At 43.0% G+C, this 144179-nt stretch overlaps 2 protein-coding genes and 1 non-coding gene across 6 annotated transcripts; 1 reads left to right on the top strand and 2 right to left on the bottom strand.

Annotated features, from left to right (window-relative positions):
- Positions 1 to 8680: 8680 nt before the first annotated feature.
- Positions 8681 to 17610, bottom strand: LOC104382387 (p53 apoptosis effector related to PMP-22). The gene is made up of 3 exons (XM_086632044.1): positions 17400 to 17610; positions 9567 to 9710; positions 8681 to 8916 (listed from the first exon to the last, which is right to left on the bottom strand). Exons 1-3 carry the CDS (start codon positions 17608 to 17610, stop codon positions 8681 to 8683), a joined length of 591 nt encoding a protein of 196 aa, XP_086488170.1.
- Positions 17611 to 44330: 26720 nt separating this feature from the next.
- Positions 44331 to 142578, top strand: ARFGEF3 (ARFGEF family member 3). Of its 4 annotated transcripts, none has more exons than XM_086632042.1 (36): positions 44331 to 44415; positions 45611 to 45659; positions 64866 to 64947; positions 68988 to 69119; positions 87074 to 87142; positions 92680 to 92802; positions 94414 to 94456; positions 96062 to 96140; positions 99493 to 99597; positions 102302 to 102626; positions 104039 to 104151; positions 104893 to 105803; positions 109394 to 109477; positions 110674 to 110840; positions 112097 to 112262; positions 113678 to 113785; positions 114040 to 114255; positions 114518 to 114628; positions 116005 to 116155; positions 116773 to 117087; positions 118662 to 118795; positions 120402 to 120547; positions 122461 to 122640; positions 123007 to 123151; positions 124254 to 124376; positions 126611 to 126714; positions 128260 to 128404; positions 131774 to 131902; positions 132443 to 132619; positions 133194 to 133308; positions 133952 to 134054; positions 134702 to 134833; positions 136408 to 136538; positions 138186 to 138194; positions 140122 to 141352; positions 142387 to 142578. In XM_086632042.1, the coding sequence occupies exons 1-36, from the start codon at positions 44331 to 44333 to the stop codon at positions 142576 to 142578; spliced, it is 6630 nt and encodes a 2209-aa protein (XP_086488168.1). The 4 variants fall into 4 exon arrangements, with proteins under 4 accessions (XP_086488168.1, XP_086488166.1, XP_086488167.1 ...); XM_086632040.1 differs by lacking the exon at positions 138186 to 138194 and adding an exon at positions 89753 to 89884; XM_086632041.1 differs by lacking the exons at positions 109394 to 109477; positions 138186 to 138194 and adding an exon at positions 89753 to 89884.
- Positions 45265 to 45366, bottom strand: LOC147529141 (U6 spliceosomal RNA). Its single transcript, XR_015222043.1, has one exon. It is a non-coding gene; the product is annotated as a U6 spliceosomal RNA (small nuclear RNA).
- Positions 142579 to 144179: the final 1601 nt, after the last annotated feature.

Below are 144179 nucleotides of genomic sequence, written 5' to 3'. Positions count from 1 at the left end.
GGCTGCTCTCAATCCATTGTCCACCCAGCCTGTACTTATGCTTGGAATTGCCCCGACTGATGTGCAGGACCTTGCACTTGGCCTTGTTGAACATCATGAGGTTCTCACAGGCCCACCTCTCCAGCCTGTGAAGGTCCCTCTGGATGGCATTCTTTCCCTCCAGCATGTTGACTGCACTACACAGCTTGGTGTCATCAGCAAACTTGCTGAGTGTGCACTCAATCCCCCTCTCCATGTCACCAACAAAGATGTTAAACAGCACTGGCCTCGGTACTGATCCTTGGATAACGCCACTCATCACTGGTCTCCACTTGGACATCGAGCCATTGACCTCAACTCTTTCAGTGCGACCATCCAGCCAATTCCTTGTCCACCAAGTAGACCATCTGTCAAATTCATATCTCTCCAGTTTAGAGACAAGGATGTCCTGTGGGACCGTGTCAAATGCTTTGCACAAGTCCAAGCAGATGATGCCAGTTGCTCTTTCCTTATGCATCAACGCTGTAACCCTATTGTAGAAGGCCACCAATTTATGAGGCAAAATTTGCCCTTAGAGAAGCCATGTTGACTGTCACCAATCACCTCCTTTTTCCCCATGTGCCTTAGTTTCCCAGAGTGTTTGCTCCATGATCTTGCACAGGGGTGACACTGACTGGTCTGTAGTTCCCCAGGTCTCTTTTTCTTCCCTTTCTAAAAATGGGGGCTGTTTCCCCTTTTCCAGTCAGTGGGAACTTAACCAGGCCACCACAACTTCTCAAAGATGATGGATAGTGGCTTGGTAACTTCATCTGCCAGTTCCCTCAGGACCTGCGGATGCACCTCATCAGGTCCCATGGACTTGTCCACCTTCAGGTTCTTTAGATGGTCTCGAACCTGATCTTCTCCTACAGTGGGCGGTTCTTCATTCTCCCAGTCCCTGCCTTTGCCTTCTGTGACTTGAGCTGTGCAGCTGGAGCTCTTGCCAGTGAAGACTGAGGCAAAGAAGTCATTGAGAACCTCAGCCTTCTCCATATCCTGGATAGCCAGGTCCCCTGTTTCCTTCCAGAGAGGGCCCACATTCCTTTTATCACTGACATACCTATGGCAGCTTTTCTTGTTGCCCTTGATGTCCCTGGCCAGATTTAACTCTATCAGGGCTTTAGCTTTCCTAACCTGATCCCTGGCTGCTTGGACAATTTCTCTGTGTTCCTCCCAGGCTGCCTGTTCTGCCTGTGCTTCCAACCTCTGTAGGCTTCCCTTTTCTGCTTGAGTTGATCCAGGAGCTCCTTGTTCATCCATGCAGGCCTCCTGGAATTTCTGTCTGGCTCCTCTTTCTTGGGATGCACTGCTCCTGAGCTTGGAGGAGGTGTTCCAGCTTTCTTGGGCCCCTCTTCCCGCCAGGGCTTTATCCCATGGTACTCTAGTCCCCAGAGTTTGGTTTTTAAAAGCTTTTCTAAGCTTATTTTATTCTTGTGTGCTATCACACATTCTCGTGTGCTATCTAACAAGTCACCCTGAGCAACTGAGAAACATTTTCTGCATGAGCTATCATAAATCTTATGACTATTATTATTATCTTTATTGATACATTTACAACCACAGGTCCTTTTTTTTTTCTGATAATGCCAATCTGCTGTTTCGCTTCGGAGAGGGCTGCACCTTGCCTTGCCAGAGGAATATTGTCATTGCCATTATAACCACAGCCTATACAGGGATGCAACTCTGCCAGCCAAATCTGTCTTGGGCTAAATTGTACCTCATGATCACTCTCTGTAGCCTGCGTCACCTGGGCACCAAGGCAATTGTGTTCTCAATATGACTAATAATTCTTCCATAGTAAGCACATGTAGAAAAACACCTTTAGATATCAAAAGTGTTCACAAGGTAATCTAAGCTGCAATTCCTTTACATTAATTAGAAGAATACTGGAAATGCATTTTGAACAGTACCTGAGTTTATTTCATTGCAGAATAAGTACATCCTCCTAAAAAATTGAACTCTGTTGAGATCTTGTAGTTTCCCACACACCAGGCCCTTCTGAGGGACCGTCTCATGGTGGCTAGACACTGATGTCCATGATGCTTGTGATGACCTGAGAGTGGCTGCTGCTTGGTCCTGCTGCATTGCATCTGGGAAAGCCTTCCTCCAGCTGCCTCGCGCAGTGCAGGAAAGCTCTGCAGAGACCTCCGCTGGCCCCTGAGCTTGGAGGAAAATTTCCCCAGGGTCTTGTTAAGACTTTTAGCAAAAGGCATCCAGGACCGGCTTGCTGTCGGATCTCCAAAGCCTGCCCCACACACAGTACTTGCTGACTCTTGTCAGCAGAGCAGGCCTGCCTCAACGAGGCAAACGCTTGGGCTTAAAAGGCAATTTTTCCTTTCCCAAAGGAAAGGAAAAGGCTTGTATGTGCAAACCCAGAAGATTATCACAAGAGCAAGTTCTAACAGCTGAGTCGTAAACATGAGGCTCCATCCAGGATTGTTATTTATGTGAGCGAGTCAAGACTGTATTAGGAAAACACAAATTAGGAAAACACAAAATCAGGAAAACACAAACATCTTTGTGTGTCTGAGCATAGATTTCATTTTCAGTTAGTTTTTGCTACAGGACATGGTCTCTTCAGGGTGGGCTCTATACTGGAACAAGGTTTAATCCTCAGTTATATTTTACTGATGGCGTGCAAAAGTTTGATGAATTCAGTCTACCCCTCCAGGCAAGTGGTTGACACCAAGGATGTCCTGTAAACCCACCACACAGTTACCAGTTGAGATGGCTTCTGGCCATTTGTAACCCTTGTGGGGGTCTGTGTCTTCCTGGGGAGGCTGTCAGGAGCATAAGCTCTCTGGTGGGCACACATGAAGCATGTTACATACTGGGTCTCTATGAAATTGTGTGTACCAGTTAGAGAGGCACGGTGCCAACCTGTTCTACTTATGGGATAATTTTACTTAAGCTACTTGCTTTGGGCCCCACAGCTTCCCTGTGGCACAGCGAGGCTAAATAAGTAGTCATCACGATGTAGTGGATCATAACAGCAACTCCTTTTGAAACATATAGCTCAGCTGCCTAAAGAAAGGAATAAAATCAGCCTCACAAAGGTAATTCCCAGGTGCCACACCTTTGCTGCTTACATTTCTTTGTCAAAGAAATCGCTTCCATTTACTGTGCCTTATGGGTCAGCTGGGAACACCACCAGTACTTCTTTAAGCGCTTCGAGATTTACAGATAAGACATGCATACCAAGCATATCTTTAAAGAGTTTCAGTCATGAATTTTCGCTTTGAGATTCTCCAGCCACAAGTAGGGTTTCGCTGAAACCACAATGTTACATGGAAGTGACCTCTTCAGTTGTGAATGTTTGATCAGCAACCTGATCTAGTGCAAGGTGTCCCTGCCCATGGCAGCAGGGCTGGAACTAGATGATCTTTGAAGTCCCTTCCAACCCAAACTAGTTTGTGATTCTATGATACGGAATTGATTTGGGAAGCCATCTGAAATGAGAATAGTGGTCTCCTACCGACATTTTCAACTTTTCCTATAGTCTGTATACAAAATGCCAGTTATGATTTTCCCCAGTTGTGTTTTGCAAGTTATTTTGTATTTCTATTGCAAATCAGAACAGAATTCATTTTCAAGTATCATGATTCATCTAAATTATTTTTTCATTAAAAGATCTGCTTATTTCTCATCCTATGGGATTGCTAACACAAAGAGAGCTTAAAAATAGGCTATTTACTGAAGAGAGATTGTAATGGCTCCATGTCAGCTCCTGCCTCAATTATATGCCTCTGTGTATTCAAGACCATGACAGTCAACCAGCATACTTTAATCCATGATCATTTCCCAGGGCACTGCAGTGGAGGACAGGAGATAGATGGCTTTTAGGCTCACAGTTCCATGTCAGTTCTCACTCTGAACCTTTCTGGGCCCTCTCAAACTCAGTGAACTCTGATTTCCAATGTGTCCCCTTGATGCTTAGCGATTTTTAATGCTTCTAAAATATTCTATATTCGTAAAGATCTCTGTGGAAAATAGTATGTGTTGCCCACAAGCCCATAAATAAATAAAAAGCAATTGTCATACCAACTCTTTTAGTAAGTATTATCCAAGCATGCAAAGTCGAACCCATGAGGAATACCATTCATGGAGACATTTATATTTATTATTTATATTATACAATGCATATTACTGATCATACATTATTATTTATTTATATTATTTAGAATAGTTATATTATTTATATTATAAAGCTCTAGACATGCCTGCATGTTTTCCACTACAGTCTTTATTATAAATAAAGCCTTATTAAATTTAGGTATTCAAAAATCACAATAAAAAACACCCTTTGGATTATTCTGACAACTCCCAAGTCATTTAAATATAATTTTATAGAGGCAAAATTCGAGGGCATTGGCTTTTTGCCTGGAATTTCTGGGTGCCAGGCTCCATAGCTGGAGTAGTTTGGCCCCCACCTTTGCATGTCAGGTAACCCCAGACACAAGGCTGCTTCCCGGACCAGTGCAGACCAGTGCAGTGGATGCATCAGACCCATCTTACAAATACACCATACACGCACAGCAAAATTGATACGTTCTTGGTCAACAGGATTTACACATATCAGTGCAGTAACACTGACGTATCCCCGGTGCCGTGATCTCATTGCACATGGATTTCACCGCTCCTGTACAGACATCTGTTACAGCAACCGCAATCAGAAATTCAGTATCCCTATTTTTGGCAAACATATCCTCCAGATTTGATTATACTTTATTCTGGTTGTGATTTTCATCTCCCAAGCTCGTTTTAGAATCTTTGCACCTCCACCTGCTAGCACTGAAAACTCCGTTCTTTTCAGGATGCTATTCCATATTGCCAGTAACCTCCACTGCTCTGTGTTGTGGGACCAGTACCTCAGCTCTCTCGGCTGTTGGGAATCTCCTAAAGCATTTGGTTTCCATTGATGTATGTGCTTCGTTCATCGTTAATTCAAAAGTGCTCAGTGATCTCAGCAATTCTTTTATTGTGTGTGCAACCTTTCCCTTTTGTACGTGGGTGTTTTGTTTCTGTAGTGCTTATCACCATAACAACCCTCCCCCACAAAAAAAAATACCTTCAGTGATCTGTTACTACACTGTCTTGATTTATGTATGTATTCTAGGTCCACAAGTCCTTAGATGCAGGATGGAAAGGTCAGGTGAATACTTCTTAGGAATTTTACCTTGTCAAGGAATTGTCTAAAAAATTAGTCACTTGTTACGTCAACTACAAATAAAAAATCCCAGTGGGGTGCGGCAGCTGTTTCCCATATCCATGAGATTTGAGCATTAATCATCCCATTAAGGTCAATTAACCCTCCCCAGCAGCCAGTCATGCATGTTTTTGATTGCTCATAACTCCCCCCGAGACAAGAGCTGAGTGTGCTCAGATGCTCCTGACTTGCTCTCTCCTTGCCAGGGTTAGGTCGGAAGGAGCTACCCTACAGCCCAAAGCTCGCTGGAGTTGCTCAGTGGATTGGAGCGAACAGAGATTTAGGCTGCAGCTGAACACACACTGGTAGGTAAACAAGAGTCCAAATGTCCTTCATGCCAAAAAAACGGGCATTATACAAACCCTCTGATTATCTTCCAAGCATTTAGGAAAATCGAAAAGGAACAAAAGTATTTTTCCTAACTGCATTTTAAAATTAAGAGTAATTAAAGGAGGGAGGGGAAAACCCCAAACCCAAAAGGAACCCATGCAAGCTGCCAAAATTCAGGGTGCTCAGTGTGTTTTAAAACTAAGACATTTAAGGAAGAGGACAGCTAAAAAAATCAGGAGAATGGTGAACTCCTCTTTCCAGAAATCAGAAGCTGCAGGCTGGTTTAAGACAGCGGTGGCTGAGAGATTTGCTCTCTGTAAAAACAGAGGAAAAAAGAGTAGTTCTAGACACAGAACATCACTAGCACAGGGCTGTATGTGGGCCAAACATAATCTGAGGTTAGAAATGGGAAGGTTTCTAATCCCAGAAGTGCAGTCTCCCACTGAAAATAGCAGGCGAGAATTCCATGCTTTCTCTTGCTATTTAAAGTTCTTGATCAGTGCAGGAAAGGTACTTGGCACAACTTTGATTAAAAAACCAGGCATCCCACATCTGAGACCTCCTGTAGTCCGTTATGTATTTAAAATGCCTGGAGTTCCCTGCCAAATTGTGATTTCAGAGGGTTTGGCTCAGCAAAGAGCTTTCTATACCTGGCTCTTCTGCTGAACGCACACAGACGTGTTCTGCAGTGTATATCCAAGCTGATTTGACTTGAAAATGAAGTTGTTGTCTCCTGGACATACGAGGTCTTTAACTTCATTTTATTAATCTGACACTTCATAGATACTGATATTCACGTTAAGAGAAGTAAAGAGTGGCTATTTGCTTGAATTTATGAAATGAATCCAGGAACCACAAACACCACCAAGCTTCTACAACTGTCAGTTAAAACAGTTTTAATTAAGCCACCACATTTGAAAGGAGTGCCACATACATTAGTATCACTTGAGAGTAATTAATGACTATTTGCAATCGCTTTCTCCCAAACATCATAATTGTGTAACATGCTGGTTATGTTTCTACCCCTCCCAGTACATCGAGAGCCAAGTTTATTTTACATTTGTGCTTTTTTGACAAGTCATGACAACACTCGTAAAAAAAACATACAAAAGATTTAACTTATGCTACACCCCATTACCATACCATCCTCCCTCTCATTAGGAAACGTGTCCATTTTCTTATGTTTTTTCTCCTTCTCAGCTTTGGCTGTGCAAGGATTTTCCAGACTTGGGATTCTCTGCTGTGTTTTGAATTCACTAGAAAGTAGGTACTATCATTATTCATGATACAGATAAATCTAGACAGTATTCCCACCGGCCAGTACTGTACAGAAAAGGAAATTTTTTTTTTTTTAAAATACATTTGTCACAGGGGTCTCTTCATCAAGAATCATAAATACAGTTGATTGTATATGCCATGACTGAGCTTGTAACACAGGTCTGAAGCCTGCAGGTGTCTATGCTCTGTAAAGTTACAAAACACAGTCCTGGAGAGGACCTTCAGAAGTCACCTGTCCTTTCCAAAACTGGATCATATGCAGTTATGTAGAATTACCAAATTAAAAAAGGTGTTACAAAACAGAAAGCTGTACAATATATAATACAAGAAGTATTGGGCACTAAAAAAAGCTTAGTTGTAAGTTACTTTAGCTTTACAGTATGCTGGTTAAGGCTTTGTAAGTTCTATTTTGTACATGTGCATGAATACATATATCCACACACTTACCCTCTTTTAAGTACTGGGTTCAAGAGAGTAGGAAGTAAGTCCCCAGCTGCTTGTTTCACAGAATAACACGTAGCATTTGCTTTCCACCCCACCTGCACCCCCCTCAGAAATCTGTCTCTGCCAGAGCTACTTCCCCCATGGCTGGAAGAGGAGCTCCACAAATAAGCCTCTTCCTTCTTCTTCCCCAGCTGAAGAAAGCTCTGACAAAGATTATAGACCATAATTAAATCTGCTGTAAGCTGCTGCAGGTCCATGACCAACATAGACACGGCTCTGCCTCGCTGGAATACTTGTTTGGAATTGCTGGCTCCAGAAATACAAGCTAGGAGCCAGCCAGGTTACTCTCCAAGATGGGTGTCTGTAGGAAGTTTGCATATATAAATTGCTCGCAGAACTGATTTCCCATTTTTATCTGTTATCCCTAGTGACTCAGAAAGCATCCTCAAGTTTACTAAACTCTGGAATACTTACAGAGTGCTTTAGAATCTTTTGGAGGTTTCCAATACCTTATGCTAAGATTTCCCTCCAAAGCACAGCTGACAAATAAAACACTACAGTTTAAAAAGGTAGACATGAAGAACAGTGTATGTTTCTACTCAGAAGTAGGTATTTTCCAAATCAGCATCCCTCAAACACCATGTAAAAATATATGTAGTTTAATATCTGAAAGTTCATTGATTCTCTCTGTGACAGCGTATATTAAAAGATATGTGGCTCCATCACAAGTCCTGCAGAGGCCACAAAAACACCAGTAAATGTTACATTAGCCACTGTCAAGCACACCAGCTCCATGCTTTAGAGGAGATCTCCATTTAACAGCACCACTTGGTGGAAAATAAAACTAAAATTTATTTCAAATAGCTAATAGTCAACAATAGTCCAGTAACAGGCATGAGAAGAGATTCTCAGGCAGCAAGTGACTGTGACAGTCTCAGGGAAGTTCCTCCCTTGGGACTGACTTTGGTGGAAGAAGAGGCATTCTTTGGAAGGTTGTTTTTTTCTAGTTCCATTTAAGGCAATTTTGTCAGAAGTGAAAATAAAATAATTTGCAGGTCCCTCTGAGGGGTTGTTTAAAATCTCTCCTCTTCCTTTCTACACTTGAAACACTACATCTTTATTCATAAGTAAATGTTTGAATAAAATAAGGATGACTCAAGTTGGGAGGGGAAGGAGCAAGTAAACCACCCAAACAAAATCGACATGAGAATACATAAATAATACTTTAGGTAAAAAGCTACTTGCTTAAAGGTGCCAATGTTTTTACTAATTTATTGCCAAGGCTATTAAGAAATACTCTGGGCAGATAAGGTGGGTTTTTTCAGTCTCCTATAATCGCACCAAATTTACATCAGAGGTGCTCCTCTGTTCTTTTGACAGTTGATTGTACTCGGATTTAATCTTTCAATTTAAGTATGGTGCTCTCTCTGGGGAGGAGTAGTAATAGGTAGGCTTGATGTTTCCCAGGACTTCATCTTCCCAGTTGGGGAGGCAACAGAAGAAGAAAGCACAACCTATTACAACAACAGTGCTGGCCCAGCCAAAGCCATAGGCCCAGCTGAACATATTATCTCCCGTCAGTTGAATTTCTTCTACGAATTTCACTGGGTAGATGACCAAGCCTATGATCTGGAACGCAGCTAGAGAAAGAAAGCAAGAAAGAAAAGCAGGAGTAAATGACAATGAATGTATTACATTTCCCACTAAAAAAGGCACCTGGAGATAACTGTGTATCTATCCTTTAAGATACATAAGAATTAGCTTCAGTTCTACAATCAAATCTGCATTCTTACAGAGGTACATGACTTCTGGCCCAGGCAGATCCCCATGCCTATCTGACTGCAGCAGCTACGGCTGACATTGCCAGGTTGCTAAGGCACATACCTGCGTGTCATGACCAGCCCTTTCCTATAGCCAAGCACCCTGATCCCTGCGGAGCCAGGTACCTCCTGCTTGTACCGTAGCCCTGTCACTGCTCCTCCTCCCCTGGGGAAGGTGGGAAGCACCTGGGGCGCTTAGCTCCTAAGTCTCAGCTCGTGACATGCAGGGTCACTGGCATTGGTTGCTCCCATACACTGCTGTTGGGAAAGTGCTAACTGGCAGAGGCCACTGCAGCTTCCCTAACCATTATCTTCTCAGAGCATTAATCAACCTTCCCTTGTTTCCCACGAAAATGAGTCATAAACCAGACAAAGACAGCTTATTTCATAAGGGAGGCTCCATCTAGCATGTTTTCCTGCTGATGCTTGTTTCACATCTAAAACAGCCTTGCCTTTGTGCCCAGCCTTACCAACAACAAAGAGCAAGCCTCCAATTCCTCGCACAAAGTTGAAGCGGAGTATCTCGATTGAGAACGCAATGACTGCCAGGGCAAAACAGATGACCAGGATCACGAAGCCGACGAGGTAGGTGGCAGCTGCTGCTCTCCCCCATCCTTGAAAAGAAAACGAGAAACATGTTACACACAGCAGTGCACTGAACTGTAGGTCACTGCAAGTCTTTGGTTTCCTTTAATTATTTTTTGTTGAAATCCTGTAACTACAGGGAGAATGCCTATGTCAAAGCAATACTGGATGTCTTCAAAGCACACAACTGCACAACAGAGAGGCACCATCGCTGGCGGAGCAGCACAGAACTCCCTGCCCGCCAACTCGTCCTGCTGAAAAGGGGGATACAGTGCAGCATGGTAATGGAGGTAACATCTCCAAAATCCATATCTGTAAGAGATTAACAGACATCTAAGCAGACAGAGCACACAAACCCTGAGAACGTACTTTGTCGTTATCGTTCCTGTTTGACATGCAAGTTTACAAAACCACTTCCATGCATGGGGAAGCATGAGAGCAGACAAGAGGGTAGATAATTGCTGGGAAATAGTAAGTGGTGTCAGCACCCAGCATCTTGCCTGTTTGTTTATGACAAGAATAAAGCATGTGGAATAAAATTAGTATGACCAAAAAGAAACAGTTGGAATCGCTGAAGTGAGAGATGACAAAGAGAGAGAGAAAGCTCTTGAAGATAATTATCTATTCACAGCTGAAAAGATTTTAGAAACAGCTAAAATGTAGCAGTAGAGGAGAGACAGCAGAGTCAGAGGTAGACTGGAGGAGTCCTCTTTGAATCATTACTTTGATGTGTGATGGGATGGGGTGGCGCAGAGTCTTAGGTTCAAGCAACGGCACCGAGCAACTGCAGGCTAGAGAGGCTCAGACACAAAGCAAGTGGCCTTATCCCAGCAGAGCTACACCAGCACTGCACTCACCCACCACAGTGGCCAAGGCCAGAGCAATAAAGGCAAGAAAACCTCCCAAAAAACCCACCCAGCCAGCAATTCCCCTTTCACAGTAACATGAGCTTGGGGAAAGGCCAGACTCTGTCATCTTTAGAAACCAAGCAAGGAGTTCAGGTGAGCCCAATGCAAACAACAACCAAGCAAAGGTGTTCCTGCCCTGGAGGCAGGAGACTTGCCCACATGGGCTAAACCATACAGGCTAGTGCTTTGTTTCCCAGTCAGCAGTCATCACAGCTCACTTTCCACATCTGCATAACATGGGTTTCTACTTTCATATATTCAGACAGAGGTAGGGCCAGATCCCGAGCTCCCTCTAACGTAGGAATAAAGAGAACGGCGAGATCTAGGTCAGAATATTTTCCAAAAAAAAAAAAAAAAAATCTGTCTTTCATCAGAGCTGTCTGTTCCAACACAGCTGAAGCGACTCAGGAGACACTCTCCTCTCAGCATACCCTTCATTCTTTCTGTGCAAAAACTAAGAGGAAAAAGGCGGTAAGACAGGGAACCTTTTCCTAAAGAGTTAAAATCCTCCACCTCAACCCACATACTCCACTAGTTGCATAAATGGGGAAAAGCTAGTAATTTGAGTCAGAGAACGCAGTAAAACTATCTCAGACACCTCTACTACCTACATCAATTTGGTCCCTGAAAGCAAAGCATTGTTTTACAGCTATTTTCACTAGATTAGTCTGAACTGGTTTCTTTCCCCCCGTTCCGATAGCAAAAGTGAAATACAGCAGCCATCCACCAGCCAGATTTCAGCCCAAAACCCCCAACCACCACCGTCGCCCCCTGAAGACAGTCATGCTGGCATAGAAAGGGTAAGGAAAAGGGTTTTCTTTCCTCTCCCCCTTCTTGGAGCTACTCAAGACAGCAAAAACTTTTCAAATTGGTTCTCCTTCAGCCAGTCTTGTGTATTTCATACACCTTCCCCAAGAGTGCTGCAGGGTGAAGAGAGAGGAGGACACCTGATGAGTGTCTGGAGATTAAAGCTACGTCAGTGGTCCGATAAAATCTTTTCATACAAAATATTCTCTGATGTACCTAACGCAGGTACTGGCTACTGTCTCCACAATAGGGTTTATTTAAGGATAACTAATATAAAGGGATATTTAACCATTACACACAGCTAGCCCAGGAAAAGTGATTCAGACTAAATGACCTAGCAACGCTATTTATCGACATTTGCCCTATTAAGAAAAAAAGCACAACAAGAAGAAGTGACATTTAGTTATCAAAGTACATTCCCGTTCAGATGCACTACATATGCTGGCACAGCATAGGAAGTCATGTCTGGCATCTGCCTGATCAAATTTCGGTTGCAAACTCAAATATACCTGCAGGCTAGACACCTTGAGGTTTGGTGCAACACAAACATGACCGGAGGAGATACAAGTCAGAAAGCCCCCAGTGCACTCTCTGCTCTTTCCATATCCTCTGTGCTTACTTTACAAACACAACAAGCTTTTGGATACAGGTCAGCCCTGGCTCTGCTCACAGTGACTTATTTTCTTGTCTCTGGCGATACAAAAATGACAACACACATAGCTGTAAGACATGTCTTGTCGGGAAGATTAATATTAAGCCCAGCTTTGTCTCAGGTCTTCAGAAACAGGACAGTAGTAGGCACTACCATTATGAAATTCAGTAGGTTTTGTGCTCACGTGTGACATAGCTCAGTGCTGGTGACCCCATACTTTCCTCTCCTCCTGCTGGATTATCTTCTCCAGCAGCAGTTATCAGCCAGTTGATACTGATAAGACTGAGTCACAGGTGCTGGCCACAGCACTGGATGGGTCTACTCTGGGCTAGACTAGACAACAGCCATGGAAAACAGCCAGCCTGCCACATGAGCACCAGTGAGAGTCACAGGAAGAGCAGCGAGAAGCTCTGGACTTAAATCTATAACCAATGGAAGAGAACTCTCAAAAAATTAACCACAAGTCTTTCATTAAGTCAAGTCTTTCACAAGTGTTTCAAGGCCGGGTTGGATGAGGCTTTGGGCAACCTGGTGTAGTGGAGGGTGTCCCTGCTCATGGCAGGGGCGTTGGAACTAGATGATCTTTGAGGTCCCTTCCAACCCAAACCATTCCGTGATCTATGATTAAAAGTGACTGACAGAAGAGGTCAAGGTGGGAGGCTGAACCCTCACCAAGCGTAGGGTGCAGCCCTGGAACGTGGCTTTCCCACACAAACCCCCACTGACTGGGAGAGCTTTCAACAGAGAGGCTGCTGCAGGGCTCCAACTGAAACTGATGTTTCTCCATGCAGGATCCCCCTCATTCCCATACCTGTCAAGTTGGGCTTTCCCAGCTCCTTCTCCTGACAACGACTCCCGAGAGCTGACTGAGCCCCCGCAGGCACCCAGCTCTCCGTCTCCGCAAGATCCTCCACCTACAGCTCCCAGCTGCCAGGAGGCGAGAGGTGCAGGTTTACACTCTCACTGCTGCCTTAAGAGCTGGAGAGACCTGCTCACACCCAGAGAAAGACATACTGGCCCCAGTTTATAGCTGGTTTGTGCTCGTGGAATCATGAGACATTTAGCCAGAACGTACGTTTTCCATAAAAACAGAAAACTCTCAGGTCTCTTCATTTGGAAGAGGGAGTATTTCTTACTCAAAATAGCCACAAATATAATGTCTGTTTATGAAATCAAACAATAACACCATAGTAATTTTGGGGCTGCATAAATAAGAGAGCAAAAGAATAAGAGAGCAGAAAAGCAGAACAACAGTTCTGCAACGCATTAGCATTCTCATGTCAGCTTTGCCTCAAAGACTCAAGTTCTTCACATCTAATCAGCAGAAAAGTATTTATCAATTAGGTAGTATTGAAAGAACATTAAAAAACTGACCAAACTACTGTTTGGGGGCTGAAGGTCTATAATTATTAGGAAGGATTAAGAGTTTTATTACATAGCTTGATTAATGATGACTATAGAAAGCAACTAAGCTGCAAACATTATCGTGCAAATAACTAGGAGGGGTTAGGATTATTTAAACTTGATGATGAGCAACAGTAATATGATGAAATTATAAAAAAGCAAGAGAGCCTTAGTGTTAGGTGTATTTCCTGATTTTATTTGACTGTGCCTGAGCCTCACCAGAGAGGAGATGAAAGCTTTACAAGGCAAGATATTTAAATCTAGATTTCCCTTTAGAAATGAATAAAAGGACTGGGAAAATAGTCTAGCAGGATGATGAACTGCTACAGGATTTGAATTAACAAGCCCTTCTCATCTTTGTTCACTTACTTACAAAAGCAGAAGCTAGTTTATTAGCTTGGGAATAACTGGAATCCTCGGGTAGAATTTTTTTACCATGACATGTATGGATGAGGCATGTTTTTACACTGTAGATATATTTTTCTCTATCTAAATGGCAGTAGCAATTCTCATTCCACCTTGAGAGCCCATTACACAGAATGCCCAAAAATACCTACTTTTGTTGACAAAACAAAAAAGTAGTGGACTGCGAGCAAGAGAGCACTGTCAGTAATACCTTCTTGCTCACATAATGTCCAAACTGCCATGGCAGCATGACTGGTGAAGGGAAGGTATGTGCATACCCACCACAAGCACAGGACAGCACAGAATCAAAGGTTTGCTGGGCAGACTGGCTGGGAATTAATACGGAAAGTCACAGCTCTGTTTTGGCTTTAGGAGGAAAAGCAACTGCTATGCTACCAAACTACTAAATAAAAGCCCACTAGTACAAACTGGGCTTCGGCCACTTGGCTCTGCAGGGAGCTCACGACAGGCACAAGCCTTTAAATCGCCAGCTTTTAACGCCTGTGGGTTGCTAGCAGTGGAAATGTGTCTGCCCAGGGGCTGGCAAAGCCCACTGGCAGGGACACCAGCCTGGCCTGGTCCCTGGGATCTTCTACCGGGGAGCTGCAATAAACAGTGTCCTTGTCTACAACCAGAAAACAACTGCTACTCCTCTTCCATCAGCATTGTCTGAGTGCCTGCACTCGGCTGACACTATAAACTAGGTTTGTTTGTCTCAAATACATCCTGGCATCGTAAATCAGACAGAAGCATGCCCGAAAAGAGGCGTACTGGAAAGATGTGTGTATCTGTAACGTTCCTCCTTTATTTACCAGGCCTCTCAGTGAAGTCAACACATGCACCCAGCTTCACTAGTAATCCGTGGTATCAAAGTCCACACCTCTAGGGACACAGGTACAGTGGCACAGACGCGGTGAAACATGATTCACAAAGGCTGGGCTTCTACTTCTAGGTTCCACCTTTTTTATTATTATTATTTTTTTCCTTTGGCACTTACTAAGGATCCAGATGAATGCTTCCCTTTTTCTAAGTCAGCTGTTGTGTACTTGATGAATACTAACTGGCTGTTAGGGTTAGAACAAAGTGTTAACCTCCATGGGATCACCTTTACCGCACACATACACACCCATCTTTTACTGTGATAATTCCAGGCAAAGTCCCTGGGAGCAGCCATTCAGAACTGGGAGGATGCAGCCACCCACAAATATTGCTCCTAAACTTACAGCCTCATCACTATAAAGCCAGCCACCCTCTCCAAGTAACCACATTGCAAACAATCCTTGTCATATCTGATGGCTTACTGATATCTTTTAAACACACAGTCAACAGTTTAATCCTGCAATGGTCCAGACTAAGTCATCTTGAGTCATGTTACAGCAGCACAGAAGCTCTGCGTTGCAACATTTTGACAGCACACAGACGCTGCCAGTCAGGTACTTCCCAGACGCAAACCAGTATAGAGCTCTAAACAAAATCCTTCCTCCCCTCCCTACTAAATGGCATCGTGCTCTTATTTTCCCTTTCCACTTCTTCCCTCTCCTGTGGCATTTTCAAAGGAACATTAAGAAGTAATACAGTTTAGGAGACATTCTTATTTGCAAATCTTTGTTTGTCTATTCCTGCTCCTTTTCCCCCCATTTAAAATAAGTGACTCGGCTGCTTTTCTCTTCCTTGTCTTAGTACTCATGCCACAACTCAATTAAGAAACCATCTAATGGAGCTTTCTGTCAATGGAGATCCACTCTGAAGTTTTCATTTCGTCAGGAGAAGCACAGGATGGTTAGTGCACAGTAGTTATTGTATGCAAAACACAAGTTATGCATCTCAATTAATTAACTTTTATTTACCTGCAGCAGGGCTGTAAATGCCTGCTAGGCATTTTTTCCTTTGTAAATGCCCTCACCTATTTTGAGCCTAATTGCATTAGCACAGAAAAAAGGAAACAAAATAAATCAAAACTGAACTCAATCGGTACATCCCGTCTCTAGACGTAACTAGTATTGGAGTAGACAGCGGCATTGATGTCAGGAAAATCAGAGAAGAGGCAAAGCCAAGTCGGTCTAAATAAGCCAAGGATTTAAATAAATTTTGGTTTAAATAAGCAAACTCAAGAATACTATTCTTCTTTGATAGCTTGTTAACTAGAAAAAACAGCAGAAAGTTGCTTTTGCCCCACAACGCTCAGGGCTGATGCAAAGCACACACCCATTGGTTCTCAGGGACAGAAGCAGTGTCAGGGCAGGAGAAAGCTCCTTTCAGCAGCCCTACTGCATTCGCAATTCTTCCCCGTGCAATGCAAATTTCAGCAACTTTGCTGCACCAGCGTTTCTTCTCTGTCTAATGGGGGAGATGGGCATTTTTGTATCACTAGCCAGATTTCTTCCACCTCCAGTGAGACCTGCAGTCATCACCTGGCTGAGAAATGAAGCCACTGCTCTTGAGATGTATTCAGGATTTAGCTATGCATGAGTGTCGCAATGGAAAGCTTCTGGAAGTCGGTCTGCCATGCTCGCACAGCAAGGGATCTGCACAGGGCAGCAGTCCCAGTTCTCCCAGCTGAAACACGCCCTTCCAGCCTCCCAGTCCCCAAAGTACTCTTGTCCAGGATCTTAAGGTGGGTCTGCTTATTTGTCCAGAAGTATTTTGTTTGAGGGAAAAGGAGATGTAATCAGACCCACGTGTTCTAGCAAAAACCAAAAAGTACCCCAAAAACTCAGAAACTGGGAGTGTGTGGTAAGAATATTACACTGGTGATGCCAGATATAAAAGCAGCTCAGCAAGTTAAAACAGAGGCACACTTGATTATCCTTGATTTAGGTTCCAGTGCAAGGAAGAGGTATACAGAGGAAACAGCAATTTTTTCTGTCTGCAAACCTACATCAGGCCATTTTAAGCTGCAGGTCAGGAGGCATTCCAATAGCCGCATTCTCTTGGCCAAGCAGGGTTAAATCAAGGTGCTCCCTCCCTCCGGAAGGCTGGGAGAAGATAATTTCACTATTGCCCAGGTGCAGCTCTGCATAGGACACCCTGTGTGAAGGCTTCCACGCTCACCTTCCAACCAGCAATGTCACCAGCATGGGAAGAGGGAGCTGGCTAGTTAGTGCTGGGCACGGCTGCTGGGACCACAGCCTGCTGAGAGTTGGGAGAAAGCGAACTGAAGAGCTGAAGGCACTTGTGGCCAGTTGGCTCTCTTTACTTGGGTTGTAAAATAACTTTTAAAAGAAAAAAAAAACAACACAAAACACCCTGGCTTCTCAGTGTTGTACCAATAGAAAAGATTGCTCTGAAGCAGCCCGGACCTGCATTCCTTTGCTGGTTTTGTATTTCTTTGCTGGTTTAAGCCCCGAACCGACGTTAGCACCAGTTCTGCAAGACAAAGCCCGTCCCAGAAAGCAGCCGCGCCCCAAGAGCGGTGGGGCGACCGTTCGCCCAGGGGGGCGAGCGCCCGCCAAACCCGCTGCTTTGCACCCACCGCCGCCGGGTGTAGCTGGTGGCAGGGGCCGGGGTCCCACGGAGGGCAGGGCAGGGGGCTCCCCGCTTACCGTAGTCCATGAGGGATACGCAGCTCCAGTTGAGGTCCTCCTCGCCGCGCGTGCAGCTCTCCCACAGCGACGCTTGCTGCACGTAGGGCTCCGACTCGGACTCCAGCCAGCCCCGGCCCGCCAGGGCGATGATGCCCATGATGATGGCCAGCCCCAGCAGCAGGGGCAGGAGCCACCTGCACCTCCAGCAGGCGAGGCCGCACACCACCATCCTGCCCGGCCGGCGGGGACACCCAGCGAGCCCGAGCGCGGCGGGGACGCTCCGCCGGGACACGGGCGAGTTGCGGGCGCGTCGGCCCGAGCGGGATTTTAAGGCGCCGGGGGAGGAGGGAGTCCCACCCACATTCCTCTGACTCAGCCTGGCGGCGGCCGCCACCGGTGGGGCCGGCGGGGAGGAGAGGAGAGGAGAAGAGAGGAGGGAGCGCGGGGCTGGGCCGGGCCCGCTCCTCGCTCTGCCCCGGCTCCCTCCCTGCCCCGCCGACCTGCCGTCCCACCCGGGCTCAGCCTTGCACTTAACCCCTTGCTGGCTGACACCTTCCCGCTTCTCCGTCGTGGCCCCGCCACCGCCGCACGTAAGCACAGCAAAAACTTTAGGTTCTCGCTAGGTTTCACAAGCCCTTCAACCTCCTCCTGGGTGTTGAAGCTCATAGATTCATAGATTCATAGATTTCTAGGTTGGAAAAGACCTTAGAGATCATCGAGTCCAACCATCCCTAATCCCCATTAAACCATATCCCCAAGTAGATCATCCACCCTATTCTTAAACACATCCAGGATGGGGACTCAACCACCTCCCTGGGCAGCCTATTCCAGTGGCTGACAACCCTTTCAGAGAAGAAATATTGCCTAACATCCAACCTGAATCTCCCCTGACTAAGCTTATACCCATTTCCTCTTGTTCTATCACCCAATACTAATGTAAAGAGCCTTTCCGCTACCTCCCCACCATCTTTTCTCATCTTGCTCCTCTCTGGTCACTAGACATCGATGTTACCCAACGTTGGCGGTAAGAGTGATGATAGCCACATCAGGTACCAAAAGCTGCCAATAAGTTGCTTTGCAGTTGAAAAGGTCAACATCTTGCCCACTTCTTGGACAATTTTATCACAAATGAGAAGAAAGCAAAGCATTATTTGAGGATGGGAATGTGACGTTATTAACAAGGAAGCCATCACTTGTCTGGCGTGGAACTCAGCGTTAAACAAATGCATGTTTCCTAATGGCCGTCTAATGAGTGCTTGATTGCAATTGTCCTCTGGTCTCCAACCAGGCTGTGCCAGACGCAGTCCGGGAGTGGTACTCAGGACCCATATGCCCTCTGATCTTTTCCCCATCCCGTGTCTAGAGTTGCACCCCCAAGATGACCAAAATGAAGGCTTTCCCGCCACACGGCATGAATGAACACCCAAAATTTCTGTCATGGGAGAAACACTTCTCCACAGTAAGATCTACACACATCTCTCCATGCCATCCCATTGCCCAGCACCAGTGCAAACTCTCATCATATGAACAGAGAGGTGCCTGTCACAGGAATAGGGATGCACGTGTTTTGGGCACGTAACTCACACACATTTGGTCGAGTCTTGGAGCGGATTCAAGTTCTCAGCAAAGAGGTCAGTAGGAGGACAAATCTTTCACCTCTGAAGAGCTGAAAAAGAACAGTGGATTGGGAGGAATACGTGGGTTTCATGGAGGACAGGCGTGTATGAGGTCTTATTCGATTGCATCAAATGGGATTTTGTCAAAGCCATGTCAAACATGCTCAGATTGTGCCCAATGTCAATTCCTCAAAAGATACTCAGGGAGATGTCCTGTGAGTAGGGATGGTGAACCTCATTTGGGTACCAATTGCTGGCAAGTGCCAGGGAACGGATTATGATGCTAAAGCCAGAACAATAAGGTGATATCACCATAGGCAAGTTGCAAATATCTCAGGCAGGTTATCTCAAACCACATAGAGTTTTACTGGCCCTCTCTCAACATCATCCTCAAAGTCTCCACTAGAAAAATCTAGGATGCTATACGTATCTAGAAAGTATGTACCTGTATGTACTTGTTAATCAAATGTGAGTGAAAAATAGGACTGTTAGAAGTATTAATTCCATCAATAATAATTAAAATATACAATTTCTGTTAAAAAGTAGCTTTAAAGTATTGATTGCATATTTGCTGCACAGCATGTGGCTTTTCAAAGAGTGCAAATGAAAAGCTATAGCTATGAATTATTGTAACATTTCCTAAAAACTGAAAAAAGAGTATTTTTAAGTTGATGTTTTTAAGAATTGCCATTTTTTAATACTGTTGAGGGACCACTTGCCACTTAACTGTCTCAAGGGCTTTCACTGGCAAGTGCATATCGACTGGCAAAATAACGAAGGGCTAGTTTTAAGGTCTAATCTAGCTTTAAATCACCTATTTTGAAAAGTTAATGGCCTGTATATTCCTGCATAGTAAGTTCCATTGTGACAAGGTATCAATTTACTGTTTAATAATATATACATATATATACTTTTACACACACATATATATACTTTTACTCACAAATACGTTCTGTTCATAACTCCTCTTCTACCCTTCAGTTCTTGCCAGTGTTTCCTTGCAATATCCATTCAAATCTACCTTTGTGTTATTCTTAAAGCCTTGATTACCATAATTTTGTCCTTTTCAAATCTAACCAAATCTTCAGTACCACACTACAATCAAAATAATCTTCCTCCTTCGTTCCTGATGGTCATGCCCACTGTTCAGCTTTCATTCCAAATTAGTTATAAAATAGAGCTGTAAATAAATTTTGCCTGAACTACTTGCAAGCATAGTTCCTCAGCACACAATTTTTGCAGAAAGGAGAAGTAAGGGCAGAATTGGGCACCACGATCATCTCTTTTTGTCACTACAGCAGAACTTCCTTTGGGTGGTGCCGAGAGATGGTTTTCCAGCAGTCTCACCGTCAGCACTCAAGTCACCTCAGAAGCAGACACAGAAGGTATTTTCTGCAGCACGAAAAGGAAGAGCTGTGGAAGAGAAGGGAGGTTAAATTTAATCAATTTTTCAACAAATAGAGTAGGAATGCACCATTCAGGAAAACGCTCGCTTCATCACAAGGTCAAAAGTTAGAGTTCCCCCAGTTCACATGGGAGCGTAGAGCTGGCTGCCATTTTCATTACTTGCATTAACTGGTTTCCCAAGGCTGTGCCTGCACCTGGGGTGCCTTAGCACCCGGACGCTGCGGTGGCTGGGGCCACACAACGAGAAGCACCAAGAGCAGCCTGGTTCCCGCTGTGCCACATCACACCGAACCCCTCCAAGCCCACCTCTGGGATTAGCGGCTCAGATCAGCAACCCTGCTGCTCCCAATGATCTCATCAAGAGAGAAACAACTTCTTCTTCTTTGTTTTTAAAAACCTGGCTTTTAAACAACTGGGAAATATAGCTGAAGATAATACAACAAAGATTTCTTTCTGTGTGACCAAGGGCCTACAACACAGTCAATGAAGTTATCTGCCTTCAGTCCCGATGTTGCTTGGATCTAGCAGTGCGGAAAACTAGCAAACTGGTAAACCAGTGCCTCCTGCAGCCAAAGAGGCAGCTCCAGCAACATATGTAGCTTTTCTCACCTCCAGACTGTGTAGCCCACATCTTCACAGAGACCAGATGGTAGGATTCAGCTCTGTGGGGCTGCAATGATACATGCAGGGGAAACATGTAGTGCTATGATCATGAGGAAAAGATGCCCTAATACTAACAAAATAAACTAGAGGGCTGCTTTACTGAACAACCAAAAATGCCTGAATCTATCTGGGCATTCTGGATCAAGCTGCTCTGTCAAAAGTACATTATCTTTGGCTATGAATACAGCTACGTGTTCTGTAGTTATGAAAATCGAGACCCTTTTCACAAACTTTTCTTTTACCATGGATAAAGGGATCATAAGCTTCTTTCACCACCACTATCATAGAATCATTGAATGTTTTGGTTTGGAAGGGACCTTAAAAATCATAGAATCATAGAATCATAGAATGGTTAGGGCTGGAAGGGACCTTCAAAGGTCATCTAGTCCAACCCCCCTGCAAGGAACAGGGATATCTCCAACTAGATCAGGTTGCTCAGGGCCTTGTCCAACCTGGCCTTGAACGTCTCCAGGGATGGAGCATCCACCACCTCTCTGGGCAACCTGTTCCAGTGTTCTACAACTCTCAGGGTAACAAATTTTTTCCTAATATCCAACCTAAACCTACCTCCCTCTATTTTAAAACCATTACCCCTTGTCCCATCATAACTGGCCCTCCTGAACAGCCTCTCCCCATCTTTCTCCCCCTGCCACGGGCAGAGACACCTTCCCCTAGATCAGGATGCTCAAAGCCTCATCCAACCTGGCCTTGAACATTTCCAGGGATGAGGCATCCACAACTTCTCTGGGCAACCTGTTCCACTGCCTCACCACCCTCAATGTAAAAAATTTCTTCCTTATATCTAATCTAAATCTCCCCTATTTCAGTTTAAAGCCATTGCCCCTTGTCCTATCACTACACACCCTTGTAAAAAGTCCCTCTCCAGCTTTCCTGTAGCCCTCTTTAAGTACTGGAAGGCTGCAATAAGATCACCCCGGAGCCTTCTCTTCTCCAGGCTGAACAGCCCCAACTCTCTCAGCCTGTCTTCATAGCAGAGGTGCTCCAGCCCTCAGATCATCTTCGTGGCCTCCTCTGGACCCGCTCCAGCAGCTCCATGTCCTTCTTGTGTTGAGGACCCCAGAGCTGAACACAGTATTCCAGGTGGGGTCTCACGAGAGCAAAGCAGAGGGGCAGAATCACCTCCCTCGACCTGCTGGCCACACTTCTTTTGATACAGCCCAGGATACGATTTGCTTTCTGGGCTGCCAGCGCCCGGTGCCGGCTCATGTTGAGCTTCTCATCCACCAGCACTCCCAAGTCCTTTTCCTCAGGGCTGCTCTCAATCCATTCTCCGCCCAGCCTGTATTTGTGCTTGGGATTGCCCCGACCCACGTGCAGGACCTTGCAGTTACCTTTAATTATTTATTATGCAAATAATTAGGTAATTTCATAATCTTTGGTGCTCCATAGCAATATTTTTTCTCTTCCCTTCTAGGATATGCCCATTTAGTAGATGGTGCTTTACGTGGAGTAAATCATTTACCACTGCTGGCAATCATTCACCCAGCTATCAGAGAAAACCAAACGGCGCTGAGTGAAGGTCAGGGATCAGCTCCAGCCCAGATGGGCACGGCTGGGCTCTCATGGCGACAGCTTTAAAACGAGCTGGTGGGAATCCGCAGGTTGATTCCCAAAAGTGGATTTCGTGGGGGGATGGACATGGTGGGCAGCACAGTGCCAAGAGCAACCCTCTTCCCTGCAGCAGGCAGCCATGGGGCATGGCTTTTGGAGCTCCCTTAGGACTGGTGTACCTTTCCTTTTCCATTTAGTCTGAATATATTTTTCTAGCCTGTTTACCTCTGAGCTAAAACCATTAGGAAAAAAGCAATGTCCGCAGACCGAATACCTGTTGTAAATCCCATTATTTTATAATTCATGGGTGTTGTCCTTTAGCAGCGTCTTATGCTCACTTTCCTCCATGTGTCCAAGTGCCCTAATTCCACTTAATCTCTCTTCAGGCATCACAGCCATAATCCCTAATTAGCATCACCAAAACAAGGTAGTCATTCAACCCATAAAACAGGACAGGGATGGGATGTACTTGGTATAACCCACAACAACTACTCCAACAGTATTTCCAGACCAAACTTCAATTTTCTCACGTGTGCCAAAAAGCTGCCATTATCTGAATGTAAAACAAAGTAATTTTTCTGACCAGCTCTCGTCAGGAGCCCTTGGTTGAAGTCAGCTTACATTAGAGACTCATCCGGGGCTGGCACCGCTGAAATAAGCTGGCTCTGTGCAATTGACGTGCTGCCCAGCTTGCTTCCAAAGCCTTGTGAAAATACCAGGACATCAGCGTGGCCCACAGGGGTGTGACTAACCCTTTCTCATTCCAGCGGGAGACACTTCGTGTGACTCCATCAGCCTGAGATGACCTAAAATCTTAGAAATAAAAGGATGGTAAAGAGCCCTCCTCTTGCTATGCATGCTGTGTCTGTGATGGCCATACAGACAGTCCTCAAGGTGCATGTGAGCTCACTGACTCAGCAACTCCAGTTTTCCGCACTTAGGTTGTGCAGAGACCTCCGTGTTGTCCCAGAGTTGCACTGGATGAAATCCTGTCTCTCTTAAAGAAAACGGCAGAATCGCTGGTGGCTGGGATTTTAGCCCAGAAGTCCCTAGAGGCCTCAGGCTCACTTAGATCAAGCCCACACAAGAGCCAGGGTCTTCAGGCAATTAAGGTCTAGGGAGTTGTTGCTGCAGATTTTGCTCCTTTACTTCATCCTCTTATTTGCATTTCCAAAGTGTAAAACGGGAAAGCATCAAATACAGAATCGTCTCATCCTTGACCTCCATATTAATGTTGGTTCTGTCCGTAAGTCCTTTCCCGAGGCTGCAAACCCACCATCTTCGCGCAGGACCATAAAGAGCGGTAAGACAGCGCTAACGGTCGCCTCGCTGAAACCATCCCTGCAGGAACGGGAGCTCGGAGCCGCGTGCGGACGTTACTCCCTGGAGCTGCCAATGTCACTTTTTGAACCACGGCCCCGAGAAGACCCAAGGTGTAGCGTAAACTTCTGCACGAGGCTCGGGGGGGGGGGGGGGGAGGGGGGGGGCGGGGGTTTGCACTGGTTTTTAGTTTTCAGACCTGAGATTTCTCTTCTGCTTCCGGGGCCGGCAGCCTGGCGGGATGGCGGTCCGTGCGGCAGGGTCCCGGGTGCGGCGGGGAACGGGGGCGGGAGAGGCGGTGACCCGCGGGGCGGAGCGGGGCGGAGCGGGGCGGGCGGGCAGTCCGCCCTTACCGGCAGGGGGCGGGCAACACCGCCGGACAGGCTGCGCGGGTGCTGGGGAGAGCGGCGGGGGCTTCCCGCCAAAATGCCTTCCCCTCAGAGAGGACCCTCGGCCGGGCAGCGCGGAGCCCTTCCGTGGGCACGAAGTCCTGATTGCCGATCCTGCAGCAGCGAGATGTTTGGGTGCGGAACTCCCCCTGAAACTGCAGGCCGGGAAGCCGAAGTGGAATTCCTCTCACTCAGCCATTTTAGGCTGAGGCTGAAGTGAAGACAATGTCTGGTTGTCTCCCCGCTGATGATGGAGAGACCCCACCTGGAATACTGCATTCAGCTCTGGAGTCCCCAGCACAAGAAGGACATGGAGCTGCTGGAGCGAGTCCAGAGGAGGCCACAAAGATGATCCGAGGGCTGGAGCACCTCTGCTATGGAGACAGGATGAGAGAGTTGGGGCTGTTCAGCCTGGAGAAGAGAAGGCTCCGGGGTGATCTTATAGCAGCTTTCCAGTACCTAAAGGGGGCTACAGGAAAGCTGGAGAGGGACTTTTTACAAGGGTGTGTAGTGATAGGACAAGGGGCAATGGCTTTAAACTGAAATAGGGGAGATTTAGATTAGATATAAGGAAGAAATTTTTTACATTGAGGGTGGTGAGGCAGTGGAACAGGTTGCCCAGAGAAGTTGTGGATGCCCCATCCCTGGAGGTGTTCAAGGCCAGGTTGGATGAGGCTTTGGGCAACCGGGTGTAGTGGAGGGTGTCCCTGCCCATGGCAGGGGGGCTGGAACTAGATGATCTTTGAGATCCCTTCCAACCCAAACCATTCCGTGATTCTGTGATTCTATGGAGAGTTACCCAGTCCGCGAGGTGAGCTCCTGCCCATGCCCCCGCATCACAGGCGTGCATAAGGTAGAGCCCAATGCCTCTATGCCTTCCAGCGGGAGTTCGGCACTGCCTTCCATTTGTGGGTTTGAGCTCACTTAGGGAGCCAAAAGCTGCTGTCCATCCTTAGTACTGAGATATTTTTATATATATATTTTGCTCAATTTTTTTGAAGAAACAGCCAAATCTAGAAAGAGATTTTCATTTAAATATCTTGCGGAAAAGGTGTTTCGCTTGATAGGTTCACAGCAGCTTTCCTCTCCACCAGTATTAGCATTAATCCATATTCCCTGTCTCAGTTCCTTCCCCTCTGTAAAGCCATGCACATCTCAAACCTGCCCACACAGCACTGTAGAAAACTATCACATTTTTTATCCTTTCCAGCCTCAGCACAGGCAGCTCTTGTAAAATGATATCTTGGTTCCCAGCAGCAACAGCATCAGGAGATTTTGGGATAAATTTAATCTCCGTGTGCGCATCCAGAAGCAGACAGGGTACGTCTCATTGCACAGCTCCACGTTAAAGACCCTGTTTAGCTTTTGTAAATGACTCACCCACGAGCTCGGTCCATTGAGGCCTGATTTCTAAGAGACAGTCTGGCCTTTAAGTCTGTGCTCAGACGAGGGATCACAACACCACATCAGCCGTACACGCAAGCGTGACGTTGGATTCACGCAGCATGTATGAACGTCAATACTTTGAGTCATTATTTGCAGGGGCAAACTGGGGGTGCTGTTCCTTACGCAATCTCTCCCAAGCTGTATTTCAGCAGGAGCTGCCTCGGTGTTCCTCCCTGGCTTTGACCCATTTTGCTTTATTACTATGGAAAGAAATAGTTATAAATAGTTATAATGCTGAATCTTCTCTCCCATAGTGCTGGACGGATAGGAGAAATTTCCATCTACTTGTCCTGCTGCAAAAGACTCGCCTTCTTCAAATCAGCTTGATCACACTTACGGGGTTAGCTTCCCCATGCAGAAACAGTACTGTACGTCTGATTTTAAAAGCAGATCTTAAACACCTTGCTGTGATGGACAGAGCTGAATGCAGGAAGATGAAAGAGGATTTTCAGAAGATAGTGTCTATAAATGCCAAAAAAAAAAAGGGAGAAAAAGTAATTTTAAAAATACACACACACACGCAGAGTTAACACAACCCCGCGTGACCAAGTGTTTGGGAGCAGTAGGAGAGGGCTGGGAGATGGAGGCGGGAAAAGGGGGAAACACTGCTTGGAGGGAGAAGTTTCCATTTTGGCAAGGGTGCTGCAGGGAAGTGTTGCTTCAGCTCATGAAGTGTGACAGTATCTACCCGTTTCTCTCAAGTGTCGGTGAGCGTGTTCTGTAAATACTTTTGTGCTTTAAAGTAGTAAACACTGGGATAGAAGCATCTGGTTTGTGCAGAAAAGAATGGAGATGAGGGATTGAGTTTAAACACCGTCACTGATAACAAGTAAGCGCTGAAGATACATGCTGACACCGAAGGAGAGGAATGGTAGGCAGGGGAAAAATACCCTCATCTTTTTGCTCCTCTCTTTCTATTTACACATCATACAGTAGATAGCAATTAAATTGAAATATAACCTGTGGTATAGTGTGATCAGTTGAAAAAGTGAGACCACAAGGGGCTTCGATTGATGACACAATAACAGATGGGGTAATAAAACCTGGGACAATAAGCAATATTTGCGGAACAAATGAAAGATCAACTTCCCTTCTGTTGCAGAAGCAAGAAAATAGGCAAGTGTTAAAGAACAATCTAAAAGGCAAATTGATGAGGGAAAGAACATATGGCAAAGATGGAAGCTGTTAAATACACACAGAGGAAAATGTATGTTTTCCAACGGTCTTTACAGCGGGCTTGTTTCTAGTTTTTGCATGCCTTTTTTTATTTTTTTCGCTACCATTTGTGAAGAAATAGTTCCTTGGATCTCTGTGGTACAAGGCATGAAGGAACTAGGTCCAAAATACAAGTTCAGCAAAAGTTCAAAGAAAAGCACAATAGGCAGAGGAAAGAGAAAACGAGGCTTTATCATATGTGATCTGAACAAAAATGCGACTGAGAATTTTTTTCCCCACACATCTTATTGTAAAGGAGATTATGCCGTGTTTAGAAAGTGAATGCAATTAGGAATGGGATGGGAATCAGCTCTGTCTTGGCACTGACACTGCACTTTCAGTGCAGTATCTAAACAGCAACATCCAGTGTACTCCATCCTCTATCCTGCTGGGAAAAAAGCAGCACGATAAACCTGGGAGCCATCAACAAGCTACTCAAATACTGGAATCTCTCGCACCTACTCAGAATCTGTCGGCACAGTCTGCTGCAGGGCCGGAGGAGTTTGGTGGGTGAGACGCAGTGCCCATGCAGAGATCCAGCCTGCAAGAGCAGCTCCAGGCACAGCCAGAGCTCGCTCGCTCCCTGTGGGACAGGCAAGACCTCAGATGTCTGGCACCTCAGCAATCCCACATGGTCTTCAGCTTCTGGGCGAGGCAGATGTGTGGAGGAGAGGTATGCAGATCAGTGCCCACTGCCACCCCCAGCTCGGTGCAGTGGTCCTCATCCAGCTGTGCCTGCTCCAGAACCATCGGTGAGAAGTTCATTGCAGACTGAGTGCTGAGCTGCCTGGCTCCTAACGTGGGCAGGAAGGCTGCCTGCCTTTAAACACATGCTGGAACTGCAGATTTCAGTGAGAATGCCTGTTGTTCCCTCACTCTGTGCCCACCTCTTAGCTAGGAATGTCCCACAGAGTTCACTGGGACTGTCCTATATTTAAAAGAAAGAAGCAATCTGCCAGTTTTGGGTGACAGTTTGGGTGTCACCTCTGTCATCCAGGGGTGGGAGAGGGTGACAGAGCTGTGGTTCATGCATGGGCACTGCCGTCTCATGTGGTGAGACAAGCAGCAGAGAGGTATGAACCCTCCCTGGGCCCCACAGCTGGATCTAGCCTCGTGCAGTTCTTCGCAAGATCAAAAGTACGGCTGAACAGAATTGAGGTCAAACCCCTGGATTTAGACTTAACACCTTTTTCCCTATGTTTGTTCTAAACAAGTGGTTATTTTTCCTTATGCAGCAATTCACCTTTCTTATGGGAGTATGAAAAAGACAAATATAAGGAAATGAAGTGGAGAAGTTTCTACCTATGCCTACCTACAGCCCCACTGAAATACATGACAGGGAATCTCGTCATTCATGGCAGTAGGGGACCAACAACACGGAGACAACAGCAACGCTGACGCTTATCACCTGGGCTGTGCTGCAGGGCAGCGTGAGCTGTATTCTCAGCAGAGCTTGTTCTGGGTTATGACTCATGCTGAGCCCTGCTTTTCTGCTCCTCTCCCACCTACTCTGGCAAACAAGGAAGTCACAGGTAAATAAATAAATAACCGGCTATTATTATCAATTGGAATTCAATAAAGAGATTTAATAAAAATACTGCTGCATCTCCCACATGCAGGTACATCTGGACCCCGAATCCGACCTCACCCTTGTGCGATGACCTGTGCCTTGCCCGCTGCTGCTCTGAAGCCTCAGTCGAAGCTCTCCTCTTTCAGGCCTTCTTCTCACTTATGGTCATCTACCTATAGCAGCAGGCCAGCAAAGAAGGGAAGTTTCCGCGGACTCTTCAGCCAGGCAAGAGCAGGTGGAGGGGTTGGGAGGAAGAGATGAAAAGGCTGGAGGATGAAAGCAGTAGGGTAACACAGAAGCAAGTCTGGGCAGTGGGTGGGAGCTTGCTGACAGCACCTCTTTCATAGAATCATAGAATCATAGAATCATAGAATGGTTAGGGTTGGAAGGGACCTCAAAGATCATCTAGTTCCAACCCCCCTGCCATGGGCAGGGACACCCTCCACTACACCAGGTTGCCCAAAGCCTCATCCAACCTGGCCTTGAACACTTCCAGGGATGGGGCATCTACAGCTTCTCTGGGCAACCTGTTCCAGTGCCTCACCACCCTCTGAGTGAAAAATTTCTTCCTTATATCTAATCGAAATCTCCCCTCTTTCAGTTTAAAGACATCACCCCTTGTCCTACCACTACACGCCCTTGGAAAAAGTCCCTCTCCAGCTTTCCTTTCACCCTGTTTGAGATCGTTCCCGTCATGTAGGTAGGGTATGGGGTTTCACTTTTCTCTTTTTTAAGAGTGGGCATGTCTAGGTGTCTCAACAGATTTCAAGGTAACCAGATGGAAGTTACAAGAGTGAGCCAGAGTTTATCTCACCTTGGTGGAGAGTACCCTTCACCCTCCCCACCGCAGCAAAGCTGAGCCCGCAGAGATTTCAGAAGCTGAACATTTACTTGTGGGGCCAGCGGTCTTGTTAACTTTGATGAAGTGAATTAACGCAAGAGGCATCCGCATCTCTACGTGGGAGAGGACATGTCCTCTATGAGCCTGCTTTGCCTACGCTGCATTTCATCTTTCTGCTGGCTTAATGAAGGGGCAAAATCTTGACATAATCGTCAACTCTTGACTACCTGAAGGTAGGGGTGGCCTTTATAAGGCTCACTAAAAATAGATAAAAGGACCTCAGTGTCTGTTTCAGATAGCTCAGCACAACCAGAATGCAAAGAGCAATAATAACAAGAGTGTTCATGTATGACACATTAGGATACAATCAGTATGCACAGCCAAATGACTTAATCTTCTGTAAGATACTTTTATAGGGAGCCCATTAAAAAGCTGCTATAAATTCGTTCTTTTGGCTGAAGTGGCATAAGCACCTCAAAACATAGCAACAGCTTTCCAGTTTTCTGAGTGGTAGGCTTTCTGAAATGCTTAGCAGTTTCCTCTCTTCCAGTCATTTTATGTTATTTTCTTTTTTTTTGAGGGGGAGAAAAATATTTTTTTGGTGTGCTAATGCTGCAACAGTGAAGATCTTCCCTCAGGCTGGTTTTATTTTGTGGATGTCTGAAGCATTTGGGATCAGATTACATACTGGCAAATAGGACAATGGCGTTGCCATAATGAGCCGGAGGCTAATTTATAGGCTTTGCAGATGTGAATGCATTAGCATGCAAATCATGAATAACCCCTGCCTATAAATAAAAGGACTTACCTTGCCAGGAGATAGCTGTCCCAAAAATATAATGAGTATTGTAAATTATAGGCAGGTGTCAGATTTCAGCTTCCTTTGTATTCTTGTTTGTGCTTCTCTAAAGGAGCATTTAAAGATGAAATGTATAATACAATTCATGGCACAGGCAGTTATAATCTTTGCTGCCCAGTGCTATTATTGCCTTTTGCCAACTGCCACTCCTCCATTTGTTAGAAAAAGGGCTATTCAGACTTGTCAGCAACTTTGACTACCATATTACTACATGGTAGTACTCCGAAAAGGAAGGATGAACTGTGCTTCTTGCACTGAACTGAACTGTGGTTTAGGAGAAATTTTCTGTTCACAGCTCTGCCTCAGAGATGGCTCTTCCTCAGACTTTGTGTGTGGCCTTGGGCAAATCATTGAAGCAGTCCATGCCATCATTTCTCTAGGTAACAATTCAGCAAAATTAAAGTTTATTTTACCTGTGTTTTCTGTTTAGATAGCAGTTTGGGGTAAAGCCTGTCTTTACTGTCTACTGTAGAGGGCTGTCTATGTTGGCACATGCTGGGCACTCCTGGCAGCAGAAAAAACAGTAGAAATAGCTTCTGAAGTTACAACTTCGAAGATATTTAGGAATTAGCTCAAATCCTATGGAAGCAAAGTGGTTTGTTTTTTTTCTTTTGGATCTTGATGAGAAGAACTTAATGAGACTGCACTTACCAATGTGATTAGCTGTATCAAGCCATGAACACATGCAGTGCTGATGTCTCTACAACTTTTCCAGCTTCCTGCCACTCCCTACTTCTCCAAAACACCTTTTAATGACAGAAGAGCAGAAGCAGCAAAACCGAGGGATTCCTACAAGTTTTGTCACAACATGTTGCCTTATGGAGGAGACAATCCCAGATTATCGCCTTCCTCCCCTAAGGGAGAAACTCTACAGTGAGCCCACAGAGAACCACAGCACCGTTTACTTTTGCTGCTCTTAGAGCTTCTCATTTCTTCCGAAAGTCTTTTTTTTTTTTAGGTCCATTCTGATGGAAGAAAAATCCTCCTGAAAGTGAAATAGGCTTGCTGGAGAGAAGGCTCACTGACAGCTTTGCTTATTTTATGGACATGTTACATCAAGCTAAGCCTTTGCCATCTGCTCTGCCCCTGATTGTAAATGGAGAAAAACCCCAACCAAACAAAAAGAACAAATCACAAGAGCATCAAGGAGATAAAAGTGATTTAACTGCCTGGATATGCTCTGCCAACGATGCAGCTTGCACTGAAGATGTTCTTTCTCATGATTCAAGCACAAATCATGAGGAAACAGTTCACACACGACAGTAAATTTCCTGCTGAGCTGGAGTTTTCTTGAGGCAAACCTGACTCCACAAGAGGGTTCAACTGTACTTATATGAAATCATGTGAGCTTTATGTAAAGACCGTCCTTAAATATTTTTAATATTGTTTGCAGCTCAGGCAGTAAGGCACAATGGGGTGTGAATTATTTAAGGGATAATGTCCGTGGTGGAAGAACACGTGAGGCAATAAATGGCTTTTGTAGGTAACTGAACACCACAGCAAGGCTGTGAGATATCTGAGAAGCACAGAAGGCGTTGTTGAAAATATGTCCCAGTGCCACGTTCAACAAGGAAAAAGTTAAACAAACACAAGCGTGAAGATTGTGGTTTTCTGGCCATGTGAGAATTTGGGAAATCTATGCAGTTAGTTTGCTAGAGAAAAGCATTTTGCACTCTCTGATAAACCTTCCTGTCGACATGCAGCTTGTTACGTGGTGTTCTTGCTGCATCGTTAAGCACAAAGACAGAAGACGTGAACCATCCGTACAACATAACACGAGTCACTGTAATGCTCATTTCAGGGTTTTCCCTTCAGAAGTGAAATTATAATCTAAGGTGGTGTATTCATCTGTGGAATGCAAATTCCTGTAGAACCGGATTCATTGTGAGCCTAACGGGGAAAGATCGTTAAGGAAAAGATTTACAAGCAGTATTTCTATTCCTTGAACTTCTCTTTAAGTTGATTAAGTTAATAAAATTTAATTATCATCCAGACATTTGATTCTCTCTCAGGATTATGAAACTATAGACTCTCAATTGTATGTATCTTTGTATTTATAGATCCTTAGGTAGCACAAATAAATCCTCATATTCTGCATTGCTATTCGTTAATGAGGCAACGATGCTCTACTCTTCTGCACCAGAAAGATCAGTTTACTCTTGACATGAGCAACTATTGGACTAATTTGCTCTTGAATGCATAAATTATTCAAGTTAGACAGCTGGTATTGAAGAAGATAATATTTTCATCTTCCACACAGATCAAAAAAGGCACAGTAAATTAAACGAACGATATTCTCATTGCTAGTGACATGTGACTGTATGAAATAAATATTGTATCTGCAGTATATATGTATATCTCATTTATAAAGTTGCCTGGCATTCCGGGTGGGACTACCTTAAGGTTGTCTGGCAACTGCCACAGCGCAATCTCATTTTCACTCACTTTGCCAAATACTGACTGGGGCTGAAATCTTCCATCTGGATGGGAACAGGGATGATTGCTTTGCATTTTGATCAGATTAGTTTCACTATTTCTAGACAAAAGAAAGAAGATTATGTTTCGCCAATGTTAATACAATCTGATAACCTTTGTTTGAGAAGATGTACTGTCCATGTTTGTTGTCATGAAGAATTAAAACAAAATGTATGAGTGGCTTATGTATCAGGGTTATGCTTTTTGCTGCATTTTTGAAAACTTGCCCAAATCATAGAATCATAGAATCACAGAATGGTTTGAGTTGGAAAGGACCTTAAAAATCATCTAGTTCCAACCCCCCTGCCATGGGCAGGGAAACCCTCCACTACACCAGGTTGCCCAAAGCCTCATCCAAACTGGCCTTGATCACTTCCAGAGATGAGGCATCCACGGCTTCTCTGGGCAACCTGTTCCAGTGCCTCACCACCCTCAGAGTGAAAAATTTCTTCCTTACATGTAATCTAAATCTCCCCTTTTTCAGTTTAAAGCCATCACCCCTTATCCTATCACTACACACCCTTGTAAAAAGTCCCTCTCCAGCTTTCCTGTAGCCCCCTTTAAGTACTGGAAGGCTGCAATAAGATCACCCCAGAGCCTTCTCTTCTCCAGGCTGAACAGCCCCAACTCTCTCAGCCTGTCTTCATAGCAGAGGTGCTCCAGCCCTCGGATCATCTTCGTGGCCCTCCTCTGGACTCGCTCCAGCAGCTCCATGTCCTTCTTGTGTTGGCGACTCCAGAGCTGAACGCAGTATTCCAGGTGGGGTCTCACGAGAGCAGAGCAGAGGGGCAGAATCCCCTCTCTCGACCTGCTGTCCACGCTGCTTTGGATGCAGCCCAGGACACGGTTGGCTGTAAATCTCTCCCAATTTCAGAAAATCAGTCTACACAAGTTCAGTAAGGCCACTAGAGTTTACCAGCTAAAATCTCAGAAGAGTCTTTTTATGGATATATGCTGATACTCTGCACTGTAAGGGACTAAACAAAAGTTTTGCTGTATTTCTAAACCTGCAGACCTGTACGTAGTCACTAGCGTGTGACGCAGGAGCTGGTATCTTGTACCATGTCTTGTCTGTGTAAGTTACCAGTGCCCAACCTAAACATAAATGGGTCACTCCTGTCCTAAATGGAGAGTTCTGCAGTAAGGCATAGCTCAGTCCAAGGTACTCTAACCTAATTCAGAACTGTCTCATGTACAGGAATATGTCATCTAACTCTAAAGATCTACAAAGGGATACATTTCTTTTTTTTTTTTTTTTTTTGAATAAAAAAGACACAGACAGAAGGGCTAACTGAGGAGAGACATTGGCAAGGGGCAAGGTAGGCTGATGCTTGTACATGGTGGACTATGACCAACCTGGGAAGAAGTGTGTGACAGGAAGGCAGCGAGAATAGCTGAAAGCACCTGCAGAGAGACAGGAGAAGTGTTGTCCTGGTTTTAGCTGGGACAGAGTTAGCTCCTTCCTTTTAGCAGCTAGAAGAGCTCTGTGTTTTGGTTTTACTCAGAGGCTTGCTCTGAGAAGAATGTTGATAGCAAGCTGATGTTTGTGGTTGGCCAAGGACTTTTCAGTGTGCCATGTCCTGGCCGGAGTGCAGAAGCACAGCGGGACAAGGGGGGAGCATAGCCGGGACAAGGGGGCCACGATTCCCCTTGTGATTTGTGGTGGAACTTAAGATTGAGGGCCAAACTGGCCAATTAATATTCCATATCATGCAGCGTCATGCCCAGTATAAAGGTGAGGGACAGCCAGAAAGAAGGGCTTTTTGCGCTTTGGCTCTTTCACCACTTTTGCTCTTTTGCGCTTCTGTGCTTTCACTCTATTGCCTTTTTTTTCCTCTCTCTCCCAGTACTCCCACTCTCGGAGTACTCTCTCTCTCTCTCTCTCCCCCTCTCTATTTCGGGGCCTCGCGTTCGTCTGGGATTGCAGCTTCGGGACGAGACGGGCTTCGCATACAAGGGGGTGGTGAGCATCTACACTGTGTATTAAATCATCTGTATTAAATTGTTCTTATCTCAACCCATGGGTTTCCCGTTTATCCTTTAATTCTCTCCCTCATCCCTGGGGCTGGGGGAGGGTGAGTGAGCGAATGTGGGGGGGTTTGGTTGCCGGAGCGGCCTAACCGACAACAGTGGTGAAGCAGAGAGGAGGTAGGGCAGAACTGGGCAGAGTGAACAAGGAGGCTGGGACTGTGAGGAGCCATGGAGCTGGATGCACATCTACACTTTATCACAATGCTCGAGCTGCATCTCAATGTCCTTTTAATGACTGTGCTTTTGTGTATACATTCCAGCTAAACACAGGATTATACCAGACAGAATAGCAAAGACAGGTGAAAAAGAAAAGAGGACAGAGTCATCACCTCTTGTAAACTAGCTGTCAGGAAATCATAGCAATATTAATTCAGAACATCTTGAGTTCAAGCTAAATGTCAAATATTATTGTACATCTCTGAACATTCACTGGTGTTTAAATTCTACGCAGAAGATCTTCTGTGTTAAAATCTAAAGTATTTTTTCTAAAATATGCCATATACACAAAATTATTCTGAGAAATTAAGTACCTGAAAAGGCAAGTACCTTATCCTCCAATAAAAGAGCAATCTTCTTCGGTACAGTGATCTGGCTTCTTATTATTCCTATCTCCCTGTTCCTACAGGCCTAGAAAATTAAAAAAAAAAAAAAGGGCAAACCAGTGCAGCTACTGTGCAGCCATCCATGCTCTTACAGATCAAAGGAGGGAGAAAGCACACTGCAAAAGTAAAGGGCTATGGTAGAAAAGCCCCTCTCTTTTCATCTCAGTGAGGCCTGAAATCAGACAGTTCTGCTGGTTGCAATTGTGGCGACATAACGCCAGGGAAAGAGTTGCATCGGTCCAAAAACCCGCTGAAACCAGTGAGGCTCACAGGAGTACTGAAAGCAAGGCTCCTGCTAGCTATGTTTAAGATCAAGCTGACTGAATAAATCCAGACTGTATCCCTATAAATAGTCATTGTTCTTTAAAGGACCGTAATTCTAGTAATCTCCCAAACATTTTCATCTTTTTTCTTTCTGCTTACCCTACAGATTACCATAGAGAGCAAGGAATCCGATCTTACAGAAACCAGGTGAACCTGTAGCCTTGGTTATTAGATCCCTTTTCCCCCAAGGTTTTTCATTTGTAGACTGAGTATATTTGATCTGGAAGCTACTGAAATCCAAACACAGAACTCTGCAATTTCAATTCTTTGAAATACCTTTTCAAAACACATGTTGGGAAACACTGTGTCTTTCTGCTAGATTTTCCATTTAATTGTAAGAGCAATTTCCAAAAGCCTTAAAAACCATACATTTGGATAACAGTGCTCTCCCTCAAGCCTACAAGGCTCTGTGCTTGCGTGCCTGTTCCTGCGTGGTTCAATATCCACTTAGCACTGGATTTTCAGATCATGACTTAGAGGCAATTACTGTCTACTCTTAGCAAGTTGGAAGCTGAATGCTATGTTCCCTCTGATTACAGCTCCAGAAAGTATATGCCAATAACAATCTGAGCATTGATTTCTCATTGATTAATACTAACAGGGAAACATAAAAGGGCATCACTCAAAATGCAAGTTCATCGGTCAGCTTATAGCAAACCGCTGTCTCGAGTAACATCCCAAGAAAAATCTCCAAGCGTGTGCTTACACCACAGGTCTACTTACAGGTTGACTTTATTGTTAATTTGCAAGTTAAGTGTCAAATCAAGGAACGCGGCCCTGTGCCCAGGCAGGTGGCAGAGAGAGATGTATAAGTAATTGATTGTCTCCTAATTCATGTTGGAAGTATTGAACATGCTCTGCCTTTGAGATGTTAAGTAGTGTCTGCAGGGGCAAAACCATATGGGAGTAACAGATCCTTACATCCTTTGGAAGAGCTTTTGGAGTCCAGAGCTTACCTTCCTTGAAATCAAGAATAGTGTATCAAGAATAGTGTGACCAGCAGGAGCAGGGAAGTGATCCTGCCCCTGTACTCGGCACTGGTGAGGCCGCACCTGGAATATTGTGTCCAGTTTTGGGCCCCTCGCTTTAAGAGAGATATTGAGCTCCTGGAGCGAGTCCAAAGAAGGGCGACTAAACTGGTCAAGGGGCTGGAAAATAAAACTTATGAGGAGCGGCTGAGGGAGTTGGGGCTGTTTAGCCTGGAGAAGAGGAGGCTGAGGGGAGACCTGATTACGGCCTATAAATACTTGAGAAAAGATGGTGGGGAGGTAGGGGAAGGGCTCTTTACATTAGTGATGGGTGATAGAACAAGAGGAAATGGGCATAAGCTTAGTCAGGGGAGATTCAGGTTGGATGTTAGGAAGTATTTCTTCTCTGAAAGGGTTGTCAGCCACTGGAATAAGCTGCCCAGGGAGGTGGTTGAGTCCCCATCCCTGGATGTGTTTAAGAATAGGGTGGATGAGCTACTTGAGGATATGGTTTAATGGGGATTAGGGATGGTTGGACTCGATGATCTCTAAGGTCTTTTCCAACCTAGAAGTCTATGAATCTATGAATCTATGAAATAAGTTCCTACTTATTATTGTGCAGAAACAAGCATACTAAATAGGAACAAAACTATGCTCTGGAACTACCTTGCTCTCTTAATTCAGATTATTTTATCCTTTAAATCTTCTAAAGTTGGCAAAATAAGCATCATTGACTAACCGAGTCAAACCACATCTCGGAGAGTTTGGGGGAAGCATGGAGAAGGGAGAAATTTTCTCGTGTTTAGTCATTACGTGACTGTGTGGTGGGGTCGAAATGCTGGAGGGAAGGGATGCCATCCAGAGGGACCTCGACAGGCTGGAGAGGTGGGCCTGTGAGAACCTAATGACATTCAACAAGGTCCTGCACCTGGGTTGGGGCAATGCCAAGCACAAATACAGGCTGGGTGGAGAATGGATTGAGAGCAGCTCTGAGAAGGACTTGGGGATGTTGGTTGATGAGAAGCTCAATGTGACCCAACAATGTGCACTTCCAGCCCAGAAAGCCAGCCATATCCTGAGCTGCATCCAAAGAAGCGTGGCCAGCAGGTCAAGGGAGGCAATTCTGCCCCTCTGCTCTGCTCTCATGAGACACCTCCTGGAATACTGCGTTCAGCTCTGGAGTCCCCAACACAAGAAGGACATGGAGCTGCTGAAACGGGTCCAGAGGAGGCCACGAAGATGATCCGAGGGCTGGAACACCTCTGCTATGGAGACAGGCTGAGAGAGTTGGGGCTGTTCAGCCTGGAGAAGAGAAGGCTCTGGGGAGACTTTCTAGCAGCCTTCCAGTACCTAAAAAGGGGCCTACAGGAAAGCTGGAGAAGGAGTTTTTACAAGGGTGTGTAGTGATAGGACAAGGGGCATTGGCTTTAAACTGAAATAGAGGAGATTAGATTCAATGGAAGGAAGAAATTCTTTCTTCTGAGGGTGTTGAGGCACTGGAACAGGTTGCCCAGAGGAGTTGTGGCTGCCTCATCCCTGGAAGTACTCCAGGCCAGGTTGGATGAGGCTTTGAGCAATCTGATCTTGTGAAAGGTGTCCCTGCCCATGGCAGGGGGTTTGGAACTAGATGATCTTTAAGGTCCCTTCCAACCTAAACCATGCTATGATTCTATGATTCTACAAATGCATAAAAGAAGGTTCTGACTTGAATTTTGCCCCTAGTGCATTGTAAAACTGACAACATTTCCCTGAAACCAGGGAATTAATTTCAGATTGATCTGTCTGTGGCAGAACAGAATCTGCAAATCAACACTATTAAATAAACTTATATTTAACCTGTCCCTTTGAGCTTCTCTTTACTTTGCATTATACTCAACAAAGTTAGGGATCTGTCACAGGGGAACCATACATTAAAATTTGAAATAGTGGCATGAAAATCTATTTATCTATTTTAAATAGAGCATATTAGGTTGAAAACCTACACAATTTCGGGTTTTCTAGCAATATTTCTACTACTTCAACCCATTTATTTACATGCTTAACACCAAATAGGGTATGCAAATCACAGTCTATTTCCTGGCTGGCAGAGATGTAGTTAGGCCTCACTGACCTTTCCCGACTTTGCATCACAAGCGTCTGACAGCTGTAGATGCCATGATGTCCTTGTTTCCTCATAATGAGAGACATCTTTTTCTCAGTCAAAGGCCACAACAGATTTCAAAGCAGTTTATGGCCTGAAATATGTATAATTCATTTGTAACGTTGAGTGACCTATATTCCGTACAGCTATATAACAAGTTGTCATTTCACTCTGTTTCTAGACACAGATTCAGAGAGTTTGGTTTTGGCCATTTTGCATATTCCGAATATATGATGGCTAGATGATACAATCTTGAGCTTAGTATTCAAGCCTTTTAATGTACTGCTGTTACACTTTTAAGACCTCTTTCCATAGATTAAAACTATGGGAATCCTTTGGATTACAGAGAGATAGGTGGGACACAATGAGTCCTCTGAAGTTTAGCTGTCTGGCCAACTTGGAACTCTTGTGATAGCAAGTGTAACTCCACAGTTACTTGTAATTTCCTTTCCCCTTGAAGCCTTTTCAGTAGAGTTTGATGGAAGAAAGAGCACTTTTATAGTTCAAATCTTCATGCTGCCTTTTCCTATGCTTCCACTCTTCTTTCCAAAGTCTTGTCTTTCAGGGTAGAGCAGAACAGGAAATGGTACAGAGAAGGACAATCAGTATGACCAAAGATGTGAAAAATAAATAGAATAGTCCCCTGTAAACTGGAATGAAAACAGCTGGGGAGGACATGCTCAGTGCATAAGGAATCATGAATGGTGGAGAGAAGGTGATTAGGGAAAGCTTATGCAGTGTTTCTCACAGTACAGAAGCTAGATAGCATTAAAATCTAAACAAAAAGAAGTACAACTGTACAAAAAAAGTATTTTCTTTCGTTCGTGTGCAACTCAGCTGTGGAACTTGCTGCCACAGGATTGCTGTGAAGGTCAAAAGCATAAAAAGGTTCAAAAGGAATTAGATACATTCACAGAAGAAAGGTGTTCTTTTTTGTCAGGTATTACTGAATACATACAGATAAAACCACTGTCTCAGGAAGTCCTTAGTCTGCAAATTAATATAAACTGGGAGAGTTTACCAGAGGAAGGGGCACTATGCTCTTTTTACCCTTTCTTTAAGAATCCTCAACTAACCTGTGTCAATAAGCTACTGGGTAAACAGGACCTTGATCTGACCCAGAATAGCTGTTCCGTGTTCCTGATACCCTCTTCGATTGCCTCTGCAATTCCACAGGGAGACGAGAAGATTAAGGTAGATTGAAGGCAGTTAAGGGGATTTTTGCTTTTTCTCTGTCCTTGCAGAAACCATGCCTCAGCAGAGCCAGAGAGTCTTGTCTCTTATTTCTACGCTGGCACGAATCTCAAGGCTTGACTTTTGCTTCGACTGTTCTTTATGGAATAAATCTATGAAATCTATGAATATACGCTAGCTTTATCCACAGCTCCTGCTCCAGAGAGGTTTTTCTCCTTAACTCTGTAATCCCTGTGCCCAGCAGCACCCATCGTCGCTGTGCTTTGCCTCTGTTCAGCCAGGTCATGCAGGGTGCAGAAAGCAGCACCTGCTCAGGAAAGACTTCACTGAGCACTCGGCTAGTAACTCTGGCAACTCCCTGTGCAACCAGGCAAACAAACAACAGATGCCACCCAGTCATTAATGATGTGGTTACAGTCCACACAAACAAAACTAAACCAAACCCTGACAAAGGTCTTGCTTGTCCAAGACTTGCTGCCTTCTGGGAGAGGGAAAGAAGAGTACCTTTCTCTGGTACCAGGTGTCACAAAGGTCCTGGTGAGCCCATGTTCCAGCTACAGCGCCCTTCACTTCAAGATTTTTGAGGAATTTGTCTTACAGAAGGGGATTCATATGTACAGAGTTTCGTGAGGAAAACTGAGCCCAAGCTTCTTTTGCAAGTCTGGTCAGCCCAGTCATGGGACTGCTTCTGGGAAAAGAGTAGTTTTGATGGCTAAGCACCATTTTTGAACCACGGAACCAGGTGTTTTTTCTGTCATTAGAGGATATTTCTTAGTATTTCGTAGTTAAACTGGAAGTTCTCAGGGACACAGCCCATCTCTTCGGTCCACACTGTCCAGTTTTTGCAGTGTACAATGAGATCCTGACCAACCATATTGTTAAAATGGTCGAAGCACAGGTAATAAATGAGTGATAACTAATTGCAAATATATGTGACTATCTCACAGTCTAACATGCCTTTGTCTCAGGCTTTTCCACTGCATGTTTGGTTCTTTTTTAGGATCTCAAAGACTACACTAACAGAGCAGGTGTGTGCATTGGCAGTATGGCTATGTGCTATGGGAAAAGAGTTAAACTAGCACCACGTTGCCTTCCTTGGCTACTGGAAGGAGCAGAGCCATAGTAGCATGGTGGTCTCTGAAGGCAAGCATATGCTGCTCCATGGAAATATCCTGGGATATAATCTGCATTCACGTGTTGCAAAAGATCAGTAGCACTACCAGGTGAGGGTCCCAAAAGCATGCTGCATTACCTGCCCCTGCACCTTAGTGATATGTGACCACTGCATCCTGCAGATACCAGATCTGCATAGGATCTTTCTGACTTCCAGTCGGACAAGGCTGGAGCTGTGCAGGGGATCATCTGAGCTGAGTCCTAGGTAGCCCCTACCACTGTAGAAGGCTGCTGGCTTTCAACAGCCAGGACGCGACAATGAGGACTTAAGTACTGTAAGAGTGATCACAGAAGCTTAGTTGTCTCTTCATGGCAGGAGATAGGAGGTTTTTCCTCCATCATCCCTACTCTGTACCTAAACTTCCAGATCTTGTGACATTTTAGGCCACTTGCCTCAAAGGGGAGCCCAAAAAGCATGATTAAACGTGTCCTCCTCCTTGTGCAAGGCAAGTCCAGTGACAGACTTCCAGAAAGACATAGTTACTCTGTATTTATGTGCTTATGATAGACAACAGAGACAGGGATGGATGAACTTCTGTTCATTTGGAGATGGAGGGCCTCACAGGAAAACTATCAGCAAGCTGACTCATGGTACTCTCACATACATTTGCTTGGGAAGATTCATCATGGCTTACTTGTTTTTCCACCTGCACAATCTTACAGGCAGACCTTAGGATGCTCTAGAGAGCCTGAACATGACCTTTGTTTCCCTCACTCTGCCGACATAACTATTGGGAAAAAGTGTTAGCAGCACAGAAGCCATTTTGCTTGAAGACATTGGACAGTGAATGAAACACAAATAAATGCAAATCTTGATTCAGTGACATCAGCATTTACGAAAACACTGCAGCTCTGGTGAGGATTTCAGCTGCAAAGGGCATCCTGTAGAGACCACAGAGAAATTAACTAGTGAATTGATGATGCATATAGCTAGAAAATAATCCAAAATTCAAAATTAATTCAGTTTCATCAGTGGCTTCCTGAAAATAAGCGATTAATTATTTGCTATTAATAGATACATATTTATCTTTTACTGTTTCACAGGTCCAAATGATATCTGGTGCATCATTTCTACATTGAAAATACCTCAAACACCACCACAATCCTTTTTGTTTTTTTTCTCTCAGGAAAAAAAAAATAATCACAGACTTGAAAAGACAGAAACTGACCTCCACGCTCATTTACACTGAGCACATCACAGAATAAAGAGGAAGCACATAGGAGGGGAAAAAAATCATCATCACTTGAATTTAAGCCTTGACTGACAGTATCAGGGTTCAACCGTGGCCACTAGCTATTACTGGTTTTTCATTCCAAGGAAGGTGGTAGAGCACAGTCGGGGATAAGAAACTTTGGGAAACTACTTCAAGTTTCTTAGACATTGGTTTATGCCCGGAATCTGAAGCTTAATGGCCTTTCTGTTAGAGCTTTTTTTTTTTTTTTAATCCTTAATATTGTAGCTCAAAGCATTGCTTATCCATCTCCAGACCTTTCTGGCATCTTTCAAAATCCTTTTCTTCAGACATGAGTTTCACACACCGGCCTCAAAATGCAACTACGGATTATGCATTCATTATACTTCCAAACACAAGCAGGATCAGACCTTGTAAGTATTTGGATAAGAGACAGCCTTTGAAAGCCCAACATCCTATGGGAAATGCTACGGCTTATTCACCAGGTGCCAATATTCTGTCTGGTAATTCGCAGTTGGTACTCTTCCAATTCCAGTCGGAGACATAACCGCTAATACTGCCAGCTGCTACCTGGACTGCCTCTCTTATCTGTTGTCTTTTTCTTTTCCTGGCCTGGTTTTCCTCTTGTATGTTTTAAGAGATATTCTGCAACAAGACAACAGCATTAAAACAGTTGATTAACTGATGCAGCAGCAAGCAGCATACCCTAGAGATAAGGCAGGGAAATAATAAACTGAAGACGGTAGTGGTTTTGGTGGCAGAAAGCATCTGGGACGTGAGGAGGAAGGTCTGAGCCAGCAGAGTGGCTGTTCTCCCTCCCCGGGGCTGGCTCCTTGGTGGGACACGACTCGCGACCTTCAGCACATGCCCGCTGGTAAGAAAGGCGCAGATCCCGCAAGGCGCGCTGCCATGTGTTTGATCATAGAATCACAGAACCACGGAATGGTTTGGGTTGGAAGTGACCTCAGAGATCATCGAGTTCCAACCCCCCTGCCATGGGCAGGGACACTCTCCATTACACCAGGCTGCCCAAAGCCTCATCCAACCTGGCCCTGATCTCACGGATTTCCGAGGATGACCGGTCCCCGCGCAGGTGCCGGTGTGCCGGCCCGGCTCCTCCCGTCCCGTCCCGCCCCGCAGGCGGAGGGGGAGCGGGGCTGCCCTGCGGGGAGAGGAGCGCCGGGCTGGCGAGCAGGAGCTCAGCGCTGCAGGCCCGGGCGGCGCTCAGCGGCGGGGCGGCTGGACGGGCCCGGATCCCGGCCCCCGCCTCAGCCCCGCAACGCCCAGAAAGCGCCCCCCGGGCACGGGCACGGGCACGCCGCCCGACCGGAGCCGCTAAGCCCAAACCGCGGGCAGACACCGACCCGCCCTCCCGCTCTCTGAGGGCAGGCAGGGGCTGCCAGCACCCCGCGCCTGCCGGCCAGGCCGCCATCGCCATGGCAACCGGCCGGGCCGCAGCCCGCCCGCGCCGCCTTCCTCCCCTGGGGCGGCTGCCGCCACGGGGGGTGAGTCCAGCGGCGCCGTCCGCTGCTCCGCGGGCTTTCCACGGCCGCCGGCGCCCAGAACGGAATCCGTGCGCGCCTGGACCGGGGGGAAGCTGCAGCCGCCGGGCTGTGCCCGCGGCGGGCGGGGCCAGGCCCGGCCCTAGCCCGGCTGCGCCACCGGGGCTGCCCGGGGTGGGAGAGGAGGAGGAGGAGGAGGAGGAGGAGGGACTCCGCAGCGGCAACAACTGACGTGTCCCTCGCCATGGAGCTCGGCGTGATTCATCCGCGGCGGGGCGGCAGCAGGGTGCCGCGCACCGTCCCCGCGTAGGCACGGCTGCGGCGGGGGCAGCTCCGGCACCGTTCTGCCGCCCGCACCGCCCTCCTCCTCATCCTCCTCTTCCTCCTCCTCCTCCTCGCCGCCTGCTCCTCTGCCCCCGCGGCTACGCGAGGATCCCGGGGGAGGCAAGATGGAAGAAATTCTGCGAAAGCTGCAGAAGGAGGCGTCGGGAAGCAAGCACAGGGCCATCAAGGAAAGCTGCACCGGGGCCATCGGTGAGGGGCGGGGGTGCGGGCGGAGGCGCCGCGCTGCCCCCGTCGCGGCGGGGGCGGAACAGGGTGGCGGTGCGGGGCAGGAGCCTCCGGCGGGGAGGTTCGGTACCGGCGGGGGCGGCGGCACCTCCGCAAACTTGTCCGGCGCTGGCCGCCGAGCCCCCGGCGGGTGGGCAGGGACCGGGGAGCCTCTGGAGGGAGCTCCGCGCTGCGGGAAGGGGCCGTGACACAGGGTGGCGGTCCCGGGGAGCATCCGCGGCCCCCGCCGCCTCCTGGGTCTGCTTCGTGGATCTAACGGCTGTCAGTAGCTCTCAGTTTCTGTGTATGTTGGTGTGTGTGTCTTTTCTCTGAAAGCTGCCCCCCTCCTCCCTAAATCATCGTAAAAAAACCCTCCAGTACAATCTTCATTGCTGGCTTACGTTCGGGCATCTATCTTAAAAGCTGTGGGTTTTTTTTTTTTTTTGCCTGGATTCCGTGAGCTCTTTTATCCTTGCTGTATAATGGAAATGCTGCTCAATAAAAAGAGTCCTTCTTTTAAGGGAATATGAGCTTAGGTTCGTTTCAGCATCCACTTGCTTTCAGAGATTGTGACTTGAAGCTAACTACCAGGTAGTCAGGAAGACCCTTAACTTACATCAGCATAACTTAAAATTGCTTTAAATTTTATTTTTCATCCGTACATAGTTAACAGCAATCTAGGGTAGTTCATACCTGTTGCTGTCTTATTACTGGCCTTTCAGCTTGATGGATGAGGCTTTGGGCAACCTGGTGTAGTGGAGGGTGTCCCTGTCCATGGCAGGGGGGTTGGAACTCGATGATCTTTGAGGTCCCTTCCAACCCAAACCATTCTGTGATTCCATGAGTTGCTTCATTAATTGTGTGTCATCCGTGCACAGCAGCCATGCTGATATCCTCTGTACTGTTCCAGTTTTAGTGGATGTGCTGCCGAAGTGCTGATATGTGAAAGGGAGCTGGCTGAGGAACAGATGGTACTTGGTGCCTTCTCCTTGGGCACCCAGTATCCTGATAGGTTCATGCAAATCTTTGGAGCCTTGGAGCAGCAGTGATTGTTGTTCTGTCAGCTGGAGTAGTCATAAACTTTAGGATCATTGGCTCAGAGATTGTTAGCTAGGTGTATTACTATGGTTGAACTGAAAAGTTTCTTTTAAAAGCCCTATTGTTTCCTTTGGTTATACAGAAACCCTGGATTCTCCTGATGCTATCAAGATACCTCCATATCAGCTAAGGTAAGAACATTTAATGTTGAATCCTGTGGAACTGTGAGTATTTGTAAAATTAAACTAAAAATCTGAATTAAAAGTGAGGTAGACGGTGCTGAATCTATGTGATTTCTTTAGTTTGTAGATATACATATCTAGGCTGGTAGTAGCAGATAATTTGCTGATGAGCCCTTGGTCTCTAGCCATGAATGAAATGTAAGGAAACGTGTTAAAATGGGCATGAGTATGCGTAATGGTGACACTTTGTTAGAAAGGAGGGATGTCTTGTGGTCTGAAGTGTTTTTCTTCTAAATTACAGCCTTCAGTATAAGTGATGATGCTTCTCAGTCTTCTCAGTGTGTTTGTTTTCTTTAAAATCTAGATCAGTTTTTGTTTGCTGATAATAAATATTCTAGAAGCTGAAAGGCTTTGTCATCATATAGCTAGGACACCGGGTAGGAACTAAAATAATACAGTTCTGTGCCTGCTGCTTCCTTTAGCCGGCTAGATTATCTTGAGTAAACCTTCTTCCTTCCTCCTGCCTGCATTGGACACCTGTGAAATGGGGGATGTGGCACTACCCTCACTTGTAGAGCTATTTAAGATCTTGTATTGGAAATTCTGATTGCTGTGGAGAAAATAAATAGGCAAAATTATTCACTGTTCCTTCTGAACAGAACCATTGGGAAGCATCAAAAGAAACTAGCAAGTGCACGTTCAAAACAGGAAGACACTTTTTCACACAGCTTACTGTTAAGATGTGAAATGCTTAGGCTTGCCTTATTAGAGAATGTAATGGGTGCTCAAAGTTTGCATGGGTTCAAAAAACACCTCAACAAATCCATGGAAGAATCATAGAATCATAGAATGGTTTGGGTTGGAAGGGACCTCAAAGATCATCTAGTTCCAACCTCCCTGCCATACATGGGCAGGGAAACCCTCCACTACACCAGGTTGCCCAAAGCCTCATCCAACCTGGCCTTGAACACTTCCAGGGATGGGGCAGACACAACTTCTCTGGGCAACCTGTTCCGGTGCCTCACCACCCTCAGAGTGAAAAATTTCTTCCTTATATCTAATCTAAATCTGCCCTCTTTCAGTTTAAATCCATTGCCCCTTGTCCTATCACTACATGCCCTTGGAAAAAGTCCCTCTCCAGCTTTCCTGTAGCCCCCTTTAGGTACTGGAAGGCTGCAATAAGATCACCCTGGAGCCTTCTCTTCTGCAGGCTGAACAGCCCCAACTCTCTCATCCTGTCTCCATAGCAGAGGTGCTCCAGCCCTCGAATCATCTTCGTGGCCTCCTCTGGACCCGCTCCAGCAGCTCCATGTCCTTCTTGTGTTGAGGACTCCAGAGCTGAACACAGTATTCCAGGTGGGGTCTCATGAGAGCAGAGCAGAGGGGCAGAATCGCCTCCCTCGACCTGCTGGCCACACTTCTTTTGATGCAGCCCAGGATACGGTTGGCTTTCTGGGCTGCCAGCGCACATTGCTGGCTCATGCTGAGCTTCTCATCCACCAGCACTCCCAAGTCCTTTTCCTCAGGGCTGCTCTCAGTCCATTCTCCAGAAGTTGATTGAAATCTATCAGATGCAAAGGTACCCCTTATTGAGAAGTACTTTAGTCAGAGATGATTGAGTTTATAAAAGAGTATGTAGGAGTGTTGCTATAAATTTGGCCTGTCCTGTAGTCCTCCTAGATATCCGCTATTAGCTGCTGGCTGAGGTGATGCTTTTCTACCACACTATTACTCTCCTGGGAGTATTTTTATCACTTCATTGGTCCTCACTGCTCCTTTCAGATATGGTTGGTGCAGCTTTGTTCAAGGAAAATTAGGGACTTAAGAGGTAGTTATTTCAGAGCAGTCATCATATAGGGCAGGAATAAAAGCAGTTCTTTTTCTGCTCTAAAATCTCATCAGCTGCAGTCCATCAGAGGCCTCCAGTCAGTGGGGAATGGATGTATCACAGGTCTGACATGACCGGTGCCGGACACATGCATTTCCAACATGGGTTACACAGCTGAGAACAGCTGAATGAGTAGTTCCCAGTAGCTCCATTAGAATTAGATTATGTTTACTTGGCACTGTGGTTGGAGAAAACTTGTCTCTTTATCTTCCCATTTATCACCCTTCATCTTTAATGTAGTGTATGGTCTCTCTATTTTGAAGTACTATTCTCATTCCCTATGAATTAGTTAGCTGTTAGCACATTTCTTCCTTTTTCACTTTCCTACTGCCTCTGTACAGATATAGAATCATAGAATGGTTAGGGTTGGAAGGGACCTCAAAGATCATCTAGTTCCAACCCCCCTGCCATGGGCAGGGAAAACCTTCATTACACCAGGTTGCCCAAAGCCTCATCCAACCTGGCCTTGAACACTTCCAGGGATGGGGCATCCACAACTTCTCTGGGCAACCTGTTCCAGTACCTCACCACCCTCAATGTAAAGAATTTCTTTCTTATATCTAACCTAAATCTGCCCTCTTTCAGTTTAAATCCGTTGCCCCTTGTCCTATCACTACACACCCTTGTAAAAAGTCCCTCTCCAGCTTTCCTGTAGGCCCCCTTTAGGTACTGGAAAGCTGCTATAAGATCACCCTGGAGCCTTCTCTTCTCCAGGCTGTATGCCTACCTTTTTCTCTTCTTCCTCCAATATTCCTAATGTTGTATTTGTTTAGTTGTGGTTTTTTTTCTGCTGTAAATCCTAATCTTTTTAAATAAAGCTAATGCCTTCACAGGTGTAGCTATGATGAAGTAAGCTCTTAACATTAGACTTGTCAGTAACAATGCACTCAGTGTTACTGGATGTTTTACAAAATTAAGAGTGCACTAGAGAATTTGAATAAAAGCTTTGGTTGTAGGGTCATTGGTATGGTTCTGCTGCACAACCTCAGACAGTGCAGGAGATGTTGCTGTCACCAGTACTCTGAGCTTACTCTTCATTCTCTGCTAAAAACCTACTGCCAGACTCCAGATCAGTGCACTGGGCCACATCTTGGGCTGGAGTTCACCTGCACGATGTGCAAATTAGATAAAAGTTCATCTTTGCTTGGTGTTTGTTAAAGAACAGCACTGTGGTGGCTTGGTTCCTGACACTGTAAAAAAATAGCTTTGAAAATAGAGCAATGGCAATGACCAGAAAAACAGTCAAGATGGGTGCAGGATGGATGATCTTGACCATGTGCCTTTCCTGCTTTCATCTTGATCAGGTGCAGATTGCATCATCTGCTGTAACACAGATCAGCCCCTGGCTGTGTATCCACTTCGAATCTGCCATTCACCCTTTCTGCTGTGATATTTTTGGGTGTAGTAGCAGAGCCTGAGGATATGGTCTGGAATATTCTGTGATACTAGAGTTAGAAGAGTGAGGATATGTATCATCTTTCCACCAAGTGACCCTAGTTCACAAATCAGGTCTGAGATCCATAGTGGTAACATACCGACAGTGTTAGAGGCAATGTGCCAAATAGTTCAGGAGAAAAATATTTGTATTTGTGAGATCTTTTCCAAGAGCAGCAGCTGAATGAGTATTTAGAGTAATACATGGTAAGGAAAATGTTCCAGCTTGTTTAGTAGGAAGGTTTGATGTGTTCTTAGAATATGCTGAATACAAGGGGAGTATATCAGCACTTCTCTACAGTGTATTTGGGGAAGTTAATGATCTAGGGTGTATCTGTACTGCATGAGAATGGGGGACAGAGGTTCATGATCTGCCATGTCCAGTTGAGATAGATACTGACTTGGTTTCAGAAATAATAAATCTAGTAAGTACCTCAGTCAATATTGTTTCTGTTTCTTCGCAAAGCAGCATCTGGCTTCTGCTGGCAAGTTGTGCTGATGTTACTGCTGTTTAACAGGGTGGTCATGCCTGAAGTCCTTCTTTTCCTTCTGGAACTGGAGAATGAAGCCTGCTCATGAAAACGAGAAGGTGTAAACTGCATACTCCCTTTTTTTCCCCTGTAAAAATTAAACGGCCGTTTGCTGGTTTGAAACCACAGTTCTAGATGAGTAGAGGTTCTTCATAATGTTTTTTTTTTATGACAGTGATCCTGGTGTGGGAATGAGGAGGACGAGTTATCTCTGTGTTTCCTCAGACTATGACTAGTTGAGTTCAGAGGGTTTTACATGCATTGTATCAGCTACATACTTATCTCCACCATACTGTTGGGCTAGCTTACTTCTATGTTCTGGCTTGCTCCTGACCTATCCATAGCTTCCTCTCTTGTGTTGGGCTTATGTTACTGAGTATGTGCCTGCTACTTTTAGGAGCACCTGGGATACTTTTGCCCCAAGGGAGTGCAGTGACTGGACATTGAGCCAGGAATGTCATTCATTAAATAGTTTGATAGAGATCTGTTGGGTATATCTTCAGGGCATTAAACAAGACTATTTTGCTGTTCAGCTTCCTTTGATGTTAATTGGATTTATGAATCCAAATCCCAGTTAATGGCCTTGCGTATTCATTCTAGTGAGGGGTATTATTTAAATGTCTCGCTTCCTAAAGAAATACAAATCTCCAACAAATACAGACTTCCCCACAGAGTCCTGTCAGCTCTGCCTTGAGATAGGAGTATGTGTGTGCTTTTTTTAGTACTTTAACTTGTGACCAGACTATTGAGCAAGGATATGAAATAGTAAAGAGGATTAAAGTGGACCGGGATGGAAATGACCTTAAGTCAGTTCAAGGCTTTGCATTGGGCATCCTGTGAGTTCTTGAGAAGGGAGAGTCACATAACCCATTGCTAACTAGTCCATTGTTGCCTGCCTAGTATGATGTTTGCCTCTGAACAGGTCTTGTGAAGGTTTGATACATACTAAGTGCTTGAGGATGCTGGATGGACGACTTATAAATAATGAACTAGATAAAAGGAATTGATGTGCTGGTGTTTTAATTGGTGAATTGATCACATGGAAAATAGCTTGAGAGAGCTTAAATGTCTGCCAGCGAACAATTGTTTGCTACTAAGTTGGGCTGCGTTCACTTCAGTATTTTCAAGATGACAAATTCTGCCCTAAGGCCAACCACCTACACTAAGCAAATCTCTCTTCTTGGCTAATTCCTAGCCAGTTTCTCCGTTGTGATTTTAGAGGCTGAAATACGATGCATAGAAGGTAACTGAATAGACACAAGACAATGAGCTTTGAAAGAGAATGTTGGATCAGAGCAGTTTAATACTCATGAGGATGATGTACATACCAGAGGATAAAATAAGAGGCTAGACAGCACTTGCCAGTCACACAGTGCTTTAAAAAAAATTGGTTATACTGGAGCTTCTTGAAATGCTTTATGCAATTAAGTCACGCCTTATAGGCTATATAAACCTTAGTGACTTTCTACCAGCATGGACTTGGTGCTGTAAAGATCAGGTTGGTTGGGACTTTTGGAGGAGTCTGTGGCGTGGTGGGTAGTTTAGCTGTTGTGTTTTGATGTTTCTGTCCTTACTGGAACCTGGAATCTTATGTACAGAATTTTTTATTACATCCCTGCCATTCTTTGTTAGGATTTTTTTTTTTTTTTTATCGTAAAGAGACTTTCTCATAGTTCTGAGATATTTCCTGTAATTTCCAGGTCTTTCTGCTGTCTTGTCACTACTTTTGTTCTGACCAGAGCAATGGCAAAATACGGGTTTTGCCCTTTTGTCAGTGTAGCAGAAGCATCACTGCAGACTTCAGTTTGAGCTGTTGTTTGGAGCTTCTGTGGCTGTTGTCTCTGCTCTCAGAGAAATGTGGCTGACTGTAGAAGATGCACAGGGAAGGCTCTTGATAGTATAAATTGCTGTTCATTGCAGCTTAAAGTTTCCCCTGTGGACTTTAAAGTAATGACTCTGAGACATGTTGATGAGTGAAACGTTCAGACATAGTAACTGATGTAATTTACATCCCTTCTTCAAAGAAAAACAAGAAACGCTTTCCAAATGCTTACTTATCTCTTCAGCATGTCTGTACACTGCACATCTCTGTACCTACACGTTGCAGAAAGTAAAAGAAATCAAACAGAGGTACAGGCTCAGGCCTTCAAGGCACTAATTCTGGGTGCCTAGTCAGAGAAATACAGGTCTTGGCTTCCAGAGGTGCTAGGAGTTTCCAAGTCCTGTTTGTGCTGGTAGCAGTTCTTACGTTTGTTACTACAAAACCTTGTATCCCTCTGGTATTTCACGTTAGCCTTTCAAAAATAGCCAGTATTTCTGAGGATTAGAGCTGGAAAGATGAAGTCGCTGGTGAGCAGGGTCCTCTGCAATAACCAGCTTATGTCCAGTTCTGTTTCTCCTGTTTGTGTCCCAGTGCTGTTCATCTTGGTGCTCGTTTTTGAGGGCAATTTGTGCACTTTGGAAACCCAGTGCAATGAAGAACAGTCAGGAGCAGAAGTAAGCCTTAAACTTAGCGGAAGCCTAAAATATCTATCCTCCTGGCATTTTTTTTCTATAATCACGGGAATTTGGGGATGAAATTGGTAGTTTTACTCTGCCATTTATTTTTGCATCTCTAGCTTTGCATTTGACATACTTCTTGAGAAGCAGACACAATTTAGAAACTCTTAAATAAACCAGCATACTCACACATTTCAGCTTGCCTGTGCTCAACAAATAATAAAAGCAGTAAGTATGGTGTGGGCAATGCCATGGAGACTTCCAGTCCACTTAGCTTTGCAGGTCATTCATCCACTTAAATAATATTGAGGCTTGGGATGCATTTTGACTTCTCCATTGTGAAGAAATATTTGTGATTTTATAATTTCATTCTTCTTCCATCTACTTAATTTTATTCATCATTTCTGTTTATTTCTTTCTACTGAGAGAAAGTGAATAGAGAAGCTGATATATATAGATAGGTATCTATTTATCTATCTATCTGTCTGTCTATCTATATATATCGGATCCCCTGACCAGAAGAAAGGAGCAGGGAGGGAGGCATGACTGTCTCTGAGGTTTTTTGGGTGGTGTTTTTCGCATACTTCTCTCTATTTTAATCTTTTTTATTTTTCAAATGCTGCTTCTGGCTTTTGCTGCCACAGCCACCTGGCATTAAGTACTCCTGTGCTTTCCTCCTGAACCTGACTGCTGGATATGTGACTCATGCTGCTCAACCATTACACAGCTGCTGTCTGGCATTCAGCAAGTGGATCATGAGTTACCTGACGGGCACCTGGCCAAGAAGAAATTCTAGTGGCAGCGTGGACTGCTGAGCTGCATCTCCTGTTTTGGCAGTTTACAGGCTGGATCCAAAGTTTTGGGAGCATTTATGTAGCCCATTTGGGTTTTGAATGGTGTGTGTGCTTTGGTCGTGATTTTAAATGTTGCATTCTTAGTTCTAATGTTGAGGAGTGGGTGAGGGGGAGAGATGTGCGTTTAGAAAGGCAGTGTGGCACTGTCTGGTACAGTATTTGGATCAGTCTGCATGTTTAATCTGGGATGTGTAACTGGCCCCATTTCTTGTCTGATGGGCAGGTATTTTTATCTCAGCAGAACTTTGCATCTGTTCTGGGACCCCAAAAGACAGCAGTGTTGGAGAGGAAAGGGCTGTATATGGTCAGTCTGCATCATGCATGTCTGAACTCCTCCTGTCACAACAAGATTCCAAAAGTGTTGGAAGGCCTCTGGGTCTAGGAGTCCCCGAAAACCTGTCAGCTGGGGTTATGACTCTTAAAGATATCAAAGAAGGTTGGCATTGTCGTGGGAAAAGGTGCATGGTTTCTGAAAGATTATGTTGTGTTACTCATTTGTGGATTCGTTTTGGTTTTTTTTTTTAGGTTTTGTGTTTTTTTTTTTTAAAGAAGAGCAGTACTTGCTGTTTCTGAAGCTAACTTTCTGCCCTTCCTGATGTTCTGTGTGGTAGTGAACCATAATATTCACCACTACTTTGAGTCTTTGTTCCTTTTATGGATTCCTCTGAAAATCCGTTCTATGTTTGTGACGAAAGCCCACGAAGTACTGGTTTTGACTGGGCTAATGTGGTAGGATGGGTGTGCAGAGCACCTGGGTGGGGCTGAGATGCTGCCTGTTGGGGTCAACCCCCAACATACGGTTACTGTGGTATATATGTAATTTATTCTGTGCAGGGATAGCACCAATAAAAGATGAGAGCAGCTATAGTTTTGGGTGTTTGTCTAATCTCTAACAACAAGCGCAACTGAAATATTGCCCTAAGGGTCTAAAGATGTTGATGGGATATCAGTGTGTGTGTTTGTTTTAAACATCTGATCACTTTGAGTGCTTGCGAAGGAGAAGAAAGTGAGAACATTGGGAGGCTGTTGATAATTGCCTTAGGGAATGAAATATGGTTGGGTGGGGGAACTGGGGGATGGAAGAAAAAAAGTGGCACTGGAGCCAAGAGGACTGTTTTCCTACTGAATGAAGCTTGACTCTGCTGTGGTCTTTGTGTGATGCTGTGCAAGTCATGACTTTTCTTTGTTTGGAAAATGAAAGGGTGACTGGGAATAATGAAAGTCTTTTCTCACAGTTCTTTTATTTACATTCCATGGAAAGTAACAAAGCTGCAGGAAATGCACTACCTTTGGCTTCCTTGAATGTTTGTTTGCTTAAGAAATTGAATATGCCAGGGTGCAGTGAGTGTAAAATTACATAACACATTGCAATTGTGGGGATATTTTTAACAACCATCCCTTAGGTCTGTCAAGATTTAGCATTGCACTGCTGTGAAAGTTGAATGGAATTGCAGATTGCAGCATTAACCTTCAAAATGTAACTAGTAATGACCAGAAACATACTTCATCCTCCCATTTCTTCATCAAACTGCTTTGTGACTAACTCTAGGCCATTCAGCTGTAATGGAGAAAATAAGGTCGTTTGCAAGATGTCTGTGCTGTAGTACCTCTGTGTCTCTTTTCTGTTCCCCCAATCCTACCCCATCCCAGTGTTGTAAAACTTCTCCTGATGGAATTTTAATTCTCATAAGATGCTGTATTTGTTGTTTTCATTGTACTGAAATTTTGAAACAAAAAATGTTTTCACTGGAAAAATCCTCAGCTTCCTTTTCAGACTTACCAAATATAGGGAAGAGAGGTTTCATGGAACAGCTTGATAAACTCTGAGAATTGTAGGTTGAGCCAAGTTCAGCGTGTACTCTACCTCAGGCCAGGAGATGTACGCTAAGGATGGATACTCTGCTGCTCACCTCATCTTCGTGCTGTGCTTCAAATGGTGGTCAATAAAATCACCTAAAGGATAAAGATTGCTTAGTCAATAAAATCACCTAAAGGATAAAGATTGCTTTATAATGAAGACTTCGTGAGGTTTTCATGTGTAATCAAATTCCTTAAGAGCAGAGTTAGTAACTGACTGCCATACCTTGTGCACAAGAGGCAAAAATATACTGGGGTGGATGTTCTAGGGAGAATGATGCTAACATATCACAGAGAGATTGCACTACAGCTTTGGAGACTGGAAGCACCCTGATTATTATTTTGGTCTCATCCACTTTAATATTGTGTAGAATCTTTCCTCTCTTCCTCTCCTCTGGAGCAAAGGCACATCTTGTGCTTACGGGTTTTGTTTTGTTCTGTTTCAGTTTCATCTTGACAACAGTACCAGGCTCCTATCTAGGAACTTTGTGTCTGTGTTGGAAAAACAAGATGTTATTAGCAAGTATAGCAAAGAAGCAAATGACCTCCAGCTGAGTGCCTGTGCTGAGCTATTTAATTAGGATTGTATGAATTCTCTGGTCTCGGCTGCAGTAGGCTGGATGGAAGATTAAATTGTTGGTGTTTGTCTTTCCCATGAGTAGGGCGATACTTCTGCTGTTATGGCAAGTCCAGTTCTCTTGGAAAGTATGTAAATAACAAAAGTTAGAAATGCCACTGTGTCACTTTTTTAATATCAAGCAGTAATAAATCGCAATCTCATTCAACATTGCAGGTTGAAAAATTGCTAAAGTTCTAGCTAACAAACTGTGTGAAGTTACGTTTAGGCATTATTCCTCATTTCCTTTTCCCTATGTTATTGTGTCCTCTGATAAGCAACTCATATGCGTCCCTCCAGAGACAGGATTGTTTCAGTGTTGTGTGAAGTGATTACTCTGTGTCTTGGTTTGAAAAGCAAAAGGAGTCAAGGGAAGTGGGGAATACATGAAGCAAAGAGGATGGAAAAAGGAAATGCTGAGCTGGAGGGGAGACCCAGGGGGAGCTCCAAGAGAGAGCTGATGTCAGCAGCTGAGTTGAGAGAGAATCAGGTATGGAAAGAAAAGGAGAGTTAAACCTCAAGTCATGTGAAAAGAAGCCTTTCTATTGTGCCTGGATAAAAATGAAGAGTTTTGCACTGTGTGGGGCGAAAAAGGAGGAGATGTTTTTTTAAAAAAACTGCAAGTGGTGAGGAAGAAAAATGAAAATCACAGAATCATAGAATAGCTTGGGCTGGAAGGGACCTTTAAAGGTCATCTAGTCCAATCCTGCTGCAGTGAGCAGGGACATCTTCAACTAGATCAGCTTGCTCGGAGCCATGTCCAACCTGGCCTGGCTTTCATCCAGAAACTATAAAGTTATTTGTAAAGGTGGAACTCACCTGGTTATGTGAGAGGCAAATCTCTTGATATGGGAAACATGCACACAAGTGTCTCTATGCTTGTGAGCAACTGGAGTAAAACCCTAGCCCTACTGAAGCATGTCACAATTTATGTCCACATAGTACAACAGCAGTCTCTCAACTGTTAATTTTGTTTTCAGGACCTGTAAACTGCAACACTGACTGCTTCTCCGTTCTGGTGTAGTGCTGTAACACCGAAGTTGTGTAACAGTGCATGATCATTTTGTAGTGGTACAGCATCATAAAGATAATTTATTGTTGAGTTTTTTCTTGAAAAGGAGGGTTCTAACTGGAAGGCTTCAGCTTTTGTCTTTTATCCTATTCCTCTAAGAGGGCTCTAAGAACTATCAATAAACTTATATTTGCATAGAGATACAAATTTTAGTGCTGGAGGGGTCTGTTGTAGTCATCTGGTCCAACGTCCTGCATTGTGGAAGCAGGAGAATTTGCCCTACATTTGTACACTGCAAGCTCTAAACTTCTGTCTGAGCTTGACTGTAACACTCTTCGTAAGTGGGACAGTCATATATCTGCTGTAGATAAATTAGCAATGTCTCTAGAATTTGAGCAAGAACTGAAAATTTCCTTTCCTCTTGAAGAGCTGTTGCTTGAAAATGAGTGTGTTTTTTTCCTGTGCCTGCTCCAGGTTTGAAGTACGTCGATTATGAACCATATGATTTCCCTGCCCATGGCAGGGGGATTGGAACTAGATGATCTTTGAGGTCCCTTCCAACCCGAACCATTCTATCATTCTATGATTCTATAAAGTTGTTGGTGGAGTCTTTTGTCAACGTTCTCTAAGCTGGCACAGGAGAATAAGAGTTACGGATGTTTCTACTTTTATATGTCCTTGTGTTCATACATACGCTATTGGAATTTGTTTTACACAAATTAAATCATCCCCTTTTGTGTAGGGACAGTAATTGCTTCTATTTGGTTTATTTAAGGGTAACAGCTTTGAGTACCTCCAGAATTTTGAGAATTCATCTTTACTGTTTATTTCTCGTGGTGGGCCAACTTTTCTGCTTGAATAAGTGAGGCTAATGGTGTTACACGCTATAATACTTTGTTCATTTTAAGCAGCCAAGACTGAGAAGCTCCTCTGAACTGTCAGTGTTACTCTGACTAAAAATGTTCAGACTTGGGCTATGACTGTTATCCTGCCTAACAAACATCAGAAAATGGCAAAAACCATGAATAAAATTCTTATCTGTTCTTTGACTGGGTTGTGAATTATGCTATGGAATGCAAATGATTTGCTGATAAGGCCCTGAGGTTCTGAATTTGCTTCTGCAATTCTTCTGTGTAGTTTTTAAGGGGAAGATAATGCAGAAAGATATCTTATTTTTAATCTCTCTTTATTTTTAATCCCATTTCTGAAAATTAATATGGTTATCACTATTTGCATGAAGGGAAATAACTCGTACAGTGGTGACAAATACTTCATTTATGGTGCCCCCTTCCCTAAGGCCGTATTGTGGAGGTGAAGAGCCATGAGACTGTGTTCCAGGCACTAACAAGAAGGAGTTAAGATTGGGCCATTTCCTATCTTCATTAAAATTTTCATGAGAGTGAATTAATGAGCCATTATTCTCTACTCACTAAAGGCTTTTTCCACTACGATGAGGACGGAAAGATTTTTATGATCTCTTACTTACAATAGCAATCTGTTTTGCTCTGACCTTTTTGGCAGTCTGTTTTGACTGGGCTGTCATAGCATCCCTGTGACAGACCTGCAGGGAAGGAGGTAGGTTGATGAGCCATGGCAAACTTGGATGACTAGAAAGGTCGTTGTAACCCAGCGTGCTGAATTAAAGGCTATTTACGTTCCCATGACTCATTCTGCAGTTTACCAAGCTGACAGTCGTGGAGTGGGGTAGCTCAAGAAGGACAACCTGTGCTCCTGGAGGTACTGGTCTTGGATTACACACTGGGTTCTGTCTCTGACCTTTTTGCTTGATCCTGGGCAGGACACTTGGGATTCGGTTCAGATACTGTGGAGGTCTAGTGACAAAACTCCAGGTAGCCTCAGTAGGAACAGGACTGAGTCTTTGCCCTTGGCATTCTCTGCTTACTCTGTTTTGCACTTAACAAGGTCCACACTTACCAATCACTTGTTTTCTCTGATGGAGTGCCTGTTAGTGCAAATGGCTACTGGTTTCTACTTCAGAATATATATATATTTTTTTTTTTTTTTAATTGGTCTGCTTGGTCAGGACAGGAGAGTGTTTGGCATTCTTTGTTTTAAAGGGAGGGGGCTGCCATCATGTTATACTCATTTGTTCAGTATTTCATAGTCATAGAATGGTTAGGATTGGAAGGGACCTCAAATATCATCTAGTTCCAACCCCCTGCCATGGGCAGGGACACCCTCCACTACACCAGGTTGCCCAAAGCCTCATCCAACCTGGCCTTGAACACTTCCAGGGACAGGGCATCCACAACATCTCTGGGCAACCTGTTCCAGTGTTTCACCATCGTTACTGTAAAAAATTTCTTCCTTCCATCTAATCTAAATCTGCCCTCTTTCAGTTTAAAGCCATTGCCCCTTGTCCTATCACTACACACCCTCATAAAAAAATCCCTCTCCAGTTTTCTTGTAGGTCCCATTTAGATACTGGAAGACTGCTATAAGGTCTCCCCAGAACCTTCTCTTCTCCAGGCTGAACAACCCCAACTCTCTCAACCTGTGTGTTTTTCTGTGTTATACCAGATTTTAATAGAAACACCATGATTAGGAAAGCTGTTTCATGTCTCTGCAATTACATTCCATGCTGTAAAATCATTCTTCCAGACCCTTGTTCTGCAGTGACTCTCACCATATCCTTTGCATAGGTGACCTTAGACAACAGCAGCAGGTAAAGAGTGATCCCTGTCTCCCTGAGTGATCTCTTCTGCTGTCAGAGAAAGAACACTACAGCCAGGATCTGTTATTGGTGCCTCTCTTTTTTTTTTTTTTTTTTTTTTCTTTCTCACCTTCTTTTTTTAGCTTTCTCTTTTTTTTAAATGGAGGAGAGGGGAGTGTTTGGTTTGGTTTGGTTTTTAAACTGAGCAGTCTTTTGAGAGCACTGCTGGGTGGACAAATGCAAAATGCAAACAACGTAATTAGTGTGGATTTCGGCATAGTACACCACTTATCTGAGCACATCCTTTTTCTTCACTACTGTTCCTTCTTTACACCCTCTCAGCTTCTTTCTTCTCTCTAGCTTCTGTTTTCATTGCTTTGTTTCATCTGTCAATACTCAGGATACCTTATCGTGAAACTTCTGGTAGCTTCTGTTCCTCCAAGTCAAAGGTTCTTCCTTCTTTTCATGCCCTCTCTTTGTTGTATTTGAGTCATCTCATTCAGGGTTAAGTTGGTATTTGTGCCTGAGACTGTATGTGTATATATGTCCACACCTGAATGCATCCATATGGAAACTTCAGAGTTCCAGTGTGTAGTAATGTAAATGAAAAACATTCTTAAATGTGTTTTGAAGTATATTGATGTGCACCAGCTTATTCTGAGAACTTCACATACACAAAGTGGCTTACATGTGTAGCACTGTAAAACCTGAACGAATTGTCACTTAACAGTGTAGAACTGCAGCGAGTGAAGTAAGCAATGAGATCCCATGGCGTGGGACCACTCAAAACAGGGTGGAATTTTAAAAGGGCTGTCAGATATAAGAGGAAACCTCAATCCCTTTCTTCATTGCACTCTGACACCAAACTCTGGTCTGCGTTCTCTTGTGCAGTGTTATTGAACCCAGTTCTTAAATGGTAGGCTTTAGTAGGGGCTGACTGGTAATTTACATCCTCCTCTCCCATTCTATATGAGGGTTATCTGCCATGTCTTTCTGTGTTCTCATACTTGCAGATGATGCATGTAGATGGCAGGTCAAACTGAAGTGTGGAAGATGCTCAAGCTAATCAAACATCGTGAGGTATCTCTGGAGGTGTTTTATAGCTGTAGCATGGAAATGCTAAAGATCTAATTATAGAATCATAGAATGGTTAGGGCTGGAAGGGACCCCAAAGATCATCCAGTTCTAACCCCCCCCTGCCATGGGCAGGGACACCCTCCACTACACCAGGTTGCCCAAAGCCTCATCCAACCTGGCCTTCAACACTTCCAGGGATGGGGCAGACACAACTTCTCTGGGCAATCTGTTCCAGTACCTCACCACCCTCAATGTAAAAAATTTCTTCGTTATATCTAACCTAAATCTGCCCTCTTTCAGTTTAAAGCCATTGCCCTTTGTCCTATCACTACACACCCTTGTAAAAAGTCCCTCTCCAGCTTTCCTGTAGGCCCCCTTTAGGTACTGGAAGGCTGCAATAAGATCACCCCGGAGCCTTCTCTTTTCCAGGCTGAACAGCCCCAACTCTCTCAGCCTGTCTTCATAGCAGAGGTGCTCCAGCCCTCGGATCATCTTCGTGACCCTCCTCTGGACCTGCTCCAGCAGCTCCATGTCCTTCTCGTGTTGGGGACTCCAGAGCTGAACACAGTATTCCAGGTGGGGTCTCATGAGAGCAGAGCTGAGGGGCAGAATCCCCTCCCTCGACCTGCTGGCCACGCTCCTCTTGATGCAGCCCAGGACACGGTTGGCTTTCTGGGCTGCCAGCGCACATTGCCGGCTCGTGTTGAGCTTCTTATCCACCAGCTCTCCCAAGTCCTTTTCCTCAGGGCTGCTCTCAATCCATTCTCTGCCCAGCCTGTACTTGTGCTTGGGATTGCCCCAACCCACGTGCAGGACCTTGCACTTGGCCTTGTTCAGCTTCATGAGGTTCTCACAGGCTCACCTCTCCAGCCTGTCAAGGTCCCTCTGGATGGCATCCCTTCCCTCCAGTGTGTCCACAACACCACACAACTTGGTGTCATCTGCACAATTGCTGAGGGTGCACTCGATCCCACTGTCCATGTCTCCAACAAAGATGTTAAATAGCACTGGTCCCAGTACTGACCCCTGAGGAACACCACTCGTCACTGGCCTCCACGTGGACATTGAACCGTTGACCACAACTCTTTGAGTGCGACCATCCAGCCAATTCCTTATCCACCGAGTGGTCCATCCATCAAAACCATGTCTTTCCAGTTTAGAGACAAGGATGTGGTGTGGGACAGTATCAAATGCTTTGGATGAGTCCAGGTAGATGATGTCAGTTGCTCTTCCCCTATCCATCAATGCTGTAACCTCATCATAGAAGGCCACCAAATTAGTCAGGCAGGATTTGCCCTTAGTGAAGCCATGTTGGCTGTCACCAATCACCTCCTTATTTTCCATGTGCCTTAGCATAGTCGCCAGGAGGATCTGCTCCATGATCTTGCCGGGCACAGAGGTGAGACTGACTGGCCTGTAGTTCCCTGGGTTGTCTTTTTTCCCCTTTTTAAAGATGGGGGCTATGACTTTTTCCAGTCATTGGGAACTTCACCAGATTGCCACTGGTGAATTGACTGAGCTTTTAACAAGAACAGGAAATGACACAATGGCAATTCATTTTCTTTGAGAATACAGTGGGAACACAGGCTGCAGAAACCTTAGTTAGATTTTCAGTTAAACATTTTTAGCAAGGATGGGAAGTTCAGCTAATTGAATCTGTTCTAATTTCCATCCTCCTGTTTGTCATTTTTTGCTCTTCATTTTGGGACATATCTCAAGAAACAGCTCTCATTGTTCTCTGCTCCTTGCAGTATGTGATGACAGATGGTAGGCAACATGCTGGTGTGCAGAGTAGCTACACAGAAGTCATAGGAGCTCCCACCTGTCTTCATTATAATGAAACTGAACTGGATCCACTCCAGTGACTTATGGCTGCCTTCCCTTTCCCCTCTCCTCCCAGTCTCCATCCACTTTAATGTCAGAATAAGTTTGTTATGTGTTAATAATGCCCCAAACATTTATATGCAGTTGCAGTGAACTGTAGAAAGCAAAATAAATGCGGTCTTCTGCCTTGAAGAGGCGCAGGTCTAAGTAATGATCAGTTTTTAGCATCCCTGAAGTTAGTACTGTACACTGTCATGATGTTTGGTTTGTTTTTTTTTTCTCCTGTGTATGTCTGGCTGATGGAGTACCAGTTAATGCACAGGTACCTTGTTTTGGCACCTGTCGATCTACTAATTTCAAATGTGAGTTCTCTCCTAGAGGGTGATAGTCGAAGTCATGATGTAAAAGTTGGCACTTCAAGGTGCTTTGTTGGTTAGAGATGTATTGCTGTGGCACCTCTCTAAACCGTAAAGTCCTATCACAGTTTGCCTGCATGCCATGTGTATTTCCAGGTCCGGGCAAAGCTGGCAGTAGATACACAGGCGGTAGCCAGCTCTGTACTGGCTAGAGGATTACTGTCTGAACCCTGGGTTAGATGTTTTGGCAGTTTCTGTAGATCTGGATGATACAACACTCCGAGGAAATATTTCCTAGATGTTCTGCAGTTCAAGCTGTTTTGGATGCTAAACTCGCAGGTTTTAAGAGTCTTTCTAGTTAAATTGATTCCAGAAACATTCAAGAAAGGAGCTTCTGAGAACATCGGGCTTTGTGCCTGCCTGTTTCTCCGAATATCCTGAATGAAGCAAATGGTTAGCTTTTAGTTAGAAACCTATTTTAAGATACACGTGTAGTCTGCTCCAAGTTCTTCAGAAATCTGCGTAATTCATGTTTCTTTTTAAAAGCTTCTTGTGGTGTTATGCCAAATGGCCCTTTACAAATTCCCATAACCTGGGAAGAAAGTACCAACGTGAAAAGACCTGCAGATTTGTCTCAAGAGGTCTTTGCCAAGTACGGAAGCTTGCTAGATTGCTTAACTGAGCCATGCTTGTGACTCTCAAGTCTTTAATTTATCGTTAAAGGAATGAGTTGTGTTTCGAAGAGCAAATGGCAGATTTGTGCCCCTTGGGGTAGCTTGTCATTTGCACTTTTTTGGGAAAGGTGGAGAGAAAGGAATACCGACTGAACACACCCAAAGTAGAGTTGACTTTTCAGAGGGGACATTGTCATCTCTGCAAGCAGGATCCACTGAAGTAGTTACAAGCTAGTTTCCTCAAAGCTGAGATGATCTCTATTCAAGTTTTTAAAAAAGCAAGTTCAGGTTGTAGGCTGCCAGTTTTGAAGGCAGGATGGTAGGTTATGGGTGCACTGTGGGAAAGCATGACTTTAGGTAGCCTTGACAATATATCTGAAACTGTGGTAATCACTCTTGCTCCCACCTAGGGCCTCTCCGTAGCTAGTTATGAAAGGAGGATTTGCAAGAGGAGTAGAATATGCACCCTAGTCTACTGCATGTGTTTCATTCATGTCAGAAATTGAACCTTTAGAGTTGTAGGAGAGCTACTCAATACTTTTATTTTTGTACACTTTTTGGGCAAATAAACTATTTATCTTTGGGTCAACTGAAACTAAGTGAATTCAGGTCAAAGGCAGCTCACAGGAGCAAAAGAGGAAAAACTTCATTTTCGTATTTTGAGGAATTAAACATCTTTGACTCTGCTTTGAAAAGACCAGGGTTTTGGGTATGTATCTGAATGCATTGAGACTTGACAAAGAATACTGCTTCAGATGGAACAAGTCAGGGCTTTTTGGTTTCCAGTTGGGTAAGAAAAGACTCAGCTAGTTGTTTTCTGTTCCTTCTAACCTTGGGAACAGAAGGTCTTGTCTCCATGGGGAGGAAATTAATGCAATTGCAAAAGGGCTCCTTGGGGTGCAATGCAGACAGTTGGAGAACTAAGGGTCTTAAGGGCTGGCACAGAATGGTTTGCTATAAGCAAGTATGTCTATATAAATGCAAAAATAGACTCTGTACGTACAGATAAGTGCCTCTTATGATATGTGTGATCTAATGAAGTGTTGCAAACCTTCAGGGAGACTGCAGTTGGACATGGGCTGAGTATCTCTGTTCAGGAATGAGTTTCCTGCCAGCTAGCAGGATTTGCTTAAAGGGCAGCTAAGTTAAAGGGTTACTAAGTGTTCCTAGATGCTGCAGCCCTTCTCTGATAAGGAGCAAGGAGTAAAGAGAGAAGTTACAGCTCCAGGCACTGTTTGGTTTGGTCACCAAATAAAAAAAAATCAGTGTCTGAGCACTGAGTCAAAAGCATCTAAAATACTATCCTAATCAATGATTTATTTTAATGTTTAAAAAGAAGTATTATTCTGTAATCAAAGTACAGCTCAGTCATAGTTCTAGTGCACGCTAATTCAGATGTAAACCAAACTCGTTAGCGTAGGCTTGCTTCTGTCTGTGCCAATTATAGTTGGAGGGAGCTAACGTGACAAGCCACACTGTAGTGTAGAGGAGGCCATAGACCAAACCTTGACTAATAGAAAGTGGATTATGAAACCACTTTTCTAGCAACCTGAATATTAAACAAAAGGTAAGTGACTGAAGTATAATGCGTATTACGCTGAGTTGAAGGACCGTTAGTGATCTGTGAATCCTTTCTTTATGCTTTGCACGTTCATGCATGCACACAGAGGGCTAACAGTTACGAAGCATTTTGTAAAATTTCAATTAAAAGGCCATTCTTAACAGTATGTGAAGAAATATGCCAGCTTTCTTTAGGGGGTAAAAGTGCTTCACATCACAGAGTTGTGAAATTCTTAATTGCTGTATGCAACTGTTGCCTTATTGAAAGTGATACAGCCCTTCTGGAATGTTACTTCTTTGAATATTAATTTTAGTTCTGGTGTTTCCTCTCACTTTTATTTTTTTCTTAATTTTCCTCAGGGAGAAGTGTCTCCTTCCTCTCCAACTGGCTCTGGAATCAAAGAGCATGAAGCTGGCCCAACAGGCTCTAGCAGGGATGCAGGTATGGCTTTAGAGCAGAGGTGTGTTAGTAGGCAGTGGGTGTTAAGGAAATCTAGGCTTTTCTTTTGAAAAATGCTACAAAGAAGTGTCTGTCCTTGGGTGGACCTAACAATAATGTTCATGTTTCTGTAACAGTGTTCAGAAGTTAGGATGTAAGTAAAGGCTAGTGATTCTGTAGAAGCTAAAGATGTTCTGCAGATAGGTGGGAGTTCCTGGATTTCAGTGTTGGAGACACTCTTCCTTGTGTGGCCCTGTGCTCTCAGTAAGCCTTGCCACTGCTAAACGTCTTAGAAACCAAACTGAGTCAAATTTTGCTGTTTTCTTTGATTAAAAGAGAGGACTGCAGTGCTTGAAAGATGGAGAGGTTAAAGGATCTGGGAGCTGCATTCTCTATGTGTGGGCACTTTCCAGGGTTTTTGTACACTGAATATAGAATCAGAGAATCATAGAATGGTTTGGGTTGGAAGGGACCTTAAAGATCATCTAGTTCCAACCCCCCTGCCATGGGCAGGGACACCCTCCACTACACCAGGTTGCCCAAAGCCTCATCCAGCCTGGTCTTGAACGCCTCCAGGGAAGGGGCATCCACACCTTCTCTGGGCAACCTGTTCCACTGCCTCACCACCCTCAATGTAAAAAATTTCTTCCTTATCTCTAATCTAAATCTCCCCTCTTTCAGTTTAAATCAATTGCCCCTTGTAATATAGGTCGAAGGAGCATCTGATTTGGAAGCTGATGAAGTTGCAAAGTAAAAACAGCAGTGCAGCACAAGCAACAAAAAGTCTTGGGTTTGACAGTATAAGACTAAAGCAATTTACTTTTCTTTTAATTGGATGAATATCAGTATTTACATATCAGGAAAATACCCGAAGTATTTACATATCAGTAAATACTTATCGCCGGGGGGATAGTAGTTGTGGAGAAGGCTGGTATGCTGCTGGGGTGTAAAATGCATGCCACCATCTTCCAAAAAGAAGTTTCTTCCTCAGAGGGCAAGCATGAAGTTGTTTTGGGAGTATAAGAATGTAAGTGGATCATTCAAATTCACTTTATTCAGCATATGAGATATCAGGCATTTGATTAGGGAGTGCCCCATACTGGGGCACAACATGGTTGTAGGAGGCTCTAGCTAAGGAAAAAAGATACTTTCTAAAGGGTAATTGTGATTATTGGGCTCGTATCACCTTCTTGCAGCGTAGTACTCTGGTCCCACTCTGAGATCCTGTGCCCACCGTTTCAGATATATAAGAGGTGTGGGGAGGGGGTTGCTTTTAAAGTCAGAGCAACTAGTAGACTAGTGGGACTTGGACATATGTCTGCTCTTGTACCGGTTCTGCCTGTTAGCAGAACGTTGTGGAGTGATGATCAACCAAGAATAGCGAAGGAATTATGAATGACCCACTGTCCACTGTAGCATAACTTCCTTGGTAGCACTCAGTGAAGATAAAATTTATCTTTTTGCTCTTCAAATTTGCTGCACATACATGAGTTCTCTAAGAACTGGGATTGCAAAGTTGCAGATTTGCAGCATGAGACCTTAAATAAGAGTGTTACCTTGTATCTAGAAGCCTAAAAAAGTAATCCAGGCAACAATATGGTCCTTCATCTGCATTTATGATATGTGAAGTTTTATGAAGGACAAAAAAGCAAACCACACAACTGATACTAGGGAGATATGTTAAAAAATAGGATGAAAGATAAAAATGAGATTAAGTACTACTTGTATTTACCAAAAATAGGTCACAGGATGGTGCAGGTTAGCAGAGACCTCTGGAAGTCATCTGGTCCAACCCCTCTGCTCAAGTAGGGTCACCTAGAGCAGGTTGCCTAGGACCATGTCCAGATGGCATTTGGGTGTCTGCCAGGATGGAGACTCCACAACCTGCCTGAGCAACCTATGCCAGTGCTCGGTCACCCTCACAGTAAAGTGTTTCCTGATGTTCAGAGGGAACTTCCTGTGTTTCAGTTTGTGCCCATTGCTTCTTGTCCTCTCAGTGGGCACCACTGAAAAGAGCCTGGCTCTGTTCTCTTTGCACCTTCCTTTCAGGTATTTATATACGTTGATGAGATCCCCCCTGAGCCTTCTCTTCTCCAGGCTAAACAATCCCAGCTGTCTCAGCCTTTCCTCTTAAGAGAGATGCTCCAGTCCATTCCCCATCTTAGCGGCCCTTCCCTGGACTCTTTCCAGTAGCTCCATATCTCTCATACCAAACTAAACATTCTCTTTTATATAGAAAACCATATTATTTTCCTTGTAAATTGAGTTAAATCTCATCAGGCTGTACAGTGCTGAAACAGTTGATATACTGCTCTGTAGGAAATTCTTTAAAACATTGTAAGGGTTAACCTTGGCTGGCAGCTCAGCCCTACCCAGCCCTACCCAGCCATTCTCTCTTGTCCTGTCAGTGGGATGGAGGAGAAAATCGGAAGGATAAAAGTGAGAAAAATCGTAGGCTAGGGCAAAGTTTAATAGGAAAAGCAAAGCTGCATGCGCAAGCAAAAGAATACAAGGAATTCATTCACTACTTCCCATTGGCAGGCAGGTGTTTAGCCATCTCCAGGAAAGCAGAGCTCCATCATGTGTAATGGTTACTTCGGAAGACAAATGCCTCAACTCTTAATGTTCCCATCCCCTGGCTTCCTCCTTCTTTCCCCAGCTTTTGTTGCTGAGCACCATGTTGTATGGTACAGGATATCCCTTTGGTCAGTTGGGGTCAGCTGTCCCAGCTGTGTCCCCTGCCAGCCTCTTGTGCACCCCCAGCCTCTTTGCTGGAGGGCCAGTGTGAGAACCAGAAGGTCTTGATGCTTTGTAAGCTCTGCTCAGCGATATCCAAAGTGTGGGTGTGTTATCAACACTGTTTTGGTCACAGATCCAAAACACAGCACCCTGTGAGCTCCGATGAAGAATATTAACTCTATCCCAGCTGAAACCAGTACAAGCGTAGAAAATGAGACGTAGGAATGAAGCAGTGAAATGTGCTACAGAGTTGAAGCTAGGAAGGAGCATCAGTACCAAAATGATGCAGGATGTACAGGGTGAAGTGAGCTGCTCAAAGTCTGCACTGGGACAGAACAAGGTTGTATTCCTGGGAATTAAGACAAGGTAGTTTTGCTCAGTCATGGGAAATTCTAACTTAGAAGATTGAAGCTGGGAAAAGACTTGAGTTGGTACATCTATTGCAAGATGCCTGCCACTAGTAAGAAGCATCTGTGAAGGTGGTTATAGACTAAATGGAAGAGGCATTTCTAGTGGAACTCTGAGGAAATAGTACCGCTGGCCATGGTGGGAGATACTGGCTTGGATACTGGCTTTTTCCAGGCAAAGGAAATCTGATCAGTCTAAAGTATTCAGTCAATCTGTATTACGTGCTCCTATGTATGTTTGTGGTCCTCATGCCAATCACTTGCAAACAGTACTCTTCCTCCTGAGAACTTAATTGCATCCACTACTGGTCAACTTCTGAATTACACAGAACACATCTTGTCAGTGATCAGAGGTGCCACCTCCACAGTGCTTGTGCTCTGTGTCCTGTCGGAGTGAGCGGGATGACAGCGGACTCTGTCTCCTGCTGGGCAGGGTATCTGCTAGCACTAGTTTGAGGCCAGGATACTGCTTGACTGGGTGAGGTTTTTGTGGGTTTTTGGGTTTGGGGGGGTGGACGGGGTGAATGCTCCACCATGTCCGCACATGTGAAATGTTGAGGGGTTTTGCCGAGGGCATTACTTGGAGTGGTTTGTGATCTCTTGTGTCAATTACTGATGTCTGCGTTCTTCTGGACACAGGAGAAGTGGGATGGGGAAAGATGATACTGAAATGGCAGCTGATTCAAAAGATATTAACTGTCCCCTTATCATGGCACAGATCTCCCAGTTTTTGCTGTACTTTGATTTTTTGTATTATTGGATGAATTTGAAGTTTGTGCATAGAACACCTAGCCACCATAGTACCAAACGCTAGTAGGTTTAGGTGTAGTAATCTACAGCAGAATTGGACAGAGGCAGTTTTGTCCCAACCTGTACATTCCTGTTTTCTCTCTGCAGAAGCTACTGTCTGATGAGAGGTTTGTATCCGTGGAAACAGACTCAGATGAGAAACAGTTGCTTAATCAGATGCTGAACGCCGTCAAAGTGACTCCTTCGCTCAACGAAGACCTGCAGGTTGAAGTGATGAAGGTTAGTGTTTCACACGTGTCAGTGCTTGCAACGGAGGCTGCGTGACTTAAGGCTGGGGTTAGCAAACAAATTAGCTGTTGTCTTGGAAATCTTCACTTTAGGACAGTATTTGATTCCTTCCTTCCTGCAGACAGATGTCAGTTAGGAGACAGTTATATTAAGAGTCAGTGCACTGGTGGTCCCAGTTTTAGCAAACTGAAACAGGACAATCAGTTCACTTCATGGGAGTTCACAGATAGACTTGTAGGTTTGGAAGTTTGTGTTTGGTATTGGTCTCTAGTGCTCGTGAGGTGGGCTGTGCAGGTACGTAATTTTGAATTGTGTGTGCACAGGTGCTTTCTAGTTTGTTAGCTGTGTGTTTGTTTGTAAATGCTAGTGATGCAGCATGATTTGATTAGGCACTAAAATGTCCCTGGACTAGTGCATAAGGGAAATTATTGTTTTGTATACCCAGTGAAAACTTTCATTTCTAGAAGTGCTTTGGTATTGTCCTGTGTATGTTAGGAAGCTCAGCTACCAGGAGGTACTGTTTTGGAGGGGAGGTGCTGTCAAATTTCCTTGCCCTGTCGTTGGATTAGTTGTATAACTTGCCAGTACTGCCATAAAAAAGTGACTTCCAATACTTCTGTTATTTGTGTGAAGCAATATGGTGGTGGATAGTTCTCAGATGTTTGGGTGTAAATTTTGAACAAGAGGGTTTCTCGTGTTACAGCTGATCACTGATCGAAATTCTTTTGGAAGAAAACTGGTGACCTTTTTAGTGTGCTCACTATGCCTAGTGCTGATTGGTATATTTGAATCTACTTACTTGACTGTTCTTTACTTCTAAATGCATAGATAGGTATTTTATTTCCTTCTTGCATGTGACATCCTTGTTCTAACAAATATATGTTGTCCACTGTGGAACTGCTCTGTACTAGCTGTACTCTTTGCCACTGAAGATGCCTACCTGGGTGCAATATGTGCTCAGTGTCAGAACATGCAGAAGGGTGAGCCTAGCAGCAGAAAAAAAAGGAGGAGTATTTGTGTGGACTGTTACCTGTTTTGTGGGAGCAGGCTTCTGCCCGTGTACCAGCTTAACTGGTGACACCCAGATCTGCAACCCTAACCCAGCATGCCTCTTTCCTGCCTCTTTTGTCTCCACGGTGGGAAAGGGGAAGAGGTAAGAAGTAGCACTACTGAACCAGCAGGTCTCTCTTACTCTGCAGTAAATGTTTGCAAGTTGCTTTTTTACATTCTTGATTGTTTCAGAATCAGAATCTGCATGTGCGCTGTTTGTTTGAAAGCCGTGACATGCATCTGTGACACATTTCCCCCACACTGAGAAGAATGGGAGCACTGTATTTTTCTACAGTTATGAGTGAATATCTTCTCAAGTTGTCTTGATATCTGAGAAGCAAAAAAAACCAAAACAAATCCAAAACACCAAACCACATAAAACCCAAGCCAGAGCCTACGATTTTATTTATGTGCACTTTTTTTTTTTAAAGTGCATTTGTTCCGTTCCGGTTTAAGTACAAAAGAGAAAGGGGAACATCATTTTCATTCCAGTGAGTGAAATTTTGATGTACAAATCCTTTTCTGGCTAAAAGCACAGTGAAATGCATGTATGGTAAAAAGCAGGCTATATCTTTACATCCTGAGAACAAAACTTCTGTTTTGATTTAAATATTTCAAGAAACGTGTTGTAACCAGGCCAGTTAAAACTCAGAGGCATTAAATCTCAGCCTTGCCTGAAAGTCAAATCAAGTAGAGATCTTTTCACATTGTGAACTGAAGGTTACAGTTGTCAGTGCAACACTTGAAAATGTTGTTGCTGACCCTGGTCTGACTGAATGGCTGGAGCCTTTGGGGTTTTTCAAGTAGCTGGTCTCAGCAATGCGTTTATATCCCTGGATCTGCTAAAATGTGTCCTCAAGACAGCATGTGATTGTACATTAGACTGTGTTACTCCATCCAGAGGAGATTAAATACATCTTCATCTAGTGCAGAGACTAGACACCCCTGAGTGTGAGCAGGTTTGTGTGAAACTGGGTCAGCAGTGATACTGGCCTGGTTCTTTGTGACTCGCTGCACAGTTGCACCAGTCTTGCAGGTATTAAGAATGAAACCATCAAAGAATCCACAAAAGCTTTTAGTTATGCAAAATAGATGTTCAAGTAGAGGTGCAAGAGTACAGACTTCACTGTAGGCTGCTGGCATGTAAGCTCCTACATCACTTAAATGTTTGGGTTTTTATTCTTTTCAAATCCTATCCAGAATGTCTCCTGTTGTTCCCAGCAAGTGTACACTGGAAATTCACACTTCACATATTATCCAAAACAAATGTTTTGACTATTTATTTTCATGGTTTGTTGTCATCCACCTGTGTTGCAGATGCGAGCGTGAAGAGATTTGATTAGCTGAGAAGAGCATTCTGTAAAACTTCTTACATTCAGGTGACTGCAAGTCGGAATTGGCAGTGAAAGGAAGAACAAAGGAGAGAGGCATAAGTGCAGTTGGTTGCCTCAGTAGGCTTTTGGAACTCGTCAAATATTATTCTAAAGGGGCACCGTTAGATGGGAGCGGAATAGAGTGACTGTAATGGCTGCTGTAAGTAACTGGAGAGGAGTGCTAGCTGGACTTCTTCTGGCCCTGACAATACCGAGCAGTTGGGGTCCTTGTTCTGAAAGTGAAATGGCACTCCCTAATTTATGGCTAGGTACCAAATCCTCTTTATTTTTAAGAGTGAGTGTCTTGCTCTGCAGGTTCCCAGATTGGAGGATCACAAAACCAGTCTGCTGAAAGTGTTTAGGCTTAAGGGATGGGGCTGGAGACTGGCCGGAGTGCTTCCTGGGCAGGCAGGGAAGATTTATGCTACCCAAATGCAGCTGTCAGGATGAACTCAAAGCCTTTATCTCTCACCATACCACTCTCCTCTGTGCTAGGTGACGTACATCTTATCCTTTTTATAAACTTTAATTTAAAGTGCCATTTTACTTTTTTTAATAAGCAAATATGAAACTAAATTCCAGGTTGGGGAGTGCTGCCGGTATCTCTAGTGCTTCTGAATACCAGTTGTGGATTGCATCTTTCTCTTAGATGTTTCATGTAGAGCGATTACGTAGGGAAATTCCCCCTTGAATTACTAAGCACTGGGTAATTCTTCTGTCACCAGTTTTGTGCCCAAAAGAAGGCAGTGGTCTTTTCAGTGAGGAGGGGGAAAAGCCTGTGGTTTCTCTGTGACGTGAATGGGCACCTGTAACACACACAGGGATACTAACTGCATTCGATTTCCCACGTAGTAAAGCAAGCTCTCCAGGGTGTTTAGGTTTTGCCTTCAGACATATGGTTTTTAACTGCTGAGCCTAGTATTCCTTCAGAATATCCCAATGACTGTGCTGTCTCTGTGTTCTCTGTGCTGCTGATGCAGTTTATGACAGAGATTTGTTAGTATTTTCACACCGGGGAGTAAACTGACGTTGTTCAGGTGCTTTAAATCATATTAAAAGATACTGAGAAACCAGGTAATCCAGAAAGTGTGACCAGAGGGAGCAGTATATCTGACACAAGGCCACTTTAGCATTCACCATTGCTGTTGCCATGATACTTGGCTATCACACTAAAAAGCCCTCTAATATATGTGATATCAGTTTGTGTTTTCACTGTGCTCAGCTGACTCTGTCAAGGGAATGGAAAATCACACAATCACACAATGCCTTGTCGTCAAACTTGTAGTACATCAACAGCTTAATTGCGGTTTCCAACAGAATAAGCTGAAGTATTTTTGCTTGTATATTTTCTTCACAATACTCGTGTGAGTTGGGAAGGAAGAGTTATATTGATCACTAATCAAATTTGGTGTTTTTTATCAGTGAGGCACCAAAGTGACTCGCTGCTCTGTTTATACAGTTACAGATGTATAGAAAAAATAAAGGTAATTTAGTAATTCAACACTTAGACAAACACAGGCATGCGATATGGCTGGCCTGGAAGTGGGGGGGATTGTGTTGTGTCACGAGGCCATGTTATCATCGAGTGAAATGCAAGGATGTGTCTCGTGTTGGGGAGCAGGGACACTTCATTGACCTTGAGCACTGACAAGCAAATAGGTAGTCTGCAACACAAAGGGGACATGTTCAGGACTGAAGATGAATATCATGGGTTTGGGTTTGGTTGTGGAGTGGGGGTATCCTGATTTCTTTCCTGGTTTGATGCTTTTAAATTCTGGCTTCAGATTTTTTAGAATGGCTGAAGTACTTCTGCTTCATGCAATTAGACCTCTGCTTGCAGGAACACGTACAGTATTGACAAAAGCGCTATCAGAGATGGTCAGATCAGCAGTGGAAAGGTAACTAATCTATAGCTGAGCCTCTGGATTGAAGTCCCTTCCAACCTCAATGATTTTGTGATTTTTGCTTTCTCTCTTTGATTTTTTTGGTAACTTTTCTTACGTAACCCTGACCCTATAATCCAATTTCTTCAGGAAAGGCTCCTGGAAGAACTGGAATTCAGCTTTGAACATAACTGTGGTGTCAAAGCAAATGAAACCAAATATGAAGGAAATGGACAGGGTGGAAAGAATCCAAAGCAGCAAGACTTTTTTTTTTTTATTATTATTTTCGCTAATGTTATGATGACTTTCATTTATAAGTTGACAACCTTCTTAATAATGCAGTACCTCTCTCTCTCGCTTGCTTTGTCTAACTTGATAATGTTATTCTCAAATAACAACAGCAAAAGAAAGTTTAGTGAATAATTCCAAATTAGTAGATGAGTCCTCACCCAGAAATAAGCTCTCTAGGTGCACTGTAATGTAATGGGTACTGATGCTAAACAAGTAATTTTGAAAGAGAAAGGCGTGATTTATCATTTAAAATTTCCCTTCTTCCTGCCTCCTTTTGTTTTCTCAGTCACAGACGAAGCTGCATCGTGTCATCTAGTGCATATCAGTTCAGTCTATGCCTAGATTTCCCAAGAAATTTGCAGCTAGCAAGACAGAAATTTTCAAGCAAGAATGAGAATAATTACCTCTTATGAAGGAAACTCAGTTTTCTGATTTGATGTGGTTTTAAATATTAAGTCTTTATTTCACTATTGTCATTAATGCTGTTATAATATGCTGGACATGCTATGAACATATATTACATTTCTGTCAGTGGAGTTTACAAACTTTGTTTCTTATTACCTCTGAGAAGATTTCACACAGTATTTGCAGCTACTCCTGGTGTTTTTTGAAATAGACTTGAGGATTTTCTAGAACCAAAAATTATTTTTCCAAAGCAGCTTGAGAGAGAGAAGACTCTTCTAATTCTCATTATTTACCTATTGTCTTTGGGGTGCAGCTATTTCATTTAGGTAAGATTAGTTTATCCCCAGTGACTCCACCTTGCATTTGTTAGTGGATTAGGTGTACTGCTTGCTGATGGGCAAAATTTTTATGTTTTTCTTCTGTAGGCTTTCAGTGAGGAGTCAGCCAGAAGTCTTTTTAATCTGTGAATAAGGCTTAATGAACCCTTGCTAAATCTGCTGTGTTAAGGCAATCTCTTCTCTTTGTCTCTTCACTGATCCATTACTACAGCATTGGGGAGCTCTCCAGTAATAATACTAGACAGCTTTTTTTGTGATTTCAGTTGTCATTTTGGATGTATTCAGAACTGGAATCTGAATTAGAGTTCTGTGGTGGAACTTAAGATTCTATAAGGACAGGCAGAATTCAGCAAATAGCTCTGCCTCGGAAACGCTGTCATTAGGTTGGGTATCTGTAATTTTTCTTTCCAAGATTGCTACCATAATGCTTTAAAGATGCAAAGTGATTCTTCGAGTACTAAGAGCCATCTTCTAGTCTTTACTTATATTTTTTTTCCTGTAATAACTAATTCAATTGATAGGGCTCCAGTTACGATGTTAAATTAGTCAGCACTTAAAAAGGTCACTACTGAACATCCTAGTGGAGGCCAGTGACGAGTGGTGTTCCTCAGGGGTTAGTACTGGGGCCAGTGCGATTTAACATCTTTGTTGGAGACATGGACAGTGGGATCGAGTGCACCCTCAGCAATTGTGCAGATGACACCAAGTTGTGTGGTGTTGTGGACACGCTGGAGGGAAGGGATGCCATCCAGAGGTGTTGCTCATCAGCCTGGGCTGCGGCACCAGGGACGCTGTTGCATCTTCCACAGCCAGGAGGAAATGGCCTGCCTCTTGTAGGCAGGATAAGTACCTTGAGTTGAGTGGTTAATTAGTAGTTAGTTCATTAGCTCAACTCAGTCCAGCTGGATAAGAATGATTAGTGCCATAATTCCCCCTTTTTGTTTTAGTATTTTTTGTTTTCACAAAGGCTTTAAGGGTGAGCAGAGACCCGGCCCATTCATCCAACTCCAGCACGCTTCCCTTCCGCGAATACCACATCGGGGCTTGCAGCTTTACCTTCTTCTCCAAAGGTCTCTCGCTCGAGCTCCTGGCTCCGGCTCTTTTGGCTCGGGCTCCTTAGGCTCAAGCTCTCGGCTCGGCGAGGGAGTCGGGGCTTCCCAGGGCTTTCCAGGGTCTCATCGATGTATCACATCGGGGTCACCAGTTGTTGCTCACCAGCCTGGGCTGCAGCACCAGGGACGCTGTTGCATCTTCCGCAGCCAGGAGGAAATGGCCTGCCTCTTGTAGGCAGGATAGGTACCTTGAGTTGAGTGGTTAATTAGTAGTTAGTTCATTAGCTCAACTCAGTCCAGCTGGATAAGAATGATTAGTGCCATACAGAGGGACCTTGACAGGCTGGAGAGGTGGGCCTGTGAGAACCTCATGAAGCTGAACAAGGCCAAGTGCAAGGTCCTGCACGTGGGTCGGGGCAATCCCAAGCACAAGTACAGGCTGGGCAGAGAATGGATTGAGAGCAGCCCTGAGGAAAAGGACTTGGGAGTGCTGGTGGATGAGAAGCTCAACATGAGCCGGCAATGCGCGCTGGCAGCCCAGAAAGCCAACCGTGTCCTGGGCTGTATCAAAAGAAATGTGGCCAGCAGGTTCAAAATTGTTCTTAAACTTTCTACTACTCCTTGTAGATCATAGAATCATAGAATGGTTTGGGTTGGAAGGGACCCCAAAGATCATCTGATTCCAACCCCCTGCCATGGGCAGGTGTCATGGTTTGATGTGGAGGGGGGGGTGGTTCTGGTGGCAGGAGAGGGGTTTTGCTCCCTGCGACCTCCCCGGTTTTGGAACCGGGTTAGGCTTAGTTCCGGCCACCAGATCAGACTGCCATCCCCCTCGGGATTGAGCCAATAGGGCGCCTCTGCGAATTGCCCTATTTAAGTCGGGACAAAGGAACCGGAAAAGGTGCTTCGGCCAGGATCGAGCAGAGAAGGGAGGAGGGCACTGCCCCCGCTCCCTGGCTCCCGGCCGGGCGGCTGCCTGCGTCAGGCCGGCGCCGCCCACGGAGAATGGCGGCGGCGGAGCCAGCTGGGGAACTCGGGGGCACCCCACTCCCGGGGTGCCCACTGGGCTGAGTTCACCTGGAGAGGACTGAGATCTGAGAGAAACAGCCGCATCGACACCAGGTCAGTGAGGATGGAGCGGGAGGAGGTGTGCCGGAGCCGAGTTTCCCCTGCGGCTGATGGTGAGATGGCAGGCGGCCCCCTGCAACCAGGACGGCCTCGGTGGAGCAGAGACCCACTCGCAGCCCGTGGGGAGAAGATGCCTGAGCCTGAGGATGGTCGTGTTGGGGTGCACGGCAAGGCGGAGAGGCATCTGGAGTCTTCGTGACAACCCACGCCGGAGCAAGTGGCTACAGCTCCCTAAGTACCCGAGACTGTGGTAAAGCCCACACCGGAGCAATCTGTGGGGAAGGATTGTTTCCAGTGGGCTGGACTCACGTTGGAGAAGTTTGTGGATTTTTCCTCGTGGGTAGGGGATCCATTGGAGCAGGGGAAAAGGGTGTAAGGACTCCTTCTCCTTTAAGAAAGAGGCAGCAGTAACAGCACGGAATGAACTGACCTGCACTCCCCAGTCCCTGCCCCCTGTGCTGCTGGGGGGAGGAGGTAGAGCCGGGAGGAAAAGGAAGGGGGAGGGGGAAGGTGTCGGTTTTAAGATCTGGTTTTGTTTCTTTCTGTCCTTTCAAGTAATCGGTTTTTGTTTCCCTTTGTCCTTCTAAGTAATCATTAATAAACTGTTTTGCTTTGAGAAAAGCTCTGCCTGTTTTGCCCAGGACCATGGTTGGTGGGTGCTCCCTCTGTTCTTGTCTCAACCCTCAGTCCTTTTGGGTTTTTTTTTTTTTTTTCCCCTCCTCTCTACTTTACTGGAGAAGGAGAGACTGTGTGAGTTTTAGTTGCTGGATCAGCCTAAAACCACGACAGCAGGGAAACCCTCCACTACACCAGGTTGCCCAAAGCCTCATCCAACCTGGCCTTGAACACTTCCAGGGATGGGGCAATCACAACTTCTCTGGGCAACCTGTCCCAGTGCCTCACCACCCTCAGTGAAAAATTTCTTCCTTAGATCTAATCTAAATCTCCCCTCTTTCAGTTTAAATCCATTGCCCCTTGTCCTATCACTACTTGCCCTTGTCCAAAGCCCCTCTCCAGCTTTCCTGTAGCCCCCTTTAAGTACTGGAAGGCTGCAATAAGATCACCCCGGAGCCTTCTCTTCTCCAGGCTGAACAGCCCCAACTCTCTCAGCCTGTCTTCGTAGCAGAGGTGCTCCAGCCCTCAGATCATCTTCGTGGCCTCCTCTGGACCCGCTCCAGCAGCTTTTAATCTTTTAAAATTGCTTTTAAATCTTAAATTTTAAAGTTTAAATCTTTTAAACTTGCTTTTAATCTACATATTTTAATTAATAAATAATTTTGGAATAACAGGTCACTTTTTCCCCTTCATATATTTTTACGCACTGCATTATTGCAAATATTTTTCAACATCACTTGCAGTATAAATTACAATCCAGTCTCTTTCTGAGCAGCAAAGGACTGTGTTTCAAATAAAGTAAAAGATCCCCACCATTTTTCAACTTTATTTGCACACTTTAATGCAGAACTGGTTTACAATTTATATTAATAAAAAAAAAAAAAAAATTGCTGAAGATTTGTAGAAGAATGTTTCACTTGAATGTCTTCATTACTTCTTGTAATGATGATGCCTGATACAATCTGTCATAGGCAATAACTGATTTTTTTCCAGTCCATAATTCAGAGGTGTTTTAGCAGTCTGCACTGTCCAAGAGGGGAGTCTGCAAAGACTTGCACGATGTCCTGCACATAAGAATCTTTTCTAAGATCAGTCCTGCCCAGGAATGCTAGCCAGAGTTCTTGGTGCTTCTTCCACTTAGCCTTTTCATGAGTTAAACTGCTGTAATGTAGGCCAACCACAAATCCAGACTCACTTGGGTTTACTTTTTTTAAAGTCATTTTATGTGTCTGCCTGCTTATAAGTAAGCAGGTTAATTCCAATGGATTGAGTGACCTACCTTGCGTGTTTTGAGATAAGCTCATACCTTCCCAAATTAATTAGAACTATAGTAAATGTCTACTACTCATAATTAAGATTGTGATTAAAGAACTGCCCTAATTCTTAGGTGCCTGGCTGTCATAGCAGAATTCACAGTCTTGAATTAAATACCTGAGCTTTCTCCTTAATGGCCACAAAAGAATGAGGATAGTAGCAGCCTGGTATGGCTGTATGGATACTGGATGGGAGTTGCCTAAACCAGTCAGTAGTGAATGCAGTATCTCAAAAATCCAGACTCTTTCCAGGATGTGTGGCTCTTCCTCAGTACCTTTCTGTGCTTGAATCCATAGCCCTGAACAACCTCTGTGGATCCAGGCAGCAGAGCCTTGATCCTGTCTCTTAAAAGAGTTGCAGGAGTAGGAAAGTGGGCTTAGTTTCTTGCCTGAAGAAATTTTAACGCAAGAATTTTAACTTTCTCAGCGCTCCCTCAGCTGTGAGGTTATGAAAGTGGTTTTGGACAAAGAACATGCTCGTTCTGTTGTCTTGGAACTGTCCTGCTCAGTGTGACGTGATCAAAATTGTTGGGGTCGGGCACAAAAAGCAGGAGTTAGAGGAATGCTCTGCCCTGAGGCTGAGGCAAATGTGGGAAAGGTAAGAGGGCAAGATTCCTGTCTTCCATCCTCTGTGGTCATTCCTTCTGCAATCATAGATGGATGACAGAAGAATTCTTTGCTCCAGCTTGACTCCGCAGTGGGTTTCTTTCAGGGTTATGAGTGATGAATGACTGTTGGGGGGAGGAATTATTACCTGTGATACCCTGTGATCAAATACTGTATTACAGTATACGTGCTCAGACGTAGAATTAATACAGCACAGATTTTGCTGTTCATGTAGGGGATTTTGTTATTTTGGAGTACTTGTGACCGACATTCTTTCTTGCAACGGTGCAGATTTTGCAGGAATGAAGAAACTCTAGCAGTGCTGGAGTTTTATCACTGAGCTGTTCCGTGCTGTGCAGCGTGTGCAAGCAATGAGTCGTTTGATCATACCTGCATGTTTTCCAGTGCTACGTGGAAAGTGGCAAGTCCCTAGTCCTGGAAAGTGTAATTTAACACCTGTCGTGTGTGGAGGGGAAGTACAAATTCTTACAGACTTTTTTTAGTCTTAGACATATACCAAGAACCTGGAGATTACTTAACCATTAAGAAAGTGAACTGGAAAAATGTTGTATGATCACAAAACCAAATACAGAATCCCTTTAACTTTCATATATTGCCATTTAATCTTTTTCCTTACTGCCAGACATTATTGCTTACTGGAGGCAATAGTGCCAAGTTCTGCCAGCCAAGTTGGCCATAGACAGCGACATGGAAGGACCACTTACCATAGCTTTTACATGCAGCTATATGCATACTCCAGGTGTGCCACAGATGATGTGCACTCAGCTTACACCTTCTCTGCTTATGTGCTTCCCATGATAAGGGCTGCTCCCACCATAGCTGTTAACACCATTTGGTTCTGGGGGCAGCTGAGGAGAGAACTTGTGCCCCAGTAAGCTTTTCTGACACTGTCAGCCAGCTCCTGGAGGTCCTCTTCCCTAGAGCTCCTCATGTGTTTCTGTTGTGAGACAGGAAAAAGATATGGAAGCTTCATGTGGCATAGTGGTTGATGTTGCAACCACAAAACCAGCTCATCTGGCTTTTTAGTACCACTTTCCTGGGTCAGGAAAGTATGTCCTGGGTCAGGAGATGGTCTGGGATAGGGTGAAATCCTCTGACAGGCCAAACAGCCTGTGGGATGCCACTTCTTGGGTTGTCTTCTTGCCAATTAATCTGGTGACTTAAAACAGTAATTTTGAACTAGCTGTTATAAAGTACATTGCCACACAGAAAGTTCACCTGATGTAGTTTTGGTGGAATCTTGCATGTATCTGAGGGTAAGGGAGTTGTCTTCCCTCTCCCTTGTCCAAAAAATTCCCTTGGTGTCAAGAATAAATGTCAGAATTTTCCATCCAGGGGATATACAGATTCTTTTTTCATTGACAGCTCTGGGTTTACTTAAACCCATGTGTTGACATCCTTTCTGATCATTGTGGTAGTGGAGGCATGGAACTTCATTTTTATTTGAGAACTCTTTGAACTTTTTGTTGGTATTTTTCAGTTTGGTACTTGTCCTTTTTCAGTTTTGTTTTACTCAGATATAGCTAATTCATAAAGTAACGCAGTATATCTAAAGGGTCTATAACTTGTGAAGGGGTAGCAGTGCTAGTCAGCCTTTTTTTTTTCAATCTTCCCTGCCTTTAAGTGTTATAATTCTAAAGATAAAAGCCCCTGTCAGAGACGTTAAGAAAACCTGTTAAATATCGATTAAGCAATTGATTTAAATAGTTCTTTCCCTTCTACAACTGTGCTACATAAGCAGAAGTTTCACTTGGTTTCGTACCACCATAAATAGTGTTCAGCAGCAGTTCTGTTTGAGTCTGGTGAACTAATGGGCACGGTCTTCTGGGAGCGTTCAGCATGTCACCGCTGATAATGTGTGAGGTTCTTCTGTACGAGATACAGTCCTTTTGTTTGAAGCCCTGGTGCATTCAGAATGCTGAGCACCAGTTGCTGCTGGGATAGGAAGTAATTTTATGGGTTTAGTGATTCATGGGAAACACTGTCTCCTTTCTCTCCGTAATTAAAATCTGCTGGTTTGTACAGTGATGCATGGTGACACAAGGTGCATGAGTTCGTTAATGCTCTGCGTTTCTCTTGCCCTTATTTTCCTTCAAGGCCAAAGAATGCGTCACGAGTAGGTTACTGGTTATTCTGCCAAATAGGAGGACACCTCCTGTCCAAAGTATTTTGCAGAAATACTGGACAACTGCTTTAAATGTCAAACAAGATAAACGGTTGTCCTGCCTTATCTTCTGGCTGGGTTTTTCCTCCTGGGGGGAGGATTTGAGAATCATCCGAGCATACGTTGCATCCATATTTACAAGCCTGCAATTAAAGTCAGTCAGGAAAGGCTTCCTTTACGAATCCATGAAGAGCTTAGAGGTGGCTGCAAAATTCAGCACTCTAAGGACTCAAGTGTCTACATGCCTCCCAGCTAGGAGAAATACGAATGTCCAGAGGATTTTGCCAATGGGTCTTTGAGTGCTGGAATATGAAAAGGATAGCAGTAGCGTATGGATGTTGGACTTGACTCTTAAATGCAGTGAAGTGCTGAAACATCCTCAGGTAAGGACAGATTACAGTTGCTTTGAAGTTTTGTACCTTTTCCATCTTTCTCCATCTTGAGGGATACTATTTGCTTTCTTACACCCCTAGTTTATTTGATGTGACTCCACCATAAGCTCTTCGATGTGAGAATTGCCTTTTACTACAAATGTGCGCTACGCACTTGGGAAACTCAGCTAGTAACAGTTCGCAGTCTTATAATCTACAAATGTTCCCTCTTTTTCTCTCTTTAAGAGACCTCTCTTAAAATATGGGATGGACATTGTAATGTCAGTTTACTTACATTGCAGTTCAAGTCCTGTGCATTTTGTGTCAATTGATTTTCATTCTATCATCAGAAGCACCTTTTTTTGTTTTTTCTTTCATTTTTTTGTTTCCGCTTATTGTGAAAACTGTCCATGCAAGTGCTCTTATACTACAGTTGATACCCTGGGACTCTAGAAAGTAGGAATTGTATTTCTTGTTCCATGACAGTCAGAGCTTCAACAGTAATTAGAATTAATACTTTCATTATGGATAAGCCATTTATGGAGATGTGATCTCATCTGGGCATTTGCAAGATAATGTGAGCCAATTACAACATCCTGGAGGTTGTGTGACTTTTGACTTCAAAACTCTCTCTACAGTCATGTAAGTTCCTTCTTTTTTTTGAAAAAAAAAACCAAAACAAAAAGTGTTTTAGAGTCTATACCAATTAAGATCTCATCACAGTAACACACAGGAAAAAGGTGATTTTCAATTTTCTTTCGTACTGAAGATATTACTAGGAGTTGCTTTGTAGTTTTGTTTCTACGTCCACTACCAGTGGTTGCAAAAACAAACTGTCATTGCCCAAGAAAACCTATCTTTCTTTTCCTTATTTTTTTAAACACAGACTGCTCGAGTATCATGAATAGTTAAGCAGCCTATGGGATATAGTCTCTGGAGACTCAGTGTTTTTAGTGGATCCGAATGATCGTGTTTGGTTTTGTTTGGTTTTAATCCAGTTTTTCATCCCGTAATCTAAAAGAGAAGCCTGCTGCCTTCCTGTTTGTTCCACATAAATAGGAAGACACGCGAGTTGAATGCCTGGAGCATCGCCAAGACTGTAAATGAGCCCTGCTGCTGGAAATCATAGCTGAGAGCAGTCTTGTGCGTTGGTCAGAGACCATCTTTCAGATCTCACAAATGATTTGTGAGGAAAGGCGGTACCACGTGGAGTAAGCCAAGAATATGCTGGCCAATAACTTGTTACGCTTCTGTCATTTGATCACATCAGATCATATGCCCTTTCTCTAGCTAGTAGGTTCCCAGATCTCATTTTGTACGAAGAGTAGCAGTCAAAACTTCTCAGTCTTTTTGCTGAAATTCCCTATTGCTTCATGGCGAGGTTTTGATCATCACTTCCTTACTGCGCTTGATATCTGACTTTTCTATCATTCGCCTGTTACAAGCAGGTTACTGGCACTTGTGACGAAGTATTAGGCATATGTGTGCTAACTTTTCACAGTTCAGGTCTATAAAGGTAGGAAATTAAAAAAGAAAAAGAGAAGGAGAGAGGGAGAAAAGAGATTCTGAAGAGCAAGGGCTTATAGAATGCTTAAACTGTTGTGTATTTCCATGTATTGTAGTGTATGGCTTCCAGGTTTTGATCTGTGGAAAGCGTTGGGTATTAACGAACTGTACAAAGCTGAGATGGTACAAGAGAGATACATGGAGCAACCAAGGTTTTACAAGTAGGGAAAATCAAGACACGCAGACCGCTGAATAAGATTAGTCATGGGCCTGGCTGTCCATCCTGGCTCTTTTCACAATAAGAAGAGATTTGTCAGTGGGAGGTGACAGTTATCTGTCTCTGGTTTTATGAACTGTACACTACACCTGTGTTTTACACAGCAGTGTATGGAGAGTACAAATCACAGTTTTTCCTTAGATACTGAATGTATTTTTTAGCCATCTGCTGAGCTCTCACAACTATTAGACATGTCAATAAAATTTCAGGGTAGTTAGCTGAGAAGGTGAGGCCCAATAGCTTGGCCAGTGGTTTAGAATGCACTTAGTGCCAAACAAAATCGTTCTGTTTTGAAGTTTTAAATTTCGCAGGTATGGACTGAGCAGCAGATGGAAATAACAGCCCTTATAACTTCTGTACTTATTAAACAAATGAGATTATTGAGGCTTTTTATAACTGGCCATTTACTTTTCAGCTATTCTGTAAGATTTGCTCTGTGGACAGGAGAGAAGGTATCATTGTTCCTTGTCACTGGCACATGTCCACGTGCAAATGCAGCAGATTGCCAAGTTCATATCAAGAAGTACAAAGTACAGCATTCTTAATAATTCATAATTAAATTTCCTTCTCCAGCAAGTTCAGGTGCTCTATAGCTTGTATTTCTCCTCGCAATACTGATATCGGCTGTGTAATGCTTTTAAGATAAGAAAATCAGAAAAGAGTGTGAAGAAGAAGCTTGGCTTAGAAACTTTGCTTTGCTCTAAAGGTGAATACTAAGTAACTAAAAAAGAGATTATAGTCCAGGACTATTGTACTTCAGAAGAGTAGCATGTCCTTTTCTATTCTCATTACCTCTTTATCCACATTACTCAACTTCTATTTCTGAAAGACTGAGTGAGAGTCAAGGCAAGAGAACATATATAGACAAATGTAAAATTGCCGTTACATAATTATTTTCTTGGAACACTTTTTATAGTAAAACCGTCTTCTGTAGGAAGAGGATCAAGCCCCTGACTGGGATTTTGTTTGCAAAACAAAGAAGCAAAAAAAACCCTAACCTTGAAGTAAGATGTGACATCTTGTAGTGGAATACAGATTTTCTGCTGAGAAAAACAGTTGTAAAGCTGCAGTGCATTTCAGTGCATATAAACTTTTTAGTCTGACTCTCAAAATGTGAAGGTTATTTATATCCTTCTCCATAAAAGTGGCACAGTCATCTGTGAACAGGCTTTTCTGTCTGTACTTGTAAGAGCAAGTAGCTAATGCTCAAAGCTTCTGTTGTACAGAGAACTCAAATTCCCCTAAAATTACTAAATGCCTGCTTTCCAGTAATGGGTTTTTCTGCCCACTCCCTGGTGCAAAGTAACTGCAGAGAGGAGTATTCTCCCAAGCGGAGATTCAGTGGTAATGATGGGTGTTCAGTGGCTCCAGCATAGACTCATAGACTCACAGAATGATTTGGGTTGGAAGGGACCTCAAACATCATCTAGTTCCAACCCCCCTGCCATGGGCAGGGACACCCTTCACTACACCAGGTTGCTCAAAGCCTCATCCAGCCTGGCCTTGAACACTTCCAGGGATGGGGCATCTACAACTTCTCTGGGCAACCTGTTCCAGTGCCTCACCACCCTCAGAGTGAAAAATTTCTTCCTTTTATCCAATCTAAATCTCCCCTCTTCCAGTTTAAAGCCATTGCCCCATGTCTTATCACTACATGCCCTTGGAAAAAGTCCCTCTCCAGCTTTCCTGTAGGCCCCCTTTAAGTACTGGAAGGCTGCAATAAGATCACCCCGGAGCCTTCTCTTCTCCAGGCTGAACAGCCCCAGCTCTCTCAGCCTGTCTTCATAGCAGAGGTGCTCCAGCCCTCGGATCATCTTCGTGGCACTTCTCTGGACTCACTCCAGTAGCTCCATGTCCTTCTTGTGCTGGGGACTCCAGAGCTGAATGCAGTATTCCAGGTGGGAATAAGCACATGTAAGCATATGCAAGTGGCATAAGACATTGCTGTTTCCTAAATGGATTCACTCTGAGATTCCTAGAAATCTTTGGGTCAAAGCACGTATACTTGTCTAACTTCAAGAAAGTGGCAGAATACAGATTACAGCATGCTAAGCAATGCTGTATTAGAGTTGTCTGCTTCTCTTAGCCCGCAGAGCAACACTTTTTTTGTTCTTTATGAAGGCTCTGAGGTGGTTCTAGAGATCATCACAACTTAGAGAGAAGATGCAGCTTGCACCTGAGAGGCGATCTAGTTTCCTGCTTTGAGTTGTTACATCATAATTTTTTGCTGTCCCACCATAATGTGGAAACAGCATGACACAATGAAAGGTCAGAAAAATGATCCTTTACAGGAACCGAAGGGCAACAATCTTTCCCAACGTGCATCCCTTTGCCTCCTTTTTTTTGTTTAACTTGTAAGCTCTGTCCAGACTCACTGTGGCAAAGTCGTTTGTTTGTTTTGCATTCCAGGCTAAGGAGATTATCCCAGGGTGTTGTGCATTGGTAGTTGTCACAGAACCTACTCGTAAAACAAAAACTTAGTAGCACTGAAAAGCAAGTAATAAATAAGAGAAATGGTTAACAGCCAGTAATGCTAACTTATCTGATGTCCCGAATTTCGTTGTGAAGCAGAGAACAGGAGTTTTTAGGGGCTGAGGAGTTACGAGGACCAATACATTAGCGTTAATGTGATTGATAATTGCTGGTACGCTTATCCCAAGAAACTTGGGCTGTTTCAGACCAAGCAAAGCATTAATTTTGGCACTGGGAGAAATTTTACGGTTTGAAGGAGTAAGAACAGTAGCTTGGACTGTCTCAGTCTTCTGTGGGACAGGAGGGTTGGGAAAGGAAGATGGGGAGGGAGGGAGGACGTCTCCAGACACTAAAGGCACACAGCAGCACCTCTCACCATGTTGCCTCACTCACTCACCACACTATCTCTGGTAGATCACATCATGATCCCACTCCCCTTCCCTTCAAAGTAAGGTGTTGGACAGGGCTTTTAGTTCTTGTTCCTCCTGCTGAGTTCAAGATAGGACAAGCCCTCCCTCATGATTTGGGGCTTATGAGTTGGTTTTTAGCTGCTCGTTATCAAGCGATTATAGTACACTTACTGGAAATATCCCAGGCTGGGAAATCCTCATGTCAAGCAGTAATTAATGGCTTGTTTCACATAATTCATATGTATCTCTGTCACCTAAATAATAACTTGCATGCAATTTTTCCTTCCTCCTTTGTTGTACTAATAGGAACGAATGCCAGGATTGATTATAAATCATGCAAAGCTTTTGCTTAAAATATGAATGGATTCTGGCTGTCGAGTCCAAGGCCAGAGCTGATCACTGGATTGTCTTTCCTTCTGTGGTCAGATGTAGGAGACAGTGAAAAATGATCCGTTGAGCTGTATCTCCAGGGCCAACAGCTGCAACTTCTCAGGAGGAAGCAACTTCATTGTGCCATCTCCTTTATCACAGGAACATATGGTGCTAAGAAACTTCTGATGTCTGGTTGAAAAATGGAAGGAGCTGTGACTAAAAGCACACGGGTGAGGAAAGGAGGCAATAACAGATGAAACTTGATTTTTTTCCCCTCTTCCCTCTCTTTTGGTTGAAGGTCTTGCTCTGCATAACATATACCTCCACATTTGAGCTGAATGGGAGCTCAGTGTTGAAGATTGCTGAGGTAAGTGCCTCTGTCGTACTGTTGCTTGTGTTACTCAATGTTCTCCCACTGCCTACAGCGTGTCTTCCATACATACCCTGAAACTGAGCCAGTCCAAATCGCAATTAACATCTTAAGGACTGGTATTACCTTTTGTCTAGTGTGAAGAAATAGTTGCAAGTTGGTCAGGGTTGATGGGCTTGCATGGGAAGGCACGTTTGGAAACTGACTGACAATTGTATGTTACAGCATTGCATGTTTACTACTCCTCTTACTTTACTTTGCCTTTTGCAATAGAAGAATTTCCTTGATTTATAACACAGCACTATGCTGATTCCTTATCCGGTGCATGTCTAAAACTAATGAACTTTCCTCAAGAGAGGTGTGTAGGCCACAATGTGCTTTGTTAGCCTTGTGTGTATCTTTTTCCCAGTACATCCAAGTGGAAGATTTACTACACCTCTAGATAGATGGCGTTGTCCTGGTGCTATTAGTCACTCTTTTCCCTTTATTCCATTAGATTTTAGTCTGAATTAAATTGTAAAGGACCTTTGGCGTAGAAAAACATACCTGCAGGTCTATTAAGTAAACCTTTGTAGATAGGTGATGTTTTTAGTACAGTATGTAGCAAGCAACAGGGCTGTTTGTTTAGGTTAGAGAAGATGCACAGGAACACTTAATTTTCCTGCGCAGCAAACATTGTTGTGTGCAGAACATATTATAAAATCATCTTGTTAACATGGTATGGACAGCTAATGTCCATGGAGCAATGTAAAAGTTGTATACGTGTCCTACACTGCGAGTGTATGTAGACATTTAGAGATGTGTTCCTTCTCAGATTTTGGTGAGAAACATGCACATGAAAATAGGTCACTTTACCTGGAAGTTATGGTGTTTTCTAAGTTTAGGAATAAAATTGACCTCACATTGTCCTACTGAGAGCTGAAAATGAGGTTGTAGGGATAACAAGGAACCAAAGAAAACAGCTGCCAGTTTCTAACAAATGGGCTTTAAAAGACAGCGGTACAGCATAAACAGTTTGTGTATATAGCAAATACAGGATTTTAAAAAGTAATAATCATTCCAGGTGTCCTGCACAGCATAGAGTTTGGTTTCTCTTGTGCTAAGTGAGACTGTAAGGTATGGCTATTTTTGGAGGTCTTTGTAAACCCCACCTGTAGATGCTGCAGCAAGGATGAATTAGTATTTAGAGCAAGCCACAACCTCTTAGGTTTTACCAAACCCTCTTTAGATCAGTGTCCCAAACTGAAGAAAATACAGATAGTTTCCCCTGCTGCAGTTTTTCTCAACAGACTTTCTGACATGCAAGGCAAAAGCTGATGTGTTCAGCTGATGTATTCTGTAGGTAAAGAGCTCTACCTTAGACAAAATATGTGCTGGGAAAGGTATTTAATGGCTCTAAACTCTTCAGATTTCAATCTTCAAGAGCACTGCCTAAAACTGGGGGAAAATGGTCAATCAGTCATGCTCTGTGTGCTGTAAGCTGTATCAGAAATCATGTTTTCTGTTCTCTCTGTAAATTTGGATAACAACAGGACTGTTACTCATTTAAAGCATCCTGAAAAATGGCAGTTTTCTTTAATAAATTGGAGTTAAACTCTGCTGTTCTTGGTAGCTGCCCTTCACTTTCATTCTCAAAAGGCTAGCCTGGCACTTAAAAACGTGTGCTAGTGTAGTATTACAAATTAGCACAATGATAGTTGGGTCGTTTTCTATTAAAGTGAGCAGGAGCTCTGATGGCAGGCTGATGAGATGTACCAGCAAAGCAAACAAAATTTTCACTTCCTTCAGGGAATTGAAGAAGCTGTAATACAGAGGATGTGTGTTTCTATTTGGAGTGTTTGGAGGTACAGCTATTTTCCTCACACTCCATGAAAAAGTATTGCCCTGGTCTTTCTAATTAACAAGTGGCACCAAGCACGTACATGCTTCCTCAAGTTCCTCCTGGCCGTTTTAGGTAAGGCAAAGACTCGAACAGCTGGACTCGCTATGCCTTTGTATCTGAATTCTGCAATGTATGAGCAGTGGGAAACAAAATTATTTCTGAGTTCAGCATTTGCGTAGTCTGAGCATTTATTGTTATGCCTTGCTGTAAGGGGAAAGGTGGCAGAGAGGAGCTTTCTGCTCCAGTGCCCCTGCTGTTTGACATTTCTTTCAGTCAGTCCCTTCGTTTTCCTAGCCTGCCCTCTGTAGCAAAGTGGAGCCACTGCAGAATGGGAAATGTGCTGCTTGAGTTGCTGGTAGAACTCTCGGAGGATTCTCTGACAAACAAGGCTATAGTCTGGCCCTTTTGCACTGCCTGATTGTTCTCAATTCATGTCTGCAAAACAAGGGCACCCCAAATATTTGAATATTATCAGCTTCAAATTAAGGAAGCATCCAACATGAAGCGTACTATATTTTGTGGCTTAAGTATTAGTAGTACTGAAAACAGACCAAATCTTGCTGTGTGCACCTTCCCATGCTAGCCTAGACCCCTTCAAGAAAGTTTCGTTCGTGCTGTTCCTTGTTTTTATGCCTGTATTTGTTACTACCATCTACCTTTTGGAGGTTTGTTTTGTTTGACTCTGTTGTGTTTCGTTGGCTAACCCTTCTGTGTTTTGCTCTTAGTTGTGTTTTGCATGCCATAGAGCTGGAAGTCCCCGAATGCATGAAATGATCAAAATGTCCATTGCACAACTCCTCGGGGCCCTGAGCTCTCGTGTTTTTACTGGTGCTTCTTCATCAGTGGCTTATCAAAAGGTACCTCGCCCAGCCATCTTAGAACACAGGCCTTCCATAAGGTTGGAGCTCAAGCGGACAGTGCTGTTGCTTGTTAGCTGGCATGGGGAGGGGACAGAAGAAGGAGATACCAACCATGGTCTTTCCAGAAAGTCAGCCTACCTCTAAGAATGGTATTTCATCAATTAATTAAGATAATCTGGAAAAAGACTTACAGCTCAAGAGAATGGTCTCAGCAGCACTGTAATGGTTTGGCCTCTGCGAAGGACTGTACATTGGCTTAAGGATTGTACATTGGCTTAAGGATTGTACATTGGCTTAAGGATTGTTAAGGCTGGACATTGGCTTAAGGATTTTTTTGTCCACTGGAGTTCAGGTGATAGCTGAATGATGGGCAGAGTTGGTCAAGGCCTTCTTTTAACTTACAAGACCATCTTCATCACTCACTGATTGATCTCAAGCTAAATAAAATCCCTTATTTACTTGGAGGGATCTTGGAATCTTGAAGAAGAGCAACAAGAATGAGATATGCTGTCGATTCAATCCCTTCTATCCTGCAAATGCATACAACTGTAGACTGTTCTAGTGTATTGTCAAAAGAGATAATTAGCCTCAGTTTGTCATTTGCATAGTGTTTCTAGCATGAGATAACGAGCGATATATATACACATGAAAAGCTCTAGAATGCTGTCTCTCAATGCAGTTGGGAAATAAGGGAAAAAAAGGCAAGAGCTATAATTAAGTAGCTTCCATGTGTGATGTCTTAGATCACTCACTTAAGATACAGTTTGTATCCAAGAAACTCAGTTATGTTTTCTTGTGAAGTACTGAGATGTGAGGTCACCCAAAGTTAGGAGGACAAAAGAGTCTTAGGAACGTACCTATATTGTGTTCCATACCACTCTAACAAATGCAGAAGTGTGCCAGCAACATGTTCATCTTAAACTTTATAGCCCCAAGCTCACAGCCTTTCTTAGTCAGTGGAATACCTTGGTTTCACTTCAGTAGGAGTTAGAAATAATCAAGTCTTGTCCGTGTGCCTGTGTCAATACTGATGAGTCTATGTAATCAGATAACTTTAATAGTTCCTTCTTAAAACTTCATCCTTGTTAGGGAACTATAAAAATGGTTTTACATCATATAATATCCTTCTCATTAAAAAATGTACACCAGATGCATTTATGTATACTCCTCATGCCTATACTTTACACTATATATTTTTTTAAAATCTGTTTTTCACAGCTAGTTTAATCTATATTCATGGTTCTTCTCACTAGCTATTTATCTGAACGATGGCAGAATAAAAACACAAAGACTGTAAAGTATGTGAACAGCTCAGTGTAGCACAAAGGACCAAAAGTGCTTCCTTGGATCACAGTCTGAGAAGATCATAGATTCATAGATTTCTAGATTGGAAAAGACCTTAGAGATCATCAAGTCCAACCGTCCCTAATCCCCATTAAACCATATCCCTAAGTAGCTCATCCACCCTTTTCTTAAACACATCCAGGGATGGGGACTCAACCACCTCCCTGGGCAGCCTATTCCAGTGGCTGACAACCCTTTCAGAGAAGAAATACTTCCTAACATCCAACCTGAATCTCCCCTGACTAAGCTTATACCCATTTCCTCTTGTTCTATCACCCATCACTAATGTAAAGAGCCCTTCCCCTACCTCCCCACCATCTTTTCTCAAGTATTTGTAGGCTGTAATCAGGTCTCCCCTCAGCCTCCTCTTCTCCAGGCTAAACAGCCCCAACTCCCTCAGCCGCTCCTCATAAGTTTTATTTTCCAGCCCCTTGACCAGTTTAGTTGCCCTTCTCTGGACTCGCTCCAGGAGCTCAATATCTCTCTTAAAGTGAGGGGCCCAAAACTGGACACAATATTCCAGATGTAGAGTTCTATTGCAGACTCACTTGGCTCCATCAAGACTGTCATCCACGTAGTCGTTACTGTGCAGTAGTTACAGTGATTACTGCAGTTAGAGCAGCTCCTGCAGAGACCAGCACTTCCCGCAGAAAATCCGATCAAGGATAGAAACTGCGTTTTGCAGGGTGCTGTCCCCAGGATACTAGCTGTGTTACGCTTTGGCCGCTATTTGTGGAACAAGATCTAGGGGCAAAAGTCAAGCATGGCTCGGGTCGCAGCACAGTGCCAAAAAACTGCAAGCAGCTGGGCGTGGAGCTGGGAACTGGATGATCCATCAGTGTTCTTTCATCACTACCGTGGCTCCCATGGGATCTCTGAGCTGAGGAGCCCTCGGGTTGATTGCCAGTTATTAAAAGGCAATAATTTGTGTTACTTATGTTAAAACGGTATTGCATTTTCTGTATTAAGCCTTCAAAGGCTTTCAGATATGCCGCAGTAGATGACAATTAATTGTAGAAGCAGTGACTAATAGCTGTAGAATGGAATTAACAACCTCCCAGAGTCGGGGGATATTTACATTGCAGATACAGACTTGCAGAGTGATAGTTACAACTGGGTATCTCCAAATGAACAATCGAAGCAACATTTAGGGAATTACCTACAGAGCAAGGCAAGTGCCAAATCACTTGGGTTTGACAGAAAGGGAAGACTTTGCCAGTTTTGCCTCACCATTGCTGCAGCTGTGAGACTACCTGATGAACTGCGTACCGCTTTTAGATGCGACTCAGTTTGCCATATTGCTGGAACCTTTTAATATGCTCATAAAGCAATATGGACCAGTAGGGAAGGCTGACTGTCTGTGCGCCAGAGACCTTGGTATCCTCCTGAAACCGTTACCGGTAAGTTCCAGTTCACATCTGTGTCCTGCTGTCTTGTTTCCTCATCAGGTTTGCATTGAGACATATGTATCTAGCTGTCACCAGCGGAGCATTAACACCGCTGTGCGGGCAACCCTCAGCCAAATGTTGAGTGACTTGACTTTACAGTTACGACAAAAGCAAGAAAACATGGTGAGCCTGCTGGCGTCAACAAATGGTTCCATGTCCACGGCTGCGTCACTTTTTGTTTCTCTGAATGCAGTGTATTGCACTGGCTTGTTGTGCCTTGTGGCTTTTATTTGACGCTTCCACAGTTAATCCTGTTTAAAAGCTTTTTTGGGCTCTGACTCTGTGCCTGCCTCAGAGCAGTCTATCGGAAACGCAGCTCTCACTATCAGCTCTACTTGGCTGATTTTTATTTTTTTTTCTCCTTCCATTAAACAAAAGAGGCTTTGTTCCGATGTCAGGCTGCCTTTTCCTTTTCCATTCTTTATTTTGTTTGCTTGTTTTCCTAAGGTTCATTGAAATGCTTTTGCCAAAAGTTTTTGCATGACAAATATTTACATAAACAAAGCAAATTCTCAACCAAGGAAAGGGTAATTGAGGTTTTTCTTCTACTTTTTTGTAGAAGATAATTTAAGCTTACGAGATTCTTTGCTTGGTTGTTCTATTTATTGTATTATTAAAATCCATGAGAGCTGTTTGGATGAAATCTCAGCACATTTTCAACAAAACTATAAATGTTCTGGGCACATGTAATATTACATTGGCTTCTTACATTCATTCATGCTGCTTTGTATATTATCATATTATCAGAAAAGTACTATTTGTAAAAGTCAGTTTCTATTTATTAGTAAGTTTTAAGGACTGTAGTTGCTCAGATTATTTTCTTTATATCTGTTTTGGGTTAAGATGATCAATTCTATTTGGGATTACTGGACTCGGTTACTTTTATCCTAACAAGCAACTACAGAACAGAATTAATCAGTTTACTTAAACTTATCTTCTGTCTGTGCTAAGTAGGTTCATTTTATTAGCCAAAACATTTGCAAAAAAACCCCACCCAAAACCCAAAAAAGCTCCCCCCCCCCCAAAAAAAAAAACACCTCACAAAAAAACCTAAACCAAACCAAATGAAAACCAGTAGTTTTGACATTTCAGTTTGCATCTGAAAGGTGAATTTCATTAGTTCTGTTTTTAGCTGAGGAGTAGGTGAAGGTATGTGACTATATGAGAGCTGCATTCAGTTCCTGGTGGTTTGTTACTGGTGCTTGAGAGGAGAATTTGGCTTTACCCTTTTGTGCACCGATAGGAAGAATTCTATACCGCAGCTGAACCAAATCCTGTAAGAGGTCATTTCCATTTCCCGACTGCCATCAGTTGTGTTGGCACTGTAATATTAATGATGCAATGTGATAAACTCTCTAACACTCAATTGATTTTGGTTTCTAAGTACTTTGTGAAATCTAGACTATGCTTTCCTCTCAGTTATTTTCAGTGTGACTTACCCGCCTAGTTATTACTGAGTTTTTTTAGGTGTAGGAAATCCCTTACGGACTTACAAATCCTTGTTGAGCTCAATGAGATGTGAGTTCCTTAAATCTAAATGACTGTTAAAACAGATCTCAAGGAATTTTTGAAAATGTTATGCAAAAGCTTCCCTTAAAAAACCCTAACAAACAAAAAACCCCAAACAGATAGAGGACATGGATTTGCTAAGAAAGCTCTGCTGTTACAGTATTACTTTTACAGTGTTTTTCTACCACTTTCGCTGATTCTACCTCCTTTGTCTTTCCTCAACAGACAATTGAAAACCATGACACCTTGCAGAAATTCAAGACTCAAGGTATTTGTACTACTGTTTTAGTGACTCCTTTCAATCCAGCTTTTTTATTTTCCCTTTCCTTTCATCAGCACAGTACTGTTTGATGTCACAAGGATTGCATCCTCAGGATTTCTTACCTTCTCCATAACTCGATGTTACCTGCAGTAAGAACTGAGACAGCCTGGTTAGTTCCTGGTATTTTCAGTCATGTCTTCGTTTGGACCATGGTAACAGCATTGCACTGAACATACTAATAAATGGTTGTTTCCAGGTGGTAACTTCTGTAGTTAAGGAGCTTCAGTGCTCTGGAGAAAGTTTTAGTAAGTGGCTTTGCTTCCTAAATTGAAACAAGTTCATAGAGTAGGACACAGAATCTGGAAATGACTCTGTTATTGTATTTCAGGCCAGAGATGTGCTTTGTATAACACCAGCTTTTGAAAGCTCATCACTAGCAAAGGTGTGTTTGTGCTTACCAAATTATTATTTTACAAGAGAATTCTTTCTGCTCCTGTTCTGGGTTAAATTCCACCTTCTTCCCTGATAGGTAAAAATAATTCCTGCTTTTGATAAGCAAAAAGAAGCTATAAGCTATAAGCAAAAAAATTTTCACTCTGAAGGTGGTGAGGCAGTGGAACAGGTTTCCCAGAGAAGTTGTGGATGCCCCATCCCTGGAAGTGTTCAAGGCCAGGTTGGATGAGGCTTTGGGCAACCTGGTGTAGTGGAGGGTGTCCCTGCCCATGGCAGGGGGCTTGGAACTAGATGATCTTTGAGGTCCCTTCCAACCCAAACCATTCTGTGATTCTATGATTCTATGACTTTAGCCTCCATCCACACGAATTCTCTTGCAGAAATCCAATGAGAAGATCATAGAATTATGATCTTAGAATTATCGTCCAACATGGCCTTGAACACTTCCAGGGATGGGGCAGACACAACTTCTCTGGGCAACCTGTTCCAGTGCCTCACCACCCTCTGAGTGAAAAATTTCTTCCTTATATCCAATCTAAATCTATCCTCTTTCAGTTTAAATCCATTGCCCCTTGTCCTATCACTACACGCCCTTGTAAAAAGTCCTTCTCCAGCTTTCCTGTAGCCCCCTTTAAGTACTGGAAGGCTGCAATAAGATCACCCCGGAGCCTTCTCTTCTCCAGGCTGAACAGCCCCAACTCTCTCAACCTGTCTCCATAGCAGAGGTGCTCCAGCCCTTTGAAGTGCACAAGTGTTCCCTTTTAAGATCAGGACCTGATCAGACATCAGAAGCTGTGTAGCAGAGACAAACTACAGGGAGAGATACAGAAATTTTAGCTGTCATGTAGAAGTACTGGAGCCAGTCCTTTTTTATTATAATTTATTTATATACTTATTTTATTTTCTGAATTAGATTTCAGCTAATGTTCTGTAAATGCATGTAAGCAATCAGTGCTCTCTCTGGATTTAATACCACTGCTTTTTCGTTTTGTGATCACTTTATAATCTAGGACTTTTCCTATTGCATCTTCTTTGTGAGTTTTGCCAGCCCTGCTGATTGTTTAGAAGCTCCAACCAACTCTGAAAGTCTATGGAGTGAATTGAGGTTGTAATCCAGCTGCACATATGTAATGCCTCTGATCTTTGTCCTTTTTGGAGGTACTTCAGCTGAGTCTCTTTGTGATGATGTTGTATCTGTCCTCACTGTGCTCTGTGAGAAGCTCCAGGCTGTCATAAAGTGAGTTTTTTTCAGTTTATAATTTGCATTTATTACCTGGAGATGAAGAGTGTCACTGATACATGCGATTGTACTGTTGTAGTTCTGGGATTATGGAGCAAAACTGTGCTTAAATGAAGTATTTATTAGAGGAAGTATTGTTTATGATGCATTAATTTAATCATCACTTGAGATGAGAAGCTGATTTGCCTTTTCTGTGCACTGTTCAGCTTTAAAGGTCTTCTAATAAATCTAATCTATATGTAACTCCCATACAGCAGCAAAATACTTTTGCTGCAAAAAAAAGGAGATGTCTTCTTTTCTGGCTTGAAAGCAACAATTGTAGAAAGAACTACAATTGCAAGCGACATGGAAAAACCTAACAAACATTTAATATACAGAATTAATTAATATGTCCTTTTTAGGCAGCATTTATCCAATTGAAATAATTTGCATTACCAAAGCATTTCTTAGTTTTATGAATATCATACACTCTACCTACTTGGAAATGCATGAGCCTGACATAAAATGCAGTTATTATGTGCAGTAATATGGTGCTACACTGCATTAAAATACTAGAGTCTCGTGTTGGCCAGTACTGCAAAGGTGAATACTTAATCATGAGTTAAAAATTACTTCCTGCGCCATTATAGCATGGCTCAACTAATGGTCTATTAAGAAATGAGCCAAAAAAAGCCTGAAGTGTTAGAGAGGTGACAAAGCAACCAAAAGCGATGCAAACATTATACAGGAGTTATTTAAAAAAAAAAAAACACAAAACAACAAAACAAAACCAGAAACATAGCAAGCTGGAAATACTTCAAAAGTTTCAAAAGAAGACCAAGTTCTTACTTGACAACATTGTTTCTGTATCAGTAAAATAAGATTTAACTTGCTTCTACTGCCACTTGCAAATCACTTGGGTGGTAGCAAAAAAGCCAATCTGAAATTATTTTATGTGTAGAGTAAGGTTGTCTCTGCGTGAGCTGTGTGTCTCTGAAAGTAGCCTGTGAGAACTCGGGGAAATGAGAGAAATACAAATCAAGTATCCATCAGTGCTTCTTTTTATATGCTAAACTTGGGAACTGCCAGAGCCAAAGACAGCACAGACATCTTTGAGTGCAATTCTTCTATAGACTTTCCTCCCATAAGTGTCTCTAATTACAGCAACATTTGGATGGGAAGAGTGCCTTACTTAGCACTATTTAATCAGTGTCAGCGTTTGGGAAAACAAAAGCATGTTTCTGAATCGTCTAAAGAAACATATTTCGTTGTTTGTTGTGTGCATAGTTACAGGACAGTAAGAAGAGATCTTTAAAAGTGTGTATCTAACAATAGCAAGTGGCAAGACCAGCTGAAAGATTAATTCCTTGTATCAAATTTTGCCCATATGTGAAGCTATAAACAGCTATCATCTGATAAGTATTGCCCACCAAATGATAATAACTTTGAATTACTGGTTATGAAACATTAAAGCTAAACTACCTGACAGGATCTCTCAAAATCCAAGTCTTTTGTAAAATTATCTGCAATCCCCGCTCCCCATAAAACTGTACTGAATTAGAACAGATTAAGGCATGCTGTAGATAAAGTACAATAAGAAATTCAGATGACTTAAAAATACTCACTGAGCCATGATTTACTTCATGATTTACTTTGTAAGTATGGATCTCTAATTATGAGCAAAGCATAGTAAAGGATTCAGGTTGAATCTGGGGAAAATAAATTTAATTAGGATGGCTTGTTAAAGAACTAACTTTGTTTCTTTCATGGCCAACTTTGGTGTCTCCTTCAAAACACTTTGTTGGCAGCAACTTTCTAACCTCCAGGTCAGTGAAGTGAGGTTTTCAACATGCTATACTGCCTGCTCTAATTTCTTAATCTGAAGATTACTTTAATTCCTCCTTCTACATTTCAATCTTATTAGAATATAGTTTTGAAGGAGGCACAACTATGAGTGATGAGGAAGAGTTCAGGGAGGTGAATTTTTTTTTTCTCGGCACCACTGGTGACTTTGGTGACTCTGGAATTTATGGCAGCAGTGATATGAACACAACAGCTACGCTGAGGTGTGCAGGAGTGCAATATTCATTTCTTACCTGCAGGAGAACAATTTGGTAGTGAGAGACGTCAGAGCAGTCAGGAGTGCAGGGATACCCTGTGCATGCCCGTGCAAGTGTCAGCTTCAAGATATTGGTGATACGTGTTAGGAGACGTTGTAAGAAAGCTGCTGGGAAAGAAGGCAATTGTATCTGAATGTGTGTGTCTTTCCAGAGAGGTGTGGACTGTTGGGAGGAAAAGGCCAGCACCTCTAAAATATATAACTAGCCAGAAGCTTTAAACCCTCGATAGCACAGTTAGAAATCTAGCTTTGAGCCTTGGGGTTCACTATTTTCTGCATGGCATGTGAAACAGGTGCTGTTCTACTTGGATGAAAATTCATCTGTGTCAACAACAGGAATTCAGGCAGTGACAGAAGAGCAGACATTTCCCATTCCTTAATTTCAGTTCAGATAAATCCATTCTTCACAGCTCCCTTCACCTACCATCATATATCAGAAAATACATTCCTCCAGCTCTCATCTTGGACCAAAATAGAATGATTAAATCCTAGTCTTTTTAGGAATGAAAACCAGAATGTGAGTGCAGTTGGCATGGGGAGCACCTTTCGTAAGGCAGACCTCAGCCCTGCTTGTCTCCTGAATCCCACAGCTGATTCTAAGAGTAGGTACAAGCCCATTGTACGTTACAAATGCATCGATTCCAGCTGCACACAGCATCTGTCACCTTCTTTCTCCTGAAGCTCACTTTGTATTCGTGGTTTTGACAGAGTAACTGGCAAGGCTCTGAAAGGTAACGGTGTCATCATGCGACCTTCTGCCTGTAGACATTGACTTTTGACCGTTGTGGCTGTCACCAAAAAAAGAGGAAAAAGACCCAGAAGAGAGCAGGCTAAATGCCCTTCAGATTGCCTGAAGAAACTATCCAATAGTCAAAAATCTCCTGGTTGTCTCATTTTCCTCTGTTTAAGGGTTCTTTTTCCCTCAAGTTTTTAGGTTGAATTTGAATAATTATTTCTGTTTTCTTCCTCTTTTTTCACGTAGATTTTTTTTTTTAATTCCTCACTCTGAAATTTGATGAACTAAATCTATTTCCATTCTATTACTTGCAAAAAGTAGCAGATCACTGCGTGTGATCAGTACAAAATAAATGGGATGTTAAAGGTGATCACACCATTGTAAATCTATAGAAAGATGCAAAATAAATCACTGCTGTAAATTGTGGTGTAATTTTCAAGTGAACTAATGTAGTATTGTAGAAAATTAAATAATCTTTGCTTTGTGACATCAACGGCATCTTTTCTCTTTGCCAGTGACAATCGGCAACTTCAGCTTCTTTACTTGGAGTGCATCCTCTCCATGTTAAACAGCTCCTCTCCCAGCATGCACCAGCACAAGGGATTCACTGATCTCATATGGTGAGTACATCTGAAGTCTAATGCAAATATTCAGTCTGTAAGTATTAAAGGACCTCCTCCCCCCAGCCTTGCAAACAAACCTGTGATAAATCTCCAGATGTGAGCAGAGTTTGCTGTTAATCTGCTCTCGGTTCATTCTGTGCCTCATAGACGGTTGATTAGCACCTCATGCTCAGCTCGCATATTAAATTCCTGTAGTGAATTATCACTGTAATGATGTCTAATGTGTTTTTCCAGAACAGAAAATTCTCTTGTGCCTTCTTCAATAGTTTGGATTTGTGTGTGGCATTAAACACGCAAATATTCTGCTTACCGTAGGAGAGTGTTACTGGTCTGATGCAGTAATACAGGATGATAAGCAAAAATAATGTCAGATGGTGTGCTGCTGACCAGAAATGCTTATGACCTGCATTGTATAAGGGCTGAGGCTAAGCAGTCTTCATGGTGCTTCCAATTTATCAAGAAATCCTTTTTAATACACTTTACTGGAAAGACTTGATGTCTTTTTTGTTCATGTCTACCTCTAAATTGTGTGATACCATCACCTCGGAGCACCTGAAATAATCCTTTTCCCTCTTTTTGTTTGCAATGGTGCTTTTTTTTTATATATAGCATATGGATAATTGAGTCATAGTAATAAATCAAGAATGTAACTAATATGCAGTTCCTTGCTGTCCATGCCCATCCTGTGACCTTGGCGAGTGATTATGTTAAGAAAAGATATATGTGACTGTTAATGACAAATGTGTTTCTTGTGCTTTTACCCTGTAATTTTTGAAATGAAAGTGTTTGACTTGCGCCCAGTTCTAAGGATGCAACATGTAGAGGCATCCGTAACTTCCCTTGCTGTCCCAGAAGAATCAGTGACTACTGTATTGGGATGTCTTCAGGTTGGTAACACTTGACAGTGTTGCACAGGGACCCTGTACTGAGCCTCTAGGAGCTCTAATGTAAGAGCAGAATTCTCTCTTTCATGGCAAACCCATTTCAGAAGTTTCTGCCCTTGAATTTCACCTAACTCTTTGTTTCTGCTTATGTGACTGACTGTGGGGCCGTCTTATAAGCAAGGTCACTGAAATGATCTCAGTTAAAACAAAACATTTCCTGTTTTATTTTAAATTTACATCATTTTGATGATCCAGTTTACGCTGCAAATCTACAGGTCTTTGTAACTGTGCATCATGAGGGCAATCCATCAGGGGCCGGACTTCTTAACCAGCATTGCTGCTAAGGCACATGCATCCTCCAGCTACACGCTTAAGATGAAGTGGGAAAAAACCCACAAACCACTAGGAAGACATGAAACAGTTTAAAACTGCAAACATAATTTTGAATATATAGCAGTATAAGTACACAGTAATCTGTTATTTGTCTGGTGAAGTTGTGAACCAAACTGATAGTTGTCTTTGTTCTTTAAGGAGCTGTTGCCCACATGCACGCAACTTTCTCTCTGACTGGCACTTTGTAGTCAGTGAGAACAGAAGATAAACAGAAGATAAAGGGACCAGACAGAGAAGTTTTAGCTCTGTGTTCTTCTGACAATGTTCTTCTTGACACAGAAGCACTTTGAGAGGACTGAGATGTATGGGGAATATGTTGCTGTTGTTACAACCTGTGATTACACCTGCTTTGAGGCAGGCATATTTCTGAAGCAGTGAACTGATATGTTTTGAAGTGTACCTGACTGGAGAAAGAAGTGGCATAAGCAGATTCAAAGTCATTATGTGATGTCTGATCAAAAGCTGTTCTTTCTCTGACTTCAGGAAGCCGAGCTGTTTTAGCAAACACGTTAAGAGAAGCAATGAAGGTTCTGGACTGCATAAAAATCTTGAGAAGACAAGATGAACTTAGCTATGAGGATGTATTACTTTCTATACTGAATCATTACTTGTCATTGAGTGCTTACCAGGTGCCAGCTTGTTGAGCCTCTGAGGCATGTGGGTGAAAATCGGGTTTGGGCTTGCATTCTCATGCAGCACTTGGCTTTTCAAATTAAGGTCTTGCAGACTGAAATAAATGCCAAGTGCGAAGCTGAAACAACAGCTAATGGAGCAGAGTGCTGAGTTGGTTTTTGCTCTGGTTCCACAGAAGAGTGATCTGCTGGTGTGAGTCACTTAACTTGAGTGTTCATGCAGAAAGACAGTTGAAGGAAGGACGGCGTTTTTCGTGTATAGTGGCATGTGAGAAGTTGCAATGCACACTTTGAATTACTGTAGAGGGCTTTAATTATGTTTCAAAAGCCAGCAAAACAGAGGCTCACAACTAAGGGTACTTACTAAAATACATGTACGTGCAGTTCAGTGATGGAACATCAAGCCTTTTAGTTAACATAGATTGGTTTTTGTTTGGTCAGATTTTTTTTATAGCTCCCAAGCTGGACCAAAGAAGAAACACTTAGAAGTAGAAAGCCAGAATTTCTGCCATGCAACAGGTTGCAGCCAGTGGAAGAGCTGTGCATCATGAACTTGCAAAATCAGTATTATGTTTAAAAAGCACCCAAAAGTATTTGCATGTGTACTAGTGTGCTGATGCTTGTGAGACAAAAAAAGCCTGGCATAATTTGTTATTCTATCTAACCACTGCTGTTGACTGATCATTAAAACAAGAGTGTGTATCATCTCATTTAGCCATGGGCTATTTTCAATCTGTTCCTGTGAGATTATTTTTTTTTCCAGTTACCATCTGCTGCTTTTCTCTTTCTCAGGAAGCAACTGTGTCCAGCCCTAGTAGTAATCCTGGGAAATCCAATCCATGACAAAACTATCACCTCTGCCCACAGCAGCATCTGCCTTGAGGCTGATTCACCTTCCTCAGGGATCTCTGATCATGGCCGGGGTTCAGGTTGTTCCTCCACAGCACCTGCCCTTAGTGGGCCTGTTGCACGGACCATATATTATATCGCAGCAGAACTGGTTCGGCTGGTGGGATCAGTGGAATCCATGAAGCCTGTGCTGCAGTCTCTCTATCACCGGATATTGCTTTACCCACCACCTCAGCACCGAGTAGAAGCCATCAAAATTATGAAAGAGGTAGGATAGCCACGTGTGCAAATCCAGGCATGTAAAGCAAAATGTTTATTTAACAGTAAATGTCGCTGATACATGCATATCAGTCTATACCTTAGCACTAGGGATGTTGAAATCTCCCTTTCTGAGCCCAGCTGTTACATCAATGCCACTCTGACAAATATTTTTAGTTTTACGAAGTCGTAATAGCTGTATTTGTTTCCATAACTCAAGCTGCTATGGCAACTCTGTCAGTGTTCATGCTGTGGTACTGCATGGAGCAGATCTTATCACTGAGTCATGACTGCTCTTTTGGGTGAGATACAGTGTAGTGATCCAGTTCTCAACTTCTTTGGCATCTTTCCCCACTCTTTGCTCATGCCAGAAGGAGATGTTCATCTTCACAGTGTAGCATTCCAGGCATTAAGGTGAATATATGCTTGGATTACATGCCAGGTTTTTGAAATACCGTTTCCTTGAGGTTTATTAGAATAACCACAAGAAAGCTGCCAATGTCTTAAGCGGACACGTCAAGACCAGTCCATTCTGGCCTCTTGCCCAGTGCTTCTGACAGCACTAGAACTGGATCATTGTGAGACTTCTTTGAGCAGCAGCTGAAATCGTGAGCTCTTCCGTTTCACGTGTACAGCCTTCTTCTTATGTTGTAGAACACAAGGCAACCCGCGTAATTTGTAGAAATGGTGGTCTCTTCTAGAGGATTTTTGTTCTAGCTTGAGCATGCCTATGCTGTTCTGTGTCTGAAGATCTCTCCTAACACCACACAGCCACTCACTGGGTTTTTGTCTGAACTGGCAGTCACCCTGGCACTTGCCTTCCTCTAATTTTAAGCAATAGCAAGATGACAATTGAAGTTTTAAGAAAATCTCCGCCTAATGTTGTTTCCTGCAGGACATATCTGTTGCCTTTTTCTGCTTATTAATATGGGCTTGTTTGTAAAGCCTTCTAAGGAGAAGGTAATACAAGGGTATTTCCTGGTGGGCATTAACAGGATGCCACCCAGCAGGTTGAGTCAGGAATCACTTTGCTCATCTTTGCATGACTCTAGCGTTTTGTAACTGGGTGTCTGAAGAGAAAGGCTCCCTTTGGTATAGCACAGAAAGCAAGGTACTTGCTCTATATTTAGGCATAAAGATTGTCTGGTGTGCAGTGCCAGTTGAAATATATTCAGTCAAAAATGTAAAGCACTGGAGAACGTCCTGTATTGTTGAATATTTTGCTCTTCTCTATTTTTCTGCCTTTAGAAAGAGGGAAGGTAGTTTTGATAAGCAAAACATCAGTGTGCTTTTTTCCTTCACAGTGAGAAATTACAGTACTGCTGCCTTGGGTTCCAGGGCTTGATAGAACCGTGACTCATTTATTGTATTTGCATAATGCTCAGATAATCCTCTAGTAACTTCTATTTCCTTTCCTTTCAGATACTTGGCAGTCCTCGGCGGCTTTGTGATTTGGCAGGGCCCTGCTCTTCTGAGTCAGAATCCAGGAAGAGGTCTATTTCTAAAAGGAAGTCCCATCTGGATCTTCTCAAGCTGTACGCTTTATTTCCTCCTTTAGCCTCTTCTCTCTTAAACCTGTGCTCAGAGGACGCTTAAAACAGGTGTACCTTTGGAAGCATACCCAAACATGAGCTGGAGTGTCTCCCTGGTTAAATAAGCTGTGAAAATGAAAGCAGAGTAAAAGCTCTTACTGGTTTGTCGTCAGCCTGGACCTGTTTGTAAAGGCATAGACAACGACCTGTGGAGTTTGCCAAAATACCCAAATATGTTGGTTTACAGCTGGAAATTCTTGGGGTTTGGTCCCTAACCTTGCAATGAAATAACTGTGTGCTTATTTAGAGGTGCATTTCCAAGACGAAGTCAAAGGAGGTAATAAAAAATTTAAACATTGTCAGATCGAGCAAGAAGGATTCTCACTTCTTATATAGATCATATCTTGCAGATAAGATAATTTTCAGGGCACAGATGGCTTTAAATTTAGCTTCAGTTGAGTGTGGAAGGTTTTTTTTCAGCGTAAGTGCTTGTCTGTAAGGGAAAACATGCTAGTACAAATGCACAATAACTGTCTTCTTGGTCAGCACTCCTTTTCCAGAATGGCTGTGGCTGCATGGGAGACTTAATAATTCCTTCTAATACTAGCAATCTTTCTGAGGTGTAGGTCTACAGGATAATTTCACTTCTTTTTTTTTCCTGGTTGTGGAGGGATGATGTTGGATGATAGTGACGTACTTACTGTATGTGCTGCATGACTTAAATAAACTCTGTTTCAATTGTAGTATCATGGATGGCATGACAGAAGCATGCATCAAAGGAGGTATTGAAGCATGTTATGCTTCAGTGTCCTGTGTCTTTGCCCTACTTGGAGCATTAGATGAGCTGAGCCAAGGGAGAGGTCTTAGTGAAGAGCAGATCCAGCTGCTGCTCCAGCGCTTAGAAGAATTGAAGGATGGGACTGAGACGAGCAGGGACTCCATGGAGATCAATGATGCTGACTTTAGGTGGCAGAGGCGCATCCTATCCTCAGAAAATCCTGCATGGGAATCAGGAAATGAGAAGAGTCCTGATATTAGCATTAGTGTTACCACAGACACTGGTCAGACTACTTTGGAAGGGGATATGGGACAGACAACTCCAGAGGATAATCCGGAAAGTCAGAAAAACTCACTGCCATCTCCAGCTGTACATGAAAGTAAAGAGATTCATTATAGAGAACCGGAGTCAGAAACCATTGACCAGCCAGATGTTGTTCAGAGAAGCCACACCATAGTCTATCCAGATATAACTAACTTCTTATCGGTCGATTGCAAGACCCGGTCCTATGGATCCAGATACAGTGAAAGTAACTTCAGCGTAGATGACCAGGACCTTTCTAGGACTGAATTTGATTCATGTGATCAGTACTCCATGGCAGCAGAGAAGGACTCGGGCAGGTCAGATGTCTCAGACATAGGCTCTGACAATTGCTCCCTGGCTGATGAGGAGCAGACACCACGGGATTGTCCGGGTCACAGGTCCTTACGTACTGCTGCTCTTTCTCTGAAATTGCTGAAAAACCAAGAAGCAGACCAACACAGTGCACGGCTGTTTATCCAGTCACTTGAAGCTCTTCTACCTCGGCTTATAGCTCTGCCTAGCATAGAGGAGGTGGATGGAGCATTGCAGAGCTTCTCTTCAACCTTCTGCTCAGGTTTGCACGCAAATATTTACTGTCTAACCAGCATGCACACTGTGACGGCACTGTACACAGATTTTCTTGTAGGATATCCAGAGTAAGGAGGTTTGTGATTTACAAAGCACGTTCCTCCACAGTAGCACACTTGGTTTAGGGCAAAGCAAATTGAATATGCAGGCTCTGATTCAAAGGGAGGTCAATCCATTGGCTCTTAACAGGCTTTGGATTACATCTTCTGTCAATAGAGAAATCGGATTTTCTGTAGTAAGATATCTCTTCGCAGGTTTGTGAAGATGTGTAGAGAAGATTTGCACATGCTGTTGCTAAAGAGAGGTTGGAGTTGCTCCGTAGCATGAAAGGGGTGTGGGGAGGGCCATCGCCTGTTTTGAAAGAGATTTAAGTAGGTTAGAATGTCACTGTATTACTATTAGTAATTGCTAGCCTTGCAAAGAAGGTGATAAAAATCCCACAGCAGTAAGCTCTTGAAAGGATAAGGAAAAGGAGCAACTCTCTTCTTCACTCTTTTGTTTTTCTTAATACAGCTGTCTATCAAGACAGGAAATGCAAAGCTCAAAGCCCAGACCAAGTGAAAAATAAAGATCTTACTTTTTAGGATATTAAATACCTGCAGTTCTTTCAGAGTTAGAACCTTTGGGATCTTGACTTGGTCAATCAAACAAAAAACGCCATGCAAAGGCTAGTTTGTCCTGATGATAGTATATTTAAAATGTATCTAAATATATATATTTTCAGAAAGATTTCTTTTTCCTGACAGTGGCCAAAGTGGAAATGTTTGTTAAAATATATTTCTCTGTTTTTTTAACTTAGTTCACCACAATTGCCTTTCCTATTGCTCCTCTCCTAATCATTGCTTCATTCATTTGTGCTCTTACACACATTAAACTCATACAGAGTTAGAAGGGATGCCTCGCATCATCATACAGCATAATTTAGATATAATAAGCTGATATTCCTGATATCCTGTTTAAATGCTGCCCAAATAAGCCCTAACTCAGGAAGATGGTAGATGAAGTTCTTAAGAAACACTGGCCGTGTTGTATCACAGAAAGGAGATGTCTTAAAGGAGACATTAATACTAATAACATTCCTAATTGAGGTGTTCAAAAGCATCCTATCTGTCACAAGGAATTTCTTTTTCCTGAAAAAGAGTGATCTTGAGGTTGTGCCAGAAGATCAGGACTAGAACTCTCGCTCAAACTTTTGTGTACCTATTCCCTCGTGCATGAAAGAGAACACCAACTCTTTTCTCTTTAGTCTGTCAAATCCCTTTAGAACTTTTTGGAGCATTGGAAGAAGTAGACCTAGCAGACTTACAGATTTTAAGGCTAAATGTGGTTTTGGTTGTCATTCAGTATGACTAATGCAGTGAGAAAGATGGAAGAATGTAACTGGGCTTCTGCATTAATTTCTGGTATGTGTGTCTCTCTTAAAAACATACCTAGTCTTGGACTTAGACTGTTGAGAAAGACCTTTCACTTTCCTAAAAAAGCCACCTCCATGGCTAAATCTGTACCTCAAAATGTACACCGTGTTTCCAGTCTGATTTGGTCAAGTATTCTTAGAAGATGCCACTCAGTGAGGAATCATGAAAAAATAAAGTAGCAAGTTACTGTATTAAAGTAGCTTAGAAGTCATAGCCTGGTGTTTTCGTAGAGAGTCGTACTTCTGTGCTCTCACAAGATCCGTGCAGTTTGTGTTTCAGTTTGGCACCTGGAATGAGACTCGATCCAGCTGAAACAGTCCCTCAGCTCGTCCCTCAGATCTTAAGCAAAAGTCCATCAGTCCTCCTGAGGTGAGGACTTGCGTTCCTGCGTAGGTGAGAGAGGCATGGATTTGCAGACCTGTAATGAGAGAGACTTGGTAAAGTTGAAACACGTGTCTGGGGGTAGGAACTCCCCCTGGAGAGCTTCCAGGACACCAGTCTGATCTGCCTCTTTAGGCGATGTTTGAGTCCTTACTTCAGGACATCTTCGTTAGCACCAGCAATTCAAGGCATGTTAGGTGATGAAGTTAGAGGAACCGGTCCAACTCCTTGTATACACAACAGCTATTCCTGTATAATTCCCAAAGAATACATTAGGAAATTTGAGTATTGGTTAAGATTCAGCTTGAGAAGAGAGACAGGGCAGTTCTGAGACCAGCCAGTACAGAAGCAGTATTTTTGTGTTCCCGAGAGACCGCATTCAACTGCTTTGTTTCATTTTACAGTTTTTCTTACACTCTGGGGGAAAAATACATTAGCTGCAATTTAGTAGTCTTTTCTGCAAGCTAGGTCCTTAAATAGTATTGTAGTATTATTCCATTTTTGTAGGATTGGAAAGCAATAAAAGGAGGTAGGAATTTGAGGCATTAGCATGGCAGTATAAGCATGGGAAAAGTAGTCAGCTAAGCAGAGGTATAGTGAAATTAAGATTTGGAAGTCGGTTGGTTAAAAGCCTTCCTAATCTACAGTTTTCATCTTTCCTCAGAAAGTTCCTCCTTGTTGCTACTTAAAGCCTATGCCAAAAAATTCCTTAGTGACTCTGGAGTATAATGTCTAGCTTAAAAAATACCAAATTACCTAAAAATTCTCAAAGTTATCTTGACTTGCACAAAGTGCTAAGTTTGCATTTTTTCAGGACTTCCTTCTACCCGGCCAATTTCAATAAACTGTTGTCTCTGCTCAGACAGTGTGCTAACCTCAATGTTTATTATAGCTGTTTTAATTTAATTTAGTTTTAATTTAAGTCAATGATCAGTATTCTCTTAATTTGGATGTAACTGTCCTCGTGAACTGCAGTGTCAAGGTGTTAATTCTTAAAATGGTGTGCCATGGTGTGAGTAATCATAGCAAACGTTTTTGGCACCTCTTTTCGGCTTCAATTCCATAGCTTTCAATGGCAAAGTTTCTATGTAGTTAAGCATCATTGCAAGTTTACACATCAGGTAATCTTCTGCTTTTGAGATCTCAGCATCTCTTAAATGCAGTTGTTTATATCCCTGTATTTGAGAAGAAATTAGGGACCATATTTTTCCCAAACACTTTTGGGTGCTCAAATACATACCCACTCTGTAGTAGCCGCTTTTATGTGCAGTTGTACACTTTTGGTTTTAATTGTAGTCTTGTATAGGAGGTTGCATGTTTTTTAAAACATTTTAATGCAAAATGAAGCGGGCTGCTTTTTTTTTTTTTTTTTCATACCTCTTTGCCTTGAGGTTTTTATTACTCTAGCAGATTCTAGTCCCCGAGGTACATATTTCAGAGAGGTAAGGCATCAAATCAATATATTCTAGCTACATCATTATCATGATTCTCCATCCAACAAAGTGTCAAGATGCATCTTTTGCCTTCAGTGACAGAGGAGTCACTGGAGCTACTCGCAGGCTACTTTCAAGCATGTGGTTGCAGTTTTGGTACTAGATAAAGATTCTCTGTTAACATTCACCACGAGAAATCTACCCCAAGCACACGGCAACCCCTGTGGGTATAGTGTGTGGCCAGCCCTATCACCTCTCTTCCACAAAGGTTGCTCCCTTGAACAGCAATTAATTTTTAAGACCCACCCTGGAACAGTTACTCTCTTTCTAAATCCGCCCTCAAACAGTTACTCACCTTATCCACGCCCCCAAAGTGACGACAGTGGAAAGTCCGAGAAGGCAGCAGCACAGAGCTTTCAAACCCTCACGAGGCAAGAAAAACATTTGCTTCTTTTCTGTGTGTGGATTTTTTATTTTTCAATGTTAATGGTTTGTTGTATTTTGTTTAAGAAGAGGCATGAGCTTTATGGTGGGAGGAATATATTCACAGTAAACCACTGCGGCAGTTAACAAATGACACAGCTTTGCTTCATCATGTAACTAACCTTGGAAGCTGTTTTTTATTGTTTCATTTCAAACGTTCCTCTAGGATAAAACTTACTCCTTAATCTTCCCTAATTAACAATATATGAATGGATTTCACAGTTGATGGGAAAACCATAAAAAATTGTGGGTCATGGTGGGGAGGTGTCTAATATTTCTGTTTTTTTCATGGCTCAAACTACAGCTCATGGGGATTCACTTAGATATTGCTCCTACTTGATTTATGCTTTTCTACCAGTAGGTCAGCTGACTCAGAGGAAAATGTATGTGCCGTCCATCCTACCTGGGAGGAAGGGATTGTGCCATGGGGCATGGTTGTAGGCTGTCGTTTCATACAGATAGTATTTTCAGGAGTCCTGAGCGCTTCCAGGTGGCTTATGGGTCTGACAGAGCTGCAAGTGCTCTAGAGAGCAGGTCTTGTATGAACCAAACAGGGCTTGGAGTTGTAACGAGTTCCAGCCAACTTGGCCTCAAATATTTGTCTGCGTACCTCTAGGCCGTGGAGAGGATGATAGTTACAGCCTGATGCTGCAAGGTGCTGAGCATTCCAGCCCCCATCCAACAACTCACTTAGCCAGGACGGATTTACTGGGGTATTAAAAGGGCTGTCACCCTCATTAGCATCATTTGGTGCAACGTACGCTCAGTTAAGTACTCAGGCTTGCCTCTGCCCTCTCCCACCTCACCTTTCCAGGTAGCATTGCAGATGGATCCTGCCCTTTGCTTTGTACCTGGCAGTCATCCCAGTGAATGGTGCTGCTCCTTGGGTATTTCAAATTTAGCATGTTGCTTTGCTGGACTGTGACTGGAGTGTTCAGTTTGCCTTGTAGCACTGCGTTCTAGATGGACTGCTTATTTTTCTGTTCTGTATTCTAGTACATTTAGTAGAGTAATTTCTACTGGTGATTCATTAACTATTCTAGCAATCTGTTGCTGTTGAAACGCTAGGGTTAGTTTCTGAATATTTTTTTTTTCCAGGCAAAATCTGTGTAAAATGTGAGAGCTCACATGGTGTTTTTGTTAGGTATGATGCACTCACCAGGATTTGAGGGAAACCTAAATTTCAGCTTCCAGACTCTGATGAATGCAGACAGTCTCTACATGGTCTCACATTACACTCTGCTGCTCAACCTAAAATTGGCCAACTCGGATTACTACAGGAAGAAGCCTGCCCAAGCCCCTGTGTTGCTGGTGAGTTGGGGAATATGGGAAAACTGTTAAAAAAAAGAAAATTTGTTTTGTTTCCTTTCACATAAAACAGCACGCACATAAAGCCTTCAGGCCCTCTTGCTAAGTGGAGAAATAATAATTTCAAATGAAGCGTTCTCCAAGCTGCTTATGAATCTTGCATGATAAATGTCATGCCTCTGAATTACACAGCTTCTCTGTAATTCAGGAAGAAACGAATGCTGCTTACTGATTATCATTAAAGTAGCAGTCATTTTGATGGATAGTCGATCTTCAGAACAGGTCCTCATTAGCATCACGTGATGCAGCAAGCGTTGTTCGTGCACGTTATCAAGGGACGTACCTTCATCTTGCAACTACCTTTGAGCATAATGACAAATTTCTTGCTTAATACTTGATTTGTATTTACACAGATGAAGATGTGAGAAGTTAGAGTGAAAAATAATTAGGTTTTAGTAAGACGAACTGATTGATGATTTTTGTGGCACCTGGGATTCCTCGGCTTCTTAGGCTTTTTAAAAATTGCTTTGAAGGCTGCAGGAGTTGTAAAACATGAATCTATGTTTTTTGACTAAGTTGCCCAAGAGAGGTTATTTGAGTTTTCCTAAAAATAAAAAAAAAAATCAGTGATATATGGGGGAAAAAAAAGTGACAAAAATACCATTATTGCTGAGCTTCTCATCTAAGAGAATGTATATTCTAGAAGACCTCAAAAACAAGTGGGCTTTAATGTCATCATCAGTTCTGATATGTTCTTCAGCAGCTGTGTGAGCAAATCTGTGACTCAGAACCTTCTCTAGGGTCAGCACTGTGCACAACAGGCCTGATCATGACCTAAGTATTGTTGAAAATAGTTCAGATATCTAATTGGACCCTGATTCATCTGTGGTGGCTGTTCAATGCAGAAGGGCCTGATTGCTGAACAGGCAGTGTTAGGTACCAAAACTTCTTTTTATTGGAATTGAGATCCTACCCCTACCTTGTGGAAATAGTGAGAGATCAGCATGTCCTATTGTCACTGTGCGAGAACTGTCATTATGATTTGCATCTTGCATGAACTCCAATGAGAGAAGGGAGAGCTCCTTGCTCGTGTCATTCTCCACCACAGAGAGACATGGCAATCCTTGGATAATTCTTATTTTTGCATAACTTCATTTCTACTCCTACATTCCTTTAGGCTCAGGAGTAGATCTAGGAGCTGAGGCTCATGCTGTACGGCTTACGGTTGTCTCACACCTGGCTTTTATGGTTTTATGCAGAAGGAGTTCATGAAGCAGGTCCAGTCCAGTGGAGTGTTGATGGTATTTTCCCAGGCCTGGGTTGAAGAACTGTACCACCAGGTACTAGAAAGGAACATGCTCGGGGAAGCTGGATACTGGGGAAGCCCTGAAGAGCACAACCTTCCACTTATCACCATGCTGACCGGTCAGTACTGTGTTATGGTGGCAAGGCTAACTTCCAAACCCATATCTAAAACGAGCTACAATAACACGCTGCTTCATTGCATTGCGTGCAGAAGAGCATGTCATCATGCAACATGTGTTTCACGAAATTACTGGTGAAGAAGGAATCAGACTTAACTGTGGCAGGTACCTAAGTGGTTTGGATCACAGAAAGCCTTTGAAGCATGGGTTTAAAAACAAGCTGTCCCTGGGAAATAGGGAGATTAGGTTTGTTCACTGAACCAAAACATCTCGTAATTCTGTTAGCTTCAGTTCTGATAGGCTTTGGTACCTGTTCATGATAAGCAGTACGGCTGCTGTTTTCTTGATGTCATAGCAAAGTCATTTCAGTGTGCCTGTGGTGCAGTACAAATATAAATAGTGGCGTCTGATCCGGGAAGCCTTCCACAGGTTTGTGCTGTGCCAGGGATATGCCAAATGACGCTAGAAAGCAGCTGGAAACCTGGAGCACCTCTAACAAATGCTTAAAAAAAAAAACCCTTAGCTTCCTTTGAGGGAGAAAATCAAATGGTATCAGCTGAAAAGCAGCAGGATGTCTATGATACTGTATTGATATAAAATGCACTGTCTGCTTGAACGTGTATGCTGTATGATTACAAAGAGATAATTAAAACAGCGTATGCAGGGCAAACACTGGCTTTAGCTGAGCCAGTAGCTGGTAATCAAAGGGCACTGCTCTGAAAGTTTTTTACTGATTGTATTGAGCTCAGTGTTGCTTTTAGCTATTGAGCTGGGAAGCTGAAAGAAACACTTTGGAAAAACAATAGTCATGAAGAGGCATGAGAAGAATAGAGAAGAGGCAGACGGAAAGGGGCTGCTAGAAAGGAAGTCAGCCTGATGTCCCTAGTGTTAAACTCTCTGTGAGAAGCTGGTCTTTTGTTGTGTTGGAGAAAGGGTTGTATTTCTTTTGTTGAGATTGAGCCTACATAGGTCTACTAAAAATCACATTTAAGACATAGGATCCCAGTGCATCTTGAGGACTCAGACTGAGGTCTGGGAACATATAGATGCAAGATTTGAAAGGTTAGACTAAGAAACGTGGAGATTTAAGGGTGTGGGTAGGTCTGAAGTGTAAGAAATACATGAAATCTTTGCTGAGAGTTCTGTTGACTGTGTAATGTCATGGAGGGGGAAGCTTTTGAGAGTGGTATATTTCCCCTTGTCAAGAAAACTTTGGTTATAGTGGGCAAAGCACAAGATGCCACAGCTCATGTTTATGCCAAGGCTTCAGAAGGCTGCCAGAAAAGAGCAACTAAAAACCATACCTGAGAAGTCAGGAGTGCTAGTGTTTTTTTGAACAAAGAGCCAGTAGGAGATGCTTTCTTTCTACCATCTGTGTGTCAAATAGTAATCTGTTGTTTTCTAACGTTCTGGCAGATATTGATGGCTTGGGAAGCAGCACAATTGGTGGCCAATTGATGGCATCTGCTTCGGCTCAATCTCCTCTTTCCCAAAACCGGAAGACAGATGATTCTGTTGTTGCAGGTATTAAGACTGTATTATAAGCACAAGAGTGTCTACTGGCAGTGGGTTGTTGTATACTGTAAGCATATTCTGATAAATTGTGGTTTAGGTCAAAAATTTAAGGATTGAGGGAAGTATGTCAGTGCATCCTACACATGAATTTGTAGTCCAGCATGCAAAGGACAAATATGACTTGTGTTTTTTTTTTACCACTGATGATAAAGCTGCTGTTGTATCATTCTCCAATAGTAATAGTAATGCATTTCTCACTTCAGGAGTTGCTTTTGCCCGATACCTTTTAATCGGCTGTTGGAAGAACTTGATTGACACTTTGTCCACACCACTGACTGGCCGCATGGCAGGCAGCTCCAAGGGGCTGGCCTTCATCTTGGGAGCAGAAGGAACCAAGGAGCAGAACCAAAAGGAGAAGGACTCCATCTGTGTGAGCCTGGATGGACTGAGGAGGGCAGCCCGGCTGAGCTGTGCTCTAGGTATGCATGCATCCATGTGGGATGTCATGGCGGGCGCATAAAATAGGATGGCAACTTTCCTTGAAGGAATTTGTGAGAGAGAAAAGCAGCATCCTGTTCCAGTCTTGGATAGGAACCTGGACTGTGTGATTCCTCATGGAGCCCGCCTGCCCTACAGCATAGGCATATCCAGCCAACTTCCCTTGATACAGCCTGTTGTTGAGGTTGTATGGGATCAGGGAGGAAATGCTTGTTAAACAGTGATTGTGGTGATGTTTTACAGGAGTTGCTGCTAACTGTGCATCTGCTCTTGCCCAAATGGCTGCTGCCTCCTGTGTCCAAGAAGAGAAAGAGGAAAAAGAAATCCAAGAGCCCAGTGATACTATAGCTCAAGGTAACTATCAACTTTATCGTACATTGCCTGCAAAGATGCAACTGGAAAGTACTTTACTACACATAGAAGGAGGACAGAGGGGAATGCCACTGCTGTGCACCACTCACTTGTAGACATAGGGGGTGTATGTCTAGAGTCTTCAGTACATGTCCTGCTGTCCTGGGTTCTTAACTTTATGTCACTAATTCTATTTTACATGGAACTGAAATCAGTGGAACAACAGATAAGCCAATAGCGTTTTTGAAATGTGCACTTTTTAACCCTTGTGATACTAGTACAACCACAGGGCATCAGAGAAACAGTATTTTATTTTCTTTTTAATGTGTTGGGTGGTAATATAAGTTGAGTTTGCATCCCTTTCCCTGGCTTGTGTATACATCATATCGTCATCATCAGATATTTCAAACTGGTTCTGAATCATGTTAAACAAAGCTGGAATTAAAAAATTATATATGGTTAACATGTAAAAAGTTCTGCATCTCTATACCTCTGCTTCAAACCCAGTGGAAGTCGGTAAAGTCAATTGTTGTCTCCAGTGGCTGTTTGCAGAAGTACGTAAAATGTCTCCAATGATGTCTGATTTCTAATGGCAAGAAGCCCATAACAAAAGTGTTGCACAAACGACCCTGCTTGGCACTTAAATTTGATGTCAGAGTAGAGAAAACAACACTGAATAGGCCTGAGCACGAACGAGTGTTTGACCACTCTGCTCAATATGGCTGGGGCAAGCTGGCCAGGCCACACTGAAGCAAAGAGGAGACAGTAGTGGTGGCCAGAGGCCAACAGATCTGTTCTATGGAGGCTTGCAAAGCTTCCAAATTTGTTTCCATTCCAATGTAGCATGAAAAGTAGGTTTTTCAGATATTCTTAGGAAAAAGAATGATGTCCAAATGCTTGTAGTTCAGGTCAGGATTAGTTTTGCTTTGAAAAAGAGTATCCATTAAAAAAAAACCTCTTTGAAGAAACTTTTATATGGAAATTGATGTGAAATCTGCAAACTTTTTTTTTTTTCATTGCAAAGGAGATTTTGGTAAAAATAAACAAATATCCAGCTAGCCAGATCCGAAGAGAAACATGTAATATCACTAGCAATCTGCATCTGTTCTGTGGGCAATAAAATGTGAATTTGGGGGTGGAGGGTGTCAATCTGGCATTGATTTTTTTCATGCATATAACATCAATCAAAGAAATTTTAATTTTAAAACTGCCTTATGTTCATTAGGAAAAAAATGGGTTTCTCTGATTTGTTTTTTGTCTAAAATCCACATTCTTTTATAGCTTTCAGACTGTATACCTTTGTCATCACCTTATATACAAACCAGTGTTTGGTTAAAAGCTGGAGAAGGTAATTTTATTTTTCATTTTTCATGCTGCAGTGAAACAGAAAGTGGAGCAGAAACTGGAGCAGATGGGGAAAGTGCAGGGAGTCTGCCTGCACACTGCTCATGTGCTGTGTATGGATGCAGTCCTTAACGTGGGTCTGGAGATGGGAAGCCACAATCAGGACTGTTGGCCTCATGTGTTCAGGTATTTGCCAGCTTCCCCAAAAGAAGGAGAATTTATTCCATGTTGCCTGAAAGTAACAGACTGAGAAAAAGAACTTTACATCCTCTGGGAGTGTTCTGTATAAACAGTGTCAAAGTGAATTAACTGCCAGTTTCTGTAAGAGAAAAGACGGTGCTGTTTTCCATGACTATTCAGAGACCAAATCAATGCTTAGAAACTTCAAAGTTACCAGAAGGCTGACAGACCCAGGAACCCAAATGGGTTTTTCAGGCACTTCCACTAAACCGTTTGCTGTCTGGGCACACAGGAGGCCAAAGGATGTAAGAAGACAGGTTGTCTGTGTGCAGTGTGAGAGTTAGAGATCGTTTGTTTACACTTTGAGGAGAATATCCTGTGCAGAGTGTCTAGTTCAGGTGTAGAAATCCATGCCTGTGAATTGGCAGCGGGTTTCCATGCGAGCTGGCGTCTCGCAGCGATGAGGCTGTGCGGCAGCCAAGAGCTGCACTTGCACTATCCTTCTGACTCACCTCTGGAATACAGACCCAAGTCTTTCTTCAGTGAGCCTGGCGATTAGTGGGGGAAGGAGTAGTTGTTTTGGGGCTTTTATTCATCTTCTGCCTTCTCCTGTTTGTTCTCAGGGTGTGCGAGTACATCAGCACGCTGGAGCACACCCACTTCAGCGACGGTGCTTCCCAGCCCTCCCTTACCATCACCCAGTCCCAGCAGGCACCTGGAGGGCTGCACCCAGACTCTGAGCCTGGAGAGGCTCCCCAGGCACTGACCCCCGAGCAGGAGACCACCCTCAGCAGCAATCCTGTCATTCAGCCAGTTTCTATCCAGGAACTCATCAAGGAAAGCAGTAAGGGCAGAGCTTTCGACTTCCGTGGAGGCAGCCTGCTGTGTGGGACCAGTGCTGCCAAGGCTGTTCTCATGCTCTCCACACAAGCTGACAGGTAAAAGCAGTGCTGTCAGGAACCGGAATCTCTGTTCCCGAAACAGGAGCAAAATGGACCCTTCTGTGGTGTTTGTTACTGCCACTGGCTTCAGTTGAGTTTCACAAGAGCGCCCCGTGTGCGTCACAACCAGCAGTTCCTAAAAGACCTGGTTTTCTGCATCTCTGCAGTACCTGCCCTGCAGGTGCTGGGCTGAGTGTGTCTGCACAACAGTGAATATGCCAAGTAAATCAAATGCCTCCTGAAACCAGTGGATTAATTGCTTGCATGTAAATTATCTGTTGTGTTCCTTAAAGCAGACAAAAGAAGTGGGTGTCTTGTCCTGCCAGGAGGGGGCTGAATGACAAGACCAGTGTCAGTTAGAAAGCAGCTGCTTCTGTCGGGACGCTGTGGACAGCTTGTCAGCCTATCCCAACATGACCAGAGGAGGAAGGGCCACCAGGCATGGTCACAGAATGGCTAGGTTAACTGTCCCTACAACATGGTCTGCATACTGATGTGTCACAGACTTTTTTGCTATTTCTGCTCTTCTTCTGGCAGCCCAGGCTAGAGTTGAAATTTTCCTGAGTTTGCATGCTTCTAATACCCCTTTTTTTCCTCTAGCTGACATTTTGTATTCTTGATCTCCACCCATAGGAGGGCATTATTTGTAAATTCAGAGGAAAAAGTAATGCACACTGACACTGCTTGTAAGAGTGTGACTCTGTGCATGGAAAGTACATTTTTTTCAGGTAGCTCACAACACAACTTGGTTCCGAGGATTAGAGAATAGCAGTACTGTAATTTTAATGATGCAGGTTTGATTTCTGCACTGTTACTTCAGTGCAGATGTTACTAGGACTCAGTCCCAGTTTCCCAGGACTACAGAAAGTTTTTTTTTATGAGAAGCAGTGTCAGAAAATCGTATTAGTTGTCAACTTGTGGCTGCACCATGTGAACTTTCACTGTGACCTCTGTGGAGCCCACCTCCTATGTAAGCATGAGTTTACTGCTTAAAGGGTACAGATTTTAACTCACTGAGCTGAAATGAGTTAAGCAAGAGCTCATTGCAGCTGAAAAGAACAATTCTTATTTATATTCCTAAATAGCAATTCAGGTACAGCAACTTTAGGTCTAAGACTTGAATTAAGGTGTTTTTCGTCTAAGGGGCTAAAACTTCAGATGGAGCAAACCAGTGTAATTCTAAAGTCAGTGAAGCTATGATGATCTGTGTTGTGAGGACTGTGCATATTCTTACTGTTTTTTTTTATTACTGGTTCATGAACTGCTTATAGCATTAAGATACAGTAATGGAGAAGAGTTGACTCTTTGAAAAAGTGACTTTTTGTTTTAGTACTGCAGTTGAATCTTGGAAGGATTCTGGTTGGTCCTACAGCACACTCTACTTTCCACCACAAATTAATAAAGCTTCTGAATCAAAGTCTTTCTGTAGCACTGTATAAATGAAAAAGCCCTCAATAACCCAGTGTGTCACCAAAGGCAACACATGTACAGATAAAAGTTTTCCTCTTACGTACACATTTAAGTCTGCATCTCGTGAGTTTTTCAGTTAGATTCTGTTCCTCTACTCACAGGCTCTTTGAAGATGCTACTGACAAGTTAAACTTGATGGCACTGGCAGGCTTCCTTTACCAGCTCAAGAAGGCTTCTCAGGCTCAGCTTTTCCATTCAGTGACAGATACAGTTGATTACTCCCTAGCAATGCCAGGTAAATCGCCTGAAGATCCCTTACAGAGTTCTGTCTTTCATATACAACTGTATTGCTTGCAGGACTTGCTTTGTATTCTTACAGTTCTAGTCTTCCCAATTGAATTTCTAGGTGTCGACAAAACATAGTATTTAGTCTAATAAGATCTTTCTGTAGGATGAGTTCAAAGTCTTTAAAAAAGGTTGAGCACTTTTTTTGGACAGGGACCACATCCACACCTGCTATGAAACACTTCATTTGGAAGGACATTCATTTGGTTCTTGGACTTCAGAGGTGCTAATTATCCACAGATATTTAATCAGATATTTAATCGCTAATTGTCCACAGATATGTAATCATTTAATTAATTTTGGAGCTTGATCCAGTAGGGAAACTCAGGTGAATGTAGACCTAAGCTGGTGGATTTAGGTTAGACATCTGACAGTGGGATAACCTCAGAAGTGTTCAGAAAATGGGTGATAGCACACAAAGCTCACAACTGAAGAATGTTAAATAAAGCAGTTGAATTTATCCTGCTTGCTCTTCCCCAGCAGAGTGGAGCATCCACCTTACAGTACAAAGCCTATAAATTGTCGTTCCATCACTGTCTGGAATAGAGCAGAAGGATTGGATCCAAAGGAAGACACTTCACTTTGAATTTGGACTGTGCCTTTAGAAGTTACATTAGTCATATGGGCTTTGTTCTGTCCCGTGGCAGACGTGGATTTTATCTGGTATATGTCTCAAGTTCAATTGGCTTCCCTCCTCCCTGAAGTCCTACTTGTCATTTTCTCAACGTGACACTTCAAGTTGTTGGGTTTTTGCTCTTCCTTGTCTTCAGGCCTCAACATTCATCACTTTATTTTTAATAAATGATGGCCGCCTTATCATGTATTTAGTAGTCAATCAACAGGAGTTTGTAATAATGAAATTAAAATAGAATTGAGCAATTAATTGCTTTTTTTGTAATATATATTAAAAGTGGTATGCCCCCTGATTACATCCTTCGTTAGAGATAAAAGCACCAGCATATTTTAAATGAGAGAATGAAGTGTCTTTCCAAGTGTTGTAAGAACAACAGAAGATTAATCCCTTTCAATAGGAAATAACACGTATTACTGCTGGGGAACAGAAAAGCATTTTCTCACATTCTTTGCTTCATATCCTTTGCTTGATAAGAACTACAGAAGGTCAACCCAAAACTAAATCATTTGCAGTTTATATTCTTTCCTGTAGATGTCACCAAAGGTTTTTGCAACTACTATTTTGGCTCTTAATATCAATTATTTAACTCGGTGCTTAACTTTTCTGCACTACTTCTTCAAGCCTTTATGTTTAAAGTATTTTAAAAAAAATTGATCACTAAAATCAAAATAAAGTGTGTTTAATAAGTTGTTCTTAAAACTTAGGTCCATCTCCTGTTCTTTTACCTACGCAGGCATAGGCTGTGTTTTACATTGATTTTTTCTTTTTCCCCATTTTTTTTTTCTCCACTACCCTCTCCCCCTGCCCCACCCTGACTTAATACTAATCATATCTAACCTGATTTAAATTCCAATTTAGACATCTCTAGATGGAGGAGCTGTTGTTGCTTAGCTTCCATTTATTTTGTTATACTTCATTGTAGGTGAAGTAAAATCTACCCAGGACAGGAGAAGTGCACTTCACTTGTTCCGACTTGGTGACGCCATGCTCAGAATTGTAAGGAGTAAATCTCGCCCGTTGCTCCACCTTATGCGCTGCTGGAGCCTGGTGGCACCTCACCTTGTAGAGGTAGGAGTCGGGGAGAAAATGGGAATGTGTAGAAGAGATGGCAAAGCTGAAAAAGCTGGAGAAGGCGTGATAGCTCTTAAAATGTGTATCAACCCTCAACATTGTCAAATCTGGTTACGCTCCTGTTGGAGTATTGTATATCTTATGTCATAGGATATGCAGCAGCTTTCCAGTATTTAAAGGGGGCCTACAGGAAAGCTGGAGAGGGACTTTTTACAAGGGCATGTAGCAATGAGACCAGGGACAATGGCTTTAAACTGGAAGAGGGGAGATTTAGGTTAGATCTAAGGAAGAAATTTTTCCCTCTGAGGGTGGTGAGGCAGTGGAACAGGTTGCCCAGAGAAGTTGTGGCTGCCCCATCCCTGGAAGTGTTCAAGGCCAGGTTGGATGAGGCTTTGGGCAACCTGGTGTAGTGGAGGGTGTCCCTGCCCATGGCAGGGGGGTTGGAACTAGATGATCTTTGAGGTCCCTTCCAACTCAAACCATTCTATGATTCTATATATTGTGATACTGCCACTGAGGGTGCACTTTTAAATAACTGAAATGGTCAGGTCCAGGGACAGTGTGTTGGATATTTGCAATATGATACTTCCTGTGTGTCTGTGGTGAAAACACTGAAACCATCTGAAGTTACAAGTAACTCCTCCGTCTACCTATTTTCCCAGTCAAGGTCTGCATCCATGCAAGTCTTCCCATAAAAGGATGCAGACTTTCATTTCCCATATAAAGCCAGCTCAACTGGGAAGATGGTGACGTTTTTCCACTTCCTTCTCCTTCCTTGTGAACCCTGGTCAGTGACAAACCAGTAGCAGCCACATAATGGATTTCAGTCATAACAAATGACCTTTTCTCAATCAAACTTTCAGTCTTATCTGGTGAAATGCTGGTGTCTGACTTCTCAAAGCTTTTTGATTTGTGTCATTGGTATGAATAAATGTGCAGTACTTCCTTTCTTTCTGTTGGTGAGGTATGTGGTGTCATGTGCCCAGGCCTATTGGGATCATGCTTCTCTGGAGTTTTAAGATGACCCGTTCAGTAAACTGTCACAGTACTTCATTTCACTGACTCAAGAAAATGTGTGAACTATCTTACAGCGGAGTTCATCCGTTAGAGAGACCCCGTGGAATCCCTCTTAGAGTAGAAATAGCAGAGAATAGTTTTGTTGTATGCTTTGACAGCCCTTTATCTTCTGTCTCGCTTGCCTTTGGATGCCAGCCTGAGACCACTTTAAATACTTTTCATGTTTTGAGCACTTCTAAGCCTTTTAAAATCCCAAACCAGTTAAAACTCAAGGACCTTCTCTATTTTTAGAACGCAGGGCTCGTCAGTCTTTTTGGTTGACTTCAGTGCAGATGAAGGCATTGCTGGGAAGGAGCAACATCAGGGAAAGGACAGAATTCAGCATAAACTGCATAGTTGCTCAGTAACTTTATATCCAGATTCACTGGTGTTTAATTTTTTAAAAGCTTTCCAAAGCGAGGAAGTTCTCTTTACTTTTAAGTTCCATAAATAGCCAAATAAAAAGTGATGTTTGGTCATGCACAGATGGGTATGGTGGATATATGCAGGAACTACTTTGCTGAAGAGAAAAACGGTCACGTGGTAGAGACAAAAGACATTTCACACAAGTTCTGTTCTGTGGCTTTTTTTTTTTTTTTTAATTATTTTTAGCTCTGTGCTTTCTGAATTGTCAGCAAACCTTTATGCGTCTATGAGTCTTCAAGCAGCTCAGTCTGTCATCTGTTTCCATGGCAGTACCTCCTCATTTTCATTGCAGTGGGGTCTATAGTCACATTAGTGGCGAAGCCATTTGCACGGTTCAGCAACATGAAGTGCTTACCTCCCTTAAAATTGTCTCACTAAAAGCAAATTCTTTGCTTGGACAAACACTAATACTCCTCCTTTCCCTGCAGGCTGCCTGTCATAAGGAGAGACATGTGTCTCGGAAGGCTGTCTCCTTCATCCACGACATCCTCACTGAAGTGCTGACGGACTGGAATGAGCCTTCTCATTTTCACTTTAATGAGGCTCTTTTCCGCCCTTTTGAGCGTATCATGCAGCTAGAGCTGTGTGACGAGGATGTCCAAGACCAGGCAAGTCAGCCCTGATCAGGGTGTCTGTATCTGCCTTACTATGCCCATGGGAAGGATAGTCTCCGGAGTGCACTTGGTCCACTTGAGAGTGTTTCCCAAATTCCCTTCAAATGGTGTCCCTTAATCATCTTCGAGGAACCAAGAGTTCTCTGCCTACCTAAGCCAGCATTGTGGTAGAGCACAGAGACCATACATCTGGCTTTAAAGCAATTAAATAAAACTTTCTATTATCTTTAAAAAAAAAAAATTATTGTAGAGTGACATAATGAAATCTAGGAGTGTGTTTAAAGCCATCTTTAAGGTGCATCTATGTATCAGTTCTGGTTTTTGGTTTTATTCTTTTAACCTTTCCTACGATGTCTACAGGTGGTCACCTCTATAGGGGAGTTGGTGGAGATGTGTTCTACCCAGATCCAGTCAGGATGGAGACCGCTGTTCAGCGCCCTCGAAACAGTTCACAGCAGCAGCAAGTCAGAGGTTAAAGAGTATCTCGTAGGAGAATACTCTATGGGTAAGGACTTACTGCACTGACTTTCATATCAGCTTTTGTTTGCCTGTCTTATTCCTTGGGGACAAAATAACTCACTCAATAAGTTTAAATGCCCCACCTGAACAGTTGCACTTAGCAGTGGCACTGCAGTACTATGAGTGCACTGAAATATCTGGTTTATTAGCTGGAGTGAGAAGGAGAGCAGAGGTATTGTTCTGACTTTTTATCCTTTAGATTCTGGCAGATGCATAGAATGAGAAAGAAATGCTTCAAATCTATTTGAATATTTTTGAGCAAAACAGTAGTGCAAGAGTACTAAGCTTGGCTGGACCCTTGTCACTATCCTGCTAGAGAAAGGAAAGCACATTGTGTACAACCACCACGTCTCATGTGGACTGTCTGTCTTACTATGTGAAACCTATTGCTCTTATACATCAGGGTAAGTTAGTGTGATAATCTAGGCAAGTGCTTGTCCAGGCACTTAATCACTGGGCTTCAAATTGCTAGCACTATTGCAAACCATGTTTGCTGTAGGAGTGATTCTGCATCCCTCCCAGAGATGTTTTCTTGTATGGAAACTGATAATACAGGAATACTAATACAGGAAAATCACTTTCATCTGTCGTTTTGCCCCTGTAGAAGGTGTTTTTAAATGTTACAAGTCATGTGTAAAGGATACAGTTTTGCTCTTTGTCTAATTATCTGTTATGATCGATGGCAAAATGCAAGTGTGTACAGCTTTTGAAGACTGATAATCTACTTAGGAAAAGCAAGGGGATTTTGCTACTGTATAGTCTGAATAGCTTTTCACGTGACTGCTGTCATCTTGACAGTTATCAAGAACTAAACCAGAAACCTCCACCAAACAGAAGTGTTACCTACTGAGCTGAGTTGAAGAGCTCAAACCTGTTTTTACTATTTCAGCAGACCTAAGCTGATACTTTTCATGCATAAGGCAAAGGAGGGAGGCTGTACTACTTCCTGTGAAGGGCTACACGAGTTGCCTCAGAAGCAAGAGAGGTTTTACTTCTGAGAATAGAAGAGATGCTACAGATTCCATTAAATTGTTGGAAAATCACCTTTATGGTGATGAGGAAGAGTTCTCACCTTGTTATTTCCACAGGGAAACGCCAGGCTCCAGTGTTTGATGTCTTTGAAGCATTTCTAAACACAGACAGCATCCAGGTCTTTGCCAATGCCGCCACCAGTTATATAATGTGCCTTATGAAGTTTGTCAAAGGACTGGGTAAATATTTTTATTTTCCTTTTATCCTGTTAGGTGAAATAGGATCAGTCAAATGTGATCCTGCAGAAGAGGAGCATTTAGTTATGTAATACATAGTATGGTAGGGAAGAGGGAGGCAGTGAAAAAATTGAGTCCAGAATGCTTTAATAAAATAAAATCAAGACCAAGGGATTATTTCAGAAACATTTTTAATGCTATCAATTCTTTAAGTTGTTATAGCAACAAAGATGCATCTCACTATTAAATGTCTGCTTCATTTGATCTTAGCTTGCATCAGGACTTGCTTATATTTGTTTGAATTAAAAAAAAAAAACCACAACAAACCAAACCCAATAGAATATTGCAGAAATGGGATGGCATGGCACAGTGACAGCATGGATTGTCTGCAACAGAAGAGGGTATATTTTGCATTCAGTGGTCAAAGCCACATGACTCCTTTCTACCCTTGCCCACCTCAGCAGCAGTAGTTTGGCATATACAATGCTGAAAACCTGCTGAACCTTCAGTGAGATCATGAGCATCACAGCTAACAACACCCTGTCCCCATGATCAGTGTTTTCATTGTGTTGCTGAGGGCAGCGGGGACCAGACGTGTCAAGTGAAGGTGACCCTGCAGAGTAGTTGTGGTACTTCACCAAACTCAGAACAAGGGCAAATGGTGTTGGGTCATTCAGCCCCCTTGTTTGTGTTCCCTGGCTTACCTTGATCATTAGAATTTGACACTTTTCATTGAACTGTGGCAATGATTTATTTTTTTTGTATGTAAATTGCAAAACTTCCAATGAGTGGCAAAATGGGGCTTTTTTAAATACATATATTCATTTACAGTGATATCAAGGTCCGTAAGCAACTCCCTTTGATTTAAATGAAGCATCTAGCTGCAGCAGATCTAGTCTGTAATGTTACTCTCATCTTACTAAGCTATTTGACCATCGGTTTCAATGGGGGCAGAATCCAGCTTGTGCCTGTCCAGTACCAGTAGAGAGAACTCATGTTCCTTGACTTAAAAGCCTATCTTGCATTTCTTTCTGTTTCTTACTTTCATGAGTCAAGTTTATCCCCTTTATGGTCCCATGTCAAAAAGCAAGATCTTTTTTCATACTAACAGTAGTAGGACTATAGGATACTTCAGTACCGAGCAATAGCAAATATACTGCTGTTTATGTGCATTTCAGCATAAAAGTAAAGGATTCAAACTTCACTGGCTGACTTGGCCGATCGCAATAGTAGAGGAGATGAAAATACATTATGGAGGGTATAGTTAAGGGCATAGAAAAGCAAGTAAATGTAGTGGAAGGAGAATAAAGTAGGATTTAATAAAAGGATTTAATATTTAGCTTGTATTTTTCATGAGGAGCAGCTTTTAAGGCAATAAAATGTTAATGTGCATAGGCGTTTAGTAAAGCTTCAGCTTTGGCACTGAATGGGAAGTATTTGGCTAAACTGAAAAAATGATTGTGAGCCAAGTATTCTAGAGTGGGCAGAACATTGCCTGAGAAGGGAGGAAAACAGACTGTGAAGACAGGGGAAACACTGGAGTGAATGGAGTTATCCATGGAGGAGCTCTGCAACAGGACACCTTGGAGCTGATCTGCTTATTTAATACACTTAGTGAAGCTGACCTAAAAGCAGGAGTCTGCTGGTGCCACAGAGTTAGTAATAGCTGTGATTTTGAGACACTAGAGCCTAAGGATAGTTTACAGTTGAAACTGTGAGACCGTGACACCTGAATTAGACAGCAGAAGGAAATATTATAGCACAAAATATAAAATCGTGTATTTAAGGAGTAAACAAACTAAAAGATAGGACTTGTGGTAGGAGAATTTTCCAGGGCAGTGAGGTGCAAATGAAGAGAAAAAAATTAGTGTATTAGTTGAGCAAGGGGTGAACATGAACAAGTAATTTATACACTCATGGAAAAAAAATGGAGCGGAGTCAATATGACAGATGACTATCAGGTGTGATTATAAGAACTCCCAAAGGCTGTACCAAAGAGTTACTGAAGAGACATGCATTTATTAAAGCATTTATTCATATAGAAGTCCGTGTGTACTCTGTGCCAAATATTACTGTATTGTTTGTATGAGAGTCATCGGGTTGTCATCTAATAAGATCAAACAAGGATGTTTTCTGGGTTCTATTCAGACATTATGGCACAACTCAATGAAAAAGGAAAACTAACACTGTGTTTGTTTCTCTTCTGTCCTTCCCAATGCTGCCTTTCCTGTCCCCAGGGGAAGTAGATTGTAAGGAGATGGGTGACTGTGTGCCAGGATCAGGATCTGCATCTACAGACTTGTGCCTTCCCGCGCTTGATTACCTCAGGAGATGTTCTCAGGTAGGAAGAATAGTCTTGTATAGGTACTAACCTGGCCTAGGAAACAGTTCTGACCTCTGGGCTTTGCATCAGTGGTGAGGTGGTTTGCATGAACACAACGGCATCTGTGGTGATCCTGATGGAATAACCTGCACTGCCAGGTGGAGGGTGGCGATCTGAAGGAATCTCATACTTTCTAGTCCAGCTAATGGTGGGAAAACTGAGGAGATGGAAATGCTCAGACCCAAAGGAGCATGTGGGAAAATGTGAATTTTCAAAACCTACTAGTAACGTATTCAAAGCTACATACATTCTTATTTGAACAGTTACTGCAAACAGTGTTGGGAATGAAGGAGAAAAAACCCTAAGCCTTAGAATTCTCAGATCTTAGGAAGAGCGACTGGTTACACCCTCTAAAACACAGCAGCAGCTTATCTGTACCATGAAAACATATCTGAAGCTCAGGGCAAGTCTGTAACAATTAGAAGGCTGGCATGTTTCCTGTAATCTTCTTGCACACAGCACAGGTTGTTATCCAGGGTTATTAGGACGTTTTTTTTGTCCAATTTTATAATGTTGCTTGTATTGCTGTAGTACCTGCAGGTCTTTTTGTTGGACCCAGGCTGTGTTTTTCCTGGGTATAATACAAATGCATAACAAAGGATATTACCATATCTGAAAGGACTTGATGTCTAAATTCAGAGGTAGCAGGTGGATTCAATACACAGACTGATGGGAGAAGGAAAGAATAAGATAGCTCAGAATAATAAAGAGCAGACATATCAAACTGTACTTGCTATCTGTTCACCTCAAAAAATTTAGTGAATATCTATGCATATATCTAATGTATGTTCTGTCTGTACACTATTTGCATCACATCATTCTTCCTCGTGCTTACAAAGCCCACAGTGAGGCAGAAACATTTTCTCCTTTTTAAAAGAAGCAGCCGTTTTTATCTTATTACACCTTTTCACTTCCCAGTTGAAGAACAATAGGAATGACCAAAAAGAAACCCTGTCTATATATTGCAAATACATGGCTTGCTTTAGAAAGGTCTGGTAAAATACTGGTAGCATCCCAGCTATAGCACAGTTCTGCAAAGTTTGTATTTGTTGTGTAATAGACCACCTATGCGATGAAGCTCTGAGGTAAACCTATACACGTCCTTTTATCAGTATTTACTTAGTCCTTCAGAGCTCCAGAATATTCTGTGTACAGCTGACAGAGCTTCTTAGGTCATCGGTGCAATCAGTAAATAGGAACATTTGTCTTTCACAAACGAGGAGGGATCACACTCCCTTTCCAAAAGTGTGGGTTTTAAATTGCTTTTCTCTCTCTTTTTCTCCCCTCGACCCCTTACTTGTCAACAAACAGAAGAATTCTGGCCTCTAGTTGTGTTTTTCATGTACACGATCGCTGGGTGAACAGAACAGATGCTGGCATTGTGCTGCTTTCATAGCTTTTATTTTATTTTATGTACGTGTGTTGTATATGATACCTTTTACAAACTTTCCCATGAATATTTATCTCTTCTTCTTTTTCCTCTCCCTCTTCCTGCTCCCCCAGTTGTTAGCCAAAATCTATAAAATGCCCTTGAAACCCATCTTCCTCAGTGGCCGGCTGGTTAACTTACCCCGCAGAGTGCAGGAACAGTCAGCCAGCAGCGAGGATGGCATTGAGTGCATCCTTTCTGACTTTGATGACGACACTGGTAAGTGCACTGGAAGCAGTAAAAGCAGAATTAATCAATTGCTTCTTCCACATGTCGCTGTAAATTTTGCCGACTGCTGAAAGCAAAAAGGAGGGGAAAAACTTCATAGTTTATTGTCTCCCTCTTGTCTACACACACACGTGCGTGCGCACAGAGCTTGGAAGTTCAGGTCACATCACCCTCTTTATGTTAAAAGATACAGCTCATATATGAGAAAAGTACAACCCCTCTCTTGGGACAAGATGATAACGTTTTCATTATTAATATTTTAATTATCCCGGTAGTCATAATATGACCAGTATATATTTCTGAGAGCTAACACAAAAATACTTTCTAGATCATGGCTGAAGTAAAGGAGTGGAAACCTTTTAAGGTTGGTATTGGCAGGCCTGCCTTTAATAGAAAAATTATCGGTGTTGAGTTAGAGTCCAGAAAGATAAAGAATGCTTGTTTAAATACCTTTCCAAACTTACATCCTGTGGTCCGTTGAACTAAATGGTGTATTTCTAAAGTCTATAAAAAGCACTATGACCTCTAGAAAAACAAGCAGCATTTCTCTCCTGATTATTTGTGTGGCTTATAAGTGTTGTGGATTAATCAGGTGTTTGATGAACTAGATCTGCGTGGAGCCAAGCGGTAGAGAGATGCAGCCCTACTGCTTCTGGCCTCATGATGGCCCTTCAAAGCAGTACAGTCACTAGAATATGTGAACTACTGAGTTGTTCTGACCTGGCTGCCTCTGTGAAGAGCCAGTTCCAACCAGGCAGAAAGCAGGCTGGCTGCAATGCATTTCGTTCACATGCCTGGCCAGAATGACTTTTGGTAACTGCTTTTGTGTAGGCTCTTCCAGCACTTGGATTGTCTTGTTGCACTGCTACCCTGGACAAAGGACAGAAAAGCTGCACTCTGAAAAAAAGCAAACCACAAGTCTGTTTTGTGTTGGTTTTTTTGTTTGTTTGGTTGGTTTTGTTGTTGTTTTGTTTTTTTAAAAAAAAAGTCTTCTACTTTCTTCTTTCTATGTTTGGTTTTCTTTCTTTCTGGAAATTTTAGGATGTTCACCTGGGATGTGGGAGACCCAAGTTACAGAAGCCTCTGCTTTCAGTCGAGTGTGGGACTTGGCCTGGGGTCTCCTCACCTCACATGAGCACTGCTTGCCTACTGTTCTGAAATAGCTCTACCTACCCGTGTCTTACTTGCTGTGAATAGAAATGCCACCCTGTAGCAAAGAAACCTTCTGGTCTGGTTCTTGTCAGAGCTAAGCGCTGATACTTTCACTCAATTTTTATTTAGCTGGTAACAGTATTAGAACCTTGCCAGGCAAACTAGCTTTACAGTAAAGACAGAAGACAGTGCTTCACCTGGCACTCTAGTGCTGAAAGTCAGTACCAAGATGGGGCAAAATGTTTTAGCCTACTTTGCCATATGACAGTGCAGTATATTTTCGTAATGTATTTGATTCCATGCCAAACTCTTCAAGAGGATGTTTCTAAAAGATACTGAGTTCTTCTAGATTTGAAGATAACCCAGATTGATGCTGAGAGATTTGTGCTGTTTCCTTATCTAGAAACATCATTGAAGGCTATATGACTCCAAACAACGTCACCATACATACTGCCCTGTGGAAGTGGTGTGAATAAATAAATGATCAACCCGGTTACTAAGTAATGATTTCACTGTGTTTTCCTCGATTCTCAGGAAGAATCTTGCAGTCAGCAAACTCAGTGCATCTTAAACAAAGTTCCCTTGCAGCCTTTTTTATTGCTTTTGGAACATAATTAGCTAGCATCATGCAGACACAGACTACATCAGCATGGCTGCCAGCGGCAGAGGAGGGCTTATTAGTGAACCAAAGTAAAATCCTTTTTAGCCCAATAACCCCATAGCCTTTTAGAGACTTAACTCAAGAATAACACTATACCTTGCAGGAGCATTGTGAGTGTAATATGCAAGATTCTTCTAGTCATTCATAATATCATAGGGAACTACTGAAGTGATCTGTGAAAAATTAAAGGAAGCAGTTCCTAACTATCTTCAAAATTGTATTGAAAACTACTTGTATCCCATAATCTTTTAGGGATACATTTTTGCGAATGTAGATATGTACTCACAGTATTACCTGTATCCTGACTGCTATTCTGGTAGTTGTCCAGCTCTGCTATATCCACATCTAATACTCTTCTGTCTGTGACCTCTTACCATCTAAAGATGACATGTGAGACAGCCTGATGATACTTCATAGAATCATAGAATAGAATAGAATCATAGAATGGTTTGGGTTGGAAGGGACCTCAAAGATCATCTAGTTCTAACCCCCTTGCCATGGGCAGGGACAACCTCCACTACACCAGGTTGCCCAAAGCCTCATCCAACCTGGCCTTCAACACTTCCAGGGATGGGACATCTACAACTTCTCTGGGCAACCTGTTCCAGTGCCTCACCACCCTCACAGTGAAAAACTTCTTCCTTCCATCTAATCTAAATCTGCCCTCTTTCAGTTTAAATCCATTGCCCCTTGTCCTATCACTACGTGCTCTTGTAAAAAAAGCCCCTCTCCAGCTTTCCTGTAGGCCCCCTTTAGCTTCTGGAAGGCTGCTATAAGATCACCCCGGAGCCTTCTCTTCTCCAGGCTGAACAGCCCCAACTCTCTCAGCCTGTCTTCATAGCAGAGGTGCTCCAGCCCTCGGATCATCTTCGTGGCCTCCTCTGGACCCTCTCCATCAGCTCCATGTCCTTCTTGTGTTGGGAACTCCAGAGCTGAACACAGTATTCCAGGTGGGGTCTCAAGAGAGCAGAGTAGAGGGGCAGAGAGCAGAGTAGAGGGGCAGATATATAATATAAATAATATATAATGTTATATAATATATTTATGTTATATATAGTAACATTCTTCATGGAATGTTATTACTGTTCAGTTCTGGGCACCAAACAGAGACAGTTAAATTATGGCTATTACCTTAGGATTCTTACCTAGAAGCAAAACCTAAATGGGTACAAACCATTCTGGGCAGCATTTGCAGTGGTAGTGAGATGTGTAAAATGTCCTCTTAAAATAAAATAAAATTTAAAAAAAAGGTTAAAGAGACTGGACTAGCAGGAGTAGTAAACTAAGAAAGAAGACCAAAACAAGATGTACATGGAGGAGGAAGCATGAGACAAAACACAAATTTAGTAAAATGGAGGAAAAAGGAGACCATCATTCTAAAATTGATACTACCCACAACCGTTACACAGCAACAGTGAGCATGCAAGAACCCATGATCTTTAAGTTAATTGATTTCTTGGCCTCCATCACCTTCTGAGGGCAAGTTCCACCTGTGGTCAATGCGGTATCTCACCCATGGCTTTTCATATTTGTCTCCTTACTTGTAGGCCTTATCAATGTCTGGATTATTCTGCTGGAAGAATTAACAACTGCCATATCCAACTGTCCTCGCCAGCACCAGCCTCCTACTTTGGATCTGCTCTTTGAATTGCTGAGGGACGTTGCCAAGACACCTGGTAAGGAAAGGGTTTGATAAAAGTGACCTAGTAGAGCCCCGACCCAAACCTCTTAGAATCCTAAACTACTTCTGTGAAGTGTGTTACTCGTGCTAGAGCTTCACAGAGACATTCTCAAGTAGAAAGGGGTTTTCTCAGAGTGTGCTCTGTTGTTCCAGTTAGTGCATTGTTCTGCGTTGGCAAAAGGTATCGTTAAGAGTATGTTGAACGTCCTGTTATGTTTATTGCACAAATAAAGAGGTGCAGTACTCTATCAGTATCCTAGCCACAGAAAACGTTTGTCTGCTGTCCAGGAAATGGAAAAAGAAAATTATATAGTCCTGTAGCCCTGCTGAGAAAGACAGCAGGAAAACAGTTGGCTAAACATTCATATGCTGCCTCACAATTAGATCCAAAACTGCTTACCCCTCTCATCCCCCCCAAAAAAGATTCAGAATTTAGCACCACCCCTGGCCTCAAGCTTAGAACAACTTAGCAAATTTACTGTGGATGTAGGCTTTGTAAGCAAAAATATACAGCCATCATTGTGTTTGTTTTAAGGCCCAGGATTTGGCATTTATGCAGTTGTACATCTTCTTCTTCCCACGATGTCTCTTTGGCTCCATCGCAGCCACGGTGACCATTCTTACTGGGATGTGGCATCTGCTAATTTCAAGCATGCCATTGGCCTTTCCTGTGAACTTGTAGTGGAGCACATTCAAAATTTCATACACTCAGGTATGTCATTGCACCGTCACATCTACTGATAGTCATCAGTGGCAGGTAACTGAAGAGCTACCTGGGGAGATGGTTTCATTGCTTTTTGGTTACTCAGCTGTAAAATGAGAGGAAGAGGGTTGAATATTTCTGTTTGTTTAGTTATTTTTCTTTCTTTATAGGGTTTAGAATTATGGAAAAAATTAACTTGTAAGGAACCTAGGGAAGTTTAGTCCAGCCTCTGCTCAGAGCTGGGCTATCTTCAAAATTACATCATCACAGTCTATATTATGCTTTCCAGAAGAAGATACTAAGACTTTGACCATAAAGAACTAGAATATTCAGAAACAGGATCTAACAGAATTTCTCCAGTACCACTTAAGCTCAGACATTTTGTATTGTTAACATCAAAAGGACTGTTCTTATTTCAGTTTGATGTGGTGCACGTTTCGGAATTGAACTCTAGTGACAGCTGCATAAAAAGATTTGGTTTTGCAAACTCTCCAAATAGCAGTAAGTGTAGCAGGACTGTTTATCTCTAATTATAATGAGAAGACAATGATGTTAAAACCAGTTCTGTGTCTTTTCCTTATAGATATTGGCTATGAAAATATGATCAATGCTATGCTGAAAGATCTTTTCAAGTTGCTGGTAGCCTGTGTAGCAGAACCAACAGAAATTATTTCCAGAGTTGGCTGCTCCTGTATCAGGTAACACAGTCTATTCACTCTGTTAGCATATTCAAAAACCAGATGTTTTTATATCTTTGAAGAACCTGTGGACTGATTAAGTTGGCTAACATCTCAAAAGAAATCTACAATATCTCTCTCTCTTGTTATTTAAATAAGGGATTTTAAACTTACTAACCTTTTCTTGCTGTTTTCTGTCTGCTTCAGAACCTGTGATTTTAGGCATTGCTATGTGTACCCTTCCCATAAAAAGCACTTATAAAAGTTACTTATATGCAGTTAGTCAATAATTAATCCTTGGGAAAAATGATCAAGGATCTTTCTGTTGGAATTCACAGATCTTTAGAGGTAATTAATACGTTTCACAGTTTCCAGGTTATTACAGTCATAATCAAAATAAGCATTGTGTTATATACTTACACAATGTGTGGTTCTTGTCCTGGCAAGATGACTACTTAAAGAAGAAAAGCAACGGGGGAAAACAAAAAAAGTCCAAAAGTACAGTGTAATTAGAAAAGTGGGTCAGAGTAACAGCTGAGGAGATTGGATATCATTAGCTAGCTACTGAGTAGGCCTTTTGTCCTGTTTTCAACCTTCTCTCATTACAGGTAAGATTTGTCTAGTTCCTTCTTGTACATGGTAACGTTTTTCTGGGTCCTTGCAGGTATGTGTTAGTGACAGCAGGGCCTGTTTTTACTGAAGAGATGTGGAGGCTTGCGTGTTGTGCCTTGCAGGATGCGTTCTCTGCCACTCTGGAGCCAGTAAAGGTAAACTGCCTTTTTGCTGACAGCCAAAATGTAATCACAGTAGTTTACAGACTCACTAACTTTTGACAGGTTGCTTTTTCTTTTTCAGAAAACTTTTTGGGTACAGAGCCAAGCAAAGCAGTGTAAGGATTATGTGGTAGCTTTTGTTGTTTTGTCAGTTCACTCACAATGAAAGATGTTGGATCAACAAGAGAGGGAAATCAGTTTTTCTAAATACGTGCAGACAACGCTAGTCACTAGTAGTCCGGACTTATTTTAAATTGCCCTGCCAGTATGAAATCAGAAGAGTTTAGTAGGCTAAAACTTACTTTTTGATCTATTTCTTCCTCTGGATTGGCTAAAACTAGACAGAAGGCAAAGTTGCTCGCTTGATCCTGTGGCTGCATGCTCTGCAGAGATTATTTCTCAACTTACTATCTTTCTTGTAACAAAAAAGTCCTGTTAAGTCATCACAGACCAGAACACATAAGACATTGTAATGCCTTTGCATCAAATACATCGAGTGCTAAATAGCAGGTGCCCAGCTGGTGGTAACAGGACAGATGATGACTCCGAATCTTGTATTACACATGACGAGGCTGGACCATGCTACAGTCGCCGACTTCGTTTAACGCCCAGTGAAAGTCTGATGTTGTGTCTCTCTATAGAACCTGTTGGGCTATTTCCACAGTGGTTCTGAAAGCTTTAATGGAGATGCCTGTGAAGTGAAGGTGGCAGCCCCCTCCCTCTCGCCCAGTGCCGAAGCTGAATACTGGAGAATCCGAGCCATGGCACAACAGGTACTGACTGATGTTTCAGGGGAAGTCAGAGAACCTTTTAAATTTAGGGCTTTTCTTTAAGTACATCTTTACCACCACCTTTCTCACAAACCCTCTGGGCAAAGACTTCCTCATCACCAGACTAACATTTATTTGTCTAATAGTAGTAGTGAGAAGAAGTAATACAAACTAGGAAAAAAACCCTTGAAACTGTCACTCTGCAAGTAGGAATTAGGAATGTCTAGAGTCAGGGAAGATGCATAGGTACCTGAGGAAGACTGACAATGAGCCTATTGCATAATGTATCTTTAAAAAAGGCAATCCTAGCGTACATCAGTGGAAATACTTATGATAGAGAAAAGGAAATAGTGGTGGCACTGTTCTCATCAAGAATGTCATATACATTTTTAACTACTCTGTTAAAGAATGATAATTTCAAAGGGCAAAAAATGCACTAGAACAGATACCGTGACATGAAACTAGAAAAACAAGATTTGTTCAACCTTTCAAAGCAGAGTTTGAAGAGGAATGCAGATTTTTTTTCTGTATAAATACCCGGGTATAGATTGCAGAGAAGAAAAAAGTTACTGGGAACTACAGGATAATGCTGACATTTAAGGAATTATTTAAAACTCACCACTAACACCTTATCAGCAGAGCAAGCTTGGAGACAACCTTCTCAGGGTCCTTTTGACTACAGTGGAGGTTGTTCATTTTATGAAAGTGGTTCTATGAAACAAATTCCTTGAAATATAACAGACTGAACTTAATGACCTGCAAGGTACCATAAAACTGTATGACAGTTTCAGCATGGGAAAGCAGTTGAATTAAAGGAGCCAACAGATGTTTGGTGTCAATCTCTGACTTGATTAATCATACCTTGGTGCTGGTTGAAAATCTGAGACACTCAGACCAGGATTTGTGATCACAAATAATGTGGCAGGGACAGACTTTGTTTGAATAGAAAAAAATGTTTTAAGTTAAGTTTTAAAGATGCAGAACTCAAGAAAGCAGGGAACATGGCATTTATACTTTTCTTGTAGACACTATCAGTGGTGCTCCCTGAGTCCTTCTTAGTGGGGATTTGACACAACTACTAAGCTACAAAACAGAGCTACAGTGACTGAGAGTTGTTTCCCAATTTCCCACCCGAAGAATTGCAAGTTAGGTATCTGTTGTGTATTCATGGCTGAAAATCATCCTTCCAACAACCAACCTTTCTAGGTACAACAGGCTAGCTATGCAAACAGGCCCTTGTCTCCACTACACATGGTATTTTCTGATAATAGTATACAGACAGCAGAAAGCTTGTTTTGGTGTTTGGTATTATGCCTTACACAAGTGCAAAGAAAAAGATGTCTCTCCTTTGCCCTGTGCTCTGCTGGGTGTCTGGAGGTAGCCCATGGCTCTGAGGCTGTTTTACCAAAGCAGCATGCTCCAGTCTGACTGGCGGGGATACCTTTCATTTCCTCTGTCACTGTAAAATAACTCATCGTATCAGATCTTTCACAATGCAGGAAATCATGTTCTCAGGCTCCCCAAGGATCCACTGCAAGTGCTAAACTGATTGTTTTATGTAACTTGTTGTTTTATAGGTCTTCATGCTGGAGACTCAGTGCTCCCCAAAGACCCCTAGCAACAAGGAAGGGTTTGAACATGCCCAGTCGTGTGTGCTCATCATTGACCTGCCACCAGATAAGAAACCAAATGGGCATACTCAGAGAAGGTAAAATATCTTCCCAGGAAAATACTGTGTCATGAAAAGCAAGGTAACAACATTGTCAGGCTGGCAGGGATGTGAACAGAGCCTGGCAAACCGTACCTCTCTATAGGCCTCATCAAAAAATGAAATACACTGATGAAAGAAAAAGTAGGTTTTATGACACAGGAGACAATAGTGTATTACTGTCTGCTCTCCAAATGTTCCCACGACCATACGCTGGGAGCAGGCATGTGCAAGGGCTGTTACAGTTACGGGCAAGCCTGTGTCAGGGTCTATAATGTGGCCCTTAGAAAGCTAAATAAGGAAAATGCTTCTAATAGACAGTAAAAATTGGTAGGTTACAAATACCTGAAGGATACATAAGGTCACACAAAGCCTTCAAGTAGGGGAAATGCAGATTAAATTAAGAAAATAATTCTCATAGGAAATACTAGGAAAATCTTTTTAATATTGAGATTCTTTTCTTTAAGAAGTAGAGTTTAAAGCATCAATTTGAAGAAAGCTTTGGAACTGCTGTTACGTTTGTAACAATACCTAACGAATGAAGTAATGTCCGCTTTACTAATGGTCTTTAAATTCAGTATTACTGGATTAAGAAGGTAGAAAAAGTTAATGGATAAACTGGAGCAGTATAAAGTGAAGAGATCACATCCAAAGCTGCGAAACTGTCTACATGTTGATCTAGGGAACGTTGGTTTTGCTTGGCACTTTATTTTTGTGAAAGTCTTTCTATATGTTACCACATCGGAAACTCATGCATTTGCATGACCATCTGATCCTGTCAAATATTATTTCTTTTTGCTTGCACTCAGTTGTTTAAACAACTGCTGTAACATCAATAGGGTCAAGAATTGGAATTCTGCATTCAGGGTTTGCGTTTCTATTGCGAGGTATGTAATACACGGCATGAAATTGGCTTTTACTGGATACTAAACCTGCTTCTGTACCACTTCAGGCATTCTCATTCAAAGCAAAACTAGTGTTTGCAACAAGGAGCCAGAATGTGATGGTCCTTCTTTGGATGGACAGGAAGAAAGACCATGCAAGATGTCTCTATTCTTACGTAGCCATACAGAAGTCTCCCCAAAGAGCAAGTGCTCTGTTGCCTCACCTTCAGAGAACAGGGCCCTGCTCAGAGACAAAGAAGGGTTGAGATCACAGTCCAAACCCTTCCTTCGTGGTGGGAAAATATCTGCTTTATCCAAACGTTTGCAGATCATTCTTCTTGTTTCAATGAACGCAGAGGAAAAGAGAGGAGTACTCGCCTCTCATGGCACTTAAGGCCATGCCATCTAATAGGCTGTGTTCGTAAAGGTAGCATGGGTCCTGCTCGTCGTTAAACAAATAAATAAATAAACCTTGCAATTAATACAAACTCTGAATGCTCTCACACTGCCCTCTGTCTAAACAACTGCGAAAAGTGTACATGCCGATAGGCAAATATGACCCCAGCAATGCTGATTTTTCACCAAAACAGGGCTCAAAAGTTGACTGTGCCACTGTTTTTCATATTATTTGCTACAGCAGTGCAGTAATATGCCAGTCTTGCATGCTAGTAACTGTGGCCTTTCAAAAGTTTTCCTTTAACCTTAGAGGGGTTTCTCTTCTCCCTTTTTGCTTTTGTTTCCTGAATGCTGCATCGTTTCACAGGAAGCTGGGGTAAGGGAGCTTTTCTTCTTCCTAAAAAGTAATAATACATTTCAGTTTGAAACTTTGGGCAGAATAAGAAAATACTATCCTTAACCAGCTTTGGCATTGTGTGCTTTCACCTATAGTTCTGCACTCGTTTCTTTTGGAATTGAGCAGTACTTTAAATTGTCCCTGGAAATTGCTTTTTTGGCTATTACAAGAAAAGCAGATCGCCTTCATTCTGGTCGTGCTTTTGGAACAGGATTAGTTTCTTGAAATCAATGCAAGCACTCATTTAACATTGCACATGCTCTTAAGAGCTTTTCTGAGTCAGACCCTGTAATGATTTTTACAGCAGAAAACTACTTCCCCAGAAAGAGCTCCAATGTATGTATTAACTCATCAAGATTTTAGGAGTGTCAGATAATAAGACTACTAAATTTTACTGATGTATCAGCACTGACAGCTGTGTCATGGTAAGCAAACTGGCATATGTAAATTTACCCAAGCATCACAGTTTTGTTTTGTTTTAAATGTTGCATTCTCAAAACTGAGTTTTGATATGATTTCTCAAAAATAAAATTACACTTTTTGTTTTGGTATTTTGAAAACACTTTTGAAAGTTGTTTAATGGAAGTAAGTAGAATAATTTTTGCAACGAAAAAAAAGGTCTACAACTGAACATCTCCTGTTACATGAAGATTTACTTTGACTTAGACCTAAAACTTCAGTATTGCAAGCAAACTGAAAAATGTCTTCCTTGCTTGATAGCAGTGCTAATTAAAATGTGACCCATCATAGTTCCCTAAATCAAAAGTATTACTATGTGTACCAGAGCATCAGCTTCATTCAAAACATCGCTGCTGTAATCTTATGCGAAGACTTTTTTTAAAATGCTTGAAGATAGGTTTCACAGTTTATAATTTTTAAAACCATGAGATACCAAACAACAATCTGGTCCACCCTTTCTTCCTAGGCTCCCTTGCCTGTAAGCCTCTCAATGTTATTTACTGGTGAATGACCAGAAAGCTTTGGTTGGAGGAATTTGCCACTCCTGGGTTCCCTGTGCAAATCAAGTATCAGTGAGATCTAGAACAACTTACAACATCTCTCTGACAGAAGCACAGCTAAGAACCACCCCGTATTATATTTGAGAAACAGGGTTAGGAATAGGTACTTCCATGCTGGACTCCCACTGTTCAAGTTGAAGTCTTAAAACAAACAGTGAAATGTGCCTTCAGCAAGACTTAAGCTTCCTTGCATGCTCCATTGCACTGCAGATGTTTCTGTAGATGTTTTTCTATCAGTTGGTTGGTTGGCTCTTTGTGTTTTCTTTTTAAGAAGTACTCCTGGCATTCGTGGAAATGGAAACTGAGTAGTAAACTAGTTTTGGCCTCCATTTGTCATGGCAAAGTTAAGGTTGGCTGAAATGCCGGTGGAGGAATTTTAAGGATATTTCAACTTAGCCAAAGTTCAGCAACAAAACCAGAAAATGTAGTCAGGGACTGATGGCAGAGGTGCTGCATAGCTTGTGTGTTAACAAATTCTTAAGTTATAGCAGGCTGGAATAGTGAGAGTACTTGCAGCTGCCCTGTAACTGAAACACAGAGTATTTAATCTCTCAGTGTTAGACATCTCTGGAGAAAAGGACAAGAATTATAATAAAGCTTTGGTTTAATACCACCTCTGCACAAGTGCCATTAGCATGCTTGCTGTAGACAGTTATTTCTCTCAAACAATATCAGCATCTTCCCTTCTAGGAAAGTAGGTGAAAGACCATTCTAGACAACTTTATCTTCCTCCACTTTTTTGTGACAAGGCTATTAAAATTTGGCCTTTCATTGGCATCTTTCGTGTTAGATTCTAAATACAAAGAATTCTTGTACTTCTAGTAAAAGCACAATGCACCATTTTAATTTTATTTTATTTTTCTCCTTCCCATGCTTGGTTTACCAAGTATTCCCTTCAGGACGATAGTGGTGAGCTTGCTATCCCACCAAGTACTGCTCCAGAACTTATATGACATCTTACTGGAAGAGTTTGTGAAAGGCCCTCCTAACTTGGAGGAGAAAATGACAATACAAGTACCAGAAAACAAGTTGGCTGGCTTTCTCAGGTACATCTCCATGCAAAACCTGGCTGTCATCTTTGACTTACTGCTGGACTCCTACAGAACAGCCAGAGAGTTTGACACCAGACCTGGCTTGAAGTGTCTGCTGAAAAAAGTGTCTGGCATTAGTGGAGCTGCCAACTTGTATCGCCAGTCAGCAATGAGCTTCAACATTTACTTCCATGCTTTGGTTTGTGCAATCCTGACAAACCAGGAGAACATCACTGCAGAGCAAGTGAAAAAGATCCTCTTTGAAGACGATGAGAGAAGCACAGACTCATCGCAGCAGTGTTCTTCAGAAGATGAAGACATTTTTGAGGAAACGGCCCAGGTCAGTCCCCCACGAGGGAAGGAGAAGAGGCAGTGGAGAGCTCGAATACCATCTCTGAGTGTCCAGCCTGTCAGCAACGCGGACTGGGGGTGGCTAATCAAGCGGCTTCATAAGCTCTGTATGGAACTGTGCAACAACTATATCCAGATGCATCTGGACCTGGAGAATAATGTAGAGGAGCCTCCAGTGTTCAAAGGCGACCCTTTCTTCATTTTACCATCCTTTCACTCAGAAACCTCCACCCCATCAACCGGAGGGCAATCTGGGAAGGACACACCATCAGAAGATGATCGGAGTCAAATCAGGGACCAACTAGGAGACAGCCTGACACCCCGAGGAGGGAGTGGAGAAATGTTGCTGCTACCCCCACCCCTAAGTCCTAAACCAGAGAAAAAAGAGCAAACCAGGAAAAAAGAGTGGTGGGAGAGTGCTGGCAACAAGATCTACACCATAGCCACGGACAAAACTATCTCCAAGCTCATGACAGAATACAAGAAAAGAAAGCAGCAACAGGCCATGACATCCTTCACCAAAGAGGTCAAAGTGGAAAAGAAAGGGGAGCTCCTGGGTTCGAGAGGGCCAGACTCGCCCATACTCCAGCGGCCACAACATCTTATAGATCAAGGTCAAATGAGACATTCATTCAGTGCTGGTCCAGAGATCCTGAGACAAGAGAAGAGGCCACGCTCAGGATCCACAGTCAGCTCCTTGAATATATCTGTTAGGGATGCCGAGGCCCAGATACAGGTAGGACATACTTGTAGAATGCTAATAATAATAGCAATCATTAAAAAGATATCTATAAATATTTTTTTCTATTGCTTTAATTACAGTGATTATTTAGGTTAGATATAAGAAAGAAATTCTTTACATTGAGGGTGGTGAGGTACTGGAACAGGTTGCCCAGAGAAGTTGTAGATGCCCTATCCCTGGAGGTGTTCAAGGCCAGGTTGGATGAGGCTTTGGGCAACCTGGTGTAGTGGAGGATTTCCCTGCCCATGGCAAGGGGGTTGGAACTAGATGATCTTTGAGGTCCCTTCCAACCCTAACCATTCTATGATTCTATGATTATAATCTCTTCATTAAATGTCTTCGTTACATAAAGAAGTCATCATGATGAGGACTGAATATTTCAGTAGCTGGCACTGATAAAAACCTGATTCTGTCCTATCAAAAGAAAATCAGTCTTCAGGGAAGTGTTATCAGGCACACACTAGTACAGCTTTCAAGAGTGCTTCTGTGACTGGGGCCAAAGCTGCACTTAGTCCTCAGAACTACCAACCTGCAAAGAACTCATTCCTTACTAGATGATCTTTGAGGTCCCTTCCAACCCTAACCATTCTACTGCTAAGCCTCTAGCCCTCTTAAAGCTTTTGAAAACGTCATGCTGCTTGTCACAATGCCTTTGTACTTAAGAAGGTTCTTTTGTTAATTCCACAGCAGAAATAGTGGGCTCTGTTGCTAAACAGAACCTCACTGCTTGCATGTCCAGTGAACAAACCAGTGAAAGCATCAAACTTGTAAGTCTTTGTTCACTGTGGCATGAAATAAAAGGTGATGAAGCAAGAGCATGATACCTGCAATACAAAGTCAAACAATGACTTACAGTACTCAGTGTGAATTAGGAAGACAGTGAACATTAAATGAATATTTCCTGCGTTACTCAATTGTCTTTATGAGGCTGCAACCACCAGATACCTTATTTTCTGCCTCAACTGACAGACTCATCTGTTTAGAAAGGTCTTCTAAAGAGTCTTTTTTTGTATCCACTTTGTTTGTAGGCATGGACTAACATGGTGCTGACAGTTCTCAACCAGATTCAGGCCCTGCCAGACCAAACTTTCACAGCCCTGCAGCCAGCAGTGTTCCCCTGTATCAGCCAGTTGACTTGCCACGTGACAGATATCCGTGTCCGCCAGGCAGTACGGGAATGGCTGGGAAGAGTGGGCCGAGTTTACGATATCATCGTTTAAACCTAGCTGTGCTCTGTTGCAAAGGGGAGAAGACATCCAAGGTATACAGCAAAGAAGTATTTGGGGTTCATTAATTGCCTATTTGTTGGTGATAAATTAAGAAACAATGAGCTTGTTGATGTATATCCTCTATCCACTTGAGACTGTGTGTCCCTCTCTCACATTAGCAAAGGACACAAAGCATGAGTGTGTCCAGGGGTGTCTGGAATGGCCCCAGAACCCAGAAACTGGGGTAAACCAGCCAGTAAATCAGGCTGGTACCTAAAGGAGTGATACATTTCAGTAGCCTTTATTTGAATTCAAATTTGCAACAGTGGGAGCCACATGAAACGCAGCTGAACCTCCACACTTGCAATTAGCTGTGAACACAATTGTCATCTGGATGTCAAACCAGGCCAGTAAGCCTATGTAACTTTAAAAAAAAAAATAAATAAAAGTCAGGGAACAGGTGAGGCTATAGGACAAGTGAAAAAGTGATACTTGTTTAGGGTAATTTTTTCCCTTCTGAAATTAGCACGAGAGAAAAGCCAAATAAAGATGATTGTAGTAACTCTACGCCTCACTCACTAAAGAAAGTGGCAATTTATTTTGCTCTGAGAAGAGCCTTTGAAGTCCGGTCACATTTAGGGTAGCTAATAAGTGACTATTAAAGATCACAGGTCTAAAACTGGTCAACCAAGCACAGACTATTCATCCTTTCATTGCTCTTGTGGAATATTGCTTGAAGAGAAATGACACTGTCAAGCTGCCGTCTCTACTCTCTGGCTGCCTCTTCAGCTATGCCTACAGCTGATTGTTTTTCCATGTGTCTAATTCCCCCTAAGGGCAACAGGGAAGTTTGTTTTGCTGTTTCCAGTGAAGCTGGGGGGAAGACGTACCACAGAGCAAATACCAGCATGTGCCAATATCCAGCATCAACTAAACAGAGTAGGGATAAAGTGTTCCAGTTTAAGCAACTGCAGCTTAGTTAGCTTATGCTTCTACTGGAAACTTCTACATCCACTTACATAGATCTGCTGTAGCCAGGAACACCCTTGTCACCTATATTAAACTTAGCCTATCACTCCACAGTGAGCTGAATCAAGATGGAAAATAGTCTGAAAGGAAGGTATCCTTCCTGTTTCTCTCCTGTTTCTTGTCTGCTGCTGTGAATAGAAGGGGACAGATCCTCATGGAGGTACATCTCCCTGTGTGCAGCACTCCTGTAGGAACTACTGCAATTAGCTGATATTAAGAGGGAGGAGAAGGGGAAGGATTGACTGTTGTATTGTCAAATACATAGGTGATGCTGTTCACACTAGACACAGCAAAGGGTTACCTTGCTGCACGAGTTATGTCACAGCCGCTGGGACTCCATCTCATACTCCCATATGACATAATTTGTTAATTAAAAGTTGAAATAATTTGTCGAAAATAAGTTGATTTTAATCTTGGGTGACCCCTTAATGATATTTTTCCCCAAGGCTTTTAAAACGTGCACACCAACTAAATATACAGCTTCAGTCCTTGCTCCAAAGCATCCTCAAAATGGCACCTCTTTATGTCAGGCCTGGATTTTGCATAACTCCTTCAGCATCTTAAACCTAGCAAAACAGAGGGAG

This window comes from Tauraco erythrolophus, chromosome 2, assembly GCF_009769465.1.
Source record: "Tauraco erythrolophus isolate bTauEry1 chromosome 2, bTauEry1.pri, whole genome shotgun sequence".
Classification (NCBI taxonomy): domain Eukaryota; kingdom Metazoa; phylum Chordata; class Aves; order Musophagiformes; family Musophagidae; genus Tauraco; species Tauraco erythrolophus.
This window is presented reverse-complemented; position numbering and strand designations above follow the sequence as displayed.

Coding starts and splice junctions, on each gene's coding strand:
- LOC104382387 (XM_086632044.1), bottom strand. CDS start 17,610: ATGGTGGTGTGCGGCCTCGCCTGCTGGAGGTGCAGGTGGCTCCTGCCC. Junction 9,711..17,399: donor CGTATCCCTCATGGACTACG/GTAAGCGGGGAG, acceptor TTTCTTTTCAAG/GATGGGGGAGAGCAGCAGCT. Junction 8,917..9,566: donor AGGCTTGCTCTTTGTTGTTG/GTAAGGCTGGGC, acceptor TTCTTTCTCTAG/CTGCGTTCCAGATCATAGGC.
- ARFGEF3 (XM_086632040.1), top strand. CDS start 44,331: ATGGAAGAAATTCTGCGAAAGCTGCAGAAGGAGGCGTCGGGAAGCAAG. Junction 69,120..87,073: donor TGCAGGTTGAAGTGATGAAG/GTTAGTGTTTCA, acceptor TTTTGGTTGAAG/GTCTTGCTCTGCATAACATA. Junction 89,885..92,679: donor CATCAGTGGCTTATCAAAAG/GTACCTCGCCCA, acceptor TTTCCTCATCAG/GTTTGCATTGAGACATATGT.